Here is a 130449-nt window from a genome sequence, read left to right as displayed (position 1 = left end):
CGCTAATTTTGTTTGCGTATTCACCTATTGTGAGCGTTGCGGGGGCTTTTGCAGATTTTGCCATTCTCCAGACTCATTGGTTGACTGGATCAAAGGACAGGCTGTGGGAATTCATAAAGTCTATTCCTAAAATGTGTTCTGCTGTGTGGGGTAGATCGACTAAGACTACGGGGTGCTTGGTGGTGATGTTGCCGATTTGAATGGGTACAGGGGCTGTGATGTGTCCCTGCTGTGAGTGGCCTGTAAAGCCGCTGAGGGTGATGGTGCCTGTAGTGGGCCACGTGTCCTTTTGAAACATGGTGGAGGAATTTATTGTGGTGCGGGACCCTCCTGTGTCCCAGAGAAACTCGATGGGCTGTCCCCGAATTTTTGCTGCAACTACCGGCTGTCCGGACCTATCCCAAAGGGTGTCGCAGACCCAACTGGGGGAGCCCGAACACCGTCAGTCCGTTCCGTTCAGGTCCGTCTGATCTGAACGGGTGCTCACACTATGTATGGGCTCTGTCTCATTCTTACTTAAGAGTGCCTGTCTGCTGGGCTCTCTGTGGCTTTTGTGGGGCATTGCCCTCTCTTGCAAAGTGTCCCAACTGTCCACAGTTGTAACACTCCTGTGACTTTTGTGGGGCTGTTCTTTCCTTCATTTACCCATGCGGGGTTCTGGTGTGATTTTACTGCTTGTATGTCTGCTTCTGCCTGCTTCTCTTCGGGATTTTTAACTGTGGGTTTGCTTTGTACAGACTGCTCCCAGGCGCGGGACAATCTTTTTACGACCCATTTCTCATTATGAGCCTCCTCTGAGGGATCATAATTCGCACAAGCTTTTTGTCCTGTTTCTGTGGCATGGGAGATAAGGGTGCGGGTCCATTTGGCCATGTTGTCTGGGGACAAATGGGCACGGTCTAAGTCTCCGAAAACTGCTGCAAAATGGATCCACAGGCGTCCAGCAAACGCTGTAGGGTGTTCGGTTTTCTTTTGTCTGCACTTATTGAGGCCATCTATGGGGCCACCCCGGTTATACCCGAGCGCGTCCAGGATCGCAGTATGCATTTCTGCAAGGGTGCCTCATCCTACATTCTGTGGGTCAGGAAGGGTTGCTACGACCGAAGGGTCTAAATTCAAAACTGTGAGCTTTACTTGCTCTCGCTCATCCAGGCTGTACATGGTTGCCTGCTGCTTTACTCTGGCAAAGAAGTGGTGGGGGTCTGAGGTGGGGAGGAACAGTTTGATTTTCTCGCACATGTCCCGTAATTGGGTCACTGTTAAGGGGGTGGTATACAAATATTCCGTATTGTCCGATATGGCTGTGCGGTGGGTGGTTACTGGGTTCATTGGAGCCTGAACTATCTGCTCTGTGGGGGGTTTTCTCTTCTGGGGCTTTCCCTGCGCACATGTTCCCTGAACATATCTCTGCGCTGTCTCATTTAACTCTTCCCAATCAGGGCCGTCTTCCTCATCTCGCTTTGATCCAAAAGTTTCCTGGAATCCTTTTTGAACTGAAAGCAGAGATTGCAGCTCTGCAGTCTGCTTCCGGCATTTTGCGTGGTCTAGTGAGCTTTGTCTTTGCTCTGTGGTGGCAGCATAGCGTGCTCTTAATGCTGCCTTCAGGTCACTACACTGCCTCTGCAATCCCTCTACCTGCTTCTCGGATTCTTCTCGTACCAGGACTGCACGTTGCGTGTCCTGATAGGCCTTTTCGTACTGGGACTGGAAGCTGCTTAAGTGCGCCAGACAAGACTGGTGTGCCCTCTTGGCATCATCCACCTCTCTGTCTTTTGCTGCCAACTTCCTCCTTAACTCTACATTCGCTCTCTCTACCTCACTAACATCGACCTTGCTCATTCGATGTATGCCTTCTATCTCTTTCCGGAGCGTCCTAATGACCTCCTCTGTGCCTCGCAATTGTGCCATACAGGATACGATTGCCATCGGCTTGCGAGCTTTTCCTCAGCTCTTCTTCTGAATCTCACTCAGGTTCTCCCACCAAGTATGTCCTATACTCCCGGGACCTGTTTCCTCATTGTTACAGAATTCGCTCCAAAGGGGCCATCCTTTCCCTTTGAGGTACTTCCTGATTTCGTCTTCCCAAACGGGCACTGTCCTACTCTACTGCTGCTGGTCGCTGCGACTGCAAATTCCTCTGGGTTCATGAGGTGTTGCATTGCCTGCATTGCCATCTTTCTTATCTGAATGCTGCTTTTAAATTTGGAACAGGGGGACTAAGGCGGTGCTGTAATTACGGGTATGGCTTTCGCTATTTTCCGAAATACAAACTCCTGACAGTTTTGTCACAACAAAAAATCTATCAGGATTACCTTATCGCCCTGTTAGTTACGCATGCAGACACAGACTTCTGAATTATGAGGATTTACTAGAACTGCTTGAACACTTGTGGTTTTCTGTTCCCAATTGGATCTCTATTTCAAATTTTGGGTTCTCCCGGAGTGGTTAAGCCACTTCTAGTTCGGGTCCCATCAGATGTCACCAGTAATATGTTGCTAACATTTGGTTGGTTCAATTGGCTCTGTTTTATAACCTTTGCTCTCGAGTCACCAGGTATCTTTATGATACCGCCACGAGGTTCAAGTTCAAGTAATGATCAATAACTCAATACACCAATTAGTAAGATTCAAATCAAAGCACATTTATTATACACAGTAATCACTACTCCTGCATAAATTCTACTTCTAAGCTACTTCTACAACTAACAGGCCTATACTTAGCTTCGGACTGGCCCACCAGATCAGGGGAACAAATGGCCTTTCGTTCGGGTTCTGAGTCTGCGGGATTCGAAGTTAGTATGAACTGGTAGCTAGGAGCGCCTATCTCGTAGCGAGCGTTGACTTAAGACTTACGGGATCTTGGCGGCAGCTGCACTGGTCACTGTCAAGGGTTGGTTCGCGTTGATGAGTGACCCGGTCAAGAAGGACGATTTGAACTTGGGGCTTAACTTTATAGTCCCCAGGGGCTTCCCGCCCCTCGGGGCGGACCCTGTACCTGGTTCCAAGTGATTGGACTTCGTTCCAATCGCTTGGTTCGATTTCTCCAATACTGGAGCGGTTCCCTGATCGATGTGCGGTCTTGAGGTGTCCGTTAACCTCTTTTGTGTTGGCTCCTGCTGGTGCTGAGGAGTCTGGCTTGGCTTTGTTTATCCCAAATGTTTCAATTGTTCCCGGGGATTGCTCATTAGTATTTAGATGGTTGCTACGTTATTATGCAGATGGCTGCTTGTATCGATGCTGTCTGGGCTTTTTGCAGAGTTTAATACACAGTAACTTGCGACTGCAAGTTGCTGCCTGTGTTGGCTGAATTTCCCTGTAGCCTTTGAAGTTCTCCATTTTACGTTGGGAGTTGGCCAACCCAGGTGGCTACAGACAGCGGACTTTCAACAGGCATTTGACTGCCTGGAAGCTGTGATAACCAATGCTCCTGTGTTGGAGAATTACAAGGGAGTCTGTGATCAGATTGAACTAAAGTATCTGACTTTAAAGAGAAATGCCGAGGCATAGAGAAACAGACGGATCATGCAGAGACCTTCTAGTTCAAAGAGACTGTTATTCGAGAAGGATTCCAGTTGGAGGAAAAACAAAAATTGGACTATATTGTTGTACCTGTTTGCATGAGTTTTTTTTTTTAATAAAAAAGTATATTTACTGTGTGCATTTTTAAAAAGATAGTGAAAAGGTGAAAAACAAAACCATCTTGAAGTTGATGGTTTATTTTTTTTTCTTGGGGGGAGGTGTCATGTGAGAGCACCTTTAAGAAATGGGTGTTTATAAATGGGTATGTATATAAATATCTGTAGTGAGAGTACCTTTAAGATATGGGTGTTTACTACTGCAGTGATGTCAGAGAATGCGTGGAGCTGGGCTGTCTGTCAGCTTTTTGCTTTCGTTTTAGGCTGTTTGCTGCAGGGTGTGTTTTAGTTTCATTTTCAGAACTGGGTAGCTTCAGTCACAGCCAGAAGGTGCATGAGTCTCTCTCTCTGTAATCTAAAAACTGTAAATCGATCCTTTGGTGATTTAAAACTAATAACTGCTCTCAGTAGTGACTTTAACCTGATGAGCTTCTGTTTAAAGGTTTGTTTTTAAGTCTTATGGTTGTTAAAAGGAAAGTAAGAATTACTTAGTTTTGTATTCTTTGGGGGTTGTATTTGAATCAATGGTTGCTAAGATGTTCACTGTATGTTTTAAAAAAGGTTAACTTGAGTTCATAGAACAAACATTGTTTTGCTTTAAAAAATACTTCTCCATTTCTGCTGTACCACGCCTGTAGAGTGGGCCGTGTGCTCCCCATACCACAATCTATTAAAAGCGGTGGGTCAGGTGAACTCCATGACACACTTTGGGGTTCTCTAAACCCTGGCCCAGAACAAATGTCCTCAAAAAATTCCAGTAAATTAGTTAGGCAAGACCTGCCCTTTATGAACCCATGCTGTGTCTGCCCAATGGCACAATTTCCATCCAGATGCCTCGCTATTTCTTCCTTGATGATAGATTCTAGCCTCTTCCCGACTACCAAAGTTAAGCTAACTGGCCTATAATTACCTGCTTTCTGCCTGCCTCCTTTTTTTAACAGTGGTGTCACGTTTGCTAATTTCCAATCCGCCGGGACCACTCCAGTCTAGTGAATTTTGGTAAATTATCACTAGTGCATTTGCAATTTCCCTAGCCATCTCTTTTAGCACTCTGGGATGCATTCCATCAGGGCCATGAGACTTGTCTACCTTTAGCTCCATTAGCTTGCCCATCACGACCTCCTTAGTGATAACAATCATCTCAAGGTCCTCCCTGTCATAGCCTCATTTCCATCACTGCACCCGTTTCCAACCCTGGCTGGTCCGACAACCCGAATATGGCCTCCCGGGGGCCCGGGTCCAGTTTCCCGTGCACCACTTTAGAAATTACCCTAAAAACCTCCTTCCAGTAATCCTCTAGCTTTGGACAGGACCAAAACATATGACCGTGATTAGCGGCCCCCCCCTGTTCACACACATCTTCTACTCCTTCAAAGAATCGGATCATCCTCGCCCTCGTGAGGTGTGCTCTGTATACCACCTTCAGCTGTATCAGCCCCAAACTCGCGCACGAGGTGGAGGCATTCACTCTCCGGGGCACCTCTCACCAGAACCCCTCCTCCATACCCTCTCCCAACTCTTCCTCCCACTTTGCTTTGATCCCTTCCAGTGGTGCCTTCTCCAAAGTAGCTCCGTAAACCGCTGACACTACCCCCTTCTCCAGTCCCCCTGTCGTCAGCACCTCCTCCAGCAATGTGGAGGTCGGTTCCACCGGGAAGCTCTGTATCTCCTTTCTGGCAAAATCTCGAACCTGCATTTCCCCCCCTGCTCCAGCCCATACTTTGCTTCCAGTTCCTTCAATCCTGCAAACCGACCCCTAAGAAACAAATCTTTTAGTGTCTTAATCCCCTTCTCCTCCCATTTCCGAAAATTTCCATTCCCCCTCCCAGTCTGAAATCTGTGGTTCCCCCGAATCGGCATTTCCCTTGACCCTGCCCCCAACCCGAAGTGTTGGCGAAACTGCCTCCAAATTCTCAACGAAGTTATTATTACCGGACTCCCTGACTATTTCCCCGGGGCTATCGGCAGCGGCACTGTTGCTAGTGCTTTCAATCCAGACCCCCTGCACATACTCTCCCACATTCTGACCCACTGGGAATCAACACCCCTGACCCAGCTCCGCACCTTCTCCACATTCGCTGCTCAGTAGTAATACATCACGTTCGGAAGACCCAAACCTCCTGCCTGCCTCCCCCTCTGTAGCAGCACCTTTCTAACTCTGGCCACCTTCCCTCCCCAAATGAACAAAGTAATCCTTCCCTCAATCTCTCTGAAAAATGCCTTTGGCAGGAAAACCGGCAGGCATTGAAAAATAAACAGAAATCGCGGCAACACGTTAATTTTAACCGCCTGTACCCGACCCGCCAGTGACAGAGGGAGACCATCCCACCTTGCCAGATCAGCTTTCACCCTCCCCACCAAACTATAAATGTTGTACCTGCGGAGCCCCCCCCCCCCCCCCCCCCCCCCCCCCACTCCCAGGCAACCTGCACCCCCAGGTACCTAAAGTAAGTCCCTGCCCTACGGAATGGCAGCCCCCCCACCCCCGGCCGAGACACCACAAAATACTCACTCTTGTCTAGATTTGGTTTGTACCCCGAGAAAGACCCAAACACTCGAAGCAGCTCCAATAGTCCCCTTATCGACACACACGGTTCCGACACGTATAACAGTAAGTCATTGACATATAAGGACACCCTATGCTCTATCCCTCCCGCACTGTTCCTTTCAATATCCCCTAACTTCTTAATTCGATGGCCAATGGCTCAATTGCAAGTGCAAACAGCAGGGGGGACATAGGACATCCCTGCCTAGTCCCACGGTGGAGAGAAAAGTATCTCGAGCTGATGTTGTTTGTGCGGACACTCGCCCTCGGCTCCTTATATAGTAGCTTTAACCAGTTCACAAATCTTGGTTCAATCCCAAACCGCTCCAGAACTGCCATTAAGTACCCCCATTCTACCCGGTCAAACACCTTCTCAGCGTCCAATGCCACAACCACCTGTTTCCTTCCCCTCTGCCGGTGCCATAACGATGTTCAATACCCTTCTAACGTTTTGAAAAGAGCCGCCTCCCTCTCACGAACCCCGTCTGATCTTCACCTATCACCTTCGGGAGGCACTCCTCCAGCCTACCCGCCAGTACCTTCGCCAATGCTTTTGCGTCCACATTCAGAGGTGATATGGGTCTATACGACCCACACTCCGTCGGATCCTTATCTTTTTATAGCAACAGGGAAATCGATGCCTGCCCCAAAGTCCCCCTCCCCTTGGGTCCTCCAACCCATCTAAAAAGTCCTGCATCTCACGCTCTCCCCAAGGTAGTTATTTTTCCTCTTAACTTTTCTCCTAATTTTCCTTGTCGTTGAACCCATATCTTCATATAACAACCTGCCGCATCGCTTTCCATTTATGTTTTTATTTCCCATTCTATTCCGTTTAGTATTGCTGGGCCTATTCACTGAGCTCCCCTCAGTCACTGTACTGTCGCCCTTTTTGATTTTTGACTGTGGCTTCTCTGCCTTACATTTCCCCCTTACTGCCTTTTGTTTCTGTCCCTGTTTTACTAACTTCTGACTTCCTGCATCGGTTACCAACCCCCTGCCACATTAGTTTAAACACTCCTCAACCGCTCTAGCAAATAACCCCCCTTGGACATCAGTTCCAGTCCTGCCCAGGTGTAACCCATCCAGTTTGTACAGGTCCCACCTCCCCCAGAACCGGTCCCAATGCCTCAGGAATCTGAAACCCTCCCCCTGACACCATCCCTTCAGCCACGTATTCATCCTATATATCCTGTCATTTCTACTCTGACTAGCACGTGGCACCGGTAGTAATCCTGAGATCACTACCTTCGAGGTCCGATTTCTTAACTTCCTTCCTAGCTCCCTGTATTCTGCTTTTAGGACCTCATCCCTTTTTTTACCTATGTCGTTTGTACCGATGTGTACCACGACAACTGGCTGTTCACCCTCCCCTTCAAGAATGTCCTGTACCCGCTCCGAAACATCCTTGACCCTAGCACCTGGGAGGCAACATACCATCTGTTATGGACGAGGCGTTTTCAGAACCCCCAAAAATGTATCATGGAGTTCAACCAACCTCCCCCTTTAATGTATTTGTTGCTTTTCCTAGCACAAGGCTTGTTCCCTAGGTGTGGGATTACAATTATGGACATGTGGGGTTTTAAACACAAAACAATGTTTCTTCCATTAACTCAACTTAACATCTTAAATAAACATTGGATCTCTTAACACCCCTTACTTCAAAGGTAACTCTGAAAATATTGGAACAGTAAATAATTCCTCAAAATGTTCCTTCAAACTTCCAAGAGACTTAACAGCTTTAAACAGAATCACATCAGGTTAAAGGCTTTACTATTATGAGTTTAAATCACCCAAATGATCCAGAGATAGTCTATCATGGCAGACATCACAGCAAATCCAGCTCACTGCAAAACACAGACACTCCCCAAGTTATTTTCCTCCAAACTGCAGCTCTCTGGAAACACACAGACACACACAAGCTGCTTTTTTGAACGCAAACTTCAAAATGGCTGATTTAAAGCCCAACTCCATCCACTCTCTGACATCACTGTTTTCTTAAAGGTAAATTGCTTAAACATCCATGTCTTAAAGGCACTCTCACATGACACCTCCCCCCAAGAAAAAAAAACCCATCAACTTCAAGATGGTTTCATTTTTCACATTTGCATCATCCACTAAGAAATGTACACAGTAAATATACCTTTTCGTTTTTTCAAAAAAAACAACACATGCAAACAGGTATAATAATATAGTCCAATTTTCTTTGTTCTTCTTCATCCAACCAAAATCCTTCTCGATTGACAGTCTCTTTGAACAAAGTCTCTGCACGAGCCATCCATTCCTCTACTCCTTGGTATTTCTCTTTAGAATCAGATACTTTAGTTCAAGTTGACCACAGAGTCCCTTGCAATTCTCCAATACAGGAGCATTGGTGATCACAGCTTTCAGGCAGTCAAATGCCTGTTGAAATTCCGCTGTCCATTGACATTTTTTAGGTTTCTTTAGCAAGTCCATCAGTGGAATAATCACGCCACAAAACTTTTGCTCAAAGTTTCGAACAAATTCATTCATGTTAAGAGATCGCATTGCCTCCCTTCGTCTTGAGGCTATCGGAAACTCCTCAACGAAAGTGATTCGGGCTTCTCCAAATTCACTTTCGGCTAGGTTCATCACCAAACCCACCACCTGAAGTCGATCGAAGAACTCCATACGATGTTTTAAATGCTCTTTCCATGTCTGGAAGTTGGAAATAAAAGCAGATTGTCCCACTTTCTCCCTGCAATCCTTCAATGGTGGAACAGGATAAGGTCCGTTCTTGTAACTGCATTCACCTTTCGATAGTCCACACACAACCATTGGGTACCATCTGGTCTAGGTACCATCACTATGGGTGAGCTCTATTGAATGCAACCCACTTCAATTATGCCATTTTTAAGCATACTCTCAATCTCTTTGTTAACCTGTGCCAATTTTAAAGGATTAAGTCTATATGGATGTTGTTTGATTGGAACAGCATTTCCCACATCTACATCATGTATAGCCATTTTAGTACTTCCCAATTTATCTCTACAAACTTGCCCATGTGATATCAATAACTCTTTCAGGTCAGTTTGTTTTTCCTCTGGAAGGTAACTGAACAATTCATCCCAATTTTTAAGAACATCCTCATTTTCCAATTTAATTTGAGGTATGTCAAATTCACAGTCATCTGGATTTGGTTCGTCACTTTGAGTTAGAATCATTAAAATTTCCTTTCTCTCACTTCCTTTTCAAAATACCTTTTAAGCATATTCACATGACACACTCGGTGAGTCTTCCTTCTATCTGGTGTTTTTACCACATAATTCACCTCACTCAATTTCCTTTTAATCTGATACGGTCCACAAAACCTAGCTTTTAAAGGCTCCCCTACCACTGGTAACAATACTAAAACTTTATCCCCACTGGCAAAACTACGAACTTTGGATTTCTTGTCCGCTACCCGTGTCATCACATTTTGTGCAACTTTCAAATGTTGTCCAGCCAATTTAATCATTCACTAAAATTTGACATGTAATCCAATAGTGTAATTTCCGATTTCTCACCCACCAAATTTCCTTAATCAATTTAAGTGGCTCTCTTACCTCATGACCAAAAATTAGTTCAAAAGGACTAAATTTGGTAGACTCATTAGGTGCATCCCTAATTGCAAACAACACGAATGGAATTCCTTTATCCCAATCCTCTGGATAATCTTAACAATACGCCCTCAACATTGTCTTTAATGTCTGATGCCACCTTTCGAACGCTCCCTGCGATTCTGGATGGTACGCATGTTGATTTAAATTGTTTTATTCCTAAGCTAACCAAAACTTCTTTGAATAACTTTGAAGTAAAATTTGATCCTTGATCCGACTGAATTTCTGTCGATAGTCCATATCTAGTAAAAAATTGAAGTAACTCCTCCACAATCCTTTTAGCTGTAATATTACAGACTGGAATGGCCGCTGGAAACCTAGTATACACGTCCATTATAGTCAAAAGATATTGATTCCCACTTTTTGTTTTAGGAAGCGGTCCTACACAATCAATTATGACCCTCGGAAATTGTTCCTCAAATGCTGGAATGGGTATTAAGGGTGCTGGTTTTATCACTGCTTGAGGTTTCCCTATTACTTGACATGTGTGACATGATTGACAAAATTTATCTACATCTTTATGTAGTCCAGGCCAATAAAAATGTTTCTGAATTTCAACTTGAGTTTTCCTTATTCACAAATGACCTCCCATTGGTACCTCATGTACAACTCGCAACACCTCCTTTCTATACCCTACCGGCAATACTACTTGATGAACTTCTGCCCACTTTTCATCAGCCTGCATATTTACAGTTCTCCATTTTCTCATCAAGACATCATTTTTACGGTAATAACACTCTGGTATACTCTCAGATTCCTCTTCCGTATATGCTTTCTGATATATCCGTTTTATTTCTACATCTTTCTGTTGTAACTCTGCCAATTTTCCTGAAGTAAAAATATCCACCTCAGCCTCCACCTGTTCTTGCTCTTTTTCAACCATCTGATCAAAAATCGTTTCTGATAATTGCACTTCAACTTCATCTTCACTCTTTGATTTCTCCTCTTGTCTTAACCTGTGACTTTGCGACCTTGTTACTACACAAACCGGAAAAATCCCAGGATATTCGTCCTTCAATTTTCTGATTTTCCACTGGCTTATCAACCACAGTAGGCATCACTCCCACCTGCGATCCAGCGACATCATTACCCAAGATAAACTCTAATAGACAAGATAGTTTATCTATTACTCCTACTACCACTTCACCACTCTTCACTGGACTTTCCAACCTTACCTTATATAATGGAACGCTACTCCTCTCATACTGAATTCCACATATCACCACCTTTTCTGGCAACATTCTTCCCAAATACATAATTCCTCATCTCTTACCATTAAAGATCGACTAGTGGACTTGCGGGTGCGGCGATGACCAGCTAAGTCGCACGTTTCGGCACCTCCCATTTCAACGGACCTTTGGGCTCTTATCGGGAGCCCCAACGGAAATTTTCAAAGGCTAAACCCAGTGTGAGGCGACATAGGAAGGAGTCCCCCCGGATGTGGATGGAAAGAAGTAGTGGCCAGATTGTGGAGGATCTTCTGGAGCAGTGGCAGAGAAGGGAAGGGAGAAGCAATATGGCGGCTGAGGGAGCCCAGTTGGTATGGGGCCTGGAACAGCAGGAGTTCCTCCGGCGATGTGTGGAGGAGCTCAAGGAGGAGGTGCTGGCGCCGATGCTGCAGGCGATTGAGGGGCTGAAGGAGACACAAAAGACCCAAGAGATGGAGCTCCGTGGAGTGAAGGCAAAGGCTGCCGAAAATGAGGACGAGATACAGGGCTTGGTGGTGAAGACGGAGACGCACGAGGCACTGCATAAGAGGTGTATGGAGAGATTGGAACCCTGGAAAATAGCTCAAGGAGGAAGAACTTAAGGATTTTGGGTCTTCCCGAAGGGGCAGAGGGAGCTGACGTTGGGGCGTACGTGAGCGTGATGCTCCATACCTTAATGGGAGCTGAGGCCCCGACGGGCCCCCTGGAAGTGGAGGGAGCGTACCGGGTCCTCGTGAGAAGACCAAAGGCAGGGGAGACACCGCGAGCAATAGTGGTGAGGTTCCACCGCTACAAGGACAGGGAGATGGTCCTGAGATGGGCTAAGACGACACGGAGCAGCAGATGGGAGAACGCGGTAATCCGCGTCGACCAAGATTGGAGTGCGGAGGTGGCGAGAAGGAGGGAGAGTTTCAATCGGGCCAAGGCGGTGCTCCACAGGAGGAAAGTGAAATTCGGAATGTTACAGCCGGCAAGACTGTGGGTTACACACCAGGGCAAACACCACTACTTCGAGACGGCAGAGGAGGCGTGGACATTCATTCAAGAGGAGAAGTTGGACTAGATTTGGGAAAGGATGTTTGGAATGAAGTAGCGAGGTGGTGGCAAGAAATTGTAAATCAGATGGGGGAATTTTTTTCCCTTGAAGGAGGGGGACGCGAAGAAATGTGGGCGCCGGTGGGGAAGGGGATGGGGAAGGAGAGAGGGAGCTGCGCAATTAGAGGCGGGGCCGAGAGGGAAGTGCGGGCTCTGTTCCCGCGATATGGAAATTGTGGCGGGAAAAGGGGGAGTAGGAACGAGGGAGCCTCACACGCAGGGAGGCTAAGGATAAACAGGGGAAGCCAAGGTCAGCCAGAGTTTGCTGACTCCAGGAAGCAACATGGGGGGCACAATCAAGCTAGAGCGGGATCTAGCGGGGGGGGGGGGGATTGACTGGGTTGCTGCTGCTAAGGGGAAGGGGGAGCTGTTACGGGATGGAATGGTCGGGACGGGAGGGTGCTGTCTGGGGGACAAGCGGTTGCGTGGGAACCGGGTGAGGAGCTGATTTAAAAAAGGGAATGGCTAGTCGACGAGGGGTGGGGGGGGGTAAAAAGCCCCCCAACCCGGTTGATCACGTGGAACGTGAGAGGGTTGAATGGGCCGATTAAGAGGGCAAGGGTGTTTGCGCACCTAAAGAAGCTAAAGGCAGATGTGGTTATGCTTCAGGAGATGCACCTGAGACTGGCGGATCAGTTCAGATTAAGAAAAGGATGGGTGGGACAGGTATTCCACTCGGGCTTGGATGCGAAAAATAGAGGGGTGGCAATACTGGTGGGGAAACGGGTATCGTTTGAGGCGAAGCCCATAGTGGCGGACAGTGGGGGTAGGTACGTGATGGTGAGTGGCAGATTGCAAGGTGAAGCAGTGGTGCTGGTGAACGTATATGCCCCGAACTGGGATGATGCGAACTTTATGAAGCATATGTTGGGGCGCATCCCGGACCTGGAGATGGGAAAGTTGGTAATGGGGGTGGTGGGGGGGGGGGGGGGATGGTGGGACATCAACACGGTGCTGGACCGGTCCAGATCTAGGACCGGGAGGAGGCTGGCAGCGGCCAACGTGCTTAAGGGCTTTATGGAGCAGATGGGAGGAGTGGATCCCTGGAGATTTACTAGACCGAGGAGTAAAGAGTTTTCCTTCTTCTCCCACGTCCATAGAGTGTACTCCCGGATAGATTTCTTTGTCCTGGGAAGGGAGCTGATCCCGAAGGTGGCAGGAGCGGAGTACTCGGCTATAGCCATTTCAGATCATGCCCCACATTGGGTAGATCTGGAACTAGGTGAGGAAAAGGAGCAACGCCCACTTTGGAGATTGGACATGGGACTGTTGGCGGACGAGGGGGTATGTGGAAGGGTGAGGGGATGTATTGAAAGATACCTAGAGGTCAATGATGACAGAGAGGTCCAGGTGGGAGTAGTCTGGGAGGCGCTGAAGGCGGTGGTGAGAGGGGAGCTGATTTCCATAAGGGGAAGCAAGAGGGTAAAGAAAGGGAGAGACTGATTGGGGAGATTCTGAGGGTGGATAGGCAATATGCGGAGGCTCCGGACGAAGGGCTACACAGGGAAAGACGGAGACTACACACGGACATTGACTTGTTGACCACGGGTAAGGCGGAGACGCAGTGGAGGAAGGCACAGGGAGTACAGTATGAATACGGAGAGAAGGCGAACCGACTGCTGGCCCAACAACTTTGGAAGAGGGGGGCGGCGAGAGAGATCGGAGGAGTTAGAGACGAGGAGGGAAGGATGGAACAGAGAGCGGAGAGGGCGAACGGGGTATTTAAGGTATTCTACGAGAGGCTGTATAAGGCCCAACCCCCGGAAGGGAAAGAGGGAATGATGCATTTCCTAGACCAGTTGGAGTTCCCAAAGGTTGAGTTGCAGGAGAGGACAGGACTGGGAGCGCAGATTGAGGTAGAGGTGGTGGTAAAAGGAATCGGGAACATGCAGGCAGGGAAGGCCCCGGGACCAGATGGGTTCCCGGTGGAATTCTATAGGAAATATGTGGACCTGCTGGCTCCACTCCTGACGAGAACCTTCAATGAGGCTAAGGAAGGGGGGACAATACCCCCGACGATGTCGGAGGCGACGATATCGCTGATCCTGAAAAGAGACAAAGACCCGCTGCAGTGCGGGTCATACAGGCCCATCTCCCTCCTGAACGTAGATGCCAAGTTATTGGCCAAAGTGATGGCGACAAGGATAGAGGACTGTGTCCCTGGGGTGGTGCATGATGATCAAACAGGATTTGTTAAAGGGAGGCAATTGGAAACCAATATACGGAGGCTGCTGGGGGTGATGATGATGCCCCCACCGGAGGGGGAGGCGGAGATAGTGGTGGCTATGGATGCAGAGAAGGCATTTGATAGAGTGGAGTGGAACTACTTGTGGGAGGTACTGAAGAGATTTGGATTTGGAGAGTGGTTCATTGGATGGGTTCGGCTCCTATACGGGGCCCCGGTGGCAAGTGTGATTACGAACAGGCAACGATCTGACTACATCCGACTATATAGGGGCACAAGACAGGGGTGCCCCCTGTCCCCCTTACTGTTTGCGTTGGCAATTGAGCCATTGGCCATAGCGCTGAGGGGCTCTAGGAAGTGGAGAGGGGTACTTAGAGGAGGAGAAGAACATCGGGTGTCATTATACACGGATGATCTGCTGTTATATGTCGCGGACCCAGTGGAAGGGATGCCTGAGATAATGCAGACACTCAGGGAGTTTGGAGAGTTTTCGGGATACAAACTGAATATGGGGAAAAGTGAACTGTTTGTGATGCACCCCGGGGAACAGGGCAGGGGAATAGACGAGCTGCCGCTGAGGAGGGTAACAAGAGATTTCCGGTATTTAGGGATCCAGGTGGCCAGGGACTGGGGAACTTTGCATAAGCTTAACTTGACACGACTGGTAGTGCAGATGGAGGAGGGCTTTAACAGGTGGGATATGGTGCCCCTGTCATTGGCGGGCAGGGTGCAGGCGGTTAAAATGGTGGTCCTCCCGAGGTTTCTTTTTGTGTTTCAGTGCCTCCCCATACTGATTACAGAGACCTTTTTTAAGAAGGTGGACAGGAGCATCATGAGCTTTGTGTGGGCCGGAAAGACCCCAAGGGTAAAGAGGGGGTTCCTGCAGTGCAGTAGAGATAGAGGGGGATTGGCACTGCCGAGTCTGAGTGATTATTACTGGGCCGCTAACGTGTCTATGATATGTAAGTGGATGAGGGAAGAAGAAGGAGCGGCGTGGAAAAGGCTGGAGATGGCGTCCTGTAGGGGAACTAGCTTAAAAGCACTGGCATTGGCGCCGCTGCCGTTCTCCCCGAAAAGGTACACCACAAACCCAGTGGTGGTGGCGACTCTGAAGATTTGGGGGCAGTGGAGACGGCATAGGGGAGTGACGGGGGCCTCAGTGTGGTCGCCGATAAGGAACAACCACAGGTTCGTCCTGGGAAGGATAGATGGGGGATTTCAATCTTGGCAGCGAGCAGGAATTGCGCAACTGAAGGACTTCTTCTTGGACGGGACGTTCGCAAGTCTGGGAGCACTGACAGAAAAATACGGGTTGCCACCTGGGAATGCATTTCGTTATATGCAAGTGAGGGCATTTGTGAGGCAACAGATGAGGGAATTTCCGCAGCTCCCGGCGCAAATGGTTCCAGGACAGAGTGATCTTGGGGGCATGGGTGGGTGATGGTAAGGTGTCCGATATATACAGGGAAATGAGAGACGAGGGGGAGACGATGATAGAGGAACTGAAAGGAAAATGGGAGGAGGAACTGGGGGAAGAGATTGAGGAAGGGCTGTGGGCAGATGCCCTAAGTAGGGTAAATTCCTTGTGTGCCAGGCTCAGCCTGATCCAATTCAAGGTACTACATAGGGCGCATATGACGGGAGCAAGATTGAGCAGGTTTTTTGGGGTGGAGGATAGGTGCGGGAGGTGCGCGGGAAGCCCTGCGAACCACACCCACATGTTTTGGTCATGTCCGGTATTGCACGGGTTCTGGGTGGGTGTGGCAAAAGTGATTTCAAAGGTGGTGGGGTCCGGGTCAAACCAAACTGGGGGTTGGCTATATTCGGGGTTGCAGATGAGCCGGGAGTGCCGGAGGCGAGAGAGGCCGATGTTTTGGCCTTTGCGTCCCTAGTAGCCCGGCGAAGGATTCTACTTATGTGGAAAGAAGCTAAACCCCCGGGCGTGGAGGCCTGGATAAACGACATGGCAGGGTTCATAAAATTGGAGCGGAAAAAGCACGCACTAAGAGGTTCGGCTCAGGGGTTCACCAGGCGGTGGCAACCGTTCCTCGACTATCTCGCAGAGCGATAATGGAAAATAGGAAAGACAACAGCAGCAACCCAGGGGGGAGGGGGGAGGGTGCATTCGGGTCTTTGGGGTTTTTTCGTGTGTTGTTACATATTTGTTGTTCATAGTTATCTTCTCAATGTTACTATTTCTTTTTGTTTCTTTTATTTGTGTTGGCACTTGCCGTTAGTTAATATATTATTTTTAAAAACGATCAATGTATGTATTGTTACAAAGTTGTAAAAATGGGAAATTCTTGGTTGATCGAAAAACTTTAATAAAATATATATATTTTTAAAAAAGATCGACTAGCCCCTGTATCTCTTAAAATTGTGACTTCTTTACCTGCTCCTCCTGATACACATGAGTGAACTTTACCCACACAAGTAAATTCTTTAAATACATCTGGCACCTTCTCAACAATTATTTCTTGAACAGGCTGTACAATCATTTGCACCTCCTTTACTTCCCTTGGGCCTTCCTTTACCACTCTAACAAATCCCACTGTCTTATCCTGTTTTACCACATCAGCCTTCCCAGTGCTTTTCTTCAACCACCAACACTGTGACTTTACATGGCTTAGTTTATTACAGTGACAACATCTGAAACTTTTCATTTCTTTTCCACCCTCCTGGATTTCTTTTTAATCTGAGGTACACTTTCTTTATTGTCTCCCATCAGATCACCTTTACCACTTGAGTATTTCTCATGTCCCCAGTTTCTATCCCTCACCGGCTGAAACTGATGTCGGAAACCAATCTTTGATTATGAACTAATTCATAATCATCTGCCATTTCCGCTGCTAATCTCGCAGTTTTAACCCTCTGTTCTTCCACATGAGTTCTCACTACATCAGGAATTGAATTTTTGAACTCCTCCAAAAGTATAATTTCTCTGAGAGCTTCATACGTTTGGGCTATTTTCAAAGCCCTTATCCACTTATCAAAATTACTCTATTTGAGCCTTTCAAACTCCATGTATGTTTGCCCAAATATTTTCCTTAAATTTCTAAACCTTTGTCTGTAAGCTTCAGGCACTAGCTTATATGCACTTAAGATGGATTTCTTCACCTCCTCATAAGTTCCAGATACCTCCTCCGGTAGTGATGCAAACACTTGACTAGCCCTGCCTACCAGCTTTGTTTAAATCAGTAATACCCACATGACCTGTGGCCATTGCATTTGTTTAGCTACCTTCTCAAATGAAATGAAAATGGCTTCTACCTCCTTCTCGTCAAACCTTGGACATATTTAAATAGATCCCCACCACGTCCTCGACTATGACGCTCTGTCTCATTATCCTCATCCATCTCCTCCAACTGTACGTGTCCCTTTGCGTCTGCCAATTTGAACTGATTTTCATGTTTCACAGCCATTTTCCGATGTTCAAACTCTCTCTCTTTTTCCCTTTCCTCTCTATCTCTTTCTTTGTTTCTTTCTTCTCTCTCTTTTTCTTTTTCCTCTCGATCTCTTTCATAGTCAAACCGCTTTAAATCTTTCTCATGTTCCATTTGTTTAATTTGCAACTGAATTTTTGCCATTTCCCATCAGTCAAACTCTATCTCGGGCAACTTTAAATGCTTAACCACCGCCATAATTGACTCACCTTTTCGCATTTTGTTAGGTGATGTTAACTGCAATGCTTTTGCCAGAACCAACAGCCTACTTTTCATCTCTGTCCATAGAGTACTGCGTGTGACAGTCTCCACCCTCAAAAACTTCTGAGCCTCTGAAAGAACCATTGTCCACAACACACTCCCCACTTAAACTAAAATACCACACCGGAAAAGCAACAATCCTTCATTGTCTTTAAATTCACAAAAGCCATCCAATAGATAGACTTTTATCCCCCTCTAGCCCCCAATTGTTATGGGCGAGGTGTTTTCAGAACACCCAAAATGTATCATGGAGTTCAACCAACCTCCCACTTTAATGTATTTGTTGCTTTTCCTAGCACAAGGCTTGTTCCCTAGGTGTGGGATTACAATTATGGACACGTGGGTTTTTAAACACAAAACAATGTTTATTTCATGAACTCAACTTAACATCTTAAATAAACATTGGATCTCTTAACACCCCTTACTTCAAAGATAACTCAGAAAACATTGCAACAGTAAATAATTTCTCAAAATGTTCCTTCAAACTTCCAAGAGACTTAACACATTTAAACAGAATCACATCAGGTTAAAGGCTTTACTATTATGAGTTTAAATCACCCAAATGATCCAGAGATAGTCTTTCATGGCAGACATCCAGCTCACTGCAAAACACAGACACTCCCCAAGCTCTTTTCCTCCAAACTGCAGCTCTCTGGAAACACACACAAGCTGCTTTTTCAAACTCAAACTTCATAATGGCTGATCTAAAGCCCAGTTCCACCCACTCTCTGACATCACTGTTTTCTTAAAGGTACATTGCTTAAACATCCATGTCTTAAAGGTACTCTCACATGACACATCCTGGAGTCTCGTTTGCGGCCACAGAAACACCTGTCTTTTCCCCTAGAACTATTGCACTGTCACACTTATCACCCCTCCCCTCTGCAGCAGAACCAACCGTGGTGCCACGAGTTTGGCTGTTGCTGCTTTCCCCTGAGAGGCCATTCCCCTCAGCAGTATCCAAAGCGGTATAATCTGTTCTGCAGGGGAATGGCCACAGGAGATTCCTGCACTACCTGCCTCGCTCTCTTGCTGCAGGCAAACGTAGCTGCAGGCAAGTCGCTTCACCTTGGATGCCCTCGGGTGTCGATCATGGAGGTGCTATAGCAAAGGCGCACAACCGTGTTCCGGGATGACCACACTTGCCCCCACAAAAAAAATGCTGTCCTCCGCACTCAGCTCCAGGAGCTTCATGGTATAGGCTCACAGATTGTTCGGCTGGACTCTGTTGGGCCCCGTACTGGATCATGGGCTTGACCCGGGATAACTGCGGGTCCGTCTGGCTCCACTCCTTGATGCGAGCCGGCGTGATCGGCAAAGAGTCCATGAAGTGGGGGGCCGCTAACACTTCTGCGGCCAGAGCGGGTGCGGATGGCCTCATGGAGAGGGGCATGCAGCTTAATGATTCGGCATGCGGGAAAAAAAGAAATAAAAAGAAATGAAAATTGCTTATTGTCACAAGTAGGCTTAGACCATAAGACATAGGAGTGGAAGGCCATTCGGCCCATCGAGTCCACTCCACCATTCAATCATGGCTGATTTCAACTCCATTTACCCGCTCTCGCTCCATAGCCCTTAATTCCTCGAGAAATCAAGAATTTATCAACTTCTGTCTTAAAGACACTCAACGTTTTCCTGAACCCCATTTGCCAATGACTTTTTGTGACCCCTTTTAGTCCTCCTGACTCCTTGCTTAAGTTCCTTCCTACTTTCCTTATATTCCACACAGGCTTCGGCTGTTCCCAGCCTCCTAGCCCTGACAAGTGCCTCCCGTTTCTTTTTGACGAGGCCTACAATATCTCTCGTTATCCAAGGTTCCCGAAATTTGCCATATTTATCCTTCTTCCTCATAGGAACATGCCGGTCCTGAATTCCTTTCAACTGACATTTGAAACCCTCCCACATGTCAGATGTTGATTTACCCTCAAACATCTGCCCCCAATCTAGGTTCTTCAGTTCCCGCCTAATATCGTTAGCACAATCACCCGAGGACCACTCTTATCCTTGTCCACCAGCACTTCAAAGCTTACTGAATTACCATAAGACCATAAGACATAGGAGCGGATGTAAGGCCATTCGGCCCATCGAGTCCACTCCACCATTCAATCATGGCTGATTTCAACTCCATTTACCCGCTCTCGCTCCGTAGCCCTTAATTCATCGAGAAATCAAGAATTTATCAACTTCTGTCTTAAAGACACTCAATGTCCCGGCCTCCACCGCCCTCTGTGGCAATGAATTCCACAGACCCACTACTCTCTGGCTGAAGAAATTCCTCCTCATCTCTGTTCTAAAGTGACTCCCTTTTATTCTAAGGCTGTGCCCCCGGGTCCTAGTCTCCCCTGCTAATGGAAACAACTTCCCTACATCCACCCTATCTAAGCCATTCATTATCTTGTAAGTTTCTATTAGATCTCCCCTCAACCTCCTAAACTCCAATGAATATAATCCCAGGATCCTCAGATGTTCACCGTATGTTAGGCCTACCATTCCTGGGATCATCCGTGTGAATCTCCGCTGGAACCGCTCCAGTGCCAGTATGTCCTTCCTGAGGTGTGGGGCCCAAAATTGTTCACAGTATTCTAAATGGGGCCTAACTAATGCTTTATAAAGCTTCAGATGTACATCCCTGCTTTTCTATTCCAAGCCTCTTGAGATGAATGACAACATTGCATTTGCTTTCTTAATTACGGACTCAACCTGCAAGTTTACCTTTAGAGAATCCTGGACTAGGACTCCCAAGTCCCTTTGCACTTCAGCATTATGAATTTTGTCACCGTTTAGAAAATAGTCCATGCCTCTAATCTTTTTTCTAAAGTGCAGGACCTTGCACTTGCCCACGTTGAATTTCATCAGCCATTTCTTGGACCACTCTCCTAAACTGTCTAAATCTTTCTGCAGCCTCCCCACCTCCTCCATACTACCTGCCCCTCCACCTATCTTTGTATCATCGGCAACCTTAGCCAGAATGCCCTCAGTCCCGTCATCTAGATCGTTAATATATAAAGAGAACAGCTGTGGCCCCAACACTGAACCCTGCGGGACACCACTCGTCACCGGTTGCCATTTCGAAAAATAATCTTTTATCCCAACTCTCTGCCTTCTGCCTGACAGCCAATCGTCAATCCATGTTAGTGCCTTGCCTCGAATACCATGGGCCCTTATTTTACTCAGCAGTCTCCTGTGAGGCACCTTATCAAAGGCCTTTTGGAAGTCAAGATAGATGGGCTCTTCTTGGGCTAACCTATTTGTTATCTCTTCAAAGAACTCTAACAGGTTTGTCAGGCACGACCTCCCCTTACTAAATCCATGCTGACTTGTCCTAATCCGACCCTGCACTTCCAAGAATTTAGAAATCTCATCCTTAACAATGGATTCAAGAATCTTGCCAACAACCGAGGTTAGGCTAATTGGCCTATAATTTTCCATCTTTTTCCTTGTTCCCTTCTTGAACAGCGATTTTCCAATCCTCTGGTACTTTCCCTGACTCCAGTGACTGTTGAAACATCATCACCAACGCCTCCACTATTTCTTCAGCTAACTCCTTTAGAACTCTAGGATGTAGCCCATCTGGGCCCGGAGATTTATCAATTTTTAGACCTCTTAGTTTCTCTAGCACTTTCTCCTTTGTGATGGCTACCATATTCAACTCTGTCCCCTGACTCTCCGGAATTGTTGGGATATTACTCATGTCTTCTACTGTGAAGACTGACGCAAAGTACTTATTCAGTTCCTCGGCTATTTCCTTGTCTCCCATCACAAAATTACCAGCGTCATTTTGGAGCGGCCCAATGTCAACTTTTGCCTCCCGTTTGTTTTTAATGTATTTAAAGAAACTTTTACTATCATTCCTAATGTTACTGGCTAGCCTACCGTCAAATTTGATCCTCTCTTTCCTTATCTCTCTCTTTGTTATCCTCTGTTTGTTTTTGTAGCCTTCCCAATCTTCTGACTTCCCACTACTCTTTGCCACATTATAGGCTTTCTCTTTTGCTTTGATGCATTCCCTAACTTCCTTTGTCAGCCATGGCTGCCTAATCCCCCCTCTGATAACCTTTATTTTATTTGGGATGAACCTCTGTACTGTGTCCTCAATTACTCCCAGAAACTCCTGCCATTGCTGTTCTACTGTCTTTCCTACTAGGGTCTGCTCCCAGTCGATTTTCGTCAGCTCCTCCCTCATGCCCATGTAGTTACCTTTATTTAACTGTAACAACACCTTTACATCTGATTCTACCTTCTTTCTTTCAAATTGGAGATTGAATTCGACCATATTATGATCACTGCCTCCTATCTGCTCCCTGACTTTAAGATGAAATGGCTTCAAATGAAGTTACTGTGAAAAGCCCCTAGTCGCCACATTCCGGCGCCTGTTTGGGGAGGCTGGTACGGGAATTGAACCGTGCTGCTGGCCTGCCTTGGTCTGCTTTCAGAGCCAGAGATTTAGAGCGTTGTTCCAGTGTATACTCGTACGCCACTAGGAGTAATGCCCGCCACTGGATCCTGGCAGTGCGATCGGGGGTATCTACTCATTGATGCGAGCCGGTGAAATCGGCAAAGAGTTCATGAAGTGGAGGGCCGCTATTGCTTCTGCGGCGAGGGCGGGTGCCGGTGGCCTCATGGAGAGGGGCATGCAGTTTAATGATTCGGCATGCGGGATCCGCGTGCCCGAGCGTTGATCCAGTGTATACTCGTACGCCACTGGGAGTAATACCCGCCACTGGATCCTGGCAGTGCGATCGGGGGAATCACCCACTACTCCGTACAGACTGTAAATGCGTGGCCGTAGACCTATTGGTTGAACTTCTGCACGCCAAATACGACAGCCAGGCCCTCCTTTTCGATCTGGGCATAGTGTGCAACACATAAAACCTATCGGCCGCTCCGCTTCATCGGGCATCCGGTGTGCGAGAGCGGCCTCGACGCCGTAAGGGGAAGCATCACACATGATGAAAAGTGTATTTTTCTGGGTCGAAGAGCTTCAGCACCTTTTTGGATGACAGCGCTGCTTGACCTCACGGAAAACCTTCTGCTGCCCTTTCAATGACTGGTGGAGTGGGCTAAGCAGAGTGGGCATGTTAGGGATGAATTATCCAATGTAAATTATGAGCCCTCAGAAAGAGCGGAGCTCAGTCCGACCTTGAGGGATGGGAGCCTATCTCTGCCTTCCACTGGGTGCAGGTTGTGCCTGTCCATCCGGTATGAAGTGGGCTGGCGGTAAAATGCACGATGGCTGCGGCAGCTTCACATCCCACCCTCGTCACCAGGGGGGCCGTAATGCATTTAAGTATAATGAATAAGTAAGGGTAGAAATTGTCAATGAAATCAAGGATACTATCAAACTGGAAAAAAAACATATAACGTAGCAAAGATTAGTGGTTAGCCAGAGGATTGGGAAAGATTTAAAAACTGACAGAAATGACCAAAAATCGATAAAGAGGGAGAAGGTAAACTATGAGGGTAAACTAGCAGTAATATAAAACGGACAGCAAGAGCTTCTTTATGTTTACAAAATGAAGAGAGAAACCAAAGTGAATGTAAGCCCCTGAGAGAATGATAATGGGGAAATAACTGGGGATATAGCAGGGTTTTAAACAAATATTTTGTGTCAGTCTTAATGATGGAAGACATTTTTAAAAAATATATATATTTATTAAAGTTCTTTAACACAATTTTTCTCCCTTACAAACTATAAACTCCCCCCCCCGCCCGGGCCCGGTAACAAAAGAAAACGAGGAATCGCGCAGAGCAAGATATATACATGGCAAAATGATATATTTACACAGCTTTGTACACTGGCCCTCACCCGTACGTGCCAGTTTCCCCAACCCTTCATGTTATCTCTTGCTCATCCACCCTCCCAGGCAGTCCCCCCTTTCCCCCCCCGCTCCCAAGACGTCCCCTCCACCCCCCACCCCCCCCACAAGGTTGCTGCTGCTGCTGACCGACCTTCCTCTAACGCTCCGCGAGATAGTCTAGGAACGGTTGCCACCGCCTGTAGAACCCCTGCGCAGACCCTCTCAAGGCGAACTTAATCCTCTCCAACTTTATGAACCCAGCCATATCATTTATCCAAGCCTCCAGGCTGGGGGGCTTCGCCTCCTTCCACGTTAGCAAGATCCTTCGCCGGGCTACTAGGGACACAAAGGCCAGAATGCCGGCTTCTTTCGCCTCCTGCACTCCCGGTTCGTCCACTACTCCAAATATTGCTAGCCCCCAGCTTGGCTTGACCCGGACTTTCACCACCTGAGATATTACTCCCGCCAGTCCTCTCCAGAACCCCTCCAGTGCCGGGCATGACCAAAACATATGGACATGGTTCGCCGGGCTCCCTGAGCACCTTCCACATCTGTCCTCTACCCCAAAGAACCTACTCAACCTCGCCGCCGTCAAGTGCGCTCTGTGGACCACCTTAAATTGTATCAGGCTGAGCCTGGCACACGAGGAGGAGGAATTAACCCTACCTAGAGCATCAGCCCACAGACCTTCCTCGATCTCCTCCCCCAGCTCCTCCTCCCATTTACCCTTCCACTCTTCTACCAGCGCTTCCCCCTCTTCTTTCAACTCCTGGTGTATTTCCGACACCTTGCCCTCCCCGACCCATACACCTGAGATCACCCTATCTTGAACTTCTTGTGCCGGGAGCAACGGGAATTCCCTCACCTGTCGCCTCACAAAAGCCCTCACCTGCATATATCTAAAGGCATTTCCCGGGGGCATGATGGAAGACATTAACAACAGAGCAAGGACATTCTTCCTCAGGTAAAGAAACCAAAACTGCACACAATATTCCTTGTGTGGCCTCATTAAAGCCTTGTTTGATTGAAGAAAGACACCTGCGACTGCACACGAATCCTCTCGCTATGGAGGCCAAAATGCCATTTGCCTTCGAAATGAATAAACAAATAAATAATCTTTAAAGTAGGCTTACATTAGGGGCTGGTTTAGCACAGTGGGCTAAACGGCTGGCTTGTAAGACAGAACAAGGCCAGCAGCACGGTCCAATTCCCGTACCGGCCTCCCCGAACAGGTGCCGGAATGTGGCGACTAGCGGCTTTTCATAGTAACTTCATTGAAGCCTACTTGTGACAGTAAGTGATTATTATTATTACATTAACACTGCAATGTGTGAAAAGCCCTTAGTCGCCACGCCACATTCCAGCACCTGTTCGGATACACAGAGGGAGAATCCAGAATTCTCAGATGGTAAGGGAATTGAACCGGCGCTGCTGGCCCTGTTCGGTATCAAAACCAGCTGTCTAGCCCACTGAGCTAAACCAGCCCCCCCATGCACTTCTTTACTGCTTGCTACACCTGCATGCTTACCTTCAGCGACTGGTGTAAGAGGACACCCAGGCTTCGTTGCACATTCTCCACTCCTAATGTATGGCCATTCAGATGATAATCTGCCTTTCCATTTTTGCTAAACAAGTGGATAACCTCTCATTTATCCAAATTATACAGCATCTGCCATTCATTTGCCCACTCACTCAGCTTGTCCAAATCACACTGAAGGATCTCTGCATCCTCCTCACCACTCATTCTCACACCCAGCTTTGTGTCATCTGTAAATCTGGAGATATTGCATTTAGTTCCCAGTAGCACAGTGGGTAGCACTGCTGCTTCACAGCTCCAGGGTCACTGGTTCGATTCCTGACTTGGGTCACAGTCTGTGCGGAGTCTGCACCTTCTCCCCGTGTCTGCGTGTTTTCTCCGGGTGCTCTTGTTTCCTCCCACAAGTCCTGAAAGACATGCTGTTAGGTAATTTAGACATTCTGAATTCTCCTTCTGTCTACCCGAACAGGCGCCGGAGTGTGGTGACTGGGGGATTGTCACAGTAACTTCATCGCAGTGTTAATGTAAGCCTACTTGTGACAATAAAGATTATGATTAATGATATGCCACGGGTGTTTACTGTACGTTTGGAGTGGAACGCATTGACGCCGCTGTCGAGGCACCGGAGAATTACGATTTGGCGTGAAACCGGTGCCCACCATGATTTTGGCATCAAAACCGGTTCTCCACCCAATCGCATTTCCCAATTCTGGCGTCAGCCGACTGAGAATCCTGCCCCCTCATCTCTTTTCACATCCCAGTTAATCTACTCCGCACCTCATCCATTGCTTCTCTAACACGTTCCACAAAACTGTAGGAAATAATCCAACATGGAGTGAGATGGGGAGATGGAGGCGAAGTGGGAATGTCACTGCAATAGAGATCCAGAGGCCCAGGCTTGTTCTCCGGGGACACGGATACAAATCCAAGCACAGCCGCTGAATTTGAATTCATTGAATGAAATGTGCAATTGAAATCTGGCCTCAGTAATGGTGACCGTGACAACTATTATCGACCATCATAAAACTTCACGAACGCCCTTTCGGGAAGGATATCAGCAACCTTACCCTGGTCTGATCTACAGTCTTGCACACAATCAGGTTTGATCCACCCCCTCCCCCCCCCACCCAACTTATTTTTCTATTTTATTCTTGTAGAACCATCCCTACTTGGACCGCCATTTTCATGACCTCTATATCTGAGAATCCATCTGCTCCTGTTAAAATAACTTACGTGCCAAAGGTATTACATTTATGTTAATCCCACTCTGTCAACCCTACTAGCCTGCAGTCTTTCACAATCTTCCTCACAACGTATTACAATTTCCATCAACTCAGAGTCAATAAAATACCGGGGCGAATTCCCCACGGCGAGGTTCACTTGTGCTTTTAAAAATCGTCAAACTGGCGCCATGGCTGCTGTGGGAGAAAGAGGGGGGTACGGAAAGTGTCCAACATCGCCATAGTTTGCTGACAGTCGTGTCGCTGGCCAGGGGGGCTTCTGCCAGGGCCGGGGTGAGTAGCGAAGGCTGGCCAGGAGGTGGGCTGTTGGGTAAGGGTGGACGGGCACGGAGCCCCATTGCCGTGTCCTGCAAGGCGGCCATGCATCTGCGCACACTGCTGACTGCCCACTGTCAACTTGGGGAATAGGTGTCCCCCCCCCAGGCCACCCCCTAGGTGCCCTCTGGCCCAAGCCGACCCATCAGCAGGATGGGCACACTCCAGCGCAGCCAAGTGCCATTTTGTTGGCTGTGATGGTGTACGTGGGGAGTGATGTATATGTGGCTTCAACTTGTCGGCCTCCCGAGTGTCAATCACGGACCAGGCGAACCCCGCACCATTTTCCATTCGAATCGATTGTGTTCCATGTGGCGCCGATGCTAGCCCCTCCACAGTCGCTGAATCACCAGGTGCTGTGCCAGTTTTGCTGTCATGGAAGCCCACAGATCCTGCCCCAGCATCAATACTAGCCTCGGGAACGGAGAAATCCCCGGAGGAGTTTTATGAAAATTGGTGGCAAATTGGGATGTATTTCAGGAGAACTAAGAAAAGCTAAGGCGTTAATGCCTGGAACAGCCCTTCTTCAAAATTCGGCAATTATCAATTGGCTCTTGCTCCTTGACCAGCGAGAAACAAGAGGTTGAGAATCAGATGAGCTCAAGAGATTTGGGAAAATTATTCAAATTCCTTCAACCGCACAGTTGTTAAAACCTGGAAGCTTTTGCGACAAACCATCACTTAAAATCTTTAAAAGGCAACTAGCTTGCTCTTTGGGAAATAACGAATATTGAAGGTATCAGTAGCCACCAGGAAAGTGGCACCTCGACGGGAGTCGGTGGGTTCGCCATCTCGGGGAGAGTCGGTGGGTTCGGTGATTCGGGTAGAGTCAGTGGATTCGGTGTCACGGGGAGACTCGGTGGGTTCGGTGTCTCGAGGAGAGTCGGTGGGTTCGGTGTCTCGGGGAGAGTCGGTGTCTCGGGGAGAGTCGGTGGGTTCGGTGTCTCGGGGAGAGTCGGTGTCTCGGGGAGAGTCGGTGGGTTCGGTGTCTCGGAGAGTCGGTGGGTTCGGTGTCTCGAGGGGAGAGTCGGTGGGTTCGGTGTCTCAGGGAGTCGGTGGGTTCGGTGTCTCGGGGAGAGTCGGTGGGTTCGGTGTCTCGGGGAGAGTCGGTGGGTTCGGTGTCTCGGAGAGTCGGTGGGTTCGGTGTCTCGAGGGGAGAGTCGGTGGGTTCGGTGTCTCGGGAGAGTCGGTGGGTTCGGTGTCTCGGGGGAGAGTCAGTGGGTTCGGTGTCTCGGGGAGAGTCGGTGGATTCGGTGTCTCGAGGAGAGTCGGTGGGTTTGGTGTCTCGAGGGGAGAGTCAGTGGGTTCGGTGTCTCGGGGAGAGTCGGTGTCTCGAGGGGAGAGTCGGTGGGTTCGGTGTCTCGAGGAGAGTCGGTGGGTTCGGTGTCTCGAGGAGAGTCGGTGGGTTCGGTGTCTCGGGGAGAGTCAGTGGGTTCGGTGTCTTGGGGAGAGTCGGTGGGTTCGGTGTCTCGAGAGGAGAGTCGGTGGGTTCGGTGTCTCGGGGAGAGTCGGTGGGTTCGGTGTCTCGAGGAGAGTCGGTGGGTTCGGTGTCTCGAGGAGAGTCGGTGGGTTCGGTGTCTCGAGGGGAGTCGGTGGGTTCGGTGTCTCGAGGGGAGTCGGTAGGTTCGGTGTCTCGGGGAGAGTCAGTGGGTTCGGTGTCTCGGGGAGAGTCGGTGGGTTCGGTGTCTCGAGGGGAGTCGTTGGGTTCGGTGCCTCGGGGAGAGTCGGTGGGTTCGGTGTCTCGGGGAGAGTCGGTGAGTCCGGTGTCTCGGGGAGAGTCGGGGGGTTCGGTGTCTCGAGGGGAGTCGGTTGGTTCGGTGTCCCGGGGAGAGTCGGTGGGTTCGGTGTCTCGGGGAGAGTCAGTGGGTTCGGTGTCTCGGGGAGAGTCAGTGGGTTCGGTGTCTCGGGGAGAGTCAGTGGGTTCGGTGTCTCGGGGAGAGTCGGTGGGTTCGGTGTCTCGGGGAGAGTCGGTGGGTTCGGTGTCTCGGGGAGAGTCAGTGGGTTCGGTGTCTCAGGGGGAGTCGGTGGGTTCGGTGTCTCGGGGAGAGTCAGTGGGTTCGGTGTCTCGGGGAGAGTCGGTGGGTTCGGTGTCTCGGGGAGAGTCGGTGGGTTCGGTGTCTCGGGGAGAGTCAGTGGGTTCGGTGTCTCGGGGAGAGTCAGTGGGTTTGGTGTCTCGGGGAGAGTCGGTTGGTTCGGTGTCCCGGGGAGAGTCGGTGGGTTCGGTGTCTCGGGGAGAGTCAGTGGGTTCGGTGTCTCGGGGAGAGTCAGTGGGTTCGGTGTCTCGGGGAGAGTCAGTGGGTTCGGTGTCTCGGGGAGAGTCGGTGGGTTTGGTGTCTCGGGGAGAGTCGGTTGGTTCGGTGTCCCGGGGAGAGTCGGTGGGTTCGGTGTCTCGGGGAGAGTCAGTGGGTTCGGTGTCTCGGGGAGAGTCAGTGGGTTCGGTGTCTCGGGGAGAGTCGGTGGGTTCGGTGTCTCGAGGGGAGTCGTTGGGTTCGGTGTCTCGAGGGGAGAGTCGGTAGGTTCGGTGTCTCGGGGAGAGTCAGTGGGTTCGGTGTCTCGGGGAGAGTCGGTGGGTTCGGTGTCTCGAGGGGAGAGTCGGTGGGTTCGGTGTCTCGAGGGGCGAGTCGGTGGGTTCGGTGTCTCGGGGAGAGTCGGTGGGTTCGGTGTCTCGAGGGGAGTCGTTGGGTTCGGTGTCTCGAGGGGAGAGTCGGTGGGTTCGGTGTCTCGAGGGGAGAGTCGGTGGGTTCGGTGTCTCGGGGAGAGTCGGTGGGTTCGGTGCCTCGGGGAGAGTCGGTGGGTTCGGTGCCTCGGGGAGAGTCGGTGGGTTCGGTGTCTCGAGGGGAGAGTCAGTGTCTCGAGGGGAGAGTCGGTGGGTTCGGTGTCTCGGGGAGAGTCAGTGGGTTCGGTGTCTCGGGGAGAGTCGGTGGGTTCGGTGCCTCGGGGAGAGTCGGTGGGTTCGGTGTCTCGACGGGAGAGTCGGTGTCTCAGGGGGAGTCGGTGGGTTCGGTGTCTCGGGGAGAGTCGGTGAGTTTGGTGTCTCGGGGAGAGTCAGTGGGTTCGGTGTCTCGAGGGGAGTCGGTGGGTTCGGTGTCTCGAGGGGAGTCGGTGGGTTCGGTGTCTCGGGGAGAGTCGGTGGGTTCGGTGTCTCGGGGAGAGTCGGTTGGTTCGGTGCCTCAAGGGGAGTCGGTGGGTTCGGTGTCTCGAGGGGAGTCGGTGGGTTCGGTGTCTCGAGGGGAGTCGGTGGGTTCGGTGTCTCGGGGAGAGTCGGTGGGTTCGGTGTCTCGAGGGGAGTCGGTGGGTTCGGTGTCTCGGAGAGTCGGTGGGTTCGGTGTCTCGAGGGGAGAGTCGGTGGGTTCGGTGTCTCGGGGAGAGTCGGTGGGTTCGGTGTCTCGGGGAGAGTCGGTGGGTTCGGTGTCTCGGGGAGAGTCGGTGGGTTCGGTGTCTCGAGGAGAGTAGGTGGGTTCGGTGTCTCGAGGGGAGTCGGTGGGTTCGGTGTCTCGAGGGGGGAGTCGGTGGGTTCGGTGTCTCGGGGAGAGTCAGTGGGTTCGGTGTCTCGGGGAGAGTCGGTGGGTTCGGTGTCTCGAGGGGAGTCGTTGGGTTCGGTGCCTCGGGGAGAGTCGGTGGGTTCGGTGTCTCGAGGGGAGTCGGTTGGTTCGGTGTCCCGGGGAGAGTCAGTGGGTTCGGTGTCTCAGGGAGAGTCGGTGGGTTCGGTGCCTCGGGGAGAGTCGGTGGGTTCGGTGTCTCGGGGAGAGTCGGTGGGTTCGGTGTCTCGAGGGCAGAGTCGGTGGGTTCGGTGTCTCGGGGAGAGTCGGTGGGTTCGGTGTCTCGGAGAGAGTCGGTGGGTTCGGTGTCTCGAGGGGAGTCGGTGGGTTCGGTGTCTCGAGGGGAGTCGGTGGGTTCGGTGTCTCGGGGAGAGTCGGTGGGTTCGGTGTCTCGAGGGGAGTCGGTGGGTTCGGTGTCTCGGGGAGAGTCGGTGGGTTCGGTGTCTCGGAGAGTCGGTGGGTTCGGTGTCTCGAGGGGAGAGTCGGTGGGTTCGGTGTCTCGGGGAGAGTCGGTGGGTTCGGTGTCTCGGGGAGAGTCGGTGGGTTCGGTGTCTCGGGGAGAGTCGGTGGGTTCGGTGTCTCGGAGAGTCGGTGGGTTCGGTGTCTCGAGGGGAGAGTCGGTGGGTTCGGTGTCTCGGGAGAGTCGGTGGGTTCGGTGACTCGGGGAGAGTCAGTGGGTTCGGTGTCTCGGGGAGAGTCGGTGGGTTCGGTGTCTCGGGGAGAGTCGGTGGGTTCGGTGTCTCGGGGAGAGTCGGTGGGTTCGGTGTCTCGGGGAGAGTCGGTGGATTCGGTGTCTCGAGGAGAGTCGGTGGGTTTGGTGTCTCGAGGGGAGAGTCAGTGGGTTCGGTGTCTCGGGGAGAGTCGGGGGGTTCGGTGTCTCGAGGAGAGTCGGTGGGTTCGGTGTCTCGGGGAGAGTCGGTGGGTTCGGTGTCTCGAGGAGAGTCGGTGGGTTCGGTGTCTCGGAGAGTCGGTGGGTTCGGTGTCTCGAGGGGCGAGTCGGTGGGTTCGGTGTCTCGAGGGGAGAGTCACTGGGTTCGGTGTCTCGAGGGGCGAGTCGATGGGTTCGGTGTCCCGGGGAGAGTCGGTGGGTTCGGTGTCTCGGAGAGTCGGTGCTTCGGTGTCTCGGGGAGAGTTGGTGGGTTCGGTGTCTCGAGGAGAGTCGGTGGGTTCGGTGTCTCGGGGAGAGTCGGTGGGTTCGGTGTCTCGGGGAGAGTCGGTGGGTTCGGTGTCTCGGGGAGAGTCGGTGGGTTCGGTGTCTCGAGGAGAGTCGGTGGGTTCGGTGTCTCGAGGGGAGAGTCGGTGGGTTCGGTGTCTCGGGGAGAGTCGGTGGGTTCGGTGTCTCGGGGAGAGTCGGTGGGTTCGGTGTCTCGGGGAGAGTCGGTGGGTTCGGTGTCTCGGGGAGAGTCGGTGGGTTCGGTGTCTCGGGGAGAGTCAGTGGGTTCGGTGTCTCGGGGAGAGTCGGTGGGTTCGGTGTCTCGAGGGGAGTCGGTGGGTTCGGTGTCTCGAGGGGAGTCGGTGGGTTCGGTGTCTCGGGGAGAGTCAGTGGGTTCGGTGTCTCGGGGAGAGTCGGTGGGTTCGGTGTCTCGAGGGGAGTCGTTGGGTTCGGTGCCTCGGGGAGAGTCAGTGGGTTCGGTGTCTCGGGGAGAGTCGGTGGGTTCGGTGCCTCGGGGAGAGTCGGTGGGTTCGGTGTCTCGGGGAGAGTCGGTGGGTTCGGTGTCTCGGGGAGAGTCGGTGGGTTCGGTGTCTCGAGGGCAGAGTCGGTGGGTTCGGTGTCTCGGGGAGAGTCGGTGGGTTCGGTGTCTCGAGGGGAGTCGGTGGGTTCGGTGTCTCGAGGGGAGTCGGTGGGTTCGGTGTCTCAGGGAGAGTCGGTGGGTTCGGTGTCTCGGGGAGAGTCGGTGGGTTCGGTGTCTCGGGGAGAGTCGGTGGGTTCGGTGTCTCGGGAAGAGTCGGTGGGTTCGGTGTCTCGGGGAGAGTCGGTGGGTTCGGTGTCTCGGGGCGAGTCACTGGGTTTGGTGTCTCGAGGGGAGTCGGTGGGTTCGGTGTCTCGGGGAGAGTCGGTGGGTTCGGGGTCTCGGGGACAGTCGGTGGGTTCGGTGTCTCGAGGAGAGTCGGTGGGTTCGGTGTCTCGAGGGGAGTCGGTGGGTTCGGTGTCTCGAGGGGAGTCGGTGGGTTCGGTGTCTCGAGGGGAGTCGGTGGGTTCGGTGTCTCGAGGGGAGTCGGTGGGTTCGGTGTCTCGGGGAGAGTCGGTGGGTTCGGTGTCAAGGGGAAAGTCGGTGGGTTCGGTGTCTCGGGGAGAGACGGTTGGTTCGGTGTCTCAGGGGGAGTCGGTGGGTTCGGTGTCTCGGGGAGAGTCGGTGGGTTCGGTGTCTCGGGGAGAGACGGTTGGTTCGGTGTCTCAGGGGGAGTCGGTGGGTTCGGTGTCTCGGGGAGAGTCGGTGGGTTCGGTGTCTCGGGGAGAGTCGGTGGGTTCGGTGTCTCGGGGAGAGTCAGTGGGTTCGGTGTCTCGAGGGGAGAGTCGGTGGGTTCGGTGTCTTGAGGGGAGTCGGTGGGTTCGGTGTCTAGAGGAGAGTCGTGGGTTCGGTGTCTTGAGGGGAGTCGGTGGGTTCGGTGTCTAGAGGAGAGTCGGTGGGTTCGGTGTCCCGGGGACAGTCGGTGTCTCGAAGGGAGAGTCGGTGGGTTCGGTGTCTCGGGGAGAGTCGGTGTCTCGAAGGGAGAGCCGGTGGGTTCGGTGTCTCGAGGAGAGTCGGTGTCTCGAAGGGAGAGCCGGTGGGTTCGGTGTCTCGGGGACAGTCGGTGTCTCGAAGGGTGAGTCGGTGGGTTCGGTGTCTCGGGGAGAGTCGGTGTCTCGAAGGGAGAGCCGGTGGGTTCGGTGTCTCGGGGACAGTCGGTGTCTCGAAGGGAGAGTCGGTGGGTTCGGTGTCTCGGGGAGAGTCGGTGTCTCGAAGGGAGAGTCGGTGGGTTCGGTGTCTCGGGGAGAGTCGGTGTCTCGAAGGGAGAGTCGGTGGGTTCGGTGTCTCGGGGAGAGTCGGTGTCTCGAGGGGGGAGTCGGTGGGTTCGGCGTCTCGAGGAGAGTCAGTGGGTTCGGTGTCCCGGGGAGAGTCAGTGGGTTCGCTGTCTCGGGGAGAGTCGGTGTCTCGAAGGGAGAGCCGGTGGGTTCGGTGTCTCGAGGACAGTCAGTGGGTTCGGTATCTCGGGGAGAGTCGGTGGGTTCGGTGCCTCGAGGGGAGTCAGTGGGTTCGGTGTCTCGGGGAGAGTCGGTGTCTTGAGGGGGGAGTTGGTGGGTTCGGTGCCTCGGGGAGAGTCAGTGTCTCGAGGGGGGAGTCGGTGGGTTCGGTGTCTCGAGGGGAGTCAGTGGGTTCGGTGTCTCGGGGAGAGTCGGTGTCTCGAGGGGGGAGTCGGTGGGTTCGGTGTCTCGAGGCGAGTCGGTGGGTTCGGTGTCTCGAGGCGAGTCGGTGGGTTCGGTGTCTCGGGGAGAGTCGGTGTCTCGAGGGGGGAGTCGGTGGGTTCGGTGTCTCGAGGAGAGTCGGTGGGTTCGGTGTCTCGGGGAGAGTCGGTGTCTCGAGGGGGGAGTCGGTGGGTTTGGTGTCTCGAGGAGAGTCGGTGGGTTCGGTGTCTCGGGGAGAGTCGGTGTCTCGAGGGGTGGGTCGGTGGGTTCGGTGTCTCGAGGGGAGTCAGTGGGTTCGGTGTCTCGGGGAGAGTCGGTGTCTCGAGGGGGGAGTCGGTGGGTTCGGTGCCTCGGGGAGAGTCGGTGTCTCGAGGGGGGAGTCGGTGGGTTCGGTGTCTCGAGGGGAGTCAGTGGGTTCGGTGTCTCGGGGAGAGTCGGTGTCTCGAGGGGGGAGTCGGTGGGTTCGGTGTCTCGAGGAGAGTCGGTGGGTTCGGTGTCTCGGGGAGAGTCGGTGTCTCGAGGGGGGAGTCGGTGGGTTCGGTGTCTCGGGGAGAGTCGGTGTCTCGAAGGGAGAGTCGGTGGGTTCGGTGTCTCGGGGAGAGTCGGTGTCTCGAGGGGGGAGTCGTTGGGTTCGGTGTCTCGAGGAGAGTCAGTGGGTTCGGTGTCCCGGGGAGAGTCAGTGGGTTCGCTGTCTCGGGGAGAGTCGGTGTCTCGAAGGGAGAGCCGGTGGGTTCGGTGTCTCGAGGACAGTCAGTGGGTTCGGTATCTCGGGGAGAGTCGGTGGGTTCGGTGCCTCGAGGGGAGTCAGTGGGTTCGGTGTCTCGGGGAGAGTCGGTGTCTCGAGGGGGGAGTTGGTGGGTTCGGTGCCTCGGGGAGAGTCGGTGTCTCGAGGGGGGAGTTGGTGGGTTCGGTGTCTCGGGGAGAGTCGGTGTCTCGAGGGGGGAGTCGGTGGGTTCGGTGTCTCGAGGCGTGTCGGTGGGTTCGGTGTCTCGAGGCGAGTCGGTGGGTTCGGTGTCTCGGGGAGAGTCGGTGTCTCGAGGGGGGAGTCGGTGGGTTCGGTGTCTCGAGCAGAGTCGGTGGGTTCGGTGTCTCGGGGAGAGTCGGTGTCTCGAGGGGGGAGTCGGTGGGTTCGGTGTCTCGAGGGGAGTCAGTGGGTTCGGTGTCTCGGGGAGAGTCGGTGTCTCGAGGGGGGAGTCGGTGGGTTCGGTGCCTCGGGGAGAGTCGGTGTCTCGAGGGGGGAGTCGGTGGGTTCGGTGTCTCGAGGGGAGTCAGTGGGTTCGGTGTCTCGGGGAGAGTCGGTGTCTCGAGGGGGGAGTCGGTGGGTTCGGTGTCTCGAGGAGAGTCGGTGGGTTCGGTGTCTGGGGGAGAGTCGGTGTCTCGAGGGGGGAGTCGGTGGGTTCGGTGTCTCGAGGGGAGTCAGTGGGTTCGGTGTCTCGGGGAGAGTCCAGTGTCTCGAGGGGGGAGTCGGTGGGTTCAGTGTCTCGAGGGGAGAGTCGGTGGGTTCAGTGTCTCGAGGGGAGAGTCGGTGGGTTCGGTGTCTCGAGGGGGGAGTCGATGGGTTCGGTGTCTCGAGGGGAGAGTCGGTGTCTCGAGGGGAGAGTCGGTGGGTTCGGTGTCTCGAAGGGAGAGTCGGTGGGTTCGGTGTCTCGGGGAGAGTCGGTGGGTTCGGTGTCTCGAGGGGAGAGTCGGTGGGTTCAGTGTCTCGGGGAGAGCCGGTGGGTTCGGTGTCTCGGGGAGAGTCGGTGGGTTCGGTGTCTCGGGGAGAGTCGGTGGGTTCGGTGTCTCGAGGGAGAGTCGGTGGGTTCGGTGTCTCGAGGGGGGAGTCGGTGGGTTCGACATCTCGGTGAGAGTCGGTGTCTCGAGGGGGGAGTCGGTGGGTTCGGTGTCTCGAGGGAGAGTCGGTGGGTTCGGTGTCTCGAGGGGAGAGTCGGTGGGTTCAGTGTCTCGTGGAGAGTCGTTGGGTTCGGTGTCTCGGGGAGAGTCGGTGGGTTCGGTGTCTCGAGGGGAGAGTCGGTGGGTTCGGTGTCTCGAGGGGGGAGTCGGTGGGTTCGACGTCTCGGTGAGAGTCGGTGTCTTGAGGGGCGAGTCGGTGGGATCGGTGTCTCGGGGAGAGTCGGTGGGTTCGGTGTCTCGAGGGGAGAGTCGGTGGGTTCGGTGTCTCGAGGGGGGAGTCGGTGGGTTCGACGTCTCGGTGAGAGTCGGTGTCTTGAGGGGAGAGTCGGTGTCTCGAGGGGGGAATCGGTGGGTTCGGTGTCTCGAAGGGAGAGTCGGTGGGTTCGGTGTCTCGGGGAGAGTCGGTGGGTTCGGTGTCTCGAGGGGGGAATCGGTGGGTTCGGTGTCTCGGGGAGAGTCGGTGGGTTCGGTGTCTCGAGGGGGGAATCGGTGGGTTCGGTGTCTCGGGGGGGAATCGGTGGGTTCGGTGTCACGAGAGGAGAGTCGGTGGGTTCGGTGTCTCGAGGGGGGAATCGGTGGGTTCGGTGTCTCGGGGGGGGAAATCGGTGGGTTCGGTGTCTCGAAGGGAGAGTCGGTTGGTTCGGTGTCTCGAAGGGAGAGTCGGTGGGTTCAATGTCCCGGGGAGTTTCGGTTGGTTCGGTGTCCCGGGGAAAGTCGGTGGGTCCGGTGTCCCGGGGAGAGTCGGTGTCTCGGGGAGAGTCGGTGGGTTCGGTGTCTCGAGGGGAGAGTCGGTGGGTTCGGTGTCTCGAAGGGAGAGTCGGTGGGTTCGGTGTCTCGAGGGGAGAGTCGGTGGGTTCGGTGTCTCGAGGGAGAGCCGGTGGGTTCGGTGTCCCGGGGAGAGTCGGTGTCTCGGGGAGAGTCGGTGGGTTCGGTGTCTCGAGGGGAGAGTCGGTGGGTTCTGTGCCTCATTGGGAGAAAATAACTGGGACAAAGTTTCAGATTAGCTGCTGAATTGCAGGTTAGATCTAACCCTGTTGGATGAAGCAACAAAATTTAACTAATCTCAACATCAGGTAAACTTTAAACATGTTCTTGTCAGTGAACTCGTGTGTGTTGCCCTTTTAAAGTTGTTGGGACCTTTTGACGATGTGAGTCGCGTTGCGATGACTGTTTAGCAACTAACCCGTGGTGGTGTCTTGTGCAAATGGATGCTGAAGAAACCTGGTTCTCAATCTGTGGAAATGATTAAAATCGAACTGATCTTTGTGATGTTCTGCACGCCCTGAGCGACAGGACTTGTCCCTAATAATTGCAGAAGGAAACACCCGATGTAACGATGGAGAAAGAATGTAATTTAATTCACATCATAGGCATATGACAGAGAATATACAGCACAGAAACAGGCTGTTTAACCCAAATATTCTCTGCTGGTGTTTACAATCGAAGTGTCTCCTCCCATTCCATCTGCTTTCCAGTTTATTTCTAGAAGCATCTGAACAATTCATTTCAGCCACTTCCTTGGCAGCAGATTTTACAGTCACCTCGGCCGACGATGCTGTTTTCAATAATTTGTTCACCAGAATCTCTGGATCCCTTTTCTTTTCTACTCCATGGGGTGTAACCTGGTACATCGAGTTCCTTTGTGTTGGAGCCACTCCTGATGTGCTCATGCACAATAAAGTACTGCAGATGCTGGAAAGCTGCAATAAAGACATGAAGTGCTCAGCCGGTCAGGCATCATCTATCTAGGAAAGACACCAGGTTAACGTTTCGAGCAGATGATCTATAATGTACAAAGCCTTCCATGACCAATTGCAAATATTGGAACATCCAACATAGCAGAGGGAACTTGCCCCATTGTGCCTCTGCTGGTCCTTTGAAAGATCTGTCCAGTTAGTCCCATACTCGCTCTCTCGCCTGCTCTGTCCCTAGAGTCCTGCAAAGTTCGTCTTTTCAAGTATATCCTGACTCCCTTTGAAAACAAAATCTTCATCTTCTCTCTCACCTGTCCCCTTGCCAATTCTTCTTCCTTGGCCATCACTCGCTAACGAGTATGACTGTCCACCTACGAAACTCCATGTTACTGGGCATGGGTTCTGTGGTTCCTTGAATGGAAGATGAGCCCGATCCTAGGGCAGCATCTTCAACCACACACTTGGCAGGTGTTTCCAGGTGTTGGGATTGGTCCTTGGACCCTAGATCGCTGGCATTCCTTTCTTGGGCTCCTTTTCCAGACATCAACTTGCCGTTGGGTGTTCTCGAAGAATTGTGTCCCTTCAATCAGGAGGTTCCTCCAAGTAGGTCTCTTCTGAGCAACGGTCTCTCAGGCATTGGTGTCTGTGTTGCACTTGTCATGTGAGGGTACCTTTAAGACAATGTACATTTAAGAAAACAGTGATGGCAGAGAATGGATGGAGCTGAGGTCAGGTAAGCCATTTTGCAGTTTAGTTTTTAGTTTCAGTTTTAAAAAGTGCCTGGCTGGTTTTGCTGAGAGCAGCTTCAAAGTGCCTGGCAGTTTTGCTGTGAGCTGATTAAAAGGAGAAAGCCAGTTTGAGACAGCAGCTTGAGAAGTTCTGGTTTGCTGTGAGTTGCTTGTAGGGAGAAAGCCAGTTGGAAAAAAGCAGGTTGTGTGTGTCTGTGTGTGGCCAGAGAGCTGCAGGAAGAAAGCAAGGTGCTGGAGCTGAAGTCAACCAAGCTAATATATCTCTGCAATTCTACAGAAAATATATATATCCTTTAACCTGATGTGATACTGTTTAAAGGTGTTAAGTCTCTTGGAAGTTTGAAGGAACATTTTAAGGAATTATTTACTGTTGCAATATTTTCTGAGTTATCTTTGAAGTAAGGGGTGTTAAGAGATCCAATGTTTATTTAAGATGTTAAGTTGAGTTCATGGAATAAACAGTGTTTTGTGTTTAAAAACCCACATGTCCATAATTGTAATCCCACACCTAGGGAAAAAGCCATGTGCTAGGAAAAGCAACAAATCTATTAAAGGGAGAGGTTGGTTGAACTCCATGATACAATTTGGGGTTCTGAAACGGCCTCGCCCCATAACACATTTCTTGCGGTAATCCTTTGTCCTCTTGTTCTGGAGTCTTCTTTGAGCTGGACAAAGAAGATTTACTTTGGCAGTCGGGGCTCTGACATCTTAAGAATGTGGGTGGTTCAGAGGAATTGGGTTTTTGGATGATCATCGCCTCGATGCTTGTGCTAGCAGCTCCTTCAAGTACGCTGATGTTAGTACGCCTGTCCTCCCAACTGATATGGAGAATCCGTCTCAGGCAGCATTGATGGTACCTCTCCAGGGCCTTGCGGTGACGTCTGTACATAGTCCAGGTTTCTGACCAAATATAGAAGGGTTGGAAGAACAATTGCCTTGCGCACTGGGATCAACATGAGTGTCATGGTCATCAAAGACTCGTGCATGGGCATTGGGAGAGGAGCAATGGGTACAATGTTGGATCTCCGCATCAATGTCAGTCTGAGAGGCGAGGTAGCTCCCAGGTATGGGAAATGTTCCACATTTGGTAGGGTTTTTCCATTATATTGATAGATGGCGCCATCTAGCGAGGCGACTCTCTGCGAGCTCTCACAAACAGATCAACTTTTGACTTAACTTATACTCGTTCTAATCTTTTAAAATTTAATTCTAAACCTAACATTATTACTAACCTCTCTCTTTTATCCTCTCTTGCAGGCTTGAACATCCTCCGAGGCCCTTGGAGACATTTTGACCCGACCCGACTTGACCTCCACGACCTGGAAGAAGATCGGGCCCAAACCGGAAGTGAAGCCACGACCTCGATTTGGAGCCGACCCGGACCTCGGAGCTCCACACCCGGCCGAACTACCGACGCCAGCCCCCAGATCGCCTTGCCCAGTCCCCGGAGCTCCCGACCCGACCCCCGATGGCAAGACCCGGCCTAACGCGACCCCGAGAGACCCGCCCAGCGACCCGACCCCGAGAGACCCGCCCAGCGACCCGACCTACCTGGTGATGGAAGAAAGAAAAATCCACGTGAGGCTCGACCGGGCCTACTTCAAGATCCGACCCCAGGAGCGCCCAGGGAGGGAACAGACCACGGGACCCAGCACAACCTGCCTCAGGAAGCCCCTGCCCACGACCCAGGACCCCCGAAACGACAGAGACCCCGCATGAGGACCCAAACGCGCTGCAAGGTATTCCCGCGCCCGCAGAACGCCGGGACTCATCCAGATCACAAACATGCCCCCCTAGCAACCCCTCTACCTCAACCAGCGCCCGGGACCCTGCCAGACGCGACCCCAGATACGTAAACAGCACCCTGGTCCCCGCCAGCGCCCTGGACCCCGCCAGGCGCAACCACCTACCTTCCACAAGAGCTGACATCTCCCATCGGATCCCAGGATCATCCAGCAGCAGCCGCCGACCGAGGAAGCGAGGGAAACGCGGCGGTCTGCAGGTTAGACTGAAGCAACGCGGTTTCAAGACCCCCTCTCCCCAACATACTCCTGACAAACGTCCAAGCAATCGAAAACAAGCTGGATGAACTTAACGCCAGTCTTACCTCTCAGAGGGAAGTAAGAGACTGCGTGTGCTCTGTTTCACAGAGACATGGCTCACCCCTGCCTCACCGGACTGTGCCATACAACCTGAAGGCTTCTCAATTCACCGGGCGGACCGCACGGCATCATCAGGCAAAGCGAAGGGTGGAGGGGTTTGCCTCCTCATCAACTCCTCCTGGTGCTTGGATGTGGCGACTCTGGCGACCTACTGCTCCCCAGACCTGGAATACCTGACCGTGAAGTGCCGCCCATATTATCTTCCACATGAGTTCACTTCAGCCATTATCACAGCGGTCTACATCCCACCCCAGGCAGGAGTGAGGAAGGCGCTGGACGAACTATACACAGTAATAAACAACTACGAAATAGATACACACGGACTCCTACATTAGACTCCTATTTATTGACTACAGCTCCGCCTTCAACACCATAATCCCAGCCAAGCTCATATCAAAGCTCCAAAACCTAGGACTTGGCTCCCCACTCTGCAACTGGATCCTCAATTTTGTGACCAACAGACCCCAATCAGTAAGAATGAACAACAACACCTCCTCCACAATAGTCCTCAACACCGGCGCCCCGCAAGGCTGCGTACTTAGCCCCCTACTCTACTCCCTGTACACACACGACTGCGTGGCAAAACTTGGTTCCAACTCCATCTGCAAGTTTGCTGATGATACGACCATAGTGGGCCGGATCTCGAATAACGATGAGTCCGAATACAGGAGGGAGATAGAGAATCTAGTGGAGTGGCGTAGCGACAACAATCTCTCCCTCAATGCCAGCAAAACTAAAGAGCTGGTAATTGACTTCAGGAAGCAAAGTACTGTACACACCCCTGTCAGCATCAACGGGGCCGAGGTGGAGATGGTTAGCAGTTTCAAATTCCTAGGGGTGCACATCTCCAAAAATCTGTCCTGGTCCACCCACGTCGACGCTACCACCAAGAAAGGACAACAGCGCCTATACTTCCTCAGGAAACTAAGGAAATTCGGCATGTCCACATTGACTCTTACCAACTTTTACAGATGCACCACAGAAAGCATCCTATCAGGCTGCATCACAGCCTGGTATGGCAAATGCTCGGCCCAGGACCGCAAGAAACTTCAGAGAGTTGTGAACACCGCCCAGTCCATCACACGATCCTGCCTCCCATCCATTGACTCCATCTACACCTCCCGCTGCCTGGGGAAAGCGGGCAGTATAATCAAAGATCCCTCCCACCTGGCTTACTCACTCTTCCAACTTCTTCCATCGGGCAGGAGACACAGAAGTCTGAGAACATGCATGAACAGACTCAAAAACAGCTTCTTCCCCCCACTGTCACCAGACTCCTAAATGACCCTCTTATGGACTGATTTCATTAACACTATACCCTGTATGCATCATCCGATGCCAGTGCTTTTGTAGTTACTAATTAGTAAATGAGGAACTACAAAACGTACGTGCGTTCCCCAACCGGAAACCATGGCTCAATCGCGAGATTGACTCCCTACTGAAGGACAGATCTGAGGCATTCAAGGCAGATGACCCTGACCTATACAAGAAATCCAGATACGACCTTCGCAAAGCCATCCGGAATGCCAAGAGAGAATATCAAACCAAGATAGAGTCACAGACAGACTCTCGGCGGTTGTGGCAAGGACTAAACAACATAACGGGCTACAAAGCGAAGCCGAACAGTATCTCTGGCAGCAGCGCACCACTCCCCGATGAACTCAATGCATTCTATGCTCGGTTCGAGCAGGTAACCAACAATCCGCTGGCGAGTGCCCCAGCAGCCCATAATTCACCCATACCCACCATTACAGCTTCCAAAGTCAGATTGGCCTTCCTGAAAGTGAACCCTCGGAAGGCGATGGGCCCAGACGGGATCCCTGGTCGTGCACTCAGAGCCTGCGCGGACCAGCTGGCAGAGGTATTCACGGACATCTTTAACCTGTCCCTACTCCACTCCGAGGTCCCCAATACAAAAAATTGGCAACACAACTTTTATTATGTATTTTCTTTTATTCCCTTTTCTTCTCATGTACTTAATGATCTGTTCAGCTGCTCGCAGAAAAATACTTTTCACTGTACCTCAGTACACGTGACAACAAACAAATCCAATCCAATCCAATAGAGGGAGAGACTGGATCTTGCCCTGGGACGAGTCTTCTTGTGGTTGAGGCGGAGACCGATCCTTCCGTATGCTTCCATGAAGGTGTCAATCATGGCATGGAGACTCTTCTGAGGGCGTGGAGATAACACTGTATTCTGCCTACTGAAGGTCCATGGGCTGTGTCATTCTATTCTTGGATCCCAACTTGTTGAGGTTGAAATGTTTTCCATCCATCCTGTAAACAAAGTCCATTCCACTGGGAAACTTGTTCTTGTCAAGGTGCAGGATGAAGCAGATGGAGAAAAAGATGGGGGCGATGACACATGCCAGCTTGGCTCCATTCTTGACGTCAAAGGCTTTTATCTTATTTTGGTAGGTGAGGACTGTCGCCGACATCTTGTGGTGGAGGAGTTGGGGGATGTTAATGAATTTCTCCGGACAGACAGCCTTTGACAAGGTTTTTTACAGTGCTTCCCGATTGATCAAAAGTCTTGGTCAGATACATGAAGGACATGCAGAGTGGTTTGATGTTGTCTTTGCATTTCCCTTGAAGCTGTCGGACAGCAAAAATAATTTCTGTTGTAACGAGGTTCTGTCGGAAGCCATAATGGCTTCCCTTTAAGGATTTCTTGAGAGACCGTGAGAAGGTGAGTAGCGAAGATTCAGGTGATGATCTTCCCAGCAATGGCGAGTAGGGTGATTCCTCGATATTTCCCACAGTCAACTTTGTCTCCTGTTTTGAAGATGGTGGCGATTATAAAAATGAGGACAATAATGAGGAAGGATGTTAGCTCTGACCATGTGGAATCTGTACTGTTAGAGCTGAGAAACACCAGGGGGGCAAAGAACATTAGTTGGGGTTGTGTATCGACCCCGGTGGTGATGTTGGGAATGACGTTAAACAGGAAATTAGAGACACACACAATAGAGGAGCATCTGTAATTACGGGTAATTTTAATCTGCTTTGGGGAAATTAAATTAGTCACAATGTCGTAGAGGATGAATTTTCGGAGCGTATATGTTGAGGAACCAACTAGAGAACAGGCCATCCTAGACTGGGTAATGTATAATGAGAAAGGAGTCATTGGCACTGCAGTTGTGTGAGACCATTTGAGGAAGAGTGACCATAACATGCTAGAATTTTGCATCAAGGTGGAGAGTGGCATTGTTGATAAGACTAGGGTCCTGAATCTTAATAAAGGAAACTACAATGATATGAGGCGCAAGTTGGCTATGATAGATGGGGACATGTTACTGAAAGGGATGACAGTGGATAGCTAATGACAAACATTCAAGGAGAGCATGGGTGGCTGCAACAATTGTTTATTCCTGTCCGGCACAAAAGTAAAGCAGGAAAGGTGGTTCAATCATGGCTTACAAGGGAAATTTGAGATAATATTAGATCCAAGGAAGAAGCATACAAATTGGCCAAGAAAAACAACAGACCTGAGGATTGGTAGCAGTTTAGAATTCAGCAAAGGATGACCAAGGGATTAATTAAGAAGCGGACAATAGAGTACAAGAGTAAGCTTGCGGGAAACTTAAAAATATAACTGTAAACGTTTCTTTAGGTATGTGAAGAGAAAAAGATTGGTGAAGACAAATGTAGGTCCCTTTATAGTCATAAACTGGGAAATCTATATTGGGGAACAAATAAAAGGCTGACCACCAAAATTCATACTTTTGGTTCTGTCTTCACTCAGGAGGACACAAATAAGACACCAAGAATGTTGGAGAATATAGGATTTAGTGAGAGGGAGGACCTGAAGGAAATCAGTCTCGGCAGTGAAACTTGCCCTTTCCCCATGCAGGATGAGCAGAGTGGATCCTGAAGAGGGCTACTTAGTCATGAAGAAAGGTGCCGAAATGCTCTCCTGTTTCTATTACAAGAGTGAGATGACTGAATCAAACTCCACTACCTAAGTGTTGGGCCAAAACCAGGGAATTCCAGATCTCACGGACATCTTTTAACGTGGGAATGCTGTTGCACATCAGCAGACACGGTCTTTGACAGAGCGGAAGTTCAGTAGCAAGGAAACCTCGATGACTGGGATCTCCCTACTGCTGGAGCCTTCAGCTGCGATGGTGGATGTTGATACCATACAGGTATTTCCCTCCTGATCTGCCGTAGAGGGCTTGCTTTGTCTGGTTCCTCCCCTCCAACCTCACCTTCATGCATGACCCTGGCAGGAGTTTAAAACTCCCAACAGCATTGCTCTTGGGATCAAAGTGGCAATCCAAGGAAAGGATTGCCAATTACCTTAAATCTGTGTCTTCTGGAACTCGCCCTCCTGCCGAAATAGCATGTTTGCCTTTGTTTCTCCATGAAAATCCTCCACAATTTCAACACCTCTGTTAAAAAACATTCAAATAAAGTTCGTACCACACACGCACCAAGCCATGACCATCACCAGCAAGAGAAAATCTAACCACTACTCAACATTAAACAGGATTGCCATCGTTGAATTATCCCAAATCCGCATCGTGGGTCGTACCAGCCATATAAATACTGTTTATTCTGTGCTGAGTAACCCACCTCCTAACTCCACAAAGCCACCATTCACAAGGCATGACTCGAGTGTGATTGAATATTCTCCACTTGCCTGGATGAGCACACCTCCAACAAGACTTTTAGAAGCTCGACAGCATCTCGGACAAAGCAGCCCACTTGACCAGCACCCCATCCACCACCTGAACTATTCAAACCCTTCCAAGTAATTCAGTGGGTGAAGTGATTGAGAGGTCTGCGAGCCAGTGTGGGTTTATATACTGCAATTCCTTTTCTGTGAGGTTGTGAAATGATCTTTTTCCACCCAAACTCTCCTGACTTGCAAAACGTATCAGAATCTCCCAGTTTCTGCGCAAGTTTAATATCACAGTCACGTGTACATTTTACACAAAGTTAATAACGTATGAGAATCTTCCAGTTCCTGTGCAAGTTTAATATCACAGTCACGTGTACATTTTACGCAACGTTAATAACGTATGAGAATCTTCCAGTTCCTGTGCAAGTTTAATATCACAGTCACGTGTACATTTTACACAAAGTTAATAACGTATCAGAATCTCCCAGTTTCTGCGCAAGTTTAATATCAGTCACGTGTACATTTTACACAAAGTTAATAACGTATGAGAATCTTCCAGTTCCTGTGCAAGTTTAATATCACAGTCACGTGTACATTTTACACAAAGTTAATAACGTATCAGAATCTCCCAGTTTCTGCGCAAGTTTAATATCAGTCACGTGTACATTTTACACAAAGTTAATAACGTATGAGAATCTTCCAGTTCCTGTGCAAGTTTAATATCACAGTCACGTGTACATTTTACACAACGTTAATAACGTATGAGAATCTTCCAGTTTCTGAGCAAGTTTAACATCACAGCCACATGTACATTTTACACAAAGTTAAAAATAAATTACTGTGTACATTTTACAATCTGATTACCTCACGCTGAATATTTCAGCAACATTGACTGAAGATGAAGGGTGACATCTTTATTGAAGGCCCCAAAAATTATTTCACTGACTTGACAATTTCTGCCCACGGACCTCTTGAGATCTTCCCATGGTTTCAATTTCCAGAAGTAGATAATATTTCTGTCAACGCACACTCTCGCCAACTATGACCCCGTCATTCTACCACCTCTCTTTCTCTGCCCCTTCTAAAGAAACTTGGTTGACATAAATTTAATTACTTGTGTGCTAATCTGAGTAATAAATTCAACATAGTTCTAAATAACCATAGATTGTTTTCCCCTTTGACAGGGGGAACTAACTTGTGGTGATTTAACCTGAGGATCACCACACCTTAGGTAAGAGCCAAGGTCAATAAGGTGAGGCCTTCTTAAATGACCTCAGCCGGTACAGCTGCACTGTTGGCTTCTTTCTACATCACAACCCAGCTGTCCAGACCCACCACAAGGTAATAGTACCTTTAGAAATAGCATTGTTATAGAATTCAAAATAATTAAGCTCAGGCAACACATGCAAAGAACAATTTTCTAGGTTGTACTGAAATGTTGACTCAGCTTATTGACAATCCTTGATGGAAATGCTGCATGTCTGGACCTCCACTTATGACTCCCCTAGCGATGGTGTTGTCACCAGAGCTGAGATGTAGTGCTGTTTCACCTTCCTCTTACAACGAGGTGAAGTAAAATGGCCACAGCGGGAAACCCTGGAATTCACAAGTCACTGCAAGGGTCCTTTAAATTTGGGAATTATTTTTCCAGTCTCTGTCTTTGACATTGCATGTTGACTGTGTGGCTACATTTGAAATGACGAGTTTAACATGCCGAGCTCTTGGGCACAAAGCCCCATCAGATCCATTCTCTGCAATCTGCTGGACTGTTCTTTGGAATGACCCCCAAGTGGAGTACTGCTCTTAACTGGTTAATGTAAACTATGTATAAGTGTCTGTCTGTCGCTCATGCATTTCTGCTGTGACCATCCCAGGTGTTGCGTTCATATCACTAAGATATTTAAAAGAACAAACGAGCAGTCATTTGGAACGTCCAGGTAGCTATCCGAGATCATAGTGTTCTGGAGTCAGAACGTTAATTGACCTTGTTGATCTGGTCCCCAGGCACCAGTGTGTCGCGCTGACACGGCTGGATACAGCTCCTTTGGTTGGGTGTGGCCTAACTCTGGCTCCCTGCTCCTGAGCTGGGCAAGGTGGTTCCGTGCCATCAGTTTGCACGTCTTCACAAGGTATGAAACCGGTCTGGTCCGCTGTACCACTGTCCCTGGAAACCAATGGGTACCTTCCCAAAGTTTTGGATGCACACCCTTATTTGAAATGCATGGCCCGCCTGCATCGGCTTTGATTCTGCAGGTCCTGACCACGTTGTACTTGCCCGCCAGTTACGGGGAATGCAAGGTTGAGGTGGGCCTTGAGCCTCCGTCCAATCAACAGTTCTGCCGATGCTACGCCGATTGCGGCATGCAGCGTGGTCTGGTAGCTGCACAGAAATCTTGCTGGTTGCGTTCCATGGATCCTGTGGTCTGTTTCTGACGAATGTGATATAAAATAGTTACTTTAGAGTTACTAGTTAATGTAATGTAGAAATAAGCCACTTTGATTCTTGCAGTTAGGGACAAAGGAATTTGAGACCGCATGGAAAAAGCAGGAAGAGGTGTGTCTATGAGAGTGATGCTTCATTGATAGGGGCCAGAGAAAGGGATTGGAAGTGAGCCAATCAGAATAGATCGAACAGGTCAGGAGGGACATAGGCTGACCTATGTCCGTCGAGTATGTGAAACTTGATACCATTTGAATTGATTTTGCAGAGATCCCTTTGTCTTTTAGTTCAGTCGTTTTCTGGAATGAAAGAGGCTGGATGTCTCTTACATTTCTGTAAGATGATTCAAGCTTGCAAGCTAAATAAATAACTTCTGTTTACGTGCGAATCCGTCTCAACTTTTATTGAGGCCAGACTGACAGAGAAAGAAATTTGGAGATCAACATTTGGTGCCGAAAACCGGGATTTCTCTGGGCGATCCTGATCCAACTGCGAAATCAGAATTAGACTGATTATGAACAGGAGGACGGGAACAAAGGGCCCTCAATGTAGAAATGGAAAACGACCAGCATTGATTGTTCCCCTCTTCTTATCGTCTGATTAGTCTGGTCACTCGCGGTTGGCACAGAAAGACCGCCTCGACGAAATCACAGGTCAGTCTGGGGATTAGCACTTTAATTGATGGGATTTCATATTGTTGTTTCGGCTTGGGTTAGGGTTCAGAGGCTGATGGGACTTTAAATAATAAAGGTTCAGTCTATTATCAGGGTTCAGAGGCTGATGTGACTTAAATAATAAAGGTTCAGTCTATTATCAGGGTTCAGAGGCTGATGTGACTTAAATAATAAAGGTTCAGTCTATTATCAGGGTTCAGAGGCTGATGTGACTTAAATAATAAAGGTTCAGTCTATTATCAGGGTTCAGAGGCTGATGTGACTTAATTAATGAAGGTTCAGTCCAGTATAACTGTTTTTAAATCTGAAGATGGTTCAACTCTATGTGTGAGTGTTTTAAATATATAGTTGATTAAGCTAAAATTGTCTCCTTGGACTGTAAAGTTCCGAGGTCTAGTTGAGATTGTGAGGTTGAAGCAGAAGTCTCTCAAAGGGTTAACAGCAGCAGGCGGAGTTGAAAACAGACAGTGCTTCTCACTCAGGCCTTGAGATAACAGCACCAGTCTGCAGTGTAATCGGATACCTTTCCTTTGAGTCAGTGAACACCAGCAAAGTTACGTTTTGAATTAATTGAAGGAAACCAGTGGGTTTCTCCACCTCTTTGATAAAAGTTATTATTTTCGAAAGCAATTGATTGAAATTGCCAGAATCTTAAATTTTACTTACTTGAAATAAGGTTTATCTCATTTTATCTGGAGATTAATAGAAACTTAAAGAAGATCATGGACACCATTTTAAAAAGTGTCAATCTGGAGATGATAATTGATTTTGCTAATACTTATGATAGTTGATTTTGCTAATACTTATGTGTATGTAACAGAAAAAAACTTGTTAAAAGAAAAATTGTTAAGATAAAGAAATAATTAAGTTGTAAATGTTATACAAGTTTGTGTTAAGCAAATTGTAAATTTAGTTCTGAGTTGAGATCAGAGCTAAGCTTGCAAGTTGCAGTAATTCAATTTGAATTTTCAAACATTTTTAAGTTTTAAAAGAAAAGAGAGCAAATAGAGAAAAGAAGGACACAGATCTTGAATGCGTTGAATAGCACATTTCAAAGGCCCATAAATCTTTCTGTTATCTTAGACCTAAAACCTAGGAAGATTGACGAGCCATAGGAATGTCTGGGGCGTTTTAATGAAATCTACCGGGGGCAGTCAGGCGATTTGCTGTATCAAAATGGTCAGAATTCCCCTCAATACTGTGCTATGTTAATGCATTGCCTACCACCTTCTGTGGTTACTGCTGTGAAATGTAATAACATGAATTGGACAGAGAACGACCCTTCCCAGATGGCAAGGGCAGTCAGATTTTACTGGAAGGAGGGTGTAGGCCAAGAAGGAGGCTCAGTTACAAAGGTTAAGACTGAGTATGTAATGAAAAAGGATGATCTGCGATCCCAACAAGCGGCAGAAATGGTAGTTTACCAGCAGGAGCTCCAATATAGTGACTTTGGGTGGGTGGATCAGCGAAGAGGAGGATGAGACAACAGTGCTATATTTCTATCACCCCCCAGTGGTGGACGTTAGACATTGAACAGTCACTGCATCACGTTACCCTGGCCTATGACAGAACTGGACGAAACAGGGAGTTGGAGGACAAATACCGGCCATTACTTGAGACCGAATGGCCAGTCAAGGTTACAGCCACAGTCACGGGAAAAGAAGGTACAGCCGATTTTGTTACAATATCACCACATTTATGGCCACAGTCAGCTTCGGTAAGCCCTCATATTACACGTCAGGTCCATGACCAGTACCATGCCAGGGATATGGGGCGAATGGTCAGCATCTTACCGCAGCTCGTCAGAATAGGTATGAGATATACCTTTTGAACAATCCACGTCTGACATTTAAATACTGTACCACTATCAATCCAGCCTGTTTTCTTAGTGGTCCCCCTGTCCATGAAGACGCACCTGGCCACGACTGTTTAGCCTTGATTCAGGAAACTACCACAATAAGGGGCGATTTGAGTGACATTTCGTCAGAACAACCTGACATGATTATGTGTGGTCAAATATCCCACCGGGGTTTAGTTAATGACCTACTGCAGGCCCTCCTTCTGCCAGCGCAGATTTCCGTTATTAAATGCGCTGCCCACACGAATGGTACAACCCCAGTTGACGTTGGTAATGAACGAGCAGATTGTGCAGCGCGCACAGCCGCACAAATTCAGCAAGTGATGGTGCCTAAAATGTTAAGTCAGACTAAACGATCTACTATGAATGTGTCTGCTTCTGACAAGCCAATGCCAGACGTCATAAGGTTACAGGAGGACGCTCCTGAGAGTGATAAACAAATGTGGAAACGGTTAGGTTGTACATATGATTCTGTTTCCTCTTTATGGACCACGCCTGCACATCAGACTTGTATGTCTGATGTACTGGCTTTATGGGTCATCGAATGTGTACACTTTGCAACTCATTGTGGGGCTCGAGGGACTAGTGATTTGTTGCTGGACACTTGGTGGCACCCTAAAATGCAGGGGTTGGCCCAAAGTATCAGTAATCGGTGTTTGATTTGTCAGCAATATAACACCGGAAAAGGTATCCCTTGTGGGAAGGGGCAAACCCCGTTGCCCAGTGGTCCCTTTGAGATGCTCCAAATGGATTACATTGAGTTGGAAAGGTGTCAATGTTATAAATATGTTTTGGTCATTGTGGATGTGTTCAGCAGATGGGTTGAGGCGTATCCGACTATCTATAGTAAAGCTGTTACTGTGGTTAAAGTCTTGATGAGGGAAATCATTCCCCGGTACGGTATACCAGCTCAGTTAAGTTCTGATAATGGGCCTCATTTTATTGGACAAATTAACAAGGAGTTTTGCTCCCAGTTGGGCATACGCCAGCAGTTACACTGTGCTTACAGACCGCAGGCAGCCGGGGTGGTTGAGAGACACAATCAGACCCTCAAAACTAAATTGGCTAAATTAAGAGCAGACACGGGACTGACATGGCTTAAGTTGCTCCCCGTTGCCCTCTTCCAGCTGCGGGTTACACCTGCGGGACCAGCCCGGCTCTCTCCCGCCGAGATTCTTTATGGCAGGCCTCTTAGAATTCCTTGGAGCCTGCAGGTTCCCAGACGGGTTCAGTTTCATCAGATGACTGAAGAAATGACCACCTATGTTCTAGCCTTTACGCAAGTGCTCAAGGAACTCCATGGCCCAGTCCGTGCGGCTCACCAGCCATTGCCCCAGTACCTAGCTCACTTTCAGTCCAGCCCGGTAGTTATGTCATGGTCAAAAATTGGACTAGGAAGGGGTCGGAGCCGCGATGGGACGGGCCCTTCCAAGTTCTCCTTACCACCCCCACAGCAGTTAAAGTGGAGGGGCGAAGTGCTTGGGTCCACCTACATCACTGTAAATTGAGTCCATCTCCACTACTGTAAAAGGTCGGATACTAACCTGCCTCCCTTCTCCAGTGCTATTTTACAGGTGTGGAGCATGATGGAGTGGCTACGCATCGTCTGTCTGATATTTGGCCTCACTTCGCTTGGCGTGTTATTGGCGATGGACATGGAAAAGGGGAATATTATGTATCTGTGTAGCCCCAACCAATCTACAAGGATACATCACCTATGCAAAGGTGATGTTCTTCGCTGCCCCCATATACGAGGACATGGTATCGACTCATGGAAGGTCATCAAAGTTAAGGAGAATGCGGGAGTCATGAAGCAGCTGCACCGGTCCCGGCGATGGGAAGGGAACATTATATGGACATTGCCTTGTTTTTGGAATACATGTAAATTTGATTTTGGATGTGTTAAAAGTGGTACAATAAAGGTAACATCAGGCTGTCAGAAGAGTGTAGGAAGAGACCATGAGAAAGAGAAAGGGACTAGAGAGAGGACGGGGCGTGTGAGAAGGGAAGTACAGCTAGAACGTTGGTTACCGGGAGATGCACTTAAGTTAATTAAAGGCCAAACTGAGGAAAACCCGGGTAGTATGAATCTCTTCTACCAGATTTACACCGTCTGTATGGCCAGGGACGGGTTGTCTGCTACCCAAACCCCACAGCGGTGTCTAGGTTATTTTCTGTTTCACCGCTTTGGGGCACTCCCCAAACGGTGGTTCATTGTCAGCGTTCCGAGCCATTGCCCGAGCACGTCACTCTTCCTTACGATCCGGATTCAGCACCACCGGCTATTTGCCTTCCCCTCCCTCGGGATAATTCCCATTCACAGTACGATAGGCTGCGACGGTGGAGGGCGTACATACCTAGCCACTTCACTCCCAATAGGGATTCCCGGTCGTACGAGAATTGCTTCAGCAATGAAGGGTACGGCTGTTTGCTGGTAGAGGTGGACACAAATATAACATGTCTGTTTCCCACCTGTACGGACAGGAGGTGCCATATCACCCAGGCGTCTGGCCAATGCGTTTGTTACAACATCACTTGCGTTCCATTGAACGCTGGCCTCCAGCTCCTTTGTGGCTGGGCGAATGTCTCTCATATCACTGTTGGGAATAGGGCTTTCTGCATTGCTGGGCGGCCCGAATGGGCATTTCAAAATTGGATAAACTGGGCTACTGGGAGGTCCTTACGCAACCGATATGCTGATTGTGATGCTAGTCTCCACACGGAACAAGGATACTACTTTTTATTTAATGGTACGGCGACCAACGTTTTGTCACCCCATTTCCCCGCCGAATTGCTATAGGGACTCTAGTCCCTACCACAGTCCCCTGCCCTTCGGCGTGGAACCTGCATAATCAGTTAGCACGCCGGGCAGTCTCTGCTGAATTTTGCGAGAACTGGAAAAAAACCTCAGGTTCTCGCAACCAACCGGGGCCACTCAGCCGGGTGGGGCATTCTGAGCGTATTGACACTGGGAAGTGTGGGGGGTTCCTTGGCTGTTAGTGATCGGAATTATTTTATTTGCGGCCTTACCATCTTGGGAAATGAAACCTTGGGAGCCCTCGGGGCAATAACTAAGGAGTTGTCTCAGCTACGGTTGTTTGCAATGCAGAACCGGTATGCTCTTGACTATCTTCTGGCCCGTGAGGGTGGGGTATGCGCCATAGTACAGGGCAAGTGGATCATGGGTGTTCAGGACTTGACCGCTAACATTACTAAATTTATGGATCGCATACGGGATCACTTGGACGGGATGCAGGATCCTGACTCTTGGGGTAACTGGGGATCTGGAGGATGGAAGGACTGGTTGATAAATATGGCCATGTATCTAGTGGTAGCTATCGGCTGCATCTTTGTGGGCCTGGCCATCCTTAAATGTGTGATGGGTAGAATGCGGGGTGCACTAGATCAGATCACCGCCCCAATCACCGAGAAAAAAAATTTAACTGTTAAAATCCATGAGGGTGAGGCAGATGAAGGGGGGCTAAGACAGGAATTGGAAATGCAGCGACGGATCTTTTTAGATGAGGAACCGTAGCTATAGATTGGATAGTTCGGTTATCATGGAATGATAAAAGGAGGGAATGACGAATGTGATATAAAATAGTTACTTTAGAGTTACTAGTTAATGTAATGTAGAAATAAGCCACTTTGATTCTTGCAGTTAGGGACAAAGGAATTTGAGACCGCATGGAAAAAGCAGGAAGAGGTGTGTCTATGAGAGTGATGCTTCATTGATAGGGGCCAGAGAAAGGGATTGGAAGTGAGCCAATCAGAATAGATCGAACAGGTCAGGAGGGACATAGGCTGACCTATGTCCGTCGAGTATGTGAAACTTGATACCATTTGAATTGATTTGCAGAGATCCCTTTGTCTCTTTGTTCATTCGCTTTCTGGGATGTAGGAGACTGGATGTCTCCTACGTTTCTGTGAAATGAATCAAGCTTGCAAGCTAAATAAAGTAACTAATGCTGTACCTGCAAATCCATCTCGACTTTTATTGAGGCCAGACTGACGGGTAAAGAAACTTGGGATTCTACACATTCACTGTTCACACTGACTGTCCATTTACACTCAGCCTCTTCATAATCTTTGTTCACACTGACAGTCCATTTACAGTCACTGTTCATAATCACTGTTTACACACATTGTCTCTTCATACTCACTGTCCACTTTAATGTCTGTCTGTTTATACTCATTGCATGTTAACACTCACTGCATGTTCACACTTACTGTCTGTTCACAATTACTATACACACTGTCTGTTCACACTCCCTGCATGTTCATACTCACTGTTCACAATTACTATACACACTGTTCACACTTCCTGTATGTTCACACTCACTGTTCATACTCACTGACTGTTCACAAACTTTGTTTATGCTGACTTTATGTTTACATTCAGTCTGTCACAAACACTGTTCACAATCACTGTCTGTTCGCAATCATTGCACCAACAGTCCATTTGCAATGAGTCAGTTACACTCACTGTCTGTTCACACTGACTGTCCATTTACAATCACTGTTCATGATTACTGCCTGTCTATTCACAATCACTTCACACTCACTATAGATGTACACAGTCTGTTGACAACCCCTGTTACCACTCATTGCCTCTTTGTTCACATTCACTGATCACACAGACTGCCCATTTACACTCAGAGCTGGATTTTTCGGCTGTGCCAGCCGCGAGATCGCCACAACGGGATGGGGACCATGTAAAGATCCTTTGACCTCAAGTGGGAATTTCTGGTCGTTGGGGGGGGGGGGGGGGCACGGACAAAAAATCGCACCCTCAGTCTGTGCACAATCACTCTTCACTGACTGTCCATTTGCACTCATTCTGTTCACAACCACTGTTCACATTCACTGCCTGTTCACAATCATTGTTCAAACTCACCATCTGTTCACAATCCCTGTTCACACTGCCCATTTACACTTGATGTTCACAATCAATCTTCACATGGGGTGTCCATTTTCACGAATACTGTTCGCACTGGCTGTCTTTTCACACTCACTGACAGTTCACAATCCCTGTTCACGCTGATTATCCATTTACACTCTACATATTCAAAATCACTGTTTATGCAATCTGTCTGTTCACAATCACTTCATAACAGCTGACCATTTGCCCTCAGCCTGTTCACTATCGCTTCACACTATTTACAATCTCACACTCACTGTCTGTTCCCACTGACTGTTCACGCTAATTATCCATTTACTCTCCAGTCTCTTCACGCTCACTCTCTGTTCACAATCACTGTTCACACTGACTATCCATTTACACCCAGCCTGTTCACAATCACCAAACACACTGACTGTCCATTTACACTCTACTATTCACACTGCCTGTCAATTTACAGTCATTCTAATCACAATCACTGTTCACACTCACTGTTCATAATTACTGCTCAAACTGACTGTCCATTTTCACTGTCTGTACACAATCACTGTTCACACTCAATGCCTGTCTTCACTCTCACCGTCTGACTACATTTGCGGTCAGTCTTCACATTTACTGCGTGTTCACGTTCACTGTCTCTTCACAATCATTGCTCACACAGATTGTTCATTTATAATTGGTCTGTTTACAGTCACTGTTTACCCTCACTCACTGACTGTTCACAAGCACGCAACACTATCTATACATTTACACTCAACATGTTCACACCCACTGTTCACATTCACTGTTGACACTGACTGTTCTTTCATGTTCAGTCTTTCTGTTCACCATCACTGTTTGCACTCACTGTTCAGACTCATTAATCACATTGCCTGCCTGTTCACAATCATGGTGCACACTCACTGTCTGTCAGTTCACACTCACTGTTCAAAATCATTGCCAAACTCATTGGCCATCTGATCACACTCACTGTCTGTTCGCCATCACTGTTCACACTCATGGTTCACACTGTCTGCCTGTTCATAATAATTGTGCACACTCACGGTCTGCCTGTTCACAATCACTGCTCATAATCACTGGCCTCACTCATTGACGATCTGTTCATCGTCATTGTTCACAGTAATTGTCTGTTCACACTCACTGTTCACCCTCATAGAGTCCATAGGGTGGGATTCTCCGTCGACCGTCGATTGGACGGAGAATCGGCCGTGAGGCCAAAAGCGTGGCCAGAGCCGGGTGCCCGCCAGAATGCCATGGTCCGATGCCTCGACAGCGGCCTCAATGCGTCCTATTCCGCTGGTACAGTAAACGGTGCCCGCTTATCATTAACGGGCCTGAGTCGGTATTCTCCGGGGCCTCCGCGATTCTCCGGCAGGAGGAATTTCCGATGGCGAGTTTCACGTGTGGTTTCAGACATTGGGAAATAGTCGCCGTGGCTGATAAGGGAGAGGAGGTAGGACACACAGAAGTATGACCGTTGGCTGCTGGAAATGCCACTGGCAGGGCTGGTGTGGGGTGAGGTAGGAGGGGCCTCCGCCAGGCCTGGTGGAGTGCAGCAGGGGGTGACCAGGGAATGGGGCGTGGGGTCGGGGTGACCCCCCCATTGGACCGCGGTGTCCAGGCACGGACCGCAATTGCCGCAGCCTGCGAGGCAACCAGCTTGCTGCGCCCCGCAATGACCACCCACTGTGGCCAGTTGTTGTGCAGAGTGACACCGGCCGTATGGGTCCCACAACCCTTCATTCCACCCCTAACCCTCCACAACGCCAACCCCGCACCCCACCCTCCGCCCCTGCAACCCTGCACACCGCACCTTCCACCCCAACGCGCCACCCCAACACACAACTGGCTGCCACCCACCAGCGCAGCCCCTGCAGGAGGGCGCTGGATGGGGACCACAGAGCATACCGCTGGCATGGGTAGCACCAGCCAACGGTATCCATGGCAGCAGTTATGGGCACCAAGGCCAGAGGTCCCCACAATGCCGGACACCGACGGGACCAGAGGTGTGGAGGGCAGAGCCGGGGAACGAGGATGGAGGAGGAGTGGACCGGGGCCACTGTGTAGCCCGTTGGACTTGGTTGGGCACGGGGGTACACACCATGCTAACGTCTCAACCTTTCATCCCCTGCAGGCAATGGTAATCGGAATCCAACCAGGAATGCTGGCCTTCATCCTAGTCGCTGCAGGTCTGGGGGATGCACTGAAGCTGTACGCCTCAGAGGAACAGGAAACAGCCAGTGAGGATGGATAACTGGCTGCCCAACAGGCTGAGGAGGAGGTACCAAAGAAGCACCGTATGAGGCCTTGTGTGTACCGCCTGTCATTCAAGGACCAGCCGGACTGAGCATGCCGTCGAAGACTCTGGCTGAGCAGGGGGACAGTGTGACATATCTGCCAGATGAAGGCACACCAGGCACCGCGGGGAATGGGGGAGATCACCCACTCCTGGTGGCCGATAAGGTGACCAGCGCCCTGAATGTTTGCGCCACGGGGTCCTTCTAGGCACCAAGTGGAGACAAAGAACAAAGAAAAATTGCAGCACAGGAACAGGCCCTTCGGCCCTCCAAGCCGATCCAGATCCTCTTTCTAAACTGTTGCCTATTTTCTAAGGATCTGTATCCCTCTGCTCGCTGCCCATTCATGTATCTGTCTAGATACATCTTAAATGACGCTATCGTGCCGACCTCTACCACCTCCGCCGGCAATGCGTTCCAGGCACCCACCACCCTCTGCATAAAGAACGTTCCACGCATATCTCCCTTAAACTTTTCCCCTCTCACCTTGAACTCGTGACCCCTAGTAATTGAGTCCCCCTCTCTGGGAAAAAACTTCTTGCTATCCACCCTGTCTATACCTCTCATAATTTTGTAAACCTCAATGAGGTCTCCCCTCAACCTCCGTCTTTCTAATGAAAATAATCCTAATCTACTCAACCTTTCTTCATAGCTAGCGCCCTCCATACCAGGCAACATCCTGGTGAACCTCCTCTGCACCTTCTGCAAAGCACCCACATCCTTTTGGCAATGTGGCGACCAGAACTGTACGCAGTATTCCAAATGTGGACAAACCAAAGTCTTATTCAACTGTAACATGACCTGCCAACTCTTGTACTCAATACCCCTTCCGATGAAGGAAAGCATGCCGTATGTCATCTTGACCACTCTATCGACCTGCGCAGCCACCTTCAGGGTACAATGGACCTGAACACCCAGATCTCTCTGTGCATCAATTTTCCCCACGGCTTTTTCATGTCCTGTCCGGAATCTCACAGACCTTGGTGCACAGGTGCATCTTCGCCTTCATGGAGGCACTGTATGCCCGCTCGGCACAATATATCAAATTCAATATGGACCGAGCCCATCAGGATCCCCAGCAGCGGGGTTCGCCATCATTAGCGAGATTCATCGGGTCCAGGGGATGATCAATGTTTGGATGCATGTCGCTCTACAAGCACCGGCCCATGATGGTCCGGTCTTCACAAACTGAAAGGGGTTACACTCGATAAACGTGCAACTGGTGTGTGACCATGACATGCACATTATGCACATCAGCGCCCAATACCTGGGCAGTATGCACGACGCCTTTGTCCTGGCACACTCGATGGTTTCTGACCTCTTTGAGGCGCACCTGTGAGGGGTTGGCTCCTGGACGACGGATTATCTGCTGCGGTCGCGGCTGATGACACACATACAGAGGCCGCAGACCGACGCGGAAACTCACTAAAACAACACCCGATCAGCAGCCTGATCGAGCGGTGCTTCATCATTCTGAAGATAAAGTTCAGGTGCCTGGACCGCTCTGGAGGGGCCCTCCAGTATAGTGCTCGGAGAGCCACCCACATCATGGTTGCCTGCTGATGCATCCTCCATAACATCGCACAGCAGAGGGACGACGTGCTGGAGGAGGAGGATGAACGCAGGGGCTCGTCCGACGAGGATGCGGGGGATGGTAAGAATGAGCAGGACATGGGGTCCGGGCAGGCACAGGAGGATACACAACATGTGCACCAGGGCCGACGTGCACAGGACTCTCTAATCGCCTCCAGGTTCACCAACTAGGGGGCCTGGCCAGCGGCATGGGCACCCCGTTCCAACCCCGTCCCCCTCCACTCCATCCCTACCTTGAACACTTTCCCTGTAATGTCCAACCCCCCTCTTTCCCCCCCCCCCCCCCCCCTCAACCCCTCCGTGATTCATACCCGCCTCACTACGGGCTCATCTGTGGGAAGTGCACCCATCTCCAGCTCCTCAGAAACCGCGTTAGGGAACAGGAGCTGGGGTTGGATGAACTTCGGATCATTCGGGAGGCAGAGTTGGTCATAGATAGAAGCTTCAGGGGTGTAGTTACTCTGAAGAATAAAGATAGATGGGTGACGGTGAGAGGGGCTGGGAGGAAGCAGTCATTACAGGGATCCCCAGTAGCCGTTCCCCTGAGTAACAAGTATATAGCTTTGGATACTGTTGGGGGGGGGGACGGGGACGGACTTACCAGGGTTAAGCCATGGGGTACAGGTCTCTGGCACAGAGTCTGTCCCTGTTGCTCAGAAGGGAAGGGGGGAGAGGGGTAGGGTATTAGTCATTGGAGACTCCATAGTTAGGGGGATAGATAGGAGATTCTGTGGGAACGAGAGAGACTCACGGTTGGTGTTTTGTCTCCCAGGTGCCAGGGTGCGTGATGTCTCGGATTGTGTTTTCGGGATCCTTAAGGGGGAGGGGGAGCAGCTCCAAGTCGTGATCCACATAGGTACCAACGACATAGGTAGGAAAAGGAATGGGGATGTAAGGCAGGAATTCAGGGAGCTAGGGTGGAAACTTAGATCTAGGACAAACAGAGTTATTATCTCTGGGTTGTTACCCGTGCCACGTGATAGCGAGACGAGGAATAGGGAGAGAGAGGAGTTGAACACGTGGCTACAGGGATGGTGCAGGAGGGTTTCAGATTTCTGGATAATTGAGGCTCATTCTGAGGTCGGTGGGACCTCTACAAACGGGATGGTCTGCACCTGGACCAGAGGGGTACCAATATTCTGGGGCGGAAATTTGCTAATGCTCTTCGGGAGGGTTTAAACTAGTTCAGCAGGGGCTTGGGAACGTGAATTGTAGCTCCAGTATACAGGAGGTTGAGAGTAGTGAGGTCATGAGTAGGGTTTCAAAGTTGCAGGAGTGTACCGGCAGGCAGGAAGGTGGTTTAAAGTGTGTCTTCTTCAATGCCAGGAGCATCCGGAATAAGGTGGGTGAACTTGCTGCATGGTTCAGTACCTGGGACTTCGATGTTCTGGCCATTTCGGAGACATGGATAGAGCAGGGACAAGAATGGTTGTTGCAGGTGCCAGGATTTAGATATTTCAGTAAGCTCAGGGAAGGTGGTAAAAGAGGGGGAGGGGTGGCATTGTTAGTCAAGGACAGTATTACGGTGGCAGAAAGGACGTTTGATGAGGACTCGTCTACTGAGGTAGTATGGGCTGAGGTGAGAAACAGGAAAGGAGAGGTCACCCTGTTAGGGGTTTTCTATAGGTCTCCGAAAAGTTCCAGATATGTAGAGGAGAGGATTGCAAAGATGATTCTGGATAGGAGCGAAAGCAACAGGGTAGTTGTTATGGGGGACTTTAACTTTCCAAATATTGACTGGAAACGCTATAGTTCGAGTACATTAGATGGGTCTGTTTTTGTCCAATGTGTGCAGGAGGGTTTCCTGACACAGTATGTAGATAGGCCAACGAGAGGCGAGGCCATATTGGATTTGGTACTGGGTAATGAACCAGGACAGGTGTTAGATTTGAGGTAGGTGAGCACTTTGGTGATAGTGACCACAATTCGATTACGTTTACTTTAGTGATGGAAAGGGTTAGGTATATACCGCAAGGCAAGAGTTATGTCTGGGGGAAAGGCAATTATGATGCGATGAGGCAAGACTTAGGATACATCGGATGGAGAGGAAAACTGCAGGGGATGGGCACAATGGAAATGTGGAGCTTGTTCAAGGAACAGCTACTGCGTGTCCTTGATAAGTATATACCTGTCAGGCAGGGAGGAAGTGGTCGAGCAAGTGGTTTACTAAAGCAGTGAAAACACTTCTCAAGAGGAAGAAGGAGGCTTATGTAAAGATGAGACATGAAGGTTCAGTTAGGGCGCTCGAGAGTTACAGGTTAGCTAGGAAGGACCTAAAGAGAGAGCTAAGAAGAGCCAGGAGGGGACATGAGAAGTCTTTGGCAGGTAGGATCAAGGATAACCCTAAAGCTTTCTATAGATATGTCAGGAATAAAAGAATGACATATTCTGAACAAATCTCAGCGTGAGACTAGGGTAAGAGTAGGGCCAGTCAAGGACAGTAGTGGGAAGTTGTGCTTGGAGTCCAAGGAGATAGGAGAGGTGCTAAATGAATATTTTTCGTCAGTATTCACACAGGAAAAAGACAATGTTGTCGAGGAGAATACTGAGATTTAGGCTACTAGACTAGAAGGGCTTGAGGTTAATAAGGAGGAGGTGTTAGCAATTCTGGAAAGTGTGAAAATAGATAAGTCACCTGGGCCGGATGGGATTTATACTAGGATTCTCTGGGAAGCTAGGGAGGAGATTGCTGAGCCTTTGGCCTTGATATTTAAGTCATCTTTGTCTACAGGAATAGTGCCAGAAGACTGGAGGATAGCAAATGTTGTCCCCTTGTTCAAGAAGGGGAGTAGAGATAACCCCGGTAACTATAGACCAGTGAGCCTTACTTCTGTTATGGGAAACATCTAGGAAAGGTTTATAAGAGATAGGATGTATAATCATCTGGAAAGGAATAATTTGATTAGAGATAGTCAACACGGTTTTGTGAAGGGTAGGTCGTGCCTCACTATTGAGTTCTTTGAGAAGGTGACCAAACAGGTGGATGAGGGTAAAGCAGTTGATGTGGTGTATATGGATTTCAGTAAAGCGTTTGATAAGGTTCCCCACGGTGGGCTACTGCAGAAAGTACGGAGGCATGGGATTCAGGGTGATTTAGCAGTTTGGATCAGAAATTGGCTAGCTGGAAGAAGGCAAAGGGTGGTGGTTGATGGGAAATGTTCAGACTGGAGTCCAGTTCCTAGTGGTGTACCACAAGGATCTATTTTGGGGCCAATGCTGTTTGTCATTTTTATAAATGACCTGGAGGAGGGCGTAGAAGGATGGGTGAGTAAATTTGCAGATGACACTAAATTCGGTGGAGTTGTGGACAGTGCGGAAGGATGTTACAAGTTACAGAGGGACATAGATAAGCTGCAGCGCTGGGCTGAGAAGTGGCAAATGGGGTTTAATGCAGAAAAGTGTGAGGTGATTCATTTTGGAAGGAATAACAGGAAGACGGAGTACTGGGCTAATGGTGAGATTCTTGGCAGTGTGGATGAGCAGAGAGATCTCAGTGTCCATGTACATAGATCCCTGAAAGTTTCCACCTAGGTTGAGAGGGTTGTTAAGAAGGCGTACGGTGTGTTAGCTTTTATTGGTGGAGGGATTGAGTTTAGGAGCCATGAGGTCATGTTGCAGCTATACAACACTCTGGTGCGGCCGCATTTGGAGTATTGCGTGCAATTCTGGTCGCCGCATTATAGGAAGGATGTGGAAGCATTGGAAAGGGTGCAGAGGAGACTTACCAGAATGTTGCTTGGTATGGAGGGAAGATCTTATGAGGAAAGGCTGAGGGACTTGAGGCTGTTTTCGTTAGAGAGAAGGTTAAGAGGTGACTTAATTGAGGCAGAGGATTGGATAGGGTGGACAGTGAGAGACCTTTTCCTCGGATGGTGATGTCTAGCACGAGGGGACATAGCTTTAAATTGAGGGGAGATAGATATAAGACAGATGTCAGAGGTAGGTTCTTTACTCAGATAGTAAGGGCGTGGAATGCCCTGCCTGCAACAGTAGTGGACTCGCCAACACTAAGGGCATTCAAATGGTCATTGGATAGACATATGGACAATAAGGGAATAGTGTAGATGGGCATTCGAATGGTTTTACAGGTAGGCGCAACATCGAGGACCGAAGGGCCTGTACTGCGCTGTAATGTTCTATGTTCTATGGGTTGGCAGCAAACTGGGGTGGCGCTCCCCATGCTGGTTCAGCAGAGGGGCTGGTTTAGCACGCGGCTGAATAGCTGGCTATTAAAGCAGACCATGGCAGGCCAGCAGCGCGGGTTCAATTCCCGTACCAGCCTCCCGGAACAGGCGCCAGAATGTGGCGACTAGGGGCTTTTCACAGTAACTTCATTTGAAGCCTACTTGTGACAATAAGCGATTTTCATTTCATTCCATGCTGCCATCGTGTTGGCTGAAATGATTGTCTGTGAGGAGTGGAATGATAATATGCGGCTTCAGCTTATCGACCTCTCGAGTGTCAATCCCGACCCCGGTGAATCGGACAGGGTTTTTCATTGGAATTGCTCATGTTCCACGTGGAGCCGTGCTCGCCCATTAACGGTTGTTGGATATCTCCGGAACCGGTGCCAATTTTGTTGTCGTACAAATCCACCAATTTTGTCCCGGCGTCAGCACTTTGTCTGAAACGGAGAATACCGCCCGAGGTTTTTCTCACGCTGAGATTTGTTCAGATCTGGAACGCACCACCTGAAAGGGTGACCTGGTTTGTTGGGTGACAGCTGAATGGCCTCTAGTGCTGGAAGATTCTATCATTCTACCCATGGCCAGTAAATGGGGTTAAGAAGCCGACCAACCATGCATAACTGGAATGGGCAGTTGTCTTATGAGAGATGAGGTTTGGATCTGCTGGGGTTCAGAAGAGTAAGAGTAACTTGATTGAAACAAGATCCTGAGGGTCTTAACAGGGGTGGATGTGGAAATGGTGTCTCCACGTATGGAGGATGTTGAACCAAGGGGTCACTGTTTAAGGGGCTGGCCGTTTACGATGGTGCTGAGAAGAATTTCTTTCTCTCAGAGGGTGGCGAGTCTCTTGAATTCTCTCCTTCAGTGGAAGCAGAGTCTGTGATATTTGTCAGGGAGAGATGGATAGATTCTTGATCAGCAATGGGGTGAAAGGTTATCGAGAGTAGGCAGGACTGAGGTAACAATCTGACTGGCCAGGATGTTGGAGCAGTTTCCAGGGACCAAATGGCCAACTCCTGCTCCTAATCCCTATAAGCTAGGGCGGGATTCTCCGGCTCGTCACGTCAGTAGGATATTCTGGTCTCACCGAGGGCGAATCCCCCCGTGGTGGGTTCCGCAGTGACAATGGCAAGTCAGCACAGCCGTCAGAAAACCAAACATGGGGTTGGGCCCTAATTGAATCTCTCAAGGGACCAAATGACATCTTCCTGTTGCTGTTGCCATATGTCGGGAATGTAAAAGGACTGGTTTTGTTTTGCCTTCTTCCGATGTTTGAACTTTCAACTGTAGCGTATTGATTCCACTGGCGTTGCCCACCCCCCAATTCTCACCCCTCCCCACTTCACTCAGGAGCTGCCATATCCCAGCCTCTCACCTTTTTAAATTGCCTCCCTCCAAAGCCCAGCTTTTAGTCTCCATTCTTGAATTTTCTACCTCTGTGCAGTATTTTAGAATACTTAATTTGGCAGAAGGAGCTTTTACAAAAGAGGACTGTCAAACTAATCTCTGTCTAACCTCGAGATGTACCGTACATACATCATTCAAACGATGTAGACTTCAAGACGCCAGTCTGCTTTTATAGATAATAAAGTAATATATTGTAGATTACACAAATCCTTGGAGGCGGCAGGACAAGTTGGTAAAGCCATTTGAAAAGATTGAGGGATCCTTGGCTTTGTTAATAGAGACATAGTGAACAAAAGCAAGAACACTATGTTAAACCTTAACAGCAGCGATTTGGCTCAGCTGGAATATTGTGTTCAGTTCTGGGAATGGCGACTTCCGGGTGCGGCTATGCAGAGCTAGGTCGCATATTCGGCAGCTCCCGCTTGGAACGGACTTTTGGGCTCTTTTGCAGGGCCCCCACGGCATTTGTTTGACATTTCCCGGTGTGGGAAGAAGACTGCAACATTCCCCTGACAGTGTCCCCCAGGACACTGTTCCTGAAATCAATTCCCTGGGGAAGCAAGGCCAGATTTGCAAGTTTGTTTACTGGGATGAGAGGGTTGTCCTATGATGAGCGGATGTGTAAATTGAGCTGATATTCTCTGGAATTTGGAAGAATTGAAACGTATGTGAGTCTGATAAGTGCCTGTAGGGTGGACACTGAGAGGTTGTTTCACTGGGCTGGGGAATCTGGATCACAGGGGCACAATCTCAGCATAAGGGGCTGATCATTTAGGACTGAGACGAGGTGCAAATTCTTCATGACTTTTTGGAGAAGGTTCCGGATGTTCCATCGCTGAGTATATGAGAAACGCATCCTTTCGGTGACTTGGGAATAAAGGGAGAGAGAGGGAGTGGGCAGGAAAGTGAAGTCGAGGCTGAAGATCAGTCATGGTCGTATTGATTGTCGGAGCAGCCTCAAGGGGCCGAGTGGTCTACTCCTGCTCCTATCCCTTACATTCCTAGTAGAAGTGGGAAAGGTTGTGGGTGATTTATTGATGTGTGATGCTATGTGGAGGAGTAAAGGAGGATCTGCTCGAGTCAGAATTAGGGGGAGGTTGCACAATTTGAGGAGGGGGTGGGGAGGGTTGTAGAGAATAACCAAAGTAATCCTGTACCATTTTTCACCATAATTTTGCCTCAATCAGTGACGGCTTTTGACAGGATTTTCAACATGTACATTACAAGGTTTCGATAAACGATGACCAAACAGGTGTAGCTTTCCCAATGACACGGGCGAATTGTCTTTTCAAAACGGGAGAACGACTAGTAAAGATTGGTACCTGCGGTTTGGGTGTGAAGGATAGAAATGGGAGTTTGGCCCCACAGACCCTTCCTCACTGAGGAACATTATTTCCTCCTGATTGCCCCTCTGCAGTGTGGCTCAATCTGATTGGGAAATGCGGTTAATAATTGGCCTCCTGTCTATAAAATCCAACATCAAGGAGTCCAGAACTCGGGAGTCCAGAACTTGGTGTCCACTCTGAAGGCTGTAAATTTGAGAATCAGCCAATCCAATTTGTTTTGGAAAGTACTGACTATCTTTTGTACAGTCATGTTCCAGCAACTGTGGGAAATATTTCTCTGTCTGGTCTTTCTCTTCCAACAATGTAAATTTGTTGAATCTGTGCCCACTGGAATCCTCAACGCAGCCGAGGTAAGAAACAAATAAGACCAGATGGAAAGGCAGCTTCTCTCCAATTACACGGCGGCGGCCTGGACGGGTTAACATGCAATCGAGCCAGGCAGGGATTGGGGTTGAATTTCAGACCTCTTCTGATGGCAGCCCGGGGGTAATCTGAAGTGAGCCTCTGTGCCTGGGGAAAGGACGGAGAACTCAGCTTCGAGTCCTAGCTGCTAGATTGCTACCCTGCTGGAGGAATGTGTGTGTGAGCGTAGGCGAGTGTGATTCCCTGTATTAAGCACTCTGCAGTTGCCATGCAAGTCACCGTAGGCCGTGAGGTGAAAAACAGTGCAAAGGCACTGAGAAAGGAGGCCAATAGTATCCCATAGCAGTACATGTCTGAACAGGCCAGAAGTGAAGGGAACATAACTGCTTGGGGGGCAGCGAGAGTGGAGTGGTGGGCAGAGGGGGAGAGGTGGAGATGGTGTTGGTCGGATTGAGAATAAAATAGCCAAATGTCCAGAGGAGGCAGTGAAAGAAAAGCTTCAAGAGATGAAAAAATCCACATCATGAATCAATGATAGCTTTGGGCAAGACAGGGCAGGAAGAAAAAAAGTTTGCAGCTGGAGCGAGTGAAATAAATGATCAGATCAACATTACAGCAACTGAAATAGATCTTGGGTAGACCTTAGTTTTGCACAAGAGAGCGAGATGGTCAACAGCCAGTCAGAAACCCTGTTTAATGTCTCCCCCAGAATGAGCTGAATGGAAGTAAGAATGATGAGGAATGGGAAACAAGCTCCCAGCTCAGCTCGCTGTCACTGAGAAGTTAACATCTGCCCCACTTTGCCATTTAGCAAAGTATTTGGTGAATTACTGTTCGACAGGTGCTAGAAGGATTGTGTGCTGTTTTTAACCAAGCTGTATGATGATGTGTCATTGTACTTTGATTAGATTGCATTGGGAGTTAGAAATTAATGCACAGAAAAGTGTATTTTGTCCATAAAATTTGTTGCCTGTCATATCGGACACACTGGCACCATCCAGATGATTCCTTTGCGCCACCTGCACCCCTACCCCATTCCCAGCGCTGCCTGATTACTGTCGAGGTCGGGATCAAACCTGAGACTGTCTGAGAGTTTTGTACCCCCAGCCAGCACAAAAATGTTAACTCGCATTCCTGTAGCACCTAGAACGTCTTAAAATGGCCCAAGGTGCCTCATAGCAACAAACTTTGGCACCAAGCCACACACAAGGAGATATTAGGTCAGGGATCAAAGAGGTTTAAGGAGCATCTTTGAAAGTGGGAGGTGAGTGAGTTAGGAAGGGAATTCCAGAGCTCTGGACCCAGGTTTTCTTTTCGCTATTCTTTGATGGAATGGGGACATCACAGTCCCTAATTGTATCACAGTGGTTAGCACTGTTGCTTCACAGCGCCAGGGTCCTAGGTTCGATTCCGGCTTGGGTCGCTGTCTGTGTGGAGCCGGCACATTTTTCCCGTGTCTGCATGGGTTTCCTCCGGGTGCTCCGGTTGCCTCCCACAAGTCCCAAAAGACGTGCAGTTAGGTAATTTGGACATTCTGAATTCTCCCTTCGTGTACCGGAACAGGCGCCGGAATGTGGCGACTTGGGGCTTTTAATGGGAACTTCATTGCAGTGTTAATGTAAGCCTACTTGTGACAAAGATTATTATTATTAATTACCCTCGACAATGGCATGCTAAGAGTCAACCACATTGCTGTGGACCAGATAAGGGCGGCAGATTTCCTTCCCAAAAGGGCATTAGTGAACCAGATAGGTTTTTACGACATTCAACAATGGTTTCATGGTCATCATTTGACTTTTAATTCCAGATTTTTATTGAATTCAAATTCCGCCCTCTGAAGTGTCTGGATTTGAATCCGGGTCCCCAGTCATTACCCTGGGTGTCTGAATTACTAGTCCAGTGCCAATACCAGTATGGCAGCGCCACCCCTTTGTTACGACATCCTGAACGAGTGTGTGGTCAATTCCGGCTCACATCCGAATTCCTAACACAAGTGAATTAACTAATAAGGGCAGCAAGCGGCGCAGTGGTTAGCACTGGGACTGCGGTGCTGAAGACCCGGGTTCAAATCCAGGCTCTGGATCACTGTCCGTATGGAGTTTGCACATTCTCCCCATGTCTGCGTGGGTTTCACCCCCACAACCCAACGATGTGCAGGTTAGGTGGAGTGGCCACGCTCAATTGCCCCTTAATTGGAAATAAATAATTGGGTACTCTAAATTCATAAAAAATAGAAGAAAAAAAAGAGATTGCAAAAGGAATTTTTTCACAACTCACCCTTGTAAGGAACGCTCTTGTGAATCCTTGTTGGAGTCTTGTTTCCGTTTTAATTCCTGTTCTTTTGGCTGTTATAATTCCTACACCGGGGCATTGCTGGAACCTACAGCTTTAATTTTTAAAAAGCAGTCGCAGGATTTGCTGATATCAGTGGTGATATGTCTTGACAGACTTGGCTCGCAAACAATTAGCTCCATTGCAATCCCAGGGCTAAACAGATTCTCAATGCAGATTGGTCTGGATTATTCTGGAACGTCCTGCTGGTCCCCGTCTCTCTGTTTTTGCTTAGAGTTTTGTTTGGAACCTGCAGAACTTAGCAGAATCCTTAAGAGTCTCTCTCCCAGAAGAGGGGGCATTCTCTCTCAAATCTTAGATGGAACTCCCTTCTGGTACACAGAGCAGGAAGTGAGTGCTCAAGGCCTGAAGACAGAGCAGGGGAAGGGGAACTTTCCAGATTCCTCGCCCATTAAAGGTACCAGACCACTCAAAGGCCTCACGATAATTGATGCTCTGATATTCTGTTTATCTGAGACAAGCTGTTGGTACGTCAGCTGAAGCCGGCCACAGAAACTGAGCAGTCCTGAAGTGCAACTTCCGGGGGTAAGGCTCAGCCCAACACAGGTTAGATTGTGTGCCCAGAAGGGTTTCCATAGCCTGAGAGCCCAGCCTGAGTGGTCCACCATGAAGACCCAAACCAAACGACACTTCACATTCTGAAGGGAGCACAGCTTACAAAGACCTGAACCCCAGCAGCAAAGATTCTCAAATCTCTCATACCTCTTAACTCCTGTTATTTATTAACCTATCCGACCCGTTACCATGTGTCTGTCTTCTGAGTGTCTGGGTGGAGGGTTGGACAGAGTTTGGGGAACAGGTCGACTGATAGAGTATTACTCCATTATATATTCATCTTTTATACTTGTTATAAATAAACAGTTTGTAATGTTATTGTAACTGTAGGAGGGACTGGGAAAAAACAGTCAGTGCAGGGATCCCCTGCGGTCGTTCCCCTGAGAAACAAGTATACCGCTTTGGATACTTGTGGGGGGGGGGACTTACCAGGGGTAAGCCATGGGGTACGGGCCTCTGGCACGGAGTCTGTCCCTGTTGTTCAGAAGGGAAGGGGGGAGAGGAGCAGAGCATTAGTAATTGGGGACTCGATAGTCAGGGGCACAGATAGGAGATTTTGTGGGAGCGTGAGAGACTCACGTTTGGTATGTTGCCTCCCAGGTGCAAGGGTACGTGATGTCTCGGATCGTGTTTTCCGGGTCCTTAAGGGGGAGGGGGAGCAGCCCCAAGTCGTGGTCCACATTGGCACTAACGACATAGGTAGGAAAGGGGATAAGGATGTCAGGCAGGCTTTCAGGGAGCTAGGATGGAAGCTCAGAACTAGAACAAACAGAGTTGTTATCTCTGGGTTGTTGCCCGTGCCGCGTGATAGTGAGATGAGGAATAGGGAGAGAGAGCAATTAAACACGTGGCTACAGGGGTGGTGCAGGCGGGAGGGATTCAGATTTCTGGATAACTGGGGCTCTTTCTGGGGAAGGTGGGACCTCTACAGACAGGATGGTCTACATCTGAACCTGAGGGGCACAAATATCCTGGGGGGGAGATTTGTTAGTGCTCTTTGGGGGGGTTTAAACTAATGCAGCAGGGGCATGGGAACCTGGATTGTAGTTTTAGGGTAAGGGAGAATGAGAGTATAGAGGTCAGGAGCTCAGATTTGACGTCGCAGGAGGGGGCCAGTGCTCAGGTAGGTGGTTTGAAGTGTGTCTACTTCAATGCCAGGAGTATACGAAATAAGGTAGGGGAACTGGCAGCATGGGTTGGTACCTGGGACTTTGATGTTGTGGCCATTTCGGAGACATGGATAGAGCAAGGACAGGAATGGATGTTGCAGGTTCCGGGGTTTAGGTGTTTTAGTAAGCTCAGAGAAGGAGGCAAAAGAGGGGGAGGTGTGGCGCTGCTAGTCAAGAGCAGTATTACGGTGGCGGAGAGGATGCTAGATGGGGACTCATCTTCCGAGGTAGTATGGGCTGAGGTTAGAAACATGAAAGGAGAGGTCACACTGTTGGGAGTCTTCTATAGGCCTCCAAATAGTTCTGGGGATGTAGAGGAAGGGATGGCGAGGATGATCCTGGATAAGAGCGAAAGTAACAGGGTAGTTATTATGGGAGACTTTAACTTTCCAAATATTGACTGGAAAAGATATAGTTCGAGTACATTAGATGGGTCGTTTTTTGTACAGTGTGTGCAGGAGGGTTTCCTGACACAGTTTGTTGACAGGCCAACAAGAGGCGAGGCCACATTGGATTTGGTTTTGGGTAATGAACCAGGCCAGTTGTTGGATTTGGAGGTAGGTGAGCACTTTGGGGACAGTGACCACAATTCGGTGACGTTTACGTTAAGGATGGAAAGGGATAAGTATACACCACAGGGCAAGAGTTATAGCTGGGGGAAGGGAAATTATGATGCCATTAGACGTGACTTGAGGGGGGATAAGGTGGAGAAGTAGGCTGCAAGTGTTGGACACACTGGATAAGTGGAGCTTGTTCAAGGATCAGCTACTGTGTGTTCTTGATAAGTATGTACCGGTCAGGCAGGGAGGAAGGTGCCGAGCGAGGGAACCATGGTTTACCAAAGAAGTGGAATCTGTTGTTAAGAGGAAGAAGGAGGCCTATGTGAAGATGAGGTGTGAAGTTTCAGTTGGGGCGATGGATAGTTACAAGGTAGCGAGGAAGGATCTAAAGAGAGAGCTAAGACGAGCAAGGAGGGGACATGAGAAGTATTTGGCAGGAAGGATCAAGGAAAACCCAAAAGCTTTCTATAGGTATGTCAGGAATAAGCGAATGACTAGGGAAAGAGTAGGACTAGTCAAGGACAGGGATGGGAAGTTGTGTGTAGAGTCTCAAGAGATAGGCGAGATACTAAATGAATATTTTTCGTCAGTATTCACTCAGGAAAAAGATAATGTTCTGGAGGAGAATGCTGAGCTCCAGGTAAATAGATTAGATGGCATTGAGGTACGTAGGGAAGAGGTGTTGGCAATTCTGGACAGGCTGAAAATAGATAAATCCCCGGGACCTGATGGGATTTATCCTAGGATTCTCTGGGAGGCCAGGGAAGAGATTGCTGGACCATTGGCTTTGATTTTTATGTCATCATTGGCTACAGGAATAGTGCCAGAGGACTGGAGGACAGCAAATGTGGTCCCTTTGTTCAAAAAGGGGAGCAGAGACAACCCCGGCAACTCTCGACCGGTGAGCCTCACGTCTGTAGTGGGTAAAGTCTTGGAGGGGATTATAAGAGACAAGATTTATAATCATCTAGATAGGAATAATATGATCAGGGATAGTCAGCATGGCTTTGTGAAGGGTAGGTCATGCCTCACAAACCTTTTCGAGTTCTTTGAGAAGGTGACTGAACAGGTAGACGAGGGTAGAGCAGTTGATGTGGTGTATATGGATTTCAGCAAAGCGTTTGATAAGGTTCCCCACGGTAGGCTATTGCAGAAAATACGGAGGCTGGGGATTGAGGGTGATTTAGAGATGTGGATCAGAAATTGGCTAGCTGAAAGAAGACAGAGGGTGGTGGTTGATGGGAAATGTTCAGAATGGAGTTCAGTCACAAGTGGAGTACCACAAGGATCTGTTCTGGGGCCGTTGCTGTTTGTCATTTTTATCAATGACCTAGAGGAAGGCGCAGAAGGGTGGGTGAGTAAATTTGCAGACGATACTAAAGTCGGTGGTGTTGTCGATAGTGTGGAAGGAAGTAGCAGGTTACAGAGGGATATAGATAAGCTGCAGAGCTGGGCTGAGAGGTGGCAAATGGAGTTTAATGTAGAGAAGTGTGAGGTGATTCACTTTGGAAGGAATAACAGGAATGTGGAATATTTGGCTAATTGAAAAGTTCTTGAAAGTGTGGATGAGCAGAGGGATCTAGGTGTCCATGTACATAGATCCCTGAAAGTTGCCACCCAGGTTGATAGGGTGGTGAAGAAGGCCTATGGAGTGTTGGCCTTTATTGGTAGAGGGATTGAGTTCCGGAGTCAGGAGGTCATGTTGCAGCTGTACAGAACTCTGGTACGGCCGCATTTGGAGTATTGCGTACAGTTCTGGTCACCGCATTATAGGAAGGGCGTGGAGGCTTTGGAGCGGGTGCAGAGGAGATTTACCAGGATGTTGCCTGGTATGGAGGGAAAATCTTATGAGGAAAGGCTGATGGACTCGAGGTTGTTTTCGTTGGAGAGAAGAAGGTTAAGAGGAGACTTAATAGAGGCATACAAAATGATCAGGGGGTTGGATAGGGTGGACAGTGAGAGCCTTCTCCCGCGGATGGATATGGCTGGCACGAGGGGACATAACTTTAAACTGAGGGGTAATAGATATAGGACAGAGGTCAGAGGTAGGTTCTTTACGCAAAGAGTAGTGAGGCCGTGGAATGCCCTACCTGCTACAGTAGTGAACTCGCCAACATTGAGGGCATTTAAAAGTTAATTGGATAAACATATGGATGATAATGGTATAGTGTAGGTTAGATGGCTTTTGTTTCGGTGCAACATCGTGGGCCGAAGGGCCTGTACTGCGCTGTATTGTTCTATGTTCTATGTTCTATGTTATACTTAGTCTGGCGCCTGTAACTCACTGGAGCAATCAAGGGTTAAAGATCTCTGGAAAATGCACAAATTATTGATGAATTCACTTATGTTGGGACTCCGGGGTCTGTGGGGTGGGAAATGACCGCACACTCACCCAGGGTGTCGTAACAGAAGCAAATTTGGGGTACCGAGTAAATGATAAAGAGACATCAGGGGCAAAATTCTCCCGAAACGGCGCAATGTCCGCCGACTGGCACCCAAAACGACGCCAATCAGACGGGCATTGCGCCGCCCCAAAGGTGCGGAATGCTCCGCATCTTTGGGGGCTGAGCCCCAACATTGAGGGGCTAGGCCGACGCCGGAGGGATTTCCGCCCCGCCAGCTGGCGGAAACGGCCTTTGTTGCCCCGCCAGCTGGCGCAGAAATGACATATCGGGGCGGCGCATGCGCGGGAGCGTCAGCGGCCGCTGACAGTTTCCCACGCATGCGCAGTGGAGGGAGTCTCTTCCACCTCCGCCATGGTGGAGACCGTGGCGGAGGCGGAAGGGAAAGAGTGCCCCCACGGCACAGGCCCGCCCACGGATCGGTGGGCCCCGATCGCGGGCCAGGCCACCGTGGGGGCACCCCCTGGGGCCAGATCGCCCCGCGCCCCCCCAGGACACCAGAGCCCGCCCACGCCGCCTTGTCCAGCCGTTCAAAAGGTGGTTTAATCCACGCCGGCGGGACAGGCAATTTATCGGCGGGACTTCGGCCCATCCGGGCCGGAGAATCCAGCGGGGGGGGCCCGCCAACCGGCGCGGCCCGATTCCCGCCCCCGCCGAATATCCGGTACCGAAGACTTCGGCAACCGGCGGGGGCGGGATTCACGGCAGCCCCCGGCGATTCTCCGACCCAGCGGGGCGTCGGAGAATGACGCCCCAGGTTTGTAATATTGCAACAGGGTGGCTATGGAAGCTGCTAAGCAATTTCACCAAGTGGAAAACGTAGCCCTGGTTTATTTGGAGGAGGTTCGCAAAGACCCGCTTATCGAATTGGCAAGGGAATTAAAACTGGTCCTACCAGCTAGAGCTAATAAGGCGGAGGTACTTGAGGCGATTGCTCAACTTTTAAATTTGAAGGAAAAACCAGCAACACAGCCTAGGCCAGATCAACAATCGTTAGAATTGGCGAAAATCCAGTTACTGATGAAAGAGTTGGAAATACAACAAAAACAGAGAGAATTTGAAAATGGAAATGAGGAGAGAGAATGAGAGAAAATAAAGAGAAAGGGAGAGAGAGCAAAAGGGAAAAGAAACGGAGCTGCAAATGAGGAGGCTGGAATGAGAAAAAGACTTCCAGCTTAAGCCGCTGGTAATGAGTGGAGAGCTGCCAGAACATAGAGGGGAGGCTCGTCCGAGAACGGAACTCAGTGGTGATGTGTTTAAGTTTATACAAGGGGCTGGATTCTCCGCCCCGCCGCGCCACATTTCTGCACCGACCCGCCGGCGGGATTCTCCGTTACGCCGGCCGGTCAATGGGATTTCCCATTGTGGGGCAGACCCACGCCGTCGAGAAACCCTGGGCTACGGCAAAATGGAGAATCACGCCGGCGGCGAATCTCACCCAGGCTCTCCCAAAATTAAAATAGAAAGAGGTGGAAACGTTCTTTGGGGCTTTTGAGAAAATCACAACCCAAATGGAGTGGTGAAAAGGGAAGTGGACATTACCTCTGCTGAGTACATTGACAGGGTGAACACAGGAAGTTTAGCTACCTTGTCAGAACAGGGGTCCAGAGATTATGACATGGTAAAAAAGGCTATTCTAGATTCATACGAACTGGTTCCTGAAGCATATAGGCAAAAATTTCAGAATTTGAAGAGTCTGCTGGGACAGACTTATGCAGAGTTTGAAAGGGGTAAGCAGAACAATTTTAATAGCTGGGTACGAGCATTGGAAGTTGAGACTACCTCTGAGACTGAGAGAGGTAATTCGCTTAGATGAGTTTAAGAATTCCATACTTTCAGATTTCAGAATAATATCCAATAAGTTACTAACAAAACACGAGGAAGCTGCCAGTGAGAGTTGAAACATGTCCTCTGAATATAACCTCATACCAGGGTTGTCATAGTAACTTTGGATAACTGAGGGAGTCAGGGCTTCATGTGGTTTGGCCGGAATCCTCTGATCCAAATCCACCGTACCGCCAATGCCACTGAGAACGGAGAATGGGGCACTCAACAAATTCAGGGCTATCTTTTAACGTCAGTGCTGATGACCTACATTGACCACACACACACATGGGAGTGAGTTACAGACTGGAATTTATTGGAGGGGTTCAGATAGTTTGTATATATAATGAATAACTGGGAGTGAGATAGATTGGAATCTAATCGAGGGGTTCAGATTGTTTCTATATAGAATAATGGATACCCGGGAGTGAGTTACAGACTGGAATCTAATCGAGGGGTTCAGATAGTTTGTATATATAATGAATAACTGGGAGTGAGATAGATTGGAATCTAATCGAGGGGTTCAGATTGTTTCTATATAGAATAATGGATACCCGGGAGTGAGTTACAGACTGGAATCTAATCGAGGGGTTCAGATAGTTTATATATAGAATAATGCAGTGTTCTTCAAACGTTTTTTCCGGGGCCCCATTTTTACCAACCGGCCAACCTTCGCGACGCACGCTGGCCGACCTTCGCGACCCACGCCGGCCGACCTTCGCGATTCACGCCGGCCGACCGACCTGAGCGACCCACGCCGGCCGACCTTCGCGACCCACGCCGGCCGACCTTCGCGACCCACGCCGGCCGACCTGAGCGACCCACGCCGGCCGACCTGAGCGACCCACGCCGGCCGACCTGAGCGACCCACGCCGGCCGACCTTCGCGACCCAACCCGGCCGACCTTCGCGACCCAACCCGGCCGACCTTCGCGACCCAACCCGGCCGACCTTCGCGACCCAACCCGGCCGACCTTCGCGACCCACGCCGGCCGACCTTCGCGACCCACGCCGGCCGACCTTCGCGACACACGCCGGCCGACCTTCGCGACCCAACCCGGCCGACCTTCGCGACCCACGCCGGCCGACGTTGGCGATTCACACCGCCGACCTTCGCGACCCACGCCGGCTGACCTGCGCGACCCACGCCGGCCGACCTGAGCGACCCACGCTGGCCGACCTGAGCGACCCACGCCGGCCGACCTTTGCGATTCACGCCGGCCGACCTGAGCGACCCACGCCGGCCGACCTTCGCGACCCCGCCGGCCGACCTGAGCGATTCACGCCGGCTGACCTGAGCGACCCACGCCGGCCGACCTGAGCGACCCACGCCGGCCGACCTTCGCGATTCACGCCGGCTGACCTGAGCGACCCACGCTGTCCGACCTGAGCGACACACGCCGGCCGACCTGAGCGACCCACGCCGGCCGACCTGAGCGACCCACGCCGGCCGACCTTCGCGACCCACGCCGGCCGACCTTCGCGATTCACGCCGGCTGACCTGAGCGACCCACGCCGGCCGACCTGAGGGGCCCACGCCGGCCGACCTTCGCGACCCACGCCGGCCGACCTTCGCGATTCGCGCCGGCTGACCTGAGCGACCCACGCCGGCCGACCTTCGCGGCGCACGCCGGCCGACCTTCGCGACCCACGCCGGCCGACCTTAGCGATTCACGCCGGCTGACCTGAGCGACCCACGCTGGCTGACCTGAGCGACACACGCCGGCCGACCTGAGCGACCCACGCCGGCCGACCTGAGCGACCCACGCCGGCCGACCTTCGCGACCCACGCCGGCCGACCTTCGCGATTCACGCCGGCTGACCTTCGCGACCCACGCCGGCCGACCTGAGCGGCCCACGCCGGCCGACCTTCGCGACCCACGCCGGCCGGCCTTCGCGATTCGCGCCGGCTGACCTGAGCGACCCACGCCGGCCGACCTGAGCGGCAAACGCCGGCCGACCTTCGCGACCCACGCCGGCCGACCTTAGCGATTCACGCCGGCTGACCTGAGCGACCCACACCGGCCGACCTGAGCAACCCACGCCGGCCGACCTGAGCGACCCACGCCGGCCGACCTGAGCGACCCACGCCGGCCGACCTGAGCGACCCACGCTGGCCGACCTGAGCGACCCACGCCGGCCGACCTTCGCGATTCACGCCGGCCGACCTGAGCGACCCACGCCGGCCGACCTGAGCGACCCACGCCGGCCGACCTTCACGACCCACGCCGGCCGACGTTCGCGATTCACGCCGCCGACCTTCGCGACCCACGCCGGCTGACCTGCGCGACCCACGCCGGCCGACCTGAGCGACCCACGCTGGCCGACCTGAGCGACCCACGCCGGCCGACCTTCGCGATTCACGCCAGCCGACCTGAGCGACCCACGCCGGCCGACCTTCGCGACCCACGCCGGCCGACCTTAGCGATTCACGCCGGCTGACCTGAGCGACCCACGCCGGCCGACCTGAGCAACCCACGCCGGCCGACCTTAGCGATTCACGCCGGCTGACCTGAGCGACCCACGCCGGCCGACCTGAGCAACCCACGCCGGCCGACCTTAGCGATTCACGCCGGCTGACCTGAGCGACCCACGCCGGCCGACCTGAGCGACCCACGCCGGCCGACCTGAGCGACCCACGCCGGCCGACCTGAGCGATCCACGCCGGCCGACCTTCGCGATTCACGCCGGCCGACCTGAGCGACCCACGCCAGCCGACCTGAGCGACCCACGCCGGCCGACCTTCACGACCCACGCCGGCCGACCTTCGCGACCCACGCCGGCCGACCATCGCGACCCACGCCGGCCGACCTTCGCGACCCACGCCGGCCGACCTTCGCGACCCACGCCGGCCGACCTTCGCGACCCACGCCGGCCGACCTTCGCGACCCACGCCGGCCGACCTTCGCGACCCACGCCGGCCGACCTGAGCGACCCACGCCGGCCGACCTGAGCGACCCACGCCGGCCGACCTGAGCGACCCACGCCGGCCGACCTGAGCGACCCACGCCGGTCGACCTTCGCGATTCACGCCGGACGACCTGAGCGACCCACGCCGGCCGACCTTCGCGACCCATGCCGGCCGACCTTCATGATTCACGCCGGCCGACATTCGCGACCCACGCCGGCCGACCTGAGCGACCCACGCCGGACGACCTAAGCGACCCACGCCGGCCGACCTTCGCGATTCACGCCGGCCGACCTTCGTGATTCACGCCGGCCGACCTTCGCGACCCACGCCGGCCGACCTTCGCGACCCAACCCGGCCGACATTCGCGACCCACGCCGGCCGACCTTCGCGACCCACGCCGGCCGACCTTCGCGCCCCACGCCGGCCGACCTTCGCGACCCAACCCGTCCGACCTTCGCGACCCACGCCGGCCGACCTGAGCGACCCACGCCGGCCGACCTGAGCGACCCACGCTGGACGACCTGAGCGACCCACGCCGGCCGACCTTCGCCACCCACGCCGGCCGACCTTCGCGACCCACGCCGGCCGACCTGAGCGACCCATGCCGGCCGACCTGAGCGACCCACCATTTTCTCTTACCTTGTTTGCTGCTGATGAAAATGGAGGAAATGGTTTTGGGTCCCTTTGGCCCTCGTACACGCTCCTCCAATGGAACCTGTTGGATGAAGGTGAAGCCTTCCTGTGCCGGAAAGTATGGAGTCTCCATCTGTCCAAAGTTCTGAATTTTCTTCCGTAAAATGTTATTAAATAAAATCCCCCGAACTTGTAAAAAAAAAGAAATGAATAAAGTAAATGAAAAAAAAAATTAAATGAATAAAATAAATGAATAAAATTAATTTAAAAAACCCCAAACTTGTCAAAAAACTACGACTGTTTAAAAAAATTGCTGTCGCAGTGCGCATGCGAAACGAAATATACGCATGCGCGCCGATGGTAGTGCGCGCATGCGCAATGCGACAGAATTTTTTTTTACATGCTCCCGGCCATTTTATAAAGGGCGGCTGGCGCGCGGGGATTTGCGCGATCGGGAGCGGCTCGGCGGCCCTCCCGCTCCCCGCCGCGGGCCCCGCCCCCGCCCGCGGGCCCCGCCCCCGCCCCCGGGTCCCGCCCCCAAGTGTGAAGAACACCGGATTAATGGATCCCTGGGAGTGAGACACAGACTGGAATCTAACCGAGGGTTCAGATAGTTTAAACATAAAATAATGGATCTCTGGGAGTGAGTTACAGATTAGAATCTATATAAGGGGTTCAGTTTATTTACATTGAGAATAATAGATTGAGAAATGATGAATGATACAAAAGAGCCCATTCGGTTCATTGGGCCTGAGCGAGCTCTGAGAAAGTCTATCCATCCAATTCCACTCACATGGGGCGGGACTTTCCCTTTCTGAGACTTGACGTCGACTCAGAATTTGTGGACACGTCAGCAAAACTAGCGCCGCCCCTGCTCCGTCTCCACTACTGTTAAGGGGCTCGCACTGGCGCCACGTGGAACACAATCGATTCCAATGGGAAACGGTGCCGGATTTGCCGGCTCCGTGATTGACACTCAGGAGGCTGACAAGCTGCAGCCGCAGAGACCCACTTCACTCCCCACACACACCATCCCAGAAAACAAGATGGCAGCAAGACTCGCGGCCCCATGTTTCGGGGACGCAGAGCCCGAGACCCGGCTGGATGCCGTGGCGGAGAGGAGGATGACCCTGTACCCCGGCCCAGGAAGGAGGCTTCCAGCCGCCACTGTTCACCGTGCCTGGTTGGTCGAGGCGGTCAGCACCATGGGCAATGTCATCCAGACCGGCCAGCAGTGCCACAAAAACTGCACGACGCCCACACGATGAGTAGACAGTACTGTGCCCCGGCACAAACCCCCGTCCCACACACCCTTACCCCAACACCTCCCCCACCCCTACCAGGAGGACGGGCAAACCCCCACGCTGCACCACATGCTGGGCACCCATACTGGCCACCATGGCCAACTGCCCTGGCCACGGAGGCCACGAGCGACCTAATCCCTGGGCTGCAGGCATCGGAGTCTCTAACACTGTTTCCACTCCCCCAGCCCAAGATAAGGCCGCGCACAATGGCCAGGACTGGGAGAAGACAGGAGGGGGGCCCCAGGACCTCCAGCCCCTCACTGTTGCTGAGCAGAGGGCCAGAGGAAAGGGAGGTTGCTGAGGTGGAGTTCAGTCGCAGGCGAGGAAGTGAGACCCCGCTTAGTTGCGGTTCCACGTGATATGTGTGTCAACCCCCACTAACACCACCCTCACCCCCACCACCCCAACACCAGCCTCACAACACCCGCACACCATCCCCTCACCACCCACCCCACACCACCCGCACCCACACACTCACCACTCTCCGGCCCGCGGATGAATTATGATTCTTGTCTTCTGTCTGGCAGGATCTGCTGGAGATGGGGCGGGTCCATCTGGTATCCCCCGCCCCCAGCCAGTGCCACAGCCGGATTCCCCCCGTGAGCCGAGCAGTGATGGGCGCAGCTCGGACACCAGCCCTCCACCCGAGACACAGGACACCCCAGAGCTCGGGGCGGAGGATGACACTGACTTTCCGTCACAGCGTCTCCAACACCCTCCACCATCCCAGAGACACTCACCTCGGTTGGGCACTTTAGTGAAGAGGCTCCTGGGACACTATGTTGCTCACTCACAGCTGCTCCAGTACAGCAGGTGGAGGTAGGAACACCCAAGGGTGCGTCGGATCGGAAGGCAGCCGATCCCAGGGACTAGCTGCCGTCCGGTCGGGTTTCGGGCCTCTGGAACGGACAGTCCCATCAATCGTGGAGCTGCTGTCGCAGAGCCAGAGACGACATGAGAGCATCCACCACCTGCAGATGCAGTTGGAGGAGTCCAACCGCTTGCAGGAGCAGGAGGTGGTGCCGACAAAGCATGCCACCCAGGCCAACACTGCATGGATGGCGACCAGGTTGGAGACATTGGGGTGGCGGTTTGGCTATGGATCAGTACGTGCAAGGCCTGGGGCATTCTGTGCGGGGGCTGGCCGAGGCAGGTAGCCATGTGTCAGAGCCACCTGGACATCGCAGCGGTGCTCCTGAGCATAGCCCAGTCAGAGCAGACAGTACTGAGAATATCGGTGGCATTGCTGACGTGGCACAGGCACAGAGGGAGCTGGCCCAGTCCCAGAGGGAGATGGCGCATTCACTGGCTGAGGTGACACAGACGCAGAAGGTGGTGGCACGGACTCTGGTCGAGACCAGAGCGGGCCTCCAGGACTTGCAGTGCCAGGTCGCAGGGGAGCCTCAGGGGGTAGCTCCGCTTGCACCCCAGTCCCATGGAGTAGCCCGGGGGCCATCGGGCACCCCGAGGGAGGAGGAGGTGGTGGGGTCCGTGCCGGTGACTCCTGTCCCTGGTGAATCTGGTGGGCAGCGGACGTAACACGGTGTCACCACGTCACCTGGGACACCCGAGCAGCAGCCGGGCCCATCCAGGCCCGGTCGACCCAGAAGACGCCCGCCAGCGGGGACCGTTGTCGCAGGGCGGGAATCACAGCAGGCTGCCTTCACTCCTGCTATACCATCTGGGGAACCACCTAGAACTAGCTTTGCGACCCGTAAGGCCAGAAAGTTTGACACCAGTTAAATTGGCTCAGGTGTCGGGCACAGTTTAGTTAGGCATGTATATTTGTTCACATTAAACACCCGTTATCACTGTTACAACCTGCCGCGGTGCTCTGTCAGATAGGTGTGAGGGGTGGGCTGGTCTGGGCTGGCCAGAGGATAGGGGGGCAATGGGCGGACGTTGTGGGTGGCCTGGGCTCCCCCCCACCCCTCCCCCAACCGTACCCACCACCGTCACCCCAGGGATTCGATGGGACTGTGTGTTGGAATGGGAAGCTCGCATGCAGGGATCTCCCAGGTGGATGGTGGAAAGTGCTACCGTGGGCAGGAGTCAGACGTTGTTAAACGATGCGGAGCACTAGAGCTCATCGCAGAGCAGGTTGTCATCCTACATCCCATGGACCAGAGCCGCACGGTAGCATGGTGGTTAGCGCCGTTGCTTCACAGCTCCACGGTCCCAGGTTCGATTCCCGACTTGGGTCACTGTCTGTGCGGAGTCTGCATGTTCTCCCCGTGTCTGCGTGGGTTTCCTCCGGGTGCCCTGGTTTTCTCCCACAGTCCAAAGACGTGCAGGTTAGATGGATTGTCCATGCTAAATTGCCCTTTGTGTCCAAAAGAGTTAAGTGGGGTTCCTGAGTTACCGGGATACGGTGGGGGTGTGGGCTTGGGTAGAGTGCCCTTGCAAGGGCCGGTGCAGACCGGATGGGCCGAATGGCCTCCTTCAGCACTGTAAATTCTATGATCCACACCCCATGGTGTGGCAGGGAGGGGTTGCAGGCGGGAGAGTGTGGGGGTCGGATGCCGTTTCCGTGACCCTGGCCATTCCCCCCCCCCATTGGTGAACCTGAAGGCAATCCCGTGCACATTGGCCCTGGCGTACACGTCGTGCGGCCTCCCTTGCGTGCTGGGGCGCCATGTCCTGCCTATCCGCCCCCTCCCCTCCATCCTCCTCGTCTGAAGAGTGCTGACGTTCCTCCTCCAGCATATCACCCCTCTGCTGCGCGATGTTGTGGAGGACGCAGCAGGCCTCCACGATGTGGCCGTTCCTCTCAGAAACATACTGTAGGGCCCCTTCAGAGCGGTCCAGGCACTTGAACCGCATCTTCAGGAGGCCGAAGTACCGCTCGACCATGCTCCTGGTCGCTGTAAGAGCACCATTGTAGCAGGTCTCGGTCTGTGGCCTCCGGATACGCCTGTCATCTTCAGGTGTTTGTCGGGGGACGTCCATCCCGCCGATCACCCCTCTGTGACAGTGTGCATGCACCTGTGCACCCAGGTCTGTGAGATCCCGGACGGGTCCCCACGCAGCGTCTGGAAGGAACCCCCCTCACGTAAAGGTTCAGGGCAACCGTCACCTTGACGGCCACTGGGAGTGGGTGTCCTCCCCCATAGCCCCACGATTCCAGGTGTGCCATCGTCTGGCAGATATATCACACTGTCTCTCTGCTCAGCCGGAGTCTTCTATGGCAGGCCCGGTCCGGTGGGTCCTCGAATGACAGGGGATGCAGTAAACACGAGGCCCCATGCGGCGCCTCCTTGGCACCTCCCCCTCCTCGGCCTGTTGGGCAGCTGGCTCTCTGTCCTGGGCAACTGCCACTTGTTTCTCTGCGGCACACTCCACCACTGCCCGCTCCGCTGTTGCACACTTCCTCCTCCTCGATCAGCTCCAGCTCATACAGCCGCAGGGCATTCCCCAGGTCTGCGGAGACCAGCAGGAAGGCCACCTTTGCTGGTTGAATCCCAAATCCATTGTCTGCAGCGGGTGAAAGGCTGACATGTTAGCATGGTGCGTACCCCCGTGCCCAACCAGGTACAACATGGTGGTTCCGGTTGGCAATGGGGGCTCTGCCCCCCCTCCCCCATCCACCCAACCTTGGACCCTGATGTCAGGGGTACCGTTGGCTGGCACTGCCTTCGCCAAAGGCTACTGTCAGGGCTTAGGGTGTCAGTGGTCAATGTAGCACAGACACAGAGGGAGGTGGCCCAGTCCCAGAGGGAGATGGCGCAGTCACTGGCTGATGCGGCGCAGTCCCAGAGGGAGGTAGTCCACTGCCTGTCCTCCACGGCCACGAGCATGGAGACCCTGGTTGAGATGAGAGCGGGACCCCAGGAGAAGAAACACCTGGTGGCGGGGAACCTCAGGGGATAGCTCCGTTCGCACCATCCCATGGAGTAGCCCACGGGCCATCAGGCACCCCGAGGGAGGAGGAGGTGATGGGGCCCGTACCGGTGACTCCCGCAGGGAAGGTGCCGGAACACACTAGCATCTCGGACTTCCACCCTCCCCCACGCCCTCCTCTCCCTGGCGCACCCCATGGGCAACAGGCAACACATGGCGGCACCACGCGACCTGGATACCTGAGCAGCAGTCGGGCTCATTCAGGCCCGGTCGCCCCGGAAAACGGCTGCCGAAGGGGACCGAGGTCACAGAGCGGAAATCTCAGCAGGCCGTCTCGACTCCTGATGTACATCCTGGGGATCCACCTGGACATAGTATTAGGGCCTGTAAGCCAGAAAGATACACACCAATGCAGAGTGGGTTGTCATTACCCTCCATCCCAGCTGTTACTGCCAACCCAATGCCCGCACCCGTTAGTGAGGCAGGGAGGTATCACGGAAGGGGTTGCAAGGGGTGGGGGAGGAGGTTGTGTTCATGGGAGGGGGTGGTCAGCTGGGGGGGGGGGGGGTGCAGTGGGGTTGCGATGGGACGTCTGTGTCACTGGCTAATCCCATTAGGCGTTAAACACCGGAGGCGATTAGTGCGTCCCGTGCGCGTTGGCCCAGGCACACATGTTGTGCGGGCTCCCGGGCCCCCTGTCCTGCCCAGGTTCAATGGGCTACTTGGTGGCCCCGGTTTGCACACTCTGCGGCCCGCGATCCCCTGTAGGGGCTACTGTGGGAGCTGCTCTTGGGTGGGCCGCGTGATGCTCCGCCGACAGGTGGTAGCCAGTTGGGAAAAGGGCAGGGTGGTATGGCGGGAGGTGGGATGCGGGGGCGGTGGGGCTGGAATGCGGCGGTGTTGGGTTGGACGATGGGGGCTGGGATGTGGGGGGTGCTGGGGCACTCATACTGTCGGTGTCACTCTGGAGAACATGGAGCCACGGTGGGTGGTCAGTGGGATGCGCAGCAAGATGGGGACGAGGATGTAAACTGGTTTCCTTTCGATAGAGTGATTTAAAAAATATATTTTAATTCACATTTTTACATATTTTCAACAAACCCCCCCCTTACAGAAAAAAGAAAAACAAAGAACACATAAATAAACATCTTACAACTACATCACAAATTCCCCCAATATACAAACCCCCCATTATGTAATAATAAACTCAGTAGAAAACACAAAGTACACCCCCCCCTCTGGGTTGCTGCTACTGCTGACCACCTCCTAACGCCCCGCTAGAAAGTCTAGGAACGGTTGCCACCGCCTGAAGAACCCTTGCACAGACCCTCTCAAGGCAAATTTTACCCTCTCCAATTTAATGAATCCTGCCGTGTCGCTGATCCAGGATTCCACGCTTGTGGGCCTCGCATCTTTCCACTGTAGCAGAACCCTCCGCTACCAGGGACGCAAAGGCCAGAATACCGGCCTCGTTTGCCTCCTGCACTCCCGGCTTGCCTGATACCCCAAATAGTGCTAACCCCCAGCTCGTCTCAACCCGGGTGTTCACCACCTTAGACACCGTCCTCGCAATGCCCCTCCAGAACCCATCCAGCGCTGGGCACGCCCTCACCCCTGTGGCATCTCCACTGCCCCCAAATTTTCAAAGTTACCGCCACCACCGGACTCGTGGTGTACCTAGTCTGTCACCAGCGCTCCCAGACTCGTGCCCACACAGGACGCCATCTCCAGCCTCTTCCACGCCGTCCCCTCCCCCCCCATTACCCACTTGCATATCATCGCCGCATTGGCAGCCCAGTAATACCCACACAGATTAGGTAACGCAAACCCTCCTCTGTCCCTACTCTGCTCCAGAAACACCCTTCTCACCCTCGGGGTCTTTCTCGCCCACACGAATCCCATGATGCTCCTGCTGACCCGCTTAAAAAAGGCCTCAGGGATCAGTATGGGGAGGTACTGGAATACAAAAAGGAACCTCGGGAGCACAGTCATTTTCACCGACTGCACCCTACCCGCCAGGGAGAGTGGCAGCATATCCCACCTTTTAAACTCCTCCTCCATCCGCTCCACCAGTCGCATCAAGTTGAGCTTGTGTAGGGCCCCCCAGCTCCTGGCCACCTGGATCCCCAGGTATCGAAAACTCCTTTCCGCCCTCTTAAATGGAAGCTCGTCTATCCCCCTTTCCTGGTCCCCTGGGTGTATCACGAAGAGCTCACCCTTCCCCACGTTGAGCTTATATCCGGAAAAGTCCCCAAACTCCCTGAGGATCCGCATCACCTCCGGCATCCCCCCTACTGGGTCCGCCACATACAGTAACAGGTCATCGGCATACAACGATACCCGGTGTTCCTCCACCTCCGCCCCAGACCAGACCCCTCCAGTTCCTGGACTCCCTTAGAGCCATAGCCAAAGGCTCAGTTGCCAATGCAAATAGCAAAGGGGATAGGGGGCCTCGTCACCCGGTACAGCCGAAAGTATTCTGACCTCCTCCGATTCGTGGTCACACTCGCCAACGGGGCCTCGTAAAGTAGCCTAACCCAACAAATGAACCCCTCCCCGAACCCAAACCTCCTCAACACTTCCCAAAGGTACCCTCACTCCGCCGTATCGAAGGCCTTCTCCGCGTCCATCGCCGCCACTATCTCCGCTTCCTCCTCCACTGCAGGCATCATGATTACATTAAGGAGCCTCCGCACATTGGTATTCAGCTGCCTTCCCTTCACAAAACCCGCCTGGTCTTCGTGAATCACCCCCGGGACACAGTTCTCAATTCTGGTAGCCAACACCTTCGCTAACAGCTTTGCGTCCACGTTGAGGAGAGAGATTGGCCTATACGACCCACATTGTAATGGGTCGTTGTCCGCTTCAAGATCAGCGAGATCAGCGCCCTGGACATCGTCGGGGGTAGGGTCCCACCCTCCCTCGCCTCATTGAAAGTCCTCACTAATAGAGGGCCCAGCAGGTCCATGTACTGCCGGTAAAATTCCACTGGCCCCGGTTCCCGCCTGCATACTCCCCAGCCCCTTAGTCAGCTCCTCCAGCCCTACTGGTGCCCAAGCCCAGCCACCTGCTCCTCCTCCACCCTCGGTAACCTCAGCCAATCCAAAAATCGACGCCTCCCCCCTCCTCCGTCGGGGGCTCAGACCTATACAGCCCCTCATAAAAGTCTCTAAATACCCCATTTATTCCCACCGCACTCCGCACCGTGTTCTACAGTGCAGGGCTCCCTTGTGGCCGTTTCCCTTCAAAACAAGTATACCGTTTTGAATGCTGTTGGGGAGGGGGGGGGTGACCTACCGGGGGAAGGCCCTAGCGGCCAGGTCTCTGGCACTGAGTCTGGCTCTGGGGCTCAGAAGGGAAGAGGCGAGAATAGAAAAGCAATAGTTGTAGGAGATTCAATGGTTAGGGGAATAGATAGGAGATTCTGTGGTCGCGAGCGAGACTCCCGGAAGGTATGTTGCCTCCCGGGTGCCAGGGCCAGGGATGTCTCGGATCGTGTCTTCAGGATCCTTAAGGGGGAGGGGGAGCAGCCAGAGGTTGTGGTGCACATTGGTACCAACGACATGGGTTGGAAGAGGGGTGTGGAGGTAATAAACAAGTTTAGGGAGTTAGGCTGGAAGTTAAAAGCCAGGACAGGCAGAGTTGTCATCTCTGGTTTGTTGCCGGTGCCACGTGATAGCGAGGCTAGGAATAGGGAGAGAGTGCAGCTGAACACGTGGCTGCAGGAATGGTGTAGGAGGGAGGACTTCAGGTATTTGGATAATTGGAGCGCATTCTGGGGAAGGTAGGACCTGTACAAGCAGGACGGGTTGCATCTGAACCAGGGGGGCACCAATATCCTGAGAGGGAGGTTTTCTAGTACTCTTCGGGAGGGTTTAAACTAATTTGGCAGGGGAATGGGAACCGGATTTGTAGTCCAGCAACTAAGGTAGCCGATATTCAGGACGCCAAAGAGTGTAGTGAGGCAGTGGGGAAGGGAACACTGACAAAGGAGAGTACTTGCAGGCACAGAGATGGGTTGAAGTGTGCATACTTCAACGCAAGAAGCATCAGAAATAAGGTGGGTGAACTTAAAGCATGGATCGGTACTTGGGACTACGATGTGGTGACCATCACAGAAACTTGGATTGAAGAGGGGCAGAAATGGTTTTTGGAGGTCCCTGGTTATAGATGTTTCAATAAGATTAGGGAGGGTGGTAAAAGAGGTGGGCGGGGTGGCATTGTTAATTAGAGATAGTATAACAGCTGCAGAAAGGCAGTTCGAGGAGTATCACCCTACTGAGGTAGTATGGGTTGAAGTCAGAAATAAGAAAGGAGCAGTCACCTTGTTAGGAGTTTTCCATAGGCCCCCCAATAGTAGCAGGGATGTGGAGGAACAGATTGGGAAACAGATTTTGGAAAGGTGCAGAAGTCACAGGGTAGTAGTCATGGGTGACTTTAACTTCCCAAATATTGAGTGGAAACTCTTTAGATCAAATAGCTTGGATGGGGTGGTGTTTGTACAGTGTGTCCAGGAAGCTTTTCTAACACAGTATGTAGATTGTCCGACCAGAGGAGGGGCAATATTGGATTTAGTACTTGGTAATGAACCAGGGCAAGTGATAGATTTGTTCATGGGGGAGTATTTTGGAGATAGTGACCACAATTCTGTGACTTTCACTTTAGTAATGGAGAGGGATAGGTGCGTGCAACAGGGCAAGGTTTACAATTGGGGGAAGGGTAAATACGATGTTGTCAGACAAGAATTGAAGTGCATAAGTTGGGAACATAGGCTGTCAGGGAAGGACACAAGTGAAATGTGGAACTTGTTCAAGGAACAGGTACTACGTGTCCTTGATATGTATGTCCCTGTCAGGCAGGGAAGAGATGGTCGAGTGAGGGGACCATGGTTGACAAGAGAGGTTGAATGTCTTGTTAAGAGGAAAAAGGAGACATATGTAAGGCTGAGGAAACAAGGTTCAGACAGGGCATTGGAGGGATACAAGATAGCCAGGAGGGAACTGAAGAAAGGGATTAGGAGAGCTAAGAGAGGGCACAAACAATCTTTGGCGGGTGGGATCAAGGAAAACCCCAAGGCCTTTTACACATATGTGAGAAATATGAGAATGACTAGAGCGAGGGTAGGTCCGATCAAGGACAGTAGCGGGAGATTGTGTATTGAATCTGAAGAGATAGGAGAGGTCTTGAATGAGTACTTTTCTTCTGTATTTACAAATGAGAGGGGCGATATTGTTGGAGAGGACAGTGTGAAACATTGGTAAGCTCGAGGAAATACTTGTTAGGAAGAAAGATGTGTTGGGCATTTTGAAAAACCTGAGGATAGACAAGTCCCCCCGGCCTGACAGGATATATCCAAGGATTCTATGGGAAGCAAGAGATGAAATTGCAGAGCCGTTGGCAATGATCTTTTCGTCCTCACTGTAAACAGGGGTGGTACCAGGGGATTGGAGAGTGGCGAATGTCGTGCCCCTGTTCAAAAAATGGACTAGGGATAACCCTGGGAATTACAGGCCAGTTAGTCTTACTTCGGTGGTAGGCAAAGTAATGGAAAGGGTACTGAAGGATAGGATTTCTGAGCACCTGGAAAGACACTGCTTGATTAGGGATAGTCAGCACGGATTTGTGAGGGGTAGGTCTTGCCTTACAAGTCTTACTGAATTCTTCGAGGAGGTGTGGATGAAGGTAAAGCAGTGGATGTAGTGTACATGGATTTTAGTAAGGCATTTGATAAGGTTCCCCATGGTAGGCTTCTGCAGAAAGTAAGGAGGCATGGGATAGTGGGAATTTGGCCAGTTGGATAACGAACTGGCTAACCGATAGAAGTCAGAGAGTGGTGGTGGATGGCAAATATTCAGCCTGGATCCCAGTTACCAGTGGCATATCACAGGGATCAGTTCTGGGTCCTCTGCTGTTTGTGATTTTCATTAATGACTTGGATGAGGGAGTTGAAGGGTGGGTTAGTAAATTTGCAGACGATACGAAGATTGGTGGAGTTGTGGATAGTAAGGAGGGCTGTTGTCGGCTGCAAAGAGACATAGATAGGATGCAGAGCTGGGCTGAGAAGTGGCAGATGGAGTTTATAAGACATAGGAGCGGAAGTAAGGCCATTCGGCCCATCGAGTCCACTCCACCATTCAATCATGGCTGAGTTTAACCCTGAAAAGTGTGAGGTTGTTCATTTTGGAAGGACAAATATGAATGCGGAATACATGGTTAACGGTAGAGTTCTTGGCAATGTGGAGGAGCAGAGAGATCTTGGGGTCTATGTTCATACATCTTTGAAAGTTGCCACTCAAGTGGATAGAGCTGTGAAGAAGGCCTATGGTGTGCTCGCGTTCATTAACAGAGGGATTGAATTTAAGAGCCATGAGGGGATGATGCAGCTGTACAAAACTTTGGTAAGGCCACATTTGGAGTACTGTGTACAGTTCTGGTCGCCTCATTTTAGGAAGGATGTGGAAGCTTTGGAAAAGGTGCAAAGGAGATTTACCAGGATGTTGCCTGGAATGGAGAGTAGGTCTTCCGAGGAAAGGTTGAGGGTGCTAGGCCTTTTCTCATTAGAACGGAGAAGGATGAGGGGCGACTTGATAGAGGTTTATAAGATGATCAGGGGAATAGATAGAGTAGACAGTCAGAGACTTTTTCCCCGGGTGGAACAAACCATTACAAGGGGACATGAATTTAAGGTGAACGGTGGAAGATATAGGGGGGATGTCAGAGGTAGGTTCTTTACCCAGAGAGTAGTGGGGTCATGGAATGCACTGCCTGTGGAAGTAGTTGAGTCGGACTTGGTGGTCAACAGGTCGAACTCGGCCTGGAGGCTTCATCGCTTCTTGAGTAGTCCCTCCTCGGGGACATCTGCATACCTCCTATCCACCCTTAAAATCTCCCCCACCAATCTCTCCCTCTCTCTCTTCTCCTTCTCCTTGTGGGCCCTAGTGGAGATTAGCTCTCCCCTAATCACCACCCTCACTGCCTCCCAGACCACCCCCACCTGCACCTCCCCATTATCGTTAGCCTCTAGATAGCTTTCAATGCACCCCCGGATTCGCCCACTCACCTCCTCATCCGCCAGCAAGCCCACATCCAGGCGCCACAGCGGGCGCTGATCCCTCTCCTCCCCTAGCTTCAGCTCCACCCAAGCGGGCCGTTGTCTGAGATGGCTATGGCCGAATATTCCGTGTCCTCCACCCTTGGGATTAGTGCCCTGCTCATAACGAATAAGTCAATCCAGGAGTAGGCTTTATGGACGTGGGAAAAAAAAGAAAATTCCCTGGCCCCCGGCCTGACAAACCTCCATGGGTCCACTCCTCCCATCTGGTCCATAAACCCCCTCAGCACCATGACCGCCGCCGGCCTCTTACCCGTCCTGGACCTGGAGCGGTCCAATGCTGGATCCAGTACCGTGTTGTAGTCCCCCCCCACCCATTATCAAGCTCCCTGCCTCCAGGTCCGGAATCCAGCCCAACGTGCGCCGCATAAATCCGGCATCGTCCCAATTCGAGGCATATACATTCACTAATACCCCCCTGTAGCTTACCACTCACCATCACATACCTACCTCCATTGTCTGCCACGATGTTCAGCGCCTCAAACGACACCCGCTTCCCCACCAAGATTGGCACCCCTCGATTCTTTGCGTCCAACCCCGAGTGGAAAATCTGCCCTACCCACCCCTTTCTCAGCCTAACCTGATCTGCCACCCTCAAATGCGTCTCCTGGAGCATAACCACATCTGCCTTCAGCCCCTTCAGGTGCGCGAACACACGGGCCCTCTTGTTCAGGCCTCTCACATTCCAAGTTATCAGCCGGATCAGGGGGCTTCCCGCCACCCCCACCTGCCGATTAGCCATCCCCTTTTCTAGGACAGCCACGTGCCCGCACCTCCCGCACTCTCCATCCCCCCCAGCGGCAGACCCCCACCCTGACTCGCACTGCGAGCTCCAGCTCCCCATTGGCCAATGCAGCAGCAACCCAGTTCCCCCCTTCTGCCCTCACCCCCCCCCCCCCCCCCCCAGCTAGGTCCCCCCCTAGCTGCGTTGCTCCCCCTATAGCACTCCCGTAAGTCAGCTGACTCCTGCTGACCCCGGCCACTCCCGCCACTCCATCGACCCCCCAGTGTGGTAGTCTCCCCCCCCCTCCCCCCCCGTCCATCAGCGGGCACTCCTCTCCACCCCCCACCCCCCCCGGCCCTGCCCCCTTCTTTCCCTAGCGCAGCTCCCTTTTGCAGCCTAATCCGAGCTCCCCCAACTCGGGCCTCCCATCTCCCCTCCCCCCAACGGGGCCCCGTCTTTCCAACCACCGACGCCCACACTCTCACAAAACCCCCGCTTCGAACCATTTCACCCTACCCCACCCAGCACCCAAGGAAACAATACAGAACAGAACAGAACATCTCCCAACATCCCCCAAAGCATGGAAACTCAGACAAAGCTTTTGGGTGAAGTCTCCCTACCATTTCAGCAGCCGCTGCAGATCTCCCTGTCCCAATAAAGCGTGGAACATGGCTCCCAAGAGATAGAAGGGATGGAGGGGAATGTTTTGAGGCGTCACCCCTCACGTGGTATCGCCACGGCCCGGACTGAGCACCACTGCCACTCTGGCTTCTAGGCAAAGATCCGGCCGTCGAGGTGTGCGACCCCCCTGGACTCAGCTGAAGGCGATTCCGACCCCTGTGCTACGTGTGGATGCCAGACTAGGCATACCCATCAGCAGCAGTGACAGTGAACACAGCTTCAAGACTAGACCATTACCTCGCATCAAGGATTTATGTGCAACATTGGCCACTGGCTGTACATTCACAAAATTCAACATAGAATCAGAGAATTCTTACAGTGTAGAAGGAGCCATTCGGCCCATCGAGTCTGCATTGACCCTCTGAAAGAGCACCCTACCTTGGCCCACTCTCCTGCCCTATCTCCATAAACCCACCTAGCCTGCACATCCCTGGACATTAAGGGGCAATTTAGCATGGCCAGTCCACCTAACCTGCAGATCTTTGGATTGTGGGAGGAAACTGGACCACCCGGCAGAAACCCATGAAGACACGGGCAGAAGGCGCAAACCCCACATGGACAGTCACCCAAGGTCGGAATTGAACCCGGAACCCTGGCACAGAAATATGTCATGATTAATACCCACAAAGTCCTACTAGCAGAATTTAGGGAGCTAGGAGCCAAGTTAAAAAGTCGAACCTCAGAGGTAGTAATCTCAGAATTGAGTGTGCAAACTCTTCCAACACGTTATGGAGAACACCCTGCGTGGATTACCGCGCATTGCGGTTTACTTGGGTGACTTGTTAGTCACCGGGGTCATGGAACAAGAACATTTGCAGAACCTCGAGGTGGTGTTGAAGCGGTTTTCCAAATATGGGGTTCACCTGCGTTGCGTGAAGTGCGTGTTTCAGGTGACGAAAGTGGTATATTTGGGATATCGGGTGGATCGAGATGGCCTGCGCCCAGACACCGAGAAGGTAAGGGCAATCAAAATGGGCCCCGCCCTGTGAGACGCAACGGAACTTTGCTCTTTTCTTCGATTAGTGAATTATTATGGGCACTTCATTCTGAATCTGGCTATTTCGTTAATACATCTATGGCCGCCATATTATAGTGTCATCGATCATAAGCCAATGCGAGGCCTCTTCCGTGAAGAAAAGAAGATCCCACCAATCGCATCTGCAATTCAGTACTGGGCTCTGTATTTGGCTGCACAATACTCTTTTGAGCACTGCCCAGGATGCCAGAATGCACACATTCAATAAGCCAACTTCCCCTCCCATATTCCCTTGTGCCCTAACATGTCGATCGTTGCTCTGCCTTCCGGACTGACACAGTTTTCCCTTCTATATTTAACTGTGCATTGTAATGTTCCTTGTATTGTTCTCCAAGATAGCAAAAGGTGTAGGGCGGGATTCTCCGAAGCCGCGCTAGCTGGGAAAATCGGTGTTTGCGCGACGCCAGCGCGCGATTCTCCGAGGTTCTCCGGATGGGCCGAGCGGCCGCGCGTAAACGACCTAGTCCGCCGGCACCGTCCATACCTGGTCGCTGCCGGCATGTACCCATTGTGTAGGTTTGGGTGGCGGCCTGTGGGGGGAAGGGGGGGGGGGCTCCATTCCCGGGGGGGCCTTCGATGGGGTCTGGCCTGCGATTGGTGCTCACCGATCAGCGGGCCGGCCTCTTACCCCCCGGGCCTACTTCATTGCGCGACCAGCCCCAGAATCCCGGCGCCATGTTGGTGAGTGGCTGGAGCGCTCCACAAGGTTACCGTGCATGCGGCGGTTGGCATCAGCGCGGCTGCGCATGCGCGGATCCCGCGCCGGGATCTGCGGCTGGAGTGTCGCAAACCACTCCAGCGCCGTGCTGGACCCCTGTAGGGGCCAGAATTCGACGTGGGAGCGGCCTGTTCACGCGACGGCGTTTGCGACGGCGTGGACACTCTGCCTCCATTTCGGAGAATCCCGCCCGTAGTGTTTACAAAGAACATTAAGCTATGTATTTAAAACAAAGCTAGTTTATTTTACACTACTTGAAATGGTTTGCACACTCTACTGAGTAATAGCTAACAAAATAATAGTATTGAATCTATGTTACAGTAATCTATTGTCTCTCATACAACCAACACTCTAACTCAACCTCACACTATCCTTCTCAATCAGCTTCTCCCAGAATGCTTAGAGACGCAGCCTTTTATAAGACGACTTAATGATGCCATCTAGTGTTATATACATGAACATCATCTTGTTAACCCTTTAATCGCCTTAGATTATACATATCATTACATGCATGACCCCGTACTCTACCCTACACTATACAACCCATCTCCCTCCAAATTAGCTAAACGCCCCCCCAACAGCATGAACAAACCTGCCCGCTAGGATATTGGCCCCATTCCGATTCTAGCGGAACTCAATGTGGAAGTAAAACCAATGCATCAATTATCTCACCAGCCACTTTTTGACACCCTCGGAGGAAATCCAGCAGGACCCAAAGACCTGCCAACCCACAGTTCCCTTATTCTTTTTGTAGCCTTTAGCCTCATCTGTTGGTTTGGTCTGTTTCTGTGCTGAAATAACCTTCTAATACTTTGTAACCTCTGTTAGCCAGGTTAACTTTGTCTGCAACCTCCATGGAGTTTGCCTGATGGGGTTTGTTTTTCTTTTTACTTCTGCAGTACTCGGGACAATGGTACTACCACGCGGTGGCTGCGAACACGGACGACTTTATCCATGTATTCAATGACATTGACAGCGCAACCTTCGTGTTCACACCCATGGGCAGCGATACATTGAACATGAAAGGAGCGGTCCGGAAAACCCCGTGCGTACTTCACTGTTTCTCTGGGCTTGGGTTGACCACACTTGTGCCTCTCAACGTGGTTGAACCACCAGCACAGGCACGATGGACCGAATGGACTCCTCCCTTTGTGCTGTACATACAAACAAACATACGAATGAGCAGATTGAGTCAACCATTCAGTCCCTCACACCGGCTCCGCCATTCAGTAGGATCAAGGCTGAGCTGATTGTAGCTTCGACTTCTCTTTCATTCCTACCGCCAAGACCCTATGACTCCCTTATCCTACGAGGGAACAAGCGGTCCGAGATCTGGTCCTGTGTAATGAGACAGGATTGATTCAGGATCTCATAGTTAGGGATCCTCTCGGAAGGAGCGATCACAATATGGTGGAATTTAAAATACAGATGGAGGGTGAGAAGGTAAAATCAAGCACGAGTGTTTTGTGCTTAAACAAAGGAGATTACAATGGGATGAGATAAGAACTAGCTAAGGTAGACTGGGAGCAAAGACTTTATGGTGAAACAGTGGAGAACCTTCCAAGTGATTTTTCACAGTGCCCAGCAAAGGTTTATACCAACAAAAAGGAAGGACGGTAAAAAGAGGGAAAATCGACCGTGGATATCTAAGGAAATAAGGGAGAGTATCAAATTGAAGGAAAAAACATACAAAGTAGCAAAGATTAGTGGGAGACTAGAGGACTGGGAAATCTTTAGGGGGCAACAGAAAGCTACTAAAAAAACTATAAAGAAGAGTAAGATAGATTATGAGAGTAAACTTGCTCAGAATATAAAAACAGATAGTAAAAGTTTCTACAAATACATAAAACAAAAAAGAGTGGCTAAGGTAAATATTGGTCCTTTAGAGGATGAGAAGGGAGATTTAATAATGGGAGATGAGGAAATAGCTGAGGAACTGAACAGGTTTTTTGGGTCGGTCTTCACAGTGGAAGACACAAATAAAATGCCAGTGACTGATGGAAATGAGGCTATGACAGGTGAGGACCTTGAGAGGATTGATATCACCAAGGAGGTAGTGATGGGCAAGCTAATGGGGCTAAAGGTAGACAAGTCTCCTGGCCCTGATGGAATGCATCCCAGAGTGCTAAAAGAGATGGCTAGGGAAATTGCAAATGCACTAGTGATAATTTACCAAAATTCACTAGACTCTGGGGTGGTCCCAGCGGATTGGAAATTAGCAAATGTGACACCACTGTTTAAAAAAGGAGGTAGGCAGAAAGTGGGTAATTATAGGCCAGTGAGCTTAACTTCGGTAGTAGGGAAGATGCTGGAATCTGTCATCAAGGATGAAATAGCGAGGCATCTGGGTGGAAATTGTCCCATTGGACAGACGCAGCATGGGTTCATAAAGGGCAGGTCGTGCCTAACTAATTTAGTGGAATTTTTTGAGGACATTAACAGTGCGGTAGATAACGGGGAGCCAATGGATGTGGTATATCTGGATTTCCAGAATGCCTTTGACAAGGTGCCACACAAAAGGTTGTTGCATAAGATAAAGATGCATGGCATTAAGGGGAAAGTAGTAGCATGGATCGAGGATTGGTTAATTAATAGAAAGCAAAGAGTGGGGATTAATGGGTGTTTCTCTGGTTGGCAATCAGTAGCTAGTGGTGTCCCTCAGGGATCAGTGTTGGGCCCACAACTGTTCACAATTTACATAGATGATTTGGAGTTGGGGACCAAGGGCAATGTGTCCAAGTTTGCAGACGACACTAAGATAAGTGGTAAAGCAAAAAGTGCAGAGGATACTGGAAGTCTGCAGAGGGATTTGGATAGGCTAAGTGAATGGGCTAGGGTCTGGCAGATGGAATACAATGTTGACAAATGTGAGGTTATCCATTTTGGTAGGAATAACAGCAAAAGGGATTATTATTTAAATGATAAAATATTAAAACATGCTGCTGTGCAGAGAGACCTGGGTGTGCTTGTGCATGAGTCGCAGAAAGTTGGTTTTCAGGTGCAACAGGTGATTAAGAAGGCAAATGGAATGTTGTCCTTCATTGCTAGAGGGATGGAGTTTAAGACTAGGGAGGTTATGCTGCAATTGTATAAGGTGTTAGTGAGGCCACACCTGGAGTATTGTGTTCAATTTTGGTCTCCTTACTTGAGAAAGGACGTACTGGCACTGGAGGGTGTGCAGAGGAGATTCACTAGGTTAATCCCAGAGCTGAAGGGGTTGGATTACGAGGAGAGGTTGAGTAGACTGGGACTGTACTCGTTGGAATTTAGAAGGATGAGGGGGGATCTTATAGAAACATATAAGATTATGAAGGGAATAGATAGGATAGATGCGGGCAGGTTGTTTCCACTGGCGGGTAAAAGCAGAACTAGGGGGCATAGCCTCAAAATAAGGGGAAGTAGATTTAGGACTGAGTTTAGGAGGAACTTCTTCACCCAAAGGGTTGTGAATCTATGGAATTCCTTGCCCAGTGAAGCAGTAGAGGGTCCTTCTTTAAATGTTTTTAAGATAAAGATAGATAGTTTTTTGAAGAATAAAGGGATTAAGGGGTATGGTGTTCGGGCCGGAAAGTGGAGCTGAGTCCACAAAAGATCAGCCATGATCTCATTGAATGGTGGAGCAGGCTCGAGGGGCCAGATGGCCTACTCCTGCTCCTAGTTCTTATGTTCTTATGTTCTTATGTTATCGATAAACAATCTATCTAATTCAACCTTAAAAATATTCAATAACCCTGCTTCCAATGTTTCCTGGGGAAGAGAGTTCCAAAGACTCACGCCCCTCTGAAGAAAAGATTTCTCTTCTTCAAAGTGAACCTCGTTTTTTAAAACTGTGTCTTCCGGTTATAGTCTCTCCCACCAGGGGAAACATCCTTTTATTGTCCACCCTGTCAAGTCCCAATAAACATTGGATCCCTTAACACCCCTTACTTCAAAGATAATCCCGAAAATAATACAACACTAAATAATCCTTCAAAATGTTCTTTCAAAAATCCAAAGGGCTTCAAACCTTCCAAACAATAACACACCAGGTCACAGAATATATATATTTTCTGCTAAATGGCAGAGATATATCAGCTTGGTTGACTTCAGCTCCAGCACCTTGCTTTTCTTCCTGCAGCTCTCTGGAAACACACAGACACACACAAGCTGCTTTTTCAAACTGGCTTTCTCCCTTCAAGCAGCTCACAGCAAACCAGAACTTCTCAAGCTGCTGTCTCAAACTGGCTTTCTCCTTTTAAGCAGCTCACAGCAAAACAGCCAGGCACTTTTAAGCTGCTCTCAGCAAAACCAGCCAGGCACTTTTAAGCTGCTCTCAGCAAAACAGCCAGGCACCTTTCAGCTGCTCTCAGCAAAACCAGCCAGGCACCTTTCAGCTGCTCTCAGCAAAACTGAAACCAAAAGCAGAAGTGAGCTCAGTTCCCCCCAACCTCTGACATCACTTCAGTAATATGATCAACTCCATTCCTTAAAGGTACATTGCTTAAACATCCACTTCTTAAAGGTACTCTCAAATGATACCTCCCCTCAAGCAAAAAAATAAACCATCAACTTCAAGATGGTTTCATTTTTCACTTTTGCACCATCGACGAAGAAATGCACACAGTAAAAATACTTTTTCGTTTCACAAAAAAACCCACACGCAAACAGGCAGAATAATATAGTCCATTTTTCTTTGCTCTTCTTCCTCCAACCAAAATTCTTCTCAATTGACAGTCTCTTTGAACAAAGTCTCTGCACGATCCATCCAATTCTCTACTCCTCGGCATTTCTCTTTAGAATCAGATACTTTAGTTCAATCTGACCACAGAGTCCCTTGCAATTCTCCAATACAGGAACATTGGTTACCACAGCTTTCAAGCAGTCAAATGCCTGTTGAAAGCCTGCTGTCCATTGAAATTTTTGACGTTTCTTTAGCAAGTCCATCAGTGGAACAATCACGCCACAAAACCTTTGCATAAAGGTTCGATCAAATTCATTCATGTTCAGAGGTCACATTGTCTCCCCTGAGGGTATCGGAAACTCCTCAAGGAAAGTGGTCCAGGCTTCTCCAAATTCACTTTCAGCTAGGTTCATCACCAAACCCGCCTCCTGAAGTCGATCGAAGAACTCCATATGATGTTTTAAATGTTCTTTCCATGTCAAGAAGTTGGAAATAAAAGCAGATTGTCCCACTTTCTCAATGAAATCCTCCAAACATGGGATAGGATAAGAGTCCATTCTTGTAACTGCATTCACTTTTCGATAGTCCACACACAACCGTTGGGTACCGTCTGGTTTAGGTACCATCACTATGGGTGAGCTCCATTGGCTGCAACCCACTTCAATTATGCCATTTTTAAGCATCCTCTCAATCTCTTTGTTAACCTGTGCCAATTTTAAAGGATTAAGTCTATATGGATGTTGTTTGATAGGAACAGCATTTCCCACATCTACATCATGTATAGCCATTCTAGTACTTCCCAATTTATCTCTACAAACTTGCCCATGTGATATCAATAACTCTTTCAGGTCAGTTTGATTTTCCTCTGGAAGGTAACAACAATTCATCCCAATTTTTAAGAACATCCTCATTTTCAAATTTAATTTGAGGTATGTCAAATTCACAGTCATCTGAATTTGGTTCGTAACTTTGAGTAGAATCATTAAAACCTCCTTTCTCTCCTCTTTCAAAGTACCTTTTAAGCATATTCACATGACACACTCAGTGAGTCTTCCTTCTATCTGGTGTTTTTAACCACATAATTCACCTCACTTAATTTCCCTTCAATCTGATACGGTCCACAAAACATAGCTTTTAAAGGCTCACCTACCACTGGTAGCAATACTAAAACTTTATCCCCACTGGCAACACTACGAACTTTGGATTTCTTTTTGGCTACCCGTTTCATTACATTTTGTGCAACTACAGAATCTGACAGTAAAGGTTTCTACAAGCAGATAAAAAGGAAAAGAGTATGAGACTGGGGAATTAATGGGAAGCAAGGAAATGGCAGAGATTTTGAACAAACATTTTGTATCTGTCTTCACGGTAAACACCTCAAGAATATTAGAAAATCAGGAGGAGGGAGGAATTAAACCATTCACAATTACTGAAGAAAAGGTGCTGGGAAAAGCATTGGGGCTGTGGACAGTGAGTTCAATCGAGGAGCTAGGAAAGTGATCAAGAATATGACTTTCTGTTGTTGCTTCACAGATCGATGCAATGTATGCGTATACAGAAAACCTTTCGTATCAACCAGGCGACTTACCAACTGGAAGGTGAGCGCACGACATGAGGCAGCAGTGCCAACCACTGTGCCGCCTTGTCGCCCCTGTCGAGCACAAATCTGTGTTTTCAATTTACAGACCCTCTGGGATTGGGTGGGACAGTGGATCTGTCACTGCTTCCTCCCCCACTGGGACTGGGTCCGACAGTGGGCCAGATACTGACCTTTCCCCCTCTGGGACTGGGTGGGACAATGAGTCAGACACTGCCCTTTCTCCCTCTGGGACTGGGTGGGACATTGGGTCAGACACTGTCCTTTCCCCCTCTGGGACTGGGTGGGACAATGGGTCAGACACTGTCCTTTCTCCCTCTGGGACTGGGTGGGACAATGGGTCAGACACTGTCCTTTCCTCCTCTGGGACTGGGTGGGACAATGGGTCAGGCACTGTCATTTCCCCCGCTGGGACTGGGTCGGACAGTGGGTCAGGCACTGTCATTTCCCCCTCTGGGACTGGGTGCGACAATGGGTCAGGCACTGTCATTTCCCCCTCTGGGACTGGGTGGGACAGTGGGTCAGGCACTGTCCTTTCCCTCTCTGGGACTGGGTGGGACAATGGGTCAGACACTGTCCTTTCCCCCTTTGGGACTGGGTGGGACAATGGGTCAGACACTGTCCTTTCTCCCTCTGGGACTGGGTGGGACAATGGGTCAGGCACTGTCATTTCCCCCTCTGGGACTGGGCGGGACAATGGGTCAGGCACTGTCCTTTCCCCCTTTGGGACTGGGTGGGACAATGGGTCAGACACTGTCATTTCCCCCTCTGGGACTGGGTGGGACAATGGGTCAGGCACTGTCATTTCCCCCTCTGGGACTGGGTGGGACAATGGGTCAGACACTGTCATTTCCCCCTCTGGGACTGGGTGGGACAATGGGTCAGGCACTGTCCTTGCCCCCTCTGGGACTGGGTGGGACAGTGGGTCAGACACTGTCCTTTCCCTCTCTGGGACTGGGTGGGACAATGGGTCAGACATTGTCCTTTCCCCCTCTGGGACTGGGTGGGGAAGTTCCTTAGACACTTTCCTTTCCCCTATGGGACTGAGTGGGACAGTGGGTGAGATAGACGATCAGTAGAAGAGCCTCTGTTACTGTCAACAACACCGCAGATAAACTTTGTTTGGTCCTGACACATCTTTTCCATTTGTCTCCTTATGCCAGAGAGCCTTTCCCGGACTTCAGAGCTCATTCTGTTGAATCCTCTAGATAGTTACATGCTCCTGGAGTCAGAGAATCACAAGCTGCATCCCTCCACAAGACTGATTCTTTACGGTAGGAGTCAACTCATTGGTACAGCCATTGGCAAAAACAATGATCAAAGTCAACACAGGTTGGTTGGACGTAATGGCCTATTTCAATGTTGTATTCAATCATAAAATCTAAATAATGAGGACGGGCTTCAATCACTAGACTTCCACGACCTTGACTACCAGAGATTAAGAAATTAGCTAATTCAGATGGTTGACAGGGTCGGTAGAGGGAGACTGTTTCCTTTTTGGGGGAGAGTTTTAACTTAAAATTAGAGCAAGGTTGTTCAGGCTTATATCTGCAAGATTCTCCGGCGCCGGCTTTGGGGCGGGGTTCACGCCACCAAAGGGTAAATGTACATACACTACACCTAGCTAGACACTCGAGGGAGCATCAGAGACATCATGACATGCAGACATACAGCCAATGGGACAGCAGATTAGGACATAACCAATGGCTAGCCAAGACACATCCAGACGTGACACTACCCACAGGGGGGCATTACTCCAACCCATAGATAAGGACACAGCACACATGATCTTTCTCTTTCCAGTGGAGACACTTAGTGAGTACAGACAGGGTTGATTGAAACACATCACACCCACCACGTGGACTGTAGCAGACTGGTTCGTCAGTCTGAGTAGCTATAGCAGGAGTATCAGGAGAGTCGAATCCAAGTAGGAGAATTGTTAATAGTTTAATAAATGTGTTAAGTCTGAACCTTCCTTTGTCAGAGTGTACATCAAGGAAGCAGCTTATGCAACGTCAAGAGCATATCAAAACAGTGGGGGCGCTTCCTTCCGCGCTGGCCCCTGTAGGGCTCTGCCATGACGGAGAAGACACCCCCCTGCGCATGCGGCAGACTACGCCGGCGGTTCCGCGCATGCGCGGGATCACGTCGGCCCTTTGGCGCATGCTGGGACTCACGCAGTACCTTCGGTGCCGGCTGCGCAGCACCAACCCCTCCGCCGTCCACCTAGCCCCGGAAGTGCGGAGAATTCCGCTACTTCCGGTTGGTCTGACGCCGGAGTAGTTCCCGCCGTTTTTAACGCCGGCGTCGGGCCATTGCGCCAATTCCAGAGAATTCCGTCTCAGGTCTTTGAGATTGGCCAATTGGAATGCGAGTTCCCTGATTAGCGGGCCAATCAGGGTACCTCTTTGTATATAACAGGGAGTGTCAAATCCTCTGCACTGCCTGTGTAGACAGCAAGTTGAATGCACATGGTCGTACTGCTGTTGTTTTTGTTAATAAAAGGGATTCTGGTGAAGGGACTTCTACCTCCGTGGACCGATTACAGCGGGTCGGCCAAGGTAGGTCACAGATTTAAAATAATCAGCAAAGGAACTGGAGAGGAAATGAGGTTATTTTTATGCTCTGGTTTGTTCAGATCTGGTATGGATCACCTGAAAGAGTGGCCTGATTTGCAGGGTTACGGGATAAATTCTGGGAAGAACGATTAAATGGGACTGTTGTTTCAAACAGCGAGCACAGGAATGATGGGCTGAATGGCCTCCAGTGCTGAAAGATTCTATCATTCTACCCAAGGCCAGTAAATGGGGTTAAGCTGCCGACCAACCTTGCATACCTGGAATGGGCAGGTTGTCTTATGAAGAGCAAAGCCCGTATCTGCTGGGGTTCAGAAGAGGAAGAGGTGACTTGATTGAAACAAGATCCTGAGGGGTCTTGACAGAGTGGAAGACAGAGGATTGGGAAGCCTTTAAAAGCAGGCATAGGACAACTAAAAAATCAATTGGGGGGAGAGTATGAAATATGAGTGTAAGGTAGCTAGTAATACAGCAGAAGATAGCACGCGTTTTTATTCAATATATTAAAGGCAAGAATCGACATTGAACCACTGGAAAATGAGGCTGGAGAAGTGGGAATAGGAAACAAAGAAATGGCAGAGGAACTGACTAGTTACTTTACATCAGTCTCAAGGTCGAAGACACCACTAGGATACCAGAAATTCAGGAGAATCAGGGCATAGAAGTGAGTGTAGTGGCCATCAGTAAGAAGAAGGTTCTGGGGAAACTGAAAGGTCTGAAGATGGATAAATCACCTGGACCAGATGGACTACACCCCAGGGATCGAAAAGAGATAGCTGAGGAGATTGTGGAGGCATTGGTGGTGATCTTTCAGGAATCACTGGAGGCAGGGAGAGCCCCAGGGGACTGGAAAATGGCTAACGTAACACCCCTGTATAAGAAGGGAGGGAAGCAGAAGACAGGAAAGTCGGGCGAGTTGGCCCGACTTTGGTCATTGGTAAGATTTTACCGTCCATTGTTAAAGATGAGATCGTGGACTATTTGGAATGCATGATAAAATAGGACTGAGTCGGCATAGCTTTGTCAAGGGAACGTCATGTCTGACAAATCTGTTCAGAAGTCAGACAAAGGATAATCAGTGGACATGATCTATTTAGCTTTCCAGAAGGCCTTTGACAAAGTGCCGTATAGGAGGCTGTTAAATAAGTAAGAGCCCATGGTGTGAAGGGTAAGATACTGGTATGGATAGAGGATTGGCCGACTGGCAGAGAGTGGGGTAAAGGGGTCTTTTTCACAATGGCAGCCGGTGACCAGTGGTGTGCCTCAGGGAACGGTGTTGGGACAATTTTTCACAATTGTACATAAACAAAGAAGAATACAGCACAGGAACAGGCCCTTCAGCCCTCCAAGCCTGTACCGGTCATGATATCAACCTTTGCCAAAACCCCCAGCACTTCCTTGTGCACTATCCCTCTTTACCCATCCTATCCATGTGTTTGTCAAGATGCCTTTTGAACGCCGTTAATGTATCTGCTCCCACAACCTCCCCTGGCAACGCATTGCAGACACTCACCACCTTCAGCTTAAAAATCCTGCCTCGCACATCTCCTCTAAATTTTGCCCCATGGACCTTAAACCTATGCCCCCTGGTGACTGACCCCTCCACCCTGAGAAAGAGTGCCTGCCCATCCACTCTATCCATGCCCCTCATAATCTTGTAGACCTCTATCAGGTCACCCCTCAACCTCTGTCTTTCTAATGAAAACAGCCTGAGTCTATTCAGCCTCTCCACATAGCAGGCCAGGCAACATCCTGGTAAACCACCTCTGCATCCTCTCCAAAGCCCTCACATCCTGCTGGTAGTGTGGCGACCAGAATTGCGTGCAATATTTCAAGTGCGACCTTACCAAGGATCTATGCAACTGTAGCATGACTTTCTAGTTTTAATACTCGATGCCCCGATGAATGCAAGCATTCCATATGCTTTCTTGACCACCTTCAAAGATCTGTGGTCCGGCACACCCAGATCTCTATGACTTTCTATATTCCTAAGGGGTTTGCCATTTATGATATATTTCCCCTCTATGTTGGACCTAACAAAATGCATTACATCAGATTTGTCTGGATTAAACCCCATTTGCCATTTCTCTGCCCAAAGTTTCCAACCTATCCATGTCCTGCTGTATCCTCTGACAATCCTCAACACTATCTGCCACTCCTCCAACCTTGGTGTCATCCGCAAACTTACTTATCAGACCAGCTATATTTTCCTCCAAACCGTTTATGTATACTACAAACAACAGAGACCCCAGCACCGATCACTGTGGAACACCACTAGTCACAACCACTAGTCACAACGACCTGGAAGAAGGAACTGAGGGCACTTTTGCTAAGTTTGCAGATGATACAAATATATGCAGAGGGACAGGTAGTATTGAGAAAGCAGGGGGGGCTGCAGAAGAACTCGGACAGGCAGATGAGCGGGCAAAGAAGTGGCAGATCAAATACAGTGTGGAAAAGTGTGAGGCTATGCAATGGAGGGATAGACTATTTTCTTATAGGGAAAAGGCTGAGGAAATCAGAAGCACAAAGGGACTTAGGAGTCCTAGTTCAAGATTCTCTTAAGGTTAACGTTCAGGTTCAATCGGCAGTTAGGAAGGCAAATGCAATGTTAGCATTCATGTCGAGAGGGCTAGAATACAAGACCTGGGATGTACTTCTGAGGCTGTACAATGCTCTGGTCAGACCCTATTTGGAGTATTGTGAGCAGCTTTGGGCCCCATCTAAGGAAGGATGTGCTGGCCTTGGAAAAGGTCCAGAGGAGGTTCACAAGAATGACCCCTGGAATGAAGAGCTTGTCATATGAGGAGCAGTTGAGGACTCTGAGTCTGTGCTTGGAGTTTAGATGGATGAAGGGGGGATCTTATTGAAACTTGCAGGATACTGCGAGGCCTGGATAGAGTGAATATGGAGAGGATGTTTCCACTTGCAGGAAAAACTAGAACCAGAAGTCACAGCCTCAGACTGAAGGGACGATCTTTTAAAAAGGAGATGAGGAGGAATTTCTTCAGCCAGAGGCTGGTGAATGTGTGGAACTCTTTGCCGCAGAAGGCTGTGGAGGCCAAATCACTGAGTGTCCTTAAGACAAAGATAGATAGGTTCTTCCTTAATAAGGAGTCAGGAGTTATGGGGAGAAGGCAGGAGAATGGGGATGTGAAACATATCAGCCATAATTGAATGGCGGAGCAGTCTCGATGGGTCAAATGGCCTAATTCTGTTTCTGTATCTTATGGTCTTATGGATGTGGAAGGGTGTATCCTTGTAGGAAGACCTAGAACTAGGAGTTCACTTTTTAAAAATACGAGCTGCCCGTTTAAGACAGAGATGATGAGAATCTCTTTCTCTCAGAGGGTTGTGCATTTCTGGAACTCACTTCCTCAACAGGCAGTGGAAGCAGAGTCTGGGAGTATTTTTAAGGGAGAGGTGGATAGATTCTTGATAAACAATGGGGTGAAAGGTAATAGAGTGTAGGCAGGACTGAGGTTACAATCTGACTGGCCAGGATCTTATTGAGTGGTTGAGCAGGCTCCAGGGACCAGGGTGGCCTCCTGCTGCTCCTAATCCATATAGTGTCGGGCGGGATTCTCTGGCCCTTCGCGCCGCCAGGTCCCACTGAAGGTGCACCCCCCAAGGTGGGTTCTCCGGTAGCCACCTTGGACGCCGGAAAACCCGCCACGACGCTGGGCCCTAATTGAATATCTCAAGGGACTGATGACATCTTCCTGTTCCTGTGGGCGGGATTCTCCAGCTGCACCGCAAGGCGACCGGAAATTCCCGTCCGCGGTCAATGGACCTTTACAGGGTCCACGTACCGCTCGTGCCGATCTTCCGGCAGAAGAATCCAACACTCTATGTTGGGAAAGTAAAAGGACTGGTTTAGTTTGCCTTCTTCCCATTGTCCCACTTTCAACTCAAGGGTATTGATTCCAATGGGCATGTCCACTGCCTATCTCCCTCCCACTTCACTCAGCAGTTGGTATATCACAGCTTCTCTCCCCACTTCCCGTAACAGCCTCCCCGAACAGGGGCCGGAATGTGGCGACTAGGGGCTTTTCGCAGTAACTTCATTTGAAGCCGACTTGTGACAATAAGTGATTTTCATTTCATTTCGATTTTCATTTCATTCACTTTAAATACCCCCTTCCAAACCCAGCTTTTAGTGGCCCTTTTTGAATTCTCTGCCTCCGTGCTGCATTTTAGAATACATTGTTTGGCAGAAGGAGCTTTTACAAATGAAGTCTGTCAAACTTTAATGAAACTAATCTCTGCCTAACCTCGAGGTGCACCATACGTACGTCATTCATACGATGTGGCCTCACCGCACCAGTTTTACTTTAATAGATAATAGAAATTATGGGCAGAGTAATCCTTTTGAAAGACTATGGGCGCGATTCACCAAATGGGATCAAAGTCCCATAGCGAGTGCGCTCAGCGGCACTTGCAGTGCTGAGAATCACATGGCTATTCAACGCGACGCATGTTGTATAAGGGGCCGGAACCCACGGCCGAGGCCACACATAGCCTGTTTTGTAAAGTGGGGAGCTCTGCTCACCAGAACTCCAGAGTGTAGCGAGAGATCGGGACGGCATTTCCAAATGCCGTCCCGATCTCCAAGGCCCCTGAAGCAATCCCCGACCTCCCCCGCACAACCTGAACACGCTATGGGAGGGCCCCTCAGCCCCTCCCGTGACCCCCCAACACCCACACAGGGCACCCCCAGCCACATCGTGCACGACCAAAAAATGGCAGCTGTCACTGCCACCTGGGCACATTGGCAGTGCAATGCTGAGACCCAAGTGGCATGGGCAGGGTGCAAGGCTGGCATTGCCAAGGTGCCAAGGTGGAACCAGCAGGAGGTGAGCCTTAGATTACAGGATGAAATAGACAGGCTGGTTGTTGTGTTGGGTGTTCTGGTTTACAAACAGGCCAACAATGCTGGAAATGGTGCAACGCTATTTTATTAACTACTCAACTATAATAATACTGTAAACGTGTGTGTAGGCAATACCAGCTTATTTGTGGACCCTGTCCTATCACAAGCTAGGTGAGGCACTCAGCACATGGTGAATGTCTATGATGCAGTCTGTGAGCTCTGTGCTCGGAGCTGGCTGCTGCTAGAATGAGCGGGAACTCTCCTGTGTCCTGTCTTTATAGTGCGTGTGCTCTCACTGGTGATTGGCTGCGGTGTTGTGTATGCTGGTTAGTCCTACTGCATGTCTATCAATGTGTGTGTGTGATTGTACCATGATATGCTGATGTATATCATGACACTGGTTAGATGAGCAAATGGTAGAAAATCACTTGAAAAAATGTAATGCATTTTGGGAAAACTAACAATGCAAGGGAATATGCAATAAATGGTAGGACCCAAGGAAGTACAGAGGACCAGAGAGACGTTGGTGTGCATGTCTATAAATCGCTGAGGACAGCAGGACAAGTGGATAAGGTGGTTAAGCAGGTATTTGGGAAACTTGCCTTTATTAGGTGAGGCACAGAATATAAGAGCAGGGAGGTTATGATGGAGCAGTAAAAAGCGCTGGTTAGGCAACAACTGGAGTACGATGTGCATGAGGCTATTCATAAAGGGCCCTCTTCTCAACCTTGCCCCTCGCCTGATCCTCAGGTCAACTCTTCCCCCTCAATGGAGACTGTGGCAACTTTACCTTACTGTGCAGTTCTGGTTGCCACATTATAGGAAGGATGTGATTGCTCTTGGTAGAGTGCAGAGGAGGTGTACCAGGATGGAGTCTGGACTGGAACGTTGCAGCTATCATGAGAGATGGATGAGCAGAGATGCTGAGGACCTGATTAAGGTGCATCAAATTCTGATGGACACAGATAGGGTCGATAGGAGGAAACTTGTTTCCTTAGTGGAGGGGTCGGTAACCAGGGAGAATAGATTTAAGGTAAGGGGCAGTATGTTTAGAGGGGATTTCAGGAACAGCTTTTTCACCGAGAGGGTGGTCGGAATCTGGAACTCACTGCCTGAAAAAGGTGGTGGATGCAGGAAGCTTCACAACATTTAAGAATTATTTAGATGAGTACTTGAACTGGCATAGCCTATGAGGCTCTGGGCTAATGTCGGGAAAATTGGATTAGAGTAGATAGGTGCTTGATGGCCACCTGGATATGGTGAGTTGAAGGACCTTTTTCCATGTTGTAAAACTCCTCGGACTCTACTGACCGTGATATTAAAATGTTTGTGTGTGTCTCTTTCCCATCTTTGTTCTTTTCACCTCTCCTAATGCAGGCAGAGCTCCTACAATGTCTCCTTTCGGTCGCAAGATGTTTGACAGCAATATTAAGACCCATAACCTGGGCACTATTTCTATTGCGAAACCGACACAAGGTGAGTAACAAGTGGCAATTTCCCTTCTTCAAGACCTCCCTCACCCTTTCTCTCTGCTGAGGATGCTAAGGTTTGTAAGAACAGATTTTAAATTAATTATTCAATTAATTTATTGAGTAATATGATTTAGAATAGATGGAAAAAGGACTAGGATGTTTTACTAACTCAGAGTTCTTTGAGAATAGAACAACCAGGATGAATAAGGGAGAACCGGTAAATCTAATATATCTGGATTTTAATAAGATATTTGATGAAGTTCACAGAAAAGTTTACCACACATGAGACGTGCTCATGGTAATATGTTAGGATGGTTCGAGATTCGGCCAACTAACATGGAACAAAGAGTCTGGATAAGTGAGTCATTTTCAGATTGGCGAACCATATCTAGTGTGACACAGGGATCAGTGCTGGGGCATCAACTGTTTAATATATTCACAATTTGGGTGAATAGACCAAGTATGTTGCAGCCAAATTTGCTGACAATGCGAAGATCTGCAGGAAAGCAAACTGTGAGGACACAAAGAATCTGCAAAGTGATATAGATACATTCAGTGAGTGAGCAAAGAATTGGCAGATGGACAACATTGAGGGAAAATGTAAGATAGTCCACTTTGGTAGAAGAATCACAAAGTAGAATACTATTTAAATGGAGAGAGAGTGCAGCATGCTGCATTGCAGAGAGAGCTGGGAGTCCTCGGACATGAAAGGTTAGCCTGCAGCTACAACAGGCAATTGGAAGGCAAATAGGATATTGGCCTTTATCACAAGGTGGATGGAGGATAAAAGATGGAAGTCTTGCTACAAGCACACAGGGAGTTAGTGAGACCACACCGAGAGGACTGGTTTGGTCTCCTTACTCACAAAGGAATATGTTTCAAGGTAGTTGACAGAAGGTTCACTACGCTGAGTCCTGGGATGAAGAGGTTGCCTTCTGAGGAAAGGTGCAGTAAGTTTGGTCCACGCTCATTGGAGTTTAGAAGAATGGGAGGTGATCTTCTTGAATCTTATAAGACACTTGACAGGGTAGATGCTGAGAAAATGTTTAACTCATTGTGGGAATCGCAAACTTTGAGGGCATAATTTCAAAATAAGGGGTGTCACCTTGAGACTAGATTGAGGATAAATTTTGTTTCTCAGAGTTTCGTTAATATTTGGAATTCTCTTCCGCAGGGCGCAGTGGAGACTCGGGCATTGAATACATTCAAGGCTGAGTTAGACAGATTGTTCACCTACAAGGGGGCTGGGATTTATGGGATACAGGCAGGAAAGTGAAGTGACAGCCGCAATCAAATCAGCCATGATCTTAATGAATGGCGGCGCAGGCTCAAGGGGCCAAGTGGGCTACACCAGCTTCTATTTCTTATGTTCTTAGCTACTTCATTGGTAGTAAAATACTTTTAGGTGCAGTCACTGTTACAATATAGGTCATGTGGCAGCCAAATTACACCGACCATGATCCCACAATCAATATTGAGTTATTGACCAAGATGGTCTGCTCTCGCAATATTGTCTGAGGGAAATAAATAAATCCACACAGAGGAGAACTGCCCCATCTGTTCTCCAAATGATGCTCTGGGACTTTTTACACACACTCGAGAGGACATTCTGGGGCTTCAGTTTAACATTTCAGTGCCTCGGACAGTTCACTATTCACTCAGTCGGAGCTGCAGCCCAGGTTTTATGCTCAAGGCTCGGGAGCGGGGCTTGAACCCACAACCTTCTGACTACAGGGGAGTGCAGGCAGTACCTGCTGTGTTATCCAGTCGTAAGGGATGCCTGCATCAAATCCACTGCACGGGCATCACAGGAAGGCAGGTATAGGCAGGTGTGATTGTGACATTCGCCAGTAATGAACTATCCGGGCAAAGGTAAGAGTAGATCATGTGCCAGAGGGCTGCCCTTGTTCACGAAAATCACACAGCAAAAGTTAGTACCTGTAGGAGCATTGGTCAGCTAAACTGCATTTATTTCAATACAAGGAGTCTGATGGGTAAGACTGATGAACTCTGAGGGCGCGATCCAAAGGCCACACTGTACCCAAAAAGCAGACTGGCCGAGTGAAGACTGGAGACCCTACTGCCGGGATCTGCCTGTACATGGCTCGCAATGCCTTGTGCAATCTAACGCCATCTCACAAAATGTTGCAATGTAAATTCCGCCCATTGTGGGCGGGATCACTTTTTAGCAAATCTGCTTTTTAAAGCAAGACAACTAGTCTCACTTCACTGTGTAGATTTCTGAGGTACCCAATGCGTGCGATCAATCTCTCTCACCTCGGAGACCTCGGGCCAGCACCTTTCAGCACTGGTCTCCACAATGTGGGATGAGGTTGTAGCCTAGCATTTCTGGAACCCTGGCAGTGCCACCTGGGTACAAGATTGGCCCTGATCAGTTGGCACTGCCTGATCAGTGCCAAGCTTCGATCTGTCAGGTTGGATCTGTGAATGTGCCAAGCGAGCATTTTATGTGCACTGGCGAATTTGGGGGAATTGGGAGTCACGTTGGGGATCGGGATGCCATTCAACATGCCGTCCCGATCTCTCGCTGCACTGAGTTCCGGTGAGCGGAGGCCTCTTATCTTACGCTCGTGCTGTTTTATGGCCATGTGTTTCTCAGCACTGTGAATGCTGAAAACATGCAGCTCCACGTGGGCCCTGTGGAACTTTGTTCCCTTTTAGTTGAATCGTGCACAGGGTGTTGGTCAGCACATGGGATTATGATGTTATTACAATCACAGAAACTTAGTTGAAAGAAGAGCAGGACTGGCAGCTGAACATCCCAGGGCACAGAAGTTTCAGGCGTGATAGAAGGGAAGGTAATAGAGAAGGAAGGATTCCATTATTGATTCGAGAGAACATCACACCAGCACTTAGGGATGATATCTTAGTAGGTTCCTCAAATGGAGCTATATGGGTAGAACTTACTAATAAAAAGGGGGTGATAGGGTGGCACGGTGGCACAGTGGGTAGAACTACTGCCTCATGGCGTCAAGGACCCGGGTTCAATTCCGACCCCAATTCACTGTCCATAAGAAATATGACAGAATTAGCCCACTCGGGACTTCCGGTTGCGGCTATGCCTAGGTAGGTCACGTTCGGCAGCTCCTGCCAAGAACGGACTATTGGGCCCTTTTGAGGAGCCCCAGCGGCACTTGTACGACGGTTCCCAGTGTGGGAAGGTGATAGTAAGGTTCCCCAGCACTGTATGGAGTGGACCAGGAGTGGAGCGATCAAAAAAAGTGGTTTTGGAGCAGCGAAGAGAGCGGGGGAGGAAAAGCAAGGTGGCGGCAGGCAGAGATCAAGCAGCGTGGGAGCAGTGGTCGCGGGAGCAGCAAGAGTTCCTTAAACACTGCTTTGCGGAGCTGAGAGAAGAAATGCTGGTGCCAATGAAGGCGTCGATTGAAAGGCTGGTGGAGACCCAGAAGGCCCAAGGGGCGGCGATTCGAGAGGTGCGGCAGAAGGCCTCAGAGAACAAGGATGAGACTTTGGGCCTGGCGGTGAAGGTGGAGTCCCACGAGGCGCGACACAAGAAGTGGCAGGAGAAATTTGAGGACCTGTAGAACAGGTCGAGGAGGAAGAATCTTCGGATTCTGGGTCTCCCTGAAGGAGTGGAGGTGTCCGATGCTGGGGCATATGTAGATACAATGCTCAACACACTGATGGGAGCGGGAGCTTTCCCGAGGCCCCTGGAGCTGGATGGGGTTCATCGAGTCCTGGCAAGGAGGCCGAAAGCCAACGAGCTGCCAAGGGCTGTAGTGGTGAGGTTCCATCGCTTTATGGACAGAGAGTACATCCAGAGATGGGCGAAGAAAGAATGGGGCAGCAGGTGGGAGAATACGGAGATCTGTGTCTACCAGGACTGGAGTGCGGAGGTGGCCAAGAAGAGGGCTGGTTTTAATCGGGCCAAGGCGGTTCTCCATCGGAAGGGGTTGAAGTTTGCTCTGAGTGCTGAATTTGGTGCATTTTGAGTGCTATAGTAAGAGTTTGGTGACCGAGGGAGTATAAGGCTTCATTTTTATCTAAAGTTTAGTCTTTCTTTTATTTAGTTAATTAACTTAAAAGTTGCTGTTTGGTTTAGAAGAAGGTGAATTTTCAATCAGCTTTAAACAAGCTTCTACTTGTAGGCACTTGCAGCTGGAGCTTGTTAATTAGTTAATTGGATTAGGCCAGTTTTCAGAGGCTAGATTCACAGTATAAAAGTGATCCCCTACAGTACAGACTTTGTTTGCACTGAGTGCTGAATTTGGTGCATTTGAGTGCTATCGTGAGAGTTTGGTGACTGAGGGAGTGCTGAATTTGGTGCATTTGAGTGCTATCGTGAGAGTTTGGTGACTGAGGGAGTGCTGAATTTGGTGCATTTTGAGTGCTATAGTAAGAGTTTGGTGACCGAGGGAGTTAGGTGAGGAGGGAGTAAGGTTCTCCTTTCATTTTGTTTCCGACATTTCCGCAAAGAGTGAAAAGAGAGCCAGGAGTTTACAGAAAGTGTAGCTGACTGGGAGCAGAGTCGGAGGGCGGAGATCTAGTTAGTCCACAGGGCAGCTATATTCTGTCAGGTAAGAGGGGATGGAGGCTAGGCCAGTTGCATGCTCCTCCTGTAGGATGTGGGTGGTGAGGGATACCACCGGTGTCCGCGCTGACTATACCTGCGGGAAGTGCACCCAACTTCAGCTCCTCAAAGACCGTGTTCGGGAACTGGAGCTGAAGCTGGATGAACTTCGGATCATCCGGGAGGCAGAGGGGGTGATTGAGAAGAGTTACAAGGAGGTAACCACACCCAAGGTACAGGACAAGAATAGCTGGGTTACAGTCAGGGGGAAAAAAACAAACCGGCAGACAGCGCAGGGATCCCTCGTGGCCGTTCCCCTTCAAAACAAGTATACTGTTTTGGATGCTGTTGGGGGGGGATGACCTACCGGGCCTAGCGGCCAGGTCTCTGGCACTGAGTCTGGCTCTGGGGCTCAGAAGGGAAGGGGGGAGAATAGAAAAGCAATAGTTGTAGGAGATTCAATGGTTAGGGGAATAGATAGGAGATTCTGTGGTCGCGAGCGAGACTCCCGGAAGGTATGTTGCCTCTCGGGTGCCAGGGCCAGGGATGTCTCGGATCGTGTCTTCAGGATCCTTAAGGGGGAGGGTGAGCAGCCAGAAGTCGTGGTGCACATTGGTACCAACGACATAGGTAGGAAAAGGGGCGTGGAGGTAATAAACAAGTTCAGGGAGTCAGGCTGGAAGTTAAAAGCCAGGACAGACAGAGTTGTCATCTCTGGTTTGTTGCCGGTGCCACGTGATAGCGAGGCTAGGAATAGGGAGAGAGTGCAGCTGAACACGTGGCTGCAGGAATGGTGTAGGAGGGAGGGCTTCAGGTATTTGGACAATTGGAGCGCATTCTGGGGAAGGTGGGACCTGTACAAGCAGGACGGGTTGCATCTGAACCAGAGGGGCACCAATATCCTGGGAGGGAGGTTTTCTAGTACTCTTCGGGACGGTTTAAACTAATTTGGCTGGGGAATGGGAACCGGATTTGTAGTCCAGCAACTAAGGAAGCCGATATTCAGGACTCCAAAGCGTGTAATGAGGCAGTGGGGAAGGGAACACTGACAAAGGAGAGTACCTGCAGGCACGGAGATGGGTTGAAATGTGTATACTTCAACGCAAGAAGCATCAGGAATGAGATGGGTGAACTTAAGGCATGGATCAGTACTTGGGACTATGATGTGGTGGCCATCACGGAAACTTGGATAGAAGAGGGGCAGAAATGGTTTTTGGAGGTCCTTGGTTATAGATGTTTCAATAAGATTAGGGAGGGTTCTAAAAGAGGTGGGGGGGGGTGACATTGTTAATCAGAGATAGTATAACAGCTGCAGAAAGGCAGTTCGAGGAGTATCACCCTACTGAGGTAGTGTGGGTTGAAGTCAGAAATAGGAAAGGAGCAGTCACCTTGTTAGGAGTTTTCTATAGGCCCCCCAATAGTAGCAGAGATGTGGAGGAACAGATTGGGAAACAGATTTTGGAAAGGTGCAGAAGTCACAGGGTAGTAGTCATGGGTGACTTTAACTTCCCAAGTATTGAGTGGAAACTCTTTAGATCAAATAGTTTGGATGGGGTGGTGTTTGTGCAGTGTGTCCAGGAAGCTTTTCTAACACAGTATGTAGATTGTCCGACCAGAGGAAGGACAATATTGGATTTAGTACTTAGTAATGAACCAGGGCAAGTGATAGATTTGTTAGTGGGGGAGCATTTTGGAGATAGTGACCACAATTCTGTGACTTTCACTTTAGTAATGGCGAGGGATAGGTGCATGCAACAGGGCAAGGTTTACAATTGGGGGAAGGGTAAATACGATGTTGTCAGACAAGAATTGAAGTGCATAAGTTGGGAACATAGGCTGTCAGGGAAGGACACAAATGAAATGTGGAACTTGTTCAAGGAACAGGTACTATGTGTCCTTGATATGTATGTCCCTGTCAGGCAGGGAAGAGATGGTCGAGTGAGGGAACCATGGTTGACAAGAGAGGTTGAATGTCTTGTTAAGAGGAAAAAGGAGACTTATGTAAGGCTGAGGAAACAAGGTTCAGATAGGGCATTGGAGGGATACAAGATAGCCAGGAGGGAACTGAAGAAAGGGATTAGGAGAGCTAAGAGAGGGCATGAACAATCTTTGGCGGGTAGGATCAAGGAAAACCCCAAGGCCTTTTACACAAAGGTGAGAAATATGAGAATGACTAGAGCGAGGGTAGGTCCGATCAAGGACAGTAGCGGGAGATTGTGTATTGAGTCTGAAGAGATAGGCGAGGTCTTGAACGAGTACTTTTCTTCTGTATTTACAAATGAGAGGGGCGATATTTTTGGAGAGGATAGTGTGAAACAGATTGGTAAGCTCGAGGAAATACTTGTTAGGAAGGAAGATGTGTTGGGCATTTTGAAAAACTTGAGGATAGACAAGTCCCCTGGGCCTGACAGGATATATCCAAGGATTCTATGGGAAGCAAGAGATGAAATTTCAGAGCCGTTGGCAATGATCTTTTCGTCCTCACTGTCAACAGGGGTGGTACCAGGGGATTGGAGAGTGGCGAATGTCGTGCCCGTTCAAAAAAGGGACTAGGGATAACCCTGGGAATTACAGGCCAGTTAGTCTTACTTCGGTGGTAGGCAAAGTAATGGAAAGGGTACTGAAGGATAGGATTTCTGAGCATCTGGAAAGACACTGCTTGATTAGGGATAGTCAGCATGGATTTGTGAGGGGTAGGTCTTGCCTTACAAGTCTTATTGAATTCTTCGAGGAGGTGACCAACATGTGGATGAAGGTAAAGCAGTGGATGGAGTGTACATGGATTTTAGTAACAGTACAAAGTCTTACAACACCAGGTTAAAGTCCAACAGGTTTGTTTCGATGTCACTAGCTTTCGGAGCGCTGCTCCTTCCTCAGGTGAATGAAGAGGTCTGTTCCAGAAACACATATATAGACAAATTCAAAGATGCCAAACAATGCTAGGAATGCGAGCATTAGCAGGTGATTAAATCTTTACAGATCCAGAGATGGGGTAACCCCAGGTTAAAGAGGTGTGAATTGTACCAAGCCAGGACAGTTGGTAGGATTTTGCAGGCCAGATGGTGGGGGATGAATGTAATGCGACATGAATCCCAGGTCCCGGTTGAGGCCGCACTCATGTGTGCGGAACTTGGCTATAAGTTTCTGCTCGGCGATTCTGCATGGTCTCGCCAATGTACCACGCTTCGGGACATCCTTTCCTGCAGCGTATGAGGTAGACAACGTTGGCCGAGTCGCACGAGTATGGCGACTCGGCCAACGTTGTCTACCTCATACGCTGCAGGAAAGGATGTCCCGAAGCGTGGTACATTGGCGAGACCATGCAGACGCTGCGACAACGAATGAACGGACATTGCGCAACAATCACCAGGCAGGAATGTTCCCTTCCAGTCGGGGAACACTTCAGCAGTCTAGGGCATTCAGCCTCTGATCTACGGGTAAGCGTTCTCCAAGGCGGCCTTCAGGACCCGAGACAATGCAGAATCGCCGAGCAGAAACTTATAGCCAAGTTCCGCACACATGAGTGCGGCCTCAACCGGGACCTGGGATTCATGTCGCATTACATTCATCCCCCACCATCTGGCCTGCAAAATCCTACCAACTGTCCTGGCTTGGTACAATTCACACCTCTTTAACCTGGGGTTACCCCATCTCTGGATCTGTAAAGATTTAATCACCTGCTAATGCTCGCATTCCTAGCATTGTTTGGCATCTTTGAATTTGTCTATATATGTGTTTCTGGAACAGACCTCTTCATTCATCTGAGGAAGGAGCAGCGCTCCGAAAGCTAGTGACATCGAAACAGACCTGTTGGACTTTAACCTGGTGTTGTAAGACTTTGTACTGTGCTCACCCCAGTCCAACGCCGGCATCTCCACATCATAGATTTTAGTAAGGCATTTGATAAGGTTCCCCATGGTAGGCTTCTGCAGAAAGTAAGGAGGCATGGGATAGTGGGAAATTTGGCCAGTTGGATAACGAACTGGCTAACCGATAGAAGTCAGAGAGTGGTGGTGGATGGCAAATATTCAGCCTGGATCCCAGTTACCAGTGGCGTACCGCAGGGATCAGTCCTGGGTCCTCTGCTGTTTGTGATTTTCATTAATGACTTGGATGAGGGAGTTGAAGGGTGGGTCAGTAAATTTGCAGACGATACGAAGATTGGTGGAGTTGTGGATAGTAAGGAGGGCTGTTGTCGGCTGCAAAGAGACATAGATAGGATGCAGAGCTGGGCTGAGAAGTGGCAGATGGAGTTTAACCCTGAAAAGTGTGAGGTTGTCCATTTTGGAAGGACAAATATGAATGCGGAATACACGGTTAACGGTAGAGTTCTTGGCAATGTGGAGGAGCAGAGAGATCTTGGGGTCCATGTTCATTCATCTTTGAAAGTTGCCACTCAAGTGGATAGAGCTGTGAAGAAGGCCTATGGTGTGCTAGCGTTCATTAACAGAGGGATTGAATTTAAGAGCCGTGAGGTGATGATGCAGCTGTACAAAACTTTGGTAAGGCCACATTTGGAGTACTGTGTACAGTTCTGGTCGCCTCATTTTAGGAAGGATGTGGAAGCTTTGGAAAAGGTGCAAAGGAGATTTACCAGGATGTTGCCTGGAATGGAGAGTAGGTCTTACGAGGAAAGGTTGAGGGTGCTAGGCCTTTTCTCATTAGAACGGAGAAGGATGAGGGGCGACTTGATAGAGGTTTATAAGATGATCAGGGGAATAGATAGGCAGTCAGAGACTTTTTCCCCGGGTGGAACAAACCATTACGAGGGGACATGAATTTAAGGTGAAAGGTGGAAGATATAGGAGGGATATCAGAGGTAGGTTCTTTACCCAGAGAGTAGTGGGGGCATGGAATGCACTGCCTGTGGAAGTAGTTGAGTCAGAAACATTAGGGACCTTCAAGCAGCTATTGGATAGGTACATGGATTACGGTAAAATGATATAGTGTAGATTTATTTGTTCTTAAGGGCAGCACGGTAGCATTGTGGATAGCACAATTGCTTCACAGCTCCAGGGTCCCAGGTTCAATTCCGGCTTGGATCACTGTCTGTGCGGAGTCTGCACATCCTCCCCGTGTCTGCGTGGGTTTCCTCCGGGTGCTCCGGTTTCCTCCCACAGTCCAAAGATGTGCAGGTTAGGTGGATTGGCCATGATAAATTGCCCTTAGTGTCCAAAATTGCCCTTGGTGTTGGGTGGAGGTGTTGAGTTTGGGTAGGGGGCTCTTTCCAAGAGCCGGTGCAGACTCAAAGGGCCGAATGGCCTCCTTCTGCACTGTAAATTCAATGATAATCTATGATTAATCTAGGACAAAGGTTCGGCACAACATCGTGGGCCGAAGGGCCTGTTCTGTGCTGTATTTTTCTATGTTCTATAAGTTTGGAATGCTGCAGCCAGCGCGATTGTGGGTCACGTTTCAGGACCGTCACCACTATTTAGAGACGCCAGATGAGGCGTGGACCTTTATTCAGACTGAAAAGCTGGACTTTGTTGTTGGGGGGGGGGGGTGTTTCCTGTATTTTGGGGATGTTCTTCTGGTTTTAGGTTGGGAAGAGGGGAAAGGGAAAGGGGTGAGTGGATATGATGTGGGGGCTGTGTGAGAGTGTGGGCGCCGGTACTGTAGGGGCAGGTCCCCGTTGATGAAGGGGGGGGTGTTGGAAGCCCGGGGAATGGGAGCTGGGATGAGGTCGCAGAAAAAGGAGCAGCACCATAGGAGGCGGGGCCGGCTCGGATGGAAAGCGCAGGCTTTTTCCCGCGCTAAGGAAGGGAGGGGCGGGGCCTTGCGGGAAGGGTGGTGCTGGAGGAGAGCGCACATTGATCGACAGGGGGAGGGGGAAATTCCCACACTGGGGGGTCATTGGAATGGCGGGAGTGGCCGGGGTCAGCAGGAGTCAGCTGACTTACGGGAGTGTAATGGGGAAGCAAAATGGCTGGACGGGGGGAGGGGGGGGAGGGGTGGAACTGGGCTGCTGCTGTATTGGCCAAAGGGGAGATGGAGGTAGAAGAGGGATTCGGGGCGGGGGTCCGCTGCCTGGGGGACTGGAGGGTGCGGGAGGCGCGGGCACGTGGCTGGCCTAAAAAAGGGGATGGCTAGTCGGCAGATGGGGGTGGGGGGGGGGACATGGGGGGGAGTAGCCCCGGGGGGGGAGTAGCCCCCTGATCCGGCTGATAACATGGAACTCGAGGGGCCTGAATGGGCTTGTCAAGAGGGCCCGGGTGTTCGCGCAATTAAAGGGACTGAAGGCAGATGTGGTCATGCTCCAGGAGACACACTTGAAGGTGGCAGATCAGGTCAGGCTGAGAAAGGGATGGGTAGGGCAGGTCTTTCACTCGGGGCTGGATGCGAAGAATAGAGGGGTTGCGATACTGGTGGGGAAGCGGGTGTCATTTGAGGCAATGAATATTGTGGCGGATAATGGAGGTCGATACGTGATGGTGAGTGGTAGGTTTCAGGGGACACGGGTGGTACTGGTGAACGTATATGCCCCGAATTGGGATGATGCCGGATTTATGAAACGTATGTTGGGTCGGATCCCGGATCTGGAGGCAGGGAGCTTGATAATGTGGGGGGGGACTTCAACACGGTGCTGGACCCACACTGGACCGTTCCAGGTCCAGGATGGGTAAGAGGCCGGCTGCGGCCAAGGTGCTCAGGGGGTTTATGGACCAGATGGGGGGAGTGGATCCGTGGAGGTTTGCCAGGCCGGTGGCTAGAGAATTTTCTTTTTTCTCCCACGTCCATAAAGCCTATTCCTGGATAGATTTCTTTATAATGAGTAGGGCACTAATCCCGAAAGTGGAGGGAACGGAATATTCGGCTGTAGCCATCTCAGATCACGCCCCGCATTGGGAAGAGCTGGAGTTGGGGGAGGAGAGGGACCAGCGCCCACTGTGGCGCCTCGATGTGGGACTGTTGGCAAATGAGGAGGTGTGCGGGCGGATCCGGGGGTGTATTCAAAGATACATGGAGGCCAACGACAATGCGGAGGTGCAGCTGGGGCAATTTGATCTATTGACCACGGGGAAAGCAGAGGTGCAGTGGAGGAAAATGCAGGGGGCGGTATATGAGTATGGGGAGAAGGCGAGCCGGAAGCTGGCACATCAGCTTCGTAAGAGTGAGGCAGCGAGGGAGATGGGTGGAATTAGAGATAGAGGGGGGAATACGGTGCGGAGTGCGGTGAGAATAAACAAGGTATTTAGGGACTTCTATGGGGATCTGTACAGGTCTGAGCCCCCGGTGGGTGTGGGGGGGGGGGGGGGGGCTGGGAGATGCGGCAATTCTTGGAGCAACTGAGGTTCCCGAGGGTGGAGGAGGAGCAGGTGGCTGGTTTGGGGGCGCCGATTGGGCTGGAGGAGCTGGTTAAAGGATTGGGGAGCATGCAGGCGGGGAACGCCCCGGGACCAGACAGGTACCCGGTTGAATTTTACAGAACGTATGTGGACCTGCTGGGCCCGTTGCTGGTGAGAACTTTCAATGAGGCGAGGGAGGAGGGGACCCTGCCCCCGACAATGTCCCGGGCGCTGATCTCGTTGATTTTGAAGCGAGATAAGGATCCATTGCAATGTGGATCGTAGAGGGTGGTGGTTGATGGGAAATGTTCAGAATGGAGTTCTGTCACAAGTGGAGTACCACAAGGATCTGTTCTGGGGCCGTTGCTGTTTGTCATTTTTATCAATGACCTAGAGGAAGGCGCAGAAGGGTGGGTGAGTAAATTTGCAGACGATACTAAAGTCGGTGGTGTTGTCGATAGTGTGGAAGGAAGTAGCAGGTTACAGAGGGATATAGATAAGCTGCAGTACTGGGCTGAGAGGTGGCAAATGGAGTTTAATGTAGAGAAGTGTGAGGTGATTCACTTTGGAAGGAAAAACAGGAATGTGGAATATTTGGCTAATGGAAAAGTTCTTGAAAGTGTGGATGAGCAGAGGGATCTAGTTGTCCATGTACATAGATCCCTGAAAGTTGCCACCCAGGTTGATAGGGTGGTGAAGAAGGCCTATGGAGTGTTGGCCTTTATTGGTAGAGGGATTGAGTTCCGGAGTCAGGAGGTCATGTTGCAGCTGTACAGAACTCTGGTACGGCCGCATTTGGAGTATTGCGTACAGTTCTGGTCACCGCATTATAGGAAGGACGTGGAGGCTTTGGAACGGGTGCAGAGGAGATTTACCAGGATGTTGCCTGGTATGGAGGGAAAATCTTATGAGGAAAGGCTGATGGACTTGAGGTTGTTTTCGTTAGAGAGAAGAAGGTTAAGAGGAGACTTAATAGAGGCATACAAAATGATCAGAGGGTTAGATAGGGTGGACAGTGAGAGCCTTCTCCCGCGGATGGAAATGGCTAGCACGAGGGGACATAGCCTTAAACTGAGGGGTGATAGATATAGGACAGAGGTCAGGGGTAGGTTCTTTACGCGAAGAGTAGTGAGGCCGTGGAATGCCCTACCTGCTACAGTAGTGAACTCGCCAACATTGAGGGCATTTAAAAGTTTATTGGATACACATATGGATGATAATGGTATAGTGTAGGTTAGATGGCTTTTGTTTCGGTGCAACATCGTGGGCCGAAGGGCCTGTACTGCGCTGTATTGTTCTATGTTCTATGTACAGGCCGATTTCGCTCCTCAATGTAGACGCTAAGTTGTTGGCAAAGGTTCTGGCTACGAGGATTGAGGACTGTGTCCCGGGGGTGATCCATGAGGACCAGATGGGGTTTGTGAAGGGCAGGCAGGTAAACACGAATGTGCGGAGGCTCTTAAATGTGATCATGATGCCCTCGGTGGAGGGGGAAGTGGAGGTAGTGGCGGCTATGGACGCAGAGAAGGCCTTTGAGCGGGTGGAGTGGGAGTATCTCAGGGAAGTGCTTGGGAGGTTTGGGTTCGGGGAAGGGTTCGAAAGATGGGTCAGGCTTTTATATAGAGCCCCAATGGCAAGTGTGGCTACGAACCGGCGGAGGTCAGAGTACTTTAGGTTGGACCGCGGGACGAGGCAGGGGTGTCCCTTATCCCCCTTGTTGTTTGCACTGGCAATTGAGCCGCTGGTCATGGCACTGAGGGAGTCTAGGAACTGGAGGATATTGGTCCGGGGGGCAGGAGGAACACCGGGTGTCGTTATATGCTGATGACCTGTTATATATTGCAGACCCAGTGGAGGGGATGGTGGAGGTTATGCGGATCCTCAGGGAGTTTGGGGACTTCTCGCGCTATAAGCTCAACGTGGGGAAGAGTGAGCTCTTTGTTGTGCATGCGGGGGACCAGGGAAGGGGGATAGACGAGCTACCGCTGAAGAGGGCGGAGAGGAGCTTCCGATACCTGGGGATCCAGGTAGCTAGGAGCTGGGGGGCCCTGCACAAGCTCAATTTGACACGGTTGGTGGAGCAGATGGATGAGGACTTCAAGAGATGGGATATGCTGCCACTCTCCCTGGCGGGTTGGGTGCAGTTGGTCAAGGTGACGGTCCTCCCGAGGTTACTGTTTGTGTTCCAGTGCCTGCCCATGCTAATCCCCAAGGCTTTTTTTAAACGGGTAAGCAGGATTATTATGGGATTCGTATGGGCAAATAAGACCCCGAGGGTGAAGAGGGTGTTTTTGGAGCGTAGCAGGGATAGGGTGGGGCTGGTGCTGCCGAGTCTATGTGGCTATTATTGGGCAGCTAATGTGGCGATGATCCGTAAGTGGGTAATGGAGGGAGAGGGGGCAGCGTGGAAGAGGCTAGAGGTGGCGTCTTGTGTGGGTACGAGTCTGGGGGCGCTGGTGACGGCACTGTTGCCGCTTCCTCCGACAAGGTACACCACGAGTCCGGTGGTGGCGGCGACTCTGAAGATCTGGGGGCAGTGGAGGCAACATAAGGGCGAGGTGGGGGCCTCGGTCTGGTCCCTGATACGAGAGAACCACAGGTTTGATCCGGGTAGGATGGATGGGGCGATTCTGAGCTGGCATCGGACTGGGATTAAAAGAATGGGGACCTAATTATCGAAGGGACTTTTGCGAGCCTAGGGGCGCCAGAGGAGAAATTTAGGTTTCCTCCCAGGAATGCTTTTAGGTACATGCAAGTAAGGACGTTTGTGAGACGGCATGTGAGGGAATTCCCGCTGCTCCGAGCGCAAAGGATTCAGGACAGGGTGATTTTGGGTGTATGGATTGGAGAAGGCAAGGTCTCGGCGATCTATCAGGAGCTGCAGGAGGTGGAGGAGGCCTCGGTGGAGGAGTTGAAGGTTAAGTGGGAGGAGGAGCAGGGGGAGGAGCTGGATGAAGATCTGTGGGCTGATGCCCTGAGTAGGGTTAATTCTTCCTCCTGCGCCAGGCTCAGCCTAATACAGTTCAAAGTTGTCCATAGGGCGCATATGACAGGGGCGAGGATGAGTAGGTTTTTTAGTGTGGAGGACAGGTGTGTGAGGTGCTTGGGGAATCCAGCAAATCATGCCCACATGTTCTGGGCATGCCCAGCGCTGGAAGGGTTCTGGAGGGGCTTTGCGAGGACTATGTCCAAAGTGGTGAACACCCGGGTCAAGCCGAGCTGGGGGATAGCATTATTTGGGGTATTGGAGGAGCCGGGAGTGCAGGAGCCGAAAGAGGCCGGTCTTCTGGCCTTTGCGTCCCTGGTAGTCCAGCGAAGGATCCTGCTATTGTGGAGGGATGCGAAGCCCCCAAGCGTGGAAGCTTGGATTAACGACATGGCAGGGTTCATCAAATTGGAAAGGATAAAGTTTGCCTTGTGAGGGTCTGTGCAGGGGTTCTCCAGGCGGTGGCAACCGTTCCTAGACTTTCTCGCGGAACGTTAGGTGGAGGTCAACAGCAGCAGCAACCCAGGGGGGAGGGATGGGGGTGGCGTTTGGTTTTTCTGTTTTGTTTAGGTTAGAGTGGGGCGTTTTTCCTTACTGGCGTGTTTATTTGTTAAATGGAGGTTATTGTATTTTGTTGGAAATCTCACGTATAATTTTTGCTTGTTTTGTGCTTTATTCTTTTCTGGTTGGAGTGTTTTGTTGAAAATCGTTGCAATTTTGAATAAATATATATTTTTAAAAAAGAATTTGACCACTCGGCCCATCTAGTCTGCTCCGCCATTCAATCATGGCTGATATGTTTCTCATCCCCATTTTCCTGCCTTCTCCCCATAACCCCTGACCCCCTTATTAATCAAGAACCTATCTATCTCTGTCTCAAAGACATTGAGTGATTTGGCCTCCACAGCCTTCTGCGGCAAAGAGTTCCACAGATTCACCACCCTCTGGCTGAAGAAATTCCTCTTTATCTCAGTTTTAAATGATCATCCCTTCAGTCTGATACTGTGCCCTCGGGTTATAATTTTACCCACCAATGGAAACATCCTCTCTATCCAGGTCTCATATTATCCTGTAAGTTTCAATAAGATCCCCTCTCGTCCTTCTAAATCCAACGAGTACAGACCCAGAGTCCTCAACCGTTCCTCATATGACAAGCTCTTCATTCCAGGGATCGTTCTTGTAAACCTCCTCTGGACCCTTTCCAAGGCCAGCACATCCTTCCTTAGATACGGGGCCCGGAACTGCTCACAATACTCCAAATGGGGTCCGACCAGAGACCTATACAGCTGCAGAAGTAAATCCTTGCTCTTGTATTCTAGCCCTCTCGACATGAATGCTAACATTGTATTTGCCTTCCTAGCTGCCAACTGAACCTGCACGTTAACCTGTAGAGAATCTTGAACTGGGACTCCTCAGTCCCTTTGTGCTTCTGATTTCCTAAGCCTTTTTCCCTTTAGAAAATAGTCTATGCCTCCATTCATCGTACCAAATATGCATAGCCTCACATTTTTACACATTGTTATGAGCCAGGGTTTAGAGAACCCCAAAGTGTATCACGGAGTTCACATGACCCACAACTTTTAATAGATTGTGGTATGGGGAGCACACGGCCCACTCTACAGGTGTGGTACAGCAGAAATGGAAAGTGTTTTTTAAAGCAAAACAATGTTTATTCTATGAACACAAGTGAACCTTTTTAAAACATACAGTGAACATCTTAGCAACCATCAATTCAAATACAACCCCCAAACAATACAACACGAAGTAATGATTACGCAGTCCTTTTAACATCCAGAAGACTTACAAACAAACATAACCTTTTAATAGAAGCACATCAGGTTCAAGTCACTACTGAGAACATTTATAATTCTGAATTCACCAAATGATCAAGAGATAGTCTTTTCATGACAGAGAGAACAGCAGTACACCTGCTTTGTCTGGCTTCAGTTCCAACACTGAAAACGAAACCAAAAAGACACCGACACACCCAAGCTTTCCTCAAAGTGAAACTAAAAAACAGAGCCAGAGCTCAGCTCCACCCACACTCTGACATCACTGCAGTAACATAAGCAGCCAAACATTTCTTAAAGTGACATTCTCATGACAACATTGTATTCCATCTGAGACTTCATTGCCCATTCTCCGAGCCTGCCCAAGACCTTCTGCAGACCCCCTGCTTTCACAATACTACCTGTCGCTCTGCATATCTTTGTATCATCTGCAAACTTAGCAACAGTGCCCTCAGTTCCTTCTTCCAGATCGTTAATGTGTATTGTCGTAAGTTGTGGTCCCAACACCTACCCCTGAGGCACACCACTAGTCACCGGCTGCTATCCTGAAAAAGAACCCTTTATCCCCACTCTCTGCCTTCTGCCAGTCAGCCAATCCTCTATCCATGCCACGATCTGACCAGTAACACCATGGGCTCTTAACTTATTTAACAGCCTCTTATGCGACACCTTGTCAAAGGCCTTCTGATCAGAATAGACCATGTCCACTGGTTCTCCTTTGTCTAACTTCCTCGTTACCTCCTCAAAGAATGCTAACAGATTTGTCAGACATAACCTTCCCTTAATGAAGCTGTTCTGACTCAGTCCTAATTTATCATGCCCTTCGAAGTACTCCGCAATCTCATCTTTAATAATGAACTCTAAAACCTTACCAATGACCCACGTCAGGCTGACTGGTCTATAATTTCCACTCTTGGGCAACAAGGTAGCACAATGGGTAGCACTGTTGCTTCACATCTCCAGGGTCCCAGGTTCGATTCCCGGCTTGGGTCACTGTCTGTGCGGAGTCTGCACGTTCTCCCTGTGTCTGCGTGGGTTTCCTCCGAGTGCTCCGGTTTCCTCCCACAAGTCCCAAAAGACGTGGCAATTTGGACATTCTGAATTCTCCCTCTGTGACCCAAACAGGCGCCAGAATGTGCCAACTAGGGGCTTTTCACAGTAACTTCACTGCAGTGTTAACGTAAGCCTACATGTGACACTAAAGATTATTATTAGTCTTCTGCCTCCCTCCCTTCTTAAACAGGGGCGTTACATTAACCATTTTCCAGTCTTCTGGGACCCTCCCTGCCTCCAGTGATTCCTGAAAGATCATCCCAATGCCTCCGCAATCTCCTCAGCTATCTCCTTTTGATCCCCGTGGTGTAGTCCATCTGGTCCAGGTGATTTATCCACCTTCAGACCTTTCAGTTTCCCCAGAACCTTCTTCTTAGTGATGGCCACCACACTCACCTCTGCCCCCTGGCTCTCTTGAAGATCTGGTATCCCGCTGGTGTCTTCGACTGTGATGACTGATGCAAAGTAATTAGTTCGTTCCTCTACCATTTCTTTGTTTCCTGTTACTACTTCTCCAGTCTAATTTTCCAGTGGTCCAATGGCTTTTCCTGCCTCTCTCTTACCTTTTATACATTGAAAAAAACTCTTGCTAGCTTATTTTATATAATTAGCTAGTTTACACACATATTTAATCTTCTCCCCCCTTGCTTTTTTAGTTATCCTCTGCTCGCTTTTAAAGGCTTCCCAACCCTCTGGGTTCCCACTAATCCTCACCTGTTGAATGCTTTTTCTTTTGCTTTTATGTTGTCCTTGACTTCCCTCATCAGTCATGGATGCCTGCTCCTCTTTCGCATGTTTCCTCCTGCTTGGGATGAATTTCTGTTGTGCCTCCCGAATAACCCCCAAAAACCCTTGCCATTGCTGTCCCACTGTCTTCTTTGCTGGGCTCCCCTCCCAATCAACTCTGGCCAGTCCTCCCTCATTTCTTTGTAGTTACCTTTATTCAATTGCAATACCATCACATCTAATTCCAGCTTCTGCCTCTCAAACCACAAGATAAATTCTATCATCTTGTGGTCAATGCCCTCTAAGGGTTCCTTCACCTTAAGTTCCCTAATCAGGTCTGCCTCATTACACATCCACAATCAAGAATTGCTTGTTCCCGAGTGGACTCTACAACAAGCTACTCCAAAAATCTAACTCGTGGACATTCCACAAATTTGTTTTCTTGGCATCTACTACCAACCTGATTTTCCCAGTCCACCTGCGAATTGACGTACCCTATAATTATTGTAATATTGCCTTTCTTACATGCCTTTTCTGTCTCCTGATTTATTTTCTGCCCCATATCATGTACGGAGTATGCACATTCTCCTCGTGTCTGCGTGGGTCTCATGCTCACAACCCAAAGATGTGCAGGGTAGGAGGACTGGCCATGCTAAATTTCCCCTTAATTGGTAAAAACTAATTAGGTACTCTAAATTTATTTATAAAAAAAGTAAGGGACTCCGAACCGATCTCTGCTGAACACCAGAGATGCACTGCTGAGGCTGTATAAGGCTCTTGTCAGACCCCATTTTTGAGTATTGTGAGCAGTTTTGGGCCCAGTATTGAAGGAATTTTGCTGACCTTGGAAAGTGTCCACAGGAGGTTCACAAGAATGATCCGTGGAATGAAGAGCTTGTCGTATGAGAAACGCTTGAGGACTCTGGATCTGTACTACTTGGAGTTTAGAAGGATAAGGATGGATGTTATTGAAACTTGCAGGATACTGCGTGGCCTGGAAAAAGTGGGCGTGGAGAGAATGTTTCCACTTGGAGGAAAAACTAGAACCAGAGGATACTGTTATGGGCGAGGCGTTTTCAGAACCCCAAAATGTATCAGGGAGTTCAACAAACCTCTCCCTTTAACGTATTTGTTGCTTTTCCTGGCATACGGCTTGTTCCCTTGGTGTGGGATTACAATTGTGGACACGTGGGTTTTTAAACACAAAACACTGTTTATTCCATGAACTCAACTTAACACCTTAAATAAACATTGGATCTCTTAACACCCCTTATTTCAAAGATAACTCAGAAAATATTGCAACAGTAAATAACTCCTTAAAATGTTCCTTCAAACTTCCAAGAGACTGAACACCTTTAAACAGTATCACATCAGGTTAAAGGATATTTATATTTTCTGTAGAATGGCAGAGATATATTAGCTTGGTTGACTTTAGCTCCAGCAAAACAGCCAGGCACTTTTAAACTGCTCTCAGCAAAACCAACCAGGCACTTTTCAAACTGAAAAACCAAACTGCAAAATGGCTGAACTGAGCTGAGCTCCACCCACTCTATGACATCACTGTTTTCTTAAAGGTACATTGCTTAAACATCCAGTTCTTAAAGGCACTCTCGCATGACAATACAATCTCAGACAAAAGGGAAGATCCTTTAAAACAGAGATGTGAAGGAATTTCTTCAGCCAGAAGGTGGTGAATCTGTGAAATTCTTCGCCGCAGAAGGTTGTGGAGGCCAAATCGCTGAGTGTCTTTAAGACATAGATAGGTTCTTGATTAATGTGGGATCAGGGGTTATGGGGAGAAGGCAGGAGAATGTGGATGAGAAAAATATCAGCCATGATTGAATGGCGGAACAGGCGCAATGGGCCGAGTGGCCTAATTCTGCTCATATGTCTTATAGTCTTACCACTGGACAATGTCTTCCAGTCACAGAAATAATCTTCAACCATCACCCTTTGCCTCCTACTGACAAAAACCAACAAGGCAAAGAAATATACAACAAATGGTCGGACCCTCGAAAGTAGAGAGCATCAAAGGTTCCTTTTGTGTGCAAGTTCACAGATCTCTGAAGACAGCAGGGCAGGTAGATAAGATGCGTAAGAAGGTCTATGGGATTCTAGCCTTTATTAACCGAGGCATTGAACAGAGAGATTATGCTGGGACTGCATAAAACGTTGGTTAGGTCCAAGCTAGAGTACTGTGTGCAGTTCTGGTCACCACACTATCAAAAGGAAGTGTTAGCACTGGAGGGGGTGCAGAATAGATTTACCAAGAGGTTGCCTGGGCTGGATGGAGTGGGGCTGTTTTCCCTGGCGCAGAGAAGGCTGAGGGCAGACCTGATTGAGGTGTATAAAATTATGAGGGGCGTAGATAGGGTAGAGAAGAAGATACGTTTCCCCTTACTGGCGGGGTCAATAACCAGGGGGCATAGATTTAAAGTAACGGGCTTAGAGGGGGCATGAGGAATAATCTTTTCACCCAGAGGGTGGTTAGAATCTGGAACTCATTGCTTGAAAGGGTGGTAAAGGCAGGAACCCGCACAACTTTTAAACAAGTATTTAGATGAACACTTGAAATACCACAGCATCAAGGCAATGGACCTTGCTGGAAAATGAGATTGGAAGTTAGGTGATTGATGGTTGGCATGAACACGATGGGCCGAAGGGTCAAGAGCCGTGCTGTAAAACTCTTTGACTCTCTCTGTGACTCTTAAAATAGGACGAGGAGGATGAGCAGGGGGAGAGTAAATTTGCCAACCAATACTAGGATAAGTATTGGAAAAAGTGGGTTTCATTCCACTTCCTCATCTTTTGCAACCTGCAGTAATTCCTTTCGCCTTCTTCCTGCAGCACCTTGTGAGATTTGAGTTACAATCTCCAACCTTCAGCACCTTGTACATCAGGACCACATGGGCACAATTCATGACCGACTTCTCTGCACTTGTCCTTTCTGGAGTAAAAGATGCTGCCACATCTTGTCAGCTGATGATTACCTTTTTTTTTAACAAACAATTTTATTGAAGTATTTTTTTGGCATTGTAAACAGTTACAGATAACAGAAATGGGC

General features: G+C 50.3%; 1 long non-coding RNA gene across 2 annotated transcripts; it reads right to left on the bottom strand.

Annotated features, from left to right (window-relative positions):
• Window positions 1–8799: 8799 nt before the first annotated feature.
• Window positions 8800–78579, bottom strand: LOC140390372 (uncharacterized). Of its 2 annotated transcripts, none has more exons than XR_011934625.1 (3): window positions 78407–78579; window positions 68273–68381; window positions 8800–8887 (listed from the first exon to the last, which is right to left on the bottom strand). It is a non-coding gene; the product is annotated as an uncharacterized lncRNA (long non-coding RNA). The 2 variants fall into 2 exon arrangements; XR_011934626.1 differs by lacking the exon at window positions 8800–8887 and adding an exon at window positions 25705–25730.
• Between the last annotated feature and the right edge of the window lie 51870 nt (window positions 78580–130449).

This window comes from Scyliorhinus torazame, chromosome 14 (assembly GCF_047496885.1).
Source record: "Scyliorhinus torazame isolate Kashiwa2021f chromosome 14, sScyTor2.1, whole genome shotgun sequence".
NCBI classification, from domain to species: Eukaryota; Metazoa; Chordata; class Chondrichthyes; order Carcharhiniformes; family Scyliorhinidae; genus Scyliorhinus; species Scyliorhinus torazame.
Note: the sequence above shows the minus strand (reverse complement) of the source record. Positions and strands in the feature narration are given on the sequence as shown.